This window comes from Miscanthus floridulus, chromosome 18 (genome assembly GCF_019320115.1).
Source record: "Miscanthus floridulus cultivar M001 chromosome 18, ASM1932011v1, whole genome shotgun sequence".
Lineage (NCBI taxonomy): Eukaryota > Viridiplantae > Streptophyta > Magnoliopsida > Poales > Poaceae > Miscanthus > Miscanthus floridulus.
In genome coordinates this window covers 136,343,231-136,487,409 of record NC_089597.1, presented here as the reverse complement: position 1 = coordinate 136,487,409, position 144,179 = coordinate 136,343,231, and the positions used below count along the sequence as shown (strand labels likewise).

At 44.9% G+C, this 144,179-nt stretch overlaps 5 protein-coding genes, 1 long non-coding RNA gene and 3 pseudogenes across 6 annotated transcripts; 5 read left to right on the top strand and 4 right to left on the bottom strand.

Annotated features, from left to right (window-relative positions):
• Positions 1–30,028: 30,028 nt before the first annotated feature.
• On the bottom strand, positions 30,029–31,844 carry LOC136524785 (kinesin-like protein KIN-5A; annotated as a pseudogene).
• A 12,118-nt stretch (positions 31,845–43,962) lies between these two features.
• LOC136524784 (uncharacterized) lies at positions 43,963–45,297 on the bottom strand. Its single transcript, XM_066518031.1, has one exon. The coding sequence runs from the start codon at positions 45,295–45,297 to the stop codon at positions 43,963–43,965; it is 1,335 nt and encodes a 444-aa protein (XP_066374128.1).
• A 533-nt stretch (positions 45,298–45,830) lies between these two features.
• Positions 45,831–47,665, top strand: LOC136519414 (uncharacterized). Its single transcript, XR_010774909.1, has 2 exons — positions 45,831–46,062; positions 46,142–47,665. It is a non-coding gene; the product is annotated as an uncharacterized lncRNA (long non-coding RNA).
• Positions 47,666–55,427: 7,762 nt separating this feature from the next.
• Positions 55,428–111,636, top strand: LOC136521445 (phototropin-1A-like; annotated as a pseudogene).
• A 678-nt stretch (positions 111,637–112,314) lies between these two features.
• LOC136521446 (protein TONNEAU 1a-like) lies at positions 112,315–114,461 on the top strand. Its single transcript, XM_066515185.1, has 5 exons — positions 112,315–112,456; positions 113,464–113,594; positions 113,680–113,705; positions 113,805–113,964; positions 114,041–114,461. Exons 1-5 carry the CDS (start codon positions 112,418–112,420, stop codon positions 114,063–114,065), a joined length of 381 nt encoding a protein of 126 aa, XP_066371282.1. The 5' UTR covers positions 112,315–112,417; the 3' UTR covers positions 114,066–114,461.
• Positions 114,462–114,799: 338 nt separating this feature from the next.
• On the bottom strand, positions 114,800–116,750 carry LOC136519511 (uncharacterized). The gene is made up of 2 exons (XM_066512904.1): positions 115,671–116,750; positions 114,800–115,528 (listed from the first exon to the last, which is right to left on the bottom strand). The coding sequence occupies exons 1-2, from the start codon at positions 116,453–116,455 to the stop codon at positions 114,886–114,888; spliced, it is 1,428 nt and encodes a 475-aa protein (XP_066369001.1). The 5' UTR covers positions 116,456–116,750; the 3' UTR covers positions 114,800–114,885.
• Positions 116,751–118,740: 1,990 nt separating this feature from the next.
• On the top strand, positions 118,741–119,680 carry LOC136524783 (ribosome-inactivating protein 3-like; annotated as a pseudogene).
• Positions 119,681–124,014: 4,334 nt separating this feature from the next.
• Positions 124,015–128,891, top strand: LOC136519974 (uncharacterized). The gene is made up of 8 exons (XM_066513378.1): positions 124,015–125,905; positions 126,218–126,444; positions 126,519–126,851; positions 126,942–127,188; positions 127,637–127,765; positions 127,877–128,092; positions 128,169–128,292; positions 128,425–128,891. The coding sequence occupies exons 1-8, from the start codon at positions 124,370–124,372 to the stop codon at positions 128,658–128,660; spliced, it is 3,048 nt and encodes a 1,015-aa protein (XP_066369475.1). The 5' UTR covers positions 124,015–124,369; the 3' UTR covers positions 128,661–128,891.
• Positions 128,892–129,589: 698 nt separating this feature from the next.
• Positions 129,590–132,705, bottom strand: LOC136520156 (tetraspanin-18-like). Its single transcript, XM_066513584.1, has 5 exons — positions 132,176–132,705; positions 131,999–132,079; positions 131,786–131,890; positions 131,396–131,590; positions 129,590–129,844 (listed from the first exon to the last, which is right to left on the bottom strand). Exons 1-5 carry the CDS (start codon positions 132,482–132,484, stop codon positions 129,779–129,781), a joined length of 756 nt encoding a protein of 251 aa, XP_066369681.1. The 5' UTR covers positions 132,485–132,705; the 3' UTR covers positions 129,590–129,778.
• Between the last annotated feature and the right edge of the window lie 11,474 nt (positions 132,706–144,179).

Below are 144,179 nucleotides of genomic sequence, written 5' to 3'. Positions count from 1 at the left end.
TGGTCAATTCATGTACTCAATGCTTTTAGAGATATTAGTCCTCTTGTTGAGCATATTGTGTTTGCAAGCATACCTCTTCCTATAGTTGATTGGAGCAACTATAAGAATTTATCAAAAGAGGAAGAGATATGCGTGCAACTCAATGCTCAAGCTATTAATATCATTTTGAGTACATTGAGTGCAGAGGTTCAAGATGAGGCAATATTCAATGGACAACCACCTCCGGAGAGTGCTCATCTCATTTGGAACAAACTCATTGAGTTATATGGAAAATCCAAATGTGATGATGCACTTGAGGTCGATTCAATGGAAAATATGTCCATTATGTCTTCATGCAGCGAAGAAGCCTCACAAGATCTCAAGAGCGCCGAGCCGGAGCAAGAGGTGCAAGCCGAGGTGACTGCGCTGTCTACAAGCGCATGCCGGACGTGCCCGGTATCCCTACCAGACACGTTCGGTATGGCTGAGGCAGCCGGACAGCAGGCAGTCTATGATGATGAGGCTCAAGCCCGGTGGTGGCCAAGTGATGAGTCAACCTCAGTATCTCATGATACTCATCACTTGTGTCTCATGGCCAAGAAAAGCAAGAAGAAGGCTAGCAAGAAAGATCAAGCCAAGGAGATAGCACGAGTAGATGATCAAGAAGAGAGTGATATTGAAATTGAAGATAGCTACACTCTTGATCATCTAAGCAACAAAGACAAGCTCATTCTCATGAAGCTAGTTGAGAAGAATGATGAGCTAGAGGAAGAGAATGAGAAACAAGAGCAATCTCTTCAAAATCAAGAAAAGTTTCTCATCTCCAAATTGCAAGAGCTAAAGGGCATAAATGAGAGGTATGAAAAATTATCAATTGAGCATGCTTTAGTTACTAACTCCTCTTCTAGTGTTTCACAACTAGAGAAGGAAAACTTTGAGCTCAAGGCAAAATTAGATAAACTCTCAAGCAAATATAATGTGCTACAAGCAAACTATGTTCATCTCAAGTGCTCTCATGAAGAATTAGTAGAATCAAGCATCATGCTTGAGGTGGCTCATGAGGTTGTGATTACAACGGTAAAATCATCTCAACCTCCTACTCACACACTCACTTGTACACAATCTCAATTGAATATTTCTTGTGCTAATGAGTGTGCTTCTCAAGCAAGCCAATCTTCGATTGAGCAAAAATTTATAGAAAACATAGAGCTCAAAGAAGAGGTGAAAAGATTAAAGAAAGATGTGATTCGATTGAAGGGTAAGGAGAAAGCACAACCTTCTCAAGATAACCGTGATAACATGGTGAAGGAGCTTGAGAAGGGTTCAAACCTTGCTTCCTCCAAAACCCAACAAAAGAATCACATTTCAAGCAAGGCCAACACAACCAAGAGCAAGAAATATGAAAAAAGGATGTGCTATGGTTGTGGATTGTATGGACATGAGTGGGCTACGTGTCCACATAAGAATTGGGCCGACAAGGTTGAAGCCGCCACTCAAAAGGTTTCAATCAAGGAGGCCAAGCAAGTGAAGAGTGATGGACAAAGCGCTTGTCTCATGAGCAAGAAATTGAGGCATCCTACCAAGAAATGCCCTATATATCAAGAGTCAAGAAAGGAAGCCCAAGTTGCAACAAGAAGATGCTATGGATGCAATGAGATGGGCCACAAGGTTGATGGATGTCCATACAAGCAAAACAAGCATAGAGCAAACAAAGGTCGCATATGCTATGCTTGTGGAAGAAAGGGGCATCTAAGCTATGATTGCCCAAAAGGTAACATCCCTAAGCCGAACACATTTGTTTATAATAATATGCTTAGGAAGACCTCAAATGGAGTTAGCACTAGCAAGGTGATGTGTTCACCACAAACTAGTACTAAGGCCATTTGGGTGCCTAAGCACTTGTTGACTAACCCAAAAGGACCCAACAAGAGTTGGGTACCAAAATGTGCTTAGGTTGATAATGTAGGTACTTGGTGGTGAGATGAAAGCTTCGGGGTGGTTGAGCAAACAATTTGACAATATTCACTCAATCTATCAATCAATTCTTATCATAATCTCATATATGGTTGACCCGAAGATAAATCAATGACCATATCATTTACTTCATCTCTACCATTAATAACAAGTACCTAAAAAAAAAAAAAAAAAAAAAAAAACCTTATAGGATAGCCACTTTGTGTTTAGTGCTCAATGGCTCACAAATAAGCATATTTGTGAAATAATTGGAAGTGGCTAATTAGTTTCATTTAATAATTATCATGTTTGCCATGTGATGCTTTTAATGGCTCTCTAGTAGAGCAATGCATTTGTTCAGATGCAGGCATACAAGAAGTACTAGAGCTAAAACGAAGAATCACAAGCAGCGCTTCAATTATTTCTGTCCTGCACCTACCGGACGTGTCCGGTATGTCTACCGGACGTGTCCGGTATGTCTACCGGACGTGTCCGGTATGGCAGGAACCAGAGCACTAATTGGGATGCAATTGAGGTTTGATCCATATGATTTCATATATCCTTAATTTGCTCAGAAGCTTGTGATCTATCAAACCTAAGTGGGTTGTGAGTATGTCTCAACGAAATTTAAATATGGCAAATTACTTTGTGTTGGTCAAAATAGAAAATTGACTCCCAAATTCTTAAAAGAATAAAGTGCTTGTTGAAAGTCATTCAAATTACTTGTGGTACTTATTTAGGGGGAGCTCAGTTTCTATTTTGCACCATTGTGGACTAATAAATTTATCTAGCATTATTTGTAGTCCTTTAGATGAAAATTGATTTCATATATGGTATGATTATTTGACAAGTGAGGTCAACATGATGTTGTCATGCCATGTATTATCTCAATGGTGATATTGTGGGCTCAAGGCAAAGGTATGTAGTTACATACGTGCATTGTAAGTGCATCTAAGGCCCTTTATATGCTAGTGTGTGCATTTGTGTGATATAGGATAGATGTTTTACAAAATCCCTAACTAGCATGTGTAGGTGGTGTGGTTTTTGAAAATCATGTGGTTTTTGGGTCTTTGTGACCTAGTCATGTCATATTGTGATTGTTGCTACCCTTGGTTGATTATTTGCCTAATCACATGTGACATGGTTCTCTCAAGTCTACAAATATCCCTATGTCCCACTAAAATCTCTCTCAAGTTTTGAAAAACATAAATTTGACAAATATTCAAAAAAGAGAAAATCAATTCTTGGCTAATTTATGTCCCCTAAGTGAGAATCCTAAGCCTATTTCAATTGATGCAAATATTATGCCTAGGAAGGTTTGTTATGGTACCCTATTGGTTAGTATTGCAAAAATATTCTGCTATTCATACTAAGGCTATGCCTAAGTATGTTGCGTCTAACATGAGAGGACCCAAACTAGTTTGGGGTACCATCGAAAAGTGGATGATCATTTGTAGGTACCATGGCATTGGAGACTTGATTCAATGAAATTATTATTGTTCATCTTATGTTGAGTCAAGTATTAAAACCTAGTGCAATTCTATCCCAATGCCAAGTCAAAATTGATTGAAGTCCATATGCTATCAACATACAAGTGTCATATTCAAGTTGTGGGAATTTATTGATGTATTTGAAGGCCTGCAAATAAGTGGAGTTGCAGCTTGCAAAGATGATCATAAGCTATCAAGGTATATCTCTTGTTGATCAAAGTTTATTTGGGTGCATATGAGTTAATTGAATTGGATATATATGCATATGTTGCTTGCTATGAGATGTTTGAATGGATTAAATGCTTAAGTAATCAAGTTTGAAGTTGGTTTGATTGGATATGTTCATAAGATTTCTTCTAGTAAGTGGTTTGAATGGACATATATCTTGTGAGAGTATTCAAACAAGTTGATTTCAAGTTTGGTTCAATTTGGAGAAAAATAGCTCAATTATTGAAATCTGTCTAATATTGAAAATCTGAGCTAGCAGTGATCATTAACATGTTTGAGCAACCAAATCTATTTGTATTGGCTTGAAACTTGGTCTGCATGCTCTACACTTATGGTATTAGTTGCTGTGCAAATTTCATAAGATTTGGATAAGTGATACTTCGGATTTGGAGTAGATCTTGTCAGCTATAGTGCAGCAGTTTTCAGCATGTAGCAGTGTGGAAAAATATGAAATCTGGTAGCAATATAGAAGTCAAAAGAAGCTAAAATTTTTACAGCTACTAGAAGGCTTAGTGTGTCACATCTTCACCAAATTTTGTGGTTTTTGGATATGTACTTTGGGAGATATGATTTATTCTTTGAAGAGTACAGAATCTGCCAGGAAAGTGACAATTATTGGATTGATCAAAAGTCACTTAGATTCAAAGGTCCTCAAATTAGAATCATATCTATAAGTGATTGAGGTACCTATATTTTGGTTTTGGTTTGAGATAGAAGCATGACAAATGATGAGTACAAGACAATTTGTTTGAAGAGTATATCTGGTACACATTTGGTACTCAAGCTAGAGATCAAGACCAAGATCAAGATGAAGATGAAGTTTAAGTTCTAGTGATAATTGGAGATCTTTTGATAGAAAGAAAAGAACTTAAACAAGTAGAAAGAAAATGACTTAAAGAAGGATTCAAAGTTATTCATCAAATTAAGTCCAACAATATGGATCAATCAAACAAAATCCTTCAAGTGGATCAAGTGATTTTCTTTCAAGTTATTTCAAGTGAGCATCAAGGATGGTTCTTTGGAGAGAGGTCACTTCACCCTAGGCTTGGATGGCTAAAATCGAAGTGGTAATCTAAAGGAATATTTGAGGTACTTGGTTGAAGAAAATCAAGAGATTGGTCTAGAAAGCAAGCAACACCCAAAAGAGAACAAGTCATGAAATTTCAAGTGGTATTACAAGTGGTGCATCTTTTAGTTCTCTCAAGCAAGCAATGATCAAAGAAGAAGCAAGCCAAACACAACAAGAAGAGTGCACTTGATCATTAGTGATTCTCAATTCATAAGGGTGAAGAATAGGAATTTAAAGAATTGGTATCTATTGGTCTTCACCAAGCTTATAATTGGACTTCATGGTGCTAGTGGAGAAATGAATTGAAATCTATATGACTATCTTCCTCTCCAATATAGCAAAGGTATCATTGTATTGTGCATGATCATTTTTCATCCCTTACTAGTATGCGGTTAGTGCATATAGTACATGCTTATAGGATCATGCATTACAAATGAAAATTTTTTAGATTCATAGACTACCACTGTTGCTTGAATGGTTATATAATCTAGTGGTTAGTGTATGAGTTTGTTCATGAGCTAGTAAACCCATGTACTTGATCTATTTTAAATTGCAAACAAGTGTCAAGTACAACCTCTTTAAGATGACAAAGGGGGAGAGGTTAATACAAAGAGGGAGAGATTAGTACAAAGTTTGTACCTTAAACACCCTTTATGCTTTGTGTGACCCTTTTTGGCGATAGATGACAAAGGGGGAGAGATATGATTAAATCTTAAGGAGGAGAGAGAGATGAAAGCTTAAGGGGGAGAGATATGGGAGAGATATGCTTAAAGCTTCAGGATAGTCTCATTTGCTTATCTTTGTACCTGAAGATATGTACTGCAGGCTGTCGTTTCTTGTTTTTGAGCTTCTTTGATGTATCTTGGATTTGAGATAGATTGTATCATGTGAGAGATGAGACTTACTTATGCTTTATCTATATATCTCTTGAGACATGATCTTTATCTATATATATCAGTGGTTTCTGGACCTGAGAAAATTTGTAATGAGTGCTATGTGTGAATTACATGTGTCATATTTATTTTCATAAGGACTATGCATGCTAGAATGAAAATATTTGATGTGATGCCTTTATATTTATTCTTGTATGATATATCTTGTCATATGCATCACAGTTTCTCTTTGTCACACACACATGCACCCCACGGATGCAATGATTTAGGGGGAGTCTCCTATTTGTTTTAATATGTGCAATTGACATTTGAGGTCAGTTTGTGAATTCTAATCATAAGCACATATTAAGGGGGAGCCTCTCATAAATCATTGAACCCAAAAGTTTAAATGTTTATATCATTTTGTAAGCTTTAATCAAGTTGTCATCAATCACCAAAAAGGGGGAGATTGAAAGTGCATCTAGCCCTTTAGTGGGTTTTGGATGATTGAATGACAACGTGATTAAAGGACTAACCCGTTTGCTAAGTGTAGACAGGAAATTGATTATCTCACAGATACTTGATGAAATTGTATAAAGCCAAAAATGATGTATTGTTGTATAAACAATCTAGTTCAAGCATAAGACAACAATGCAAATGGAATTCATGTGAAGGCTTATTTATTGTGGGATTTCAATGATCTATGTGAAAGCAAGCACGATAAAAGTTAATTAATGAGACATGAGGGATTGCATATGGAATGGTCTCATATTTGAAGCTTGCTAAATTGAAAAGAAAAAGACAACAATACAAATGAATGGATGATTCAACACAAGATGTGACTTGATGGCTTGAGATGGTGAAGATAGCAAGGAAAGGCTTTGAGGTACTAAGCAAGGGTGAAGGGCAAGCGACGGCTTGGCGGCCGAAGAACCTAGCTAGGGTGAAGAAGGAAGTACTTGCATTTAGTTGAGGTACTAATCAAGCTGCGATAGTCATATTGATGTGGAGGATCAAACCTATATTAGACAAAGCGTTGGAAGTGACTTGATGCATTTGGAGTTATTCATATTTGATGAATGGAATCAAGTCACGTGCTCAAGATGGCTATGCTCAAGTGAAAAGATCAATATCAACATGATTGGCACCCTCACTTGATGAAGATTGGAAAACACGGCTTCGGTTCAAAGAGATCAACTCAAAAGGTTTAATTTCCTTATACTTTTAAATTTGAGTTAATAGGAATGCCGTACTATTAAGAGGGATGCAAGTTTAGGTGGTCTGAGGAAGATAGAGTGCTCAAGCATAATAACTAAATCAATAATGAGACACTCTAGCACTTCACGAGCACATAGAATAATTTTCTGTGACTGTCGGTGTCGGAAGTCCCGACGTAAGCCGGAACTCCCGACAGTCGGAAGTCATGACTCTTGCCGGAAGTGCTGACTCTCAGTCACAGCCTGCGCGGTGACTGTGGACGTCGGAAGTCCCAACGTGTGTCGGAACTCCCGACAGTCGGAAGTCCCGACGTGTGTCGGAAGTCCCGACAGTCAGAAGTCCCGGCCTCAGCGGTGTTGGCTGTTTGTTTAACTGTGCCCGTCGGAAGTCCCGACGTACGTCGGAAGTGATGACCGTCGGAAGTCCCGACGTACGTCGGAAGTGATGACCGTCGGAAGTCCCGACGTTTGTCAGAAGTTCCGACACTGACTTGCACACACGGACTTCTGACCTGTTGTGAACAGTGTTTTCTTCATACGTCGGAAGTCCCGAGATCTGCGTCGGAACTTCCGACGTAGATCTGAACGGTTTGATTTTCACTTGGGGTATAAATACCCCTCTCCTCACTTCTAACCGTTGCCCACTCATTTCATTGCGACAAACACTCGGCCAAACAGCCCCCAAGCATTCTAGGCTCCCCTCTCTTCACTCCCTTACTTCCAACTTCGATTCCCAAAGGGTTTGAGTGATTGGAGAGTGGATTGAGTGAGAAAAACACTTGGAGCAAGCTTGAGCACTTGATTTCTTCGTCAAGCCGGTTTGATTTGCATTTGTTACTCTTGGGGATTTTCCCCTAGCCGGCTAGCGTCGCCCAAGAGCTTCCATCTTGTGGAAGAGCCTTGGGAAGTTTGTATTACCCTTGTTTTCTAGTGAAGAAACTCAAGTGACCTTTGTGGTATCCTTGAGTGAGGCAAGGAGGTGGAAGAGACTCCGACCAAAGTGGTCACCTCAACAACGAGGACGTAGGAGCTCCTTTGTGGGGCTGCCGAACCTCGGGATAAATTCTTGTCTCCCGTGTGCTTGTTGTTGTTGTGATTTGCTCGAAATTACTTGTATTTGGTTGTCTCCCTCTCTCTAGCTATTTCTTAGGGTTTGGGATTCGATCTACGGATTGGTGGCTTATCAACGTCAAGAGAGTGACCCAACACCTTACCTTACCACTAGGAAGTGGGTTTGTAAGTTATCGGCATCACAAAGTTCATTTTAGCACTTGTAGTTCATTTCCCGCAGGGGTCGGAAGTGCTGACAGTTTGCGTTGGAAGTTCTGACTCAAACTGTTGGGACTTCTGACACGTCGGAAGTTCTGACCCAATTGTCGGGACTTCCGACACGTCGGAAGTTCTGACCCAAACGTCGGGACTTCCGACATTAACAGACTAGTGCATTTTGATTCAACTCTTTGGTTGCCGCTGTTTGGCTCCCTAGGTTTATCTAGTATCTTTTATACACTTTGTGGCTAACTTGTGAGGGGTTGTATTACTTTGATTTGGAGTTTCTATTTTGGAAACTCCTATTACTAATCGTTTCCGCATTTAAAGGTGTTGATTTTTTAGAAACGCCTATTCACCCCCCTCTAGGCGACATCCTAGATCCTTTCATGACCGGATGCTGGTGCGAAGAGTGACCGGATGCTGGCAAGGTGCGTCCGGTCAATGCTGACGTATGGTGACGTGTGGTGCATAGTGGAGACATTGAGTGATCGGACGCTGGGTGAGTCTGGACGAGCATGATCGGACGCGTCCGGTCATGAAAATTCGTGTTTTGAAAATACCTGGCTACTATTCCTTGTTTCACCCTCCTTAGGTAAATACTCGAAGTGCATCCCAGGATTTACAGCCCTCATTGCTGTTAACACTGGATTTTGGTCGACTCTAGAGGATGACAGGTGGACCCGCATGCGGGAAGAAGGATATTCGGCAAACAAAATGAGCGGTCGGCTAAATGCTTATGCAGTCGGTTGCTTCAGAAGGTGGTGACTACATTCGGGAAAGCAGAAGATGGCAGGCAAAGCCGATCGAAAAGATGGAAGTTGTAATAATAAAGGACTCTGAGAGTTTAGGGCAAGGAATCGTAGTTTCCAAGTTTATTTAAGATTTCCTTTGTAAATCGTAGTCTTTTAGGACTCGTGTTTTATCTAGGGTATAAATATTGGCCCTCGACCATTGTAATGGGGGTTCACAACCAAATCAATACAACCGGCCCCGTGCCAACTTTCAAGTCCTTTTGTCGTGTCATCGAGTTCTTCGAGAGGAGTCATCGATCCGTCGACCTCCGTAAGTTCCGACAACCTTGTTATCATGTTTAGTATCATGCGGTGGATTTAGACGTGATGCAAGTAGTCTTGTTTGTTTTCAATGATCGTGCGGCGGATCTTTGCTTGACAATCAAGAAGTCTTTGCTTATGCTTTGTTTATGAGTAGATACCGTGCGGCAGGCGTTTGCTCAATATGCTTAGTAAAAGCAAGACAGTTATCGGCTCTATTAGATACGGCAAAATCTAAATAGATTCATTAAGTTATCATGTGTTACATGTTTTAAATATTCTATATATTTGTAACACACTTCTGCCCAATCTAGATTGATATTGTTCGGCCCTCTCTTATGGTTTTATTCATGCTTCAATGATCATTGCTTTTCATATTACCTTTGCAAATAGATAACATGCTCATAATGGCTGAATTATTTTAATCTAGATTGTCACATGTCGTGGGTTCATGCGTGTTTATTACGTTTAAGCTTTAACGAAACTAGGTGGCGTGCGGCAGATGCAGGTTTTAGATTAGTTTAATCGTGTTTATTTGCATGTTCCTTCTTCATGGACCCCAACTCGGCTGAACTGCTGAGCTTGGTTATGCATTAACTCATAATTAATTTCACTTGTTCAAACATGTCTTCCCATGCACATGCATTCGGCAATCGGATCTTTACGTGTGCTCATCTTACGATTAGCTGAATGGTTTATAAACTTGTTGGCAGACAGCTTTCTATAGCTGTATGTCGTTGTAAGTGGCTTCAGGGCCGTATATATGGAACTGTCTGGTCTCACCCGACATGTTCCGGTTTGGCATTTAACTGTTTTATCCCTTGTCAGTTTTTTCAGGTCAAACTGACTGGCACATTTCTGGATCACGAAGCACCCAAGGACCCTATTGAAGCCACGCTTTCCGGCTTGCTGTGTGTGAGGCACAGTGTGTCACATTTTGTGTCAACACACTTTTTGGCACGCCTGGTGGGACAATCTGTTAGTTCAAGATGGCGTCTGAGATCAACAATGATCATGTTCTGGATGTGAGCATGACAGAATTGCCAGATAATTATAGGGATTTAGTGCTACAAGCATGTGAGCAATACCAACGGAAGTGTTTGACGTCTTTTTCCAAAAACAAGAGCAACAAAGTGTTTCAAAAGCAGTCAATGCCAAGGGTTCTTCTTCCACATCAAACTGATTACACTGAAGAGGAGGATGCTCAGAAGATGGCAGCCCTGGTTTATAAAGCTATGGGAGAAACCATGACAAACCATCACACAGCTTTTCTGAATACCTTTTGGGCAATCATGATCAGTACTTTTGGTCCAATGGTTGATAAATACTTTGAAGAAAATGTTGGCCCACTCAGTGGACCGACACTTTTCAATGTTCCAAAGCATCAAGAGAAGCCTGTTGGAAAAGAAGTAGCGTCGACTTCAAATATAGGTGGATTGACTCACACTGAAAAGCAATCACATCCCACCTATGGCCAGGTGACATTTGGTACCACAGGAGAAGTGCCACCTTCAGCTTATAGAGTTTCTCTAGCATCAAACATATTGCAGAAGAATATGTATGGAGATGGGTATCAAGAATTTACTAATTACAATGCTATCAATGCTGTGCCAAATCCAGGGTATAGGAGTGTTTCAGGATTGCCTTCTGGAGTGCAAGTACAAGGAAATCAGGATTCAGGCATTGATGTTTTGATGCATAGGATGGCTGATATGATGCAGAATCAGTTCAGCTTGAAGCCAAAAAATCAATCCTATTCATACAAGTCTCCTTATCCAGAGTGGTACAATAGAGTGGCGTTACCTCCAAGGGTGAAGCCTCCAACAGATTTGACCAAGTTTTCTGGTCAAGATGATACTAGTACCATAGAGCACGTCAGTCGGTACTTAATGCAGCTTGGAGAAGCTGCTTCAGATGAAGCTTGGAGGATTCGATATTTTCCTTTGTCTCTTATAGGACCAGCTTTCACGTGGTTCACGTCTTTACCAGCTCATTCCATTGGTACGTGGGCAGAGCTAGAGCAGAAGTTTCATTCATATTTCTACACGGGTACTAATGAGAAGAAGTTGGTCAATCTCATGAGTCTGAGGATGAGAACAAATGAGACACCATTGGAATATCTTCGCAGATTTAGGGAGACCAAGAATATGTGTTATTCTCTGAATTTACCAGATGATCAACTACCTGGAATAGCTATAGCAGGAATGTTGCCGAATATCAGGGAGAAGTTGTTTGACATGGAGTTTGATGATCTTGGCCAACTTGCACAGCATTTAGCAGCTATGAGTAATCAGGCCCAAAGATTTAGGAGAGATAATCGCTTTCAGAAGAACAATGCCACTAATGAGGTGTATCAAGGTTTTCTGGAGGAAGCGACTGAGTATATTGATGAAGATGAGATAGCTACAGCTGAGTTGAATTGGGCAAAGGAGCCTACTCAAGTTAGTCAACGCTGGTTGAAACAACAAAAGGGGACCTATGATTTTGATGTTACTAAGGCAGACAGGCTTTTTGCATTATTGATAAAGGAAGGACGCATCAAGTTGCCAGAAGGACATCCCATGCTACGTCCTGAAGGAGTGAAAGACAAAAAGTATTGTGGCTTCCATAACACTAATTCTCACTCTATCAATGATTGCCGAGTGTTCAGAATATGAATCCAGAAAGCTATCCAAGAGGGACATCTGAAGTTTGATGGCAAGATGAGAATTGATGATCAGCCTTTTCCACAAAATATGATTTCTTTCTCTGTGAATATGGTCTCTGCCAATGATCTCAAGGGTAAAGGCAAGATGAAGGTGTTGACTTCTGATAGAGCAAAGAAAAGTGGTGCTGTTGACCCGGATCGGCAAGTCACCAGTAGAGAGCTGCAGCAACGAGTTCGGTTTCAGAATAGCCGAACCGAGAAAGGTCAAACTTCTAAACCCATAGTTACATCACGTATTTTACTAAACAAGTGGCAGAGAGAGCAAGAGAAGGAATACTATAAGAAGCAATGGTTTATGGAAGAATGCCGGAGATATGAGGAAGAGGTATACCGAAGGGAGCAAGAAGAATACATGACAGAGCAGGAGCAGTCTCATTGGGGTTGTTCATTCTTTAGGCATTGTTGGAATGAAGGCTTGAGGTTGCCTGCTAGAAATAATTGTCCGGAGTGTAGTGCTCAGTACTCCGAGTATAGGCAATCTCGAGTCAACCGCTGTCCCGTCTATGAGAGACTTGGAACAAAGGTTTCTGAAGATGATCGATGCTTAAAAATAGATGATTTTAAGAATCAGCAAAGGAAAAGATTTGCAGGTCAAGGTTGGACTCACGATAGGGTGCATGATGAAGAAGCTGATTCTTATAGATACATATGGCAAAAAGGACAGTGGTGTCCTCTAGGCCTGAGGAAAAGTCAAAAAAGAAGAGTTCAATGGTTGAGGGATAGGGAGTTGAAACAGGAAGGTACCGAAACAAAGCAAATATGGTGTCCTAAGAAGAAGCCTGATGGATGTGGTCCTTCGGCTGATGCTTGCATGGCTTTCTTCCTCCCATCAGAGTTTATAGCTCTCGAAAGCCAAGATGTCCAAGAAGAGGTGTACTCTGATTTTGATGAGAGTGAATGTCAGGATTTGATGGCTCAGCTTGTATTAACACAGCAGGCTATTTTTGACAAACCAATCAAGAATCGTCACTTGAGACCACTCTATTTAAAGGGATATGTCAATGGCGAGCCTTTAACTAAGATGTTTGTTGATGGAGGGGCTGCTATCAATATCATGCCTTATACTACCTTCAGAAAGCTTGGGATGACTAATGAAGAATCGTTGAAAACTGACATGGTGCTTAGGGACTTTGCTGGCAACCCTTCTGATACCCAAGGTGCTATCCATGTCGAGCTGACTATTGGGTCGAAAACTTTGATTACTACCTTTTTTGTCATTGATGGCAAGGGGGCATATAGTCTACTCTTGGGTAGAGATTGGATCCATGCTAATTGCTGCATTCCTTCAACCATGCATCAAATTCTCATTCAATGGATTGGAGATGATGTTGAAGTTGTACATGCTGATGATTCGGTAAGTGTTGCTGCCACAGAATCTACCTACTGGGAATATGAAGGCGTCGATTGTTTCTCTAGAAAAGTGTGGAAAGAAGGTCCTGTAAATGTTTTCAGCGAGGGCCAACAGCCGATCCAAGCAGTCGGCTCCCATAGTAATTTTTAATGGGAAATCCTATCGATGGCAACAAAGGAAAGTTGGGATGTGGTTTTATGTTGGCTGATAAGTTGGAAGAAATTGATGTTGGTGATGGTTCTAAGCCAAGGCCGATGTATATTAGTGCAAAGATAGACCCAGAATATAAATCAAAGTTGATAGGTCTATTGAAAGAGTTTAAAGATTGTTTTGCTTGGGATTACACGGAAATGCCTAGATTGGATCGTTCCATTGTTGAGCATCGATTACCCATTAAACCTAGATTTCATCCTTACAAACAACCTCCACGGAAGATATACAAAGAGGAGGTATTGGCCGACGTGAAGAAGGAGGTTGAAAGATTAATAGAAGCAAACTTCATTCGGCCATGCAAGTATGCAGAGTGGATTTCAAATATAGTACCGGTATACAAAAAAAATGGAAAAATGAGGGTTTGCATAGATTTCAGAAATCTTAATAAGGCCACTCCCATGGATGGTTACCCAATGCCAGTTGCTGATTTATTAATAGATGCAGCAGCAGGTTATGAAGTCATTAGTTTTATGGATGGTAATGCTAGCTATAATCAAATTTTTATGGCAATGGAATATATTTCAAAAACAGCCTTCAGATGTCCTGGTCATATTGGTTTGTTTGAATGGATAGTCATGACGTTTGGGTTAAAGAATGCTGATGCAACTTATCAAAGAGCTATGAATTATATTTTTCACGAGCTGATCGGCAAGATTGTAGAGATCTACATCGATGATGTAGTGGTCAAGTCTAGAAATCATGAAGGACATTTAGCCGATTTAAGAAAGACTCTGGAGTGCACAAGAAAGCATGGCTTGAAGATGAATCCAAACAAATGTGCCTTTGGAGTTTCGGCTGGTGAGTTTTTGGGATTTTTAGTTCATAAAGGAGGAATTGAAGTTGGGAAAAAGAGCATGGAAGCAATAGACAAAGTTGTGCCGCCAACCAATCTCATAGAATTACAATCATTGTTAGGCAAAATCAACTTTGTAAGAAGATTCATATCCAATCTATCAGAGAGAGTTTTACCCTTTTCTCCTTTATTAAAGCTCAAGAAGGATCAAAAATTTGTATGGGGTGACATACAACAAAAGGCTTTTGATGAGATCAAGCAATATATGAAGGCACCACCTGTGCTGGTACCTCCACAACCTGACAAGCCTTTTAAGTTGTATGTGGCAGCCGATAGCCTAACGATAGGATCGGCCCTTATGCAAGAATTTGAAGGAAAAGAAATAGTCATAGCTTATCTTAGCCGAAAGCTGCTAGACCCGGAAACAAGGTATTCGGCTACAGAAAAACTTTGCTTATGTGTGTATTACTCATGTACCAAATTTCGGCACTATTTGTTGAATGCCGAATGCGTGGTAGTTTCTAGTTTTGATGTAATCAAACATATGCTATCAATGCCAATTTTGAATGGAAGAATTGGCAAATGGATTTTAGCACTGTCAGAATTTAATTTAAGGTACGAATTGGCAAAGGCGGTAAAGGGTCAAATTATTGCCGATTTTATTACCCAACATCGGGATCTTTCTGTTGAGGCGATAAGCATTGTTCCTTGGGCCTTGTTCTTCGATGGATCATCTTGTAACAAAGGTGGTGGTGCTGGTATTCTCTTGATTTCCCCACAAGGAAAAACTTTTGAGTATGCGGTTCCTATTGAATTTCATGTTACTAATAATCAGGCAGAGTATGAAGCGTTGCTTAGAGGGCTTCAGCTTCTTATAGAAGTAAAGGCCGTTGCTGTTGAAATCTTTGGGGATTCTGAGTTGGTGATTAATCAACTGAGTGGTCAGTATGAATGCAAGAACAATGTGTTAAGAGAATATTATGAGGAGTGTAGAGAACTTTTGAAGAATTTTCTGGTAGTAACCTTGCATCATATCCCTAGAGAGTACAATGAAGAAGCAAATAAGTTAGCTCAAGCTGCTTCTAGATATCGAGAGAGTCGGGAGGTTTTTGCTATAGAAGAAGGTGTTTTAAATACCGATCAAGTAGATGGTGATTGGAGATACGAAATTACCAATTATCTGAAAGGTCCATCTCAAAAAGTTTCCTAAAAACTTAGGTACAAAGCTCTCAAATTTGTGTTCCTTGATGATCAGTTATATTACAAGTCTGTCGATGGAGTATTGCTAAAATGTTTAAGTCAAGAAGAGGCCAAGAAAGTGATGTATGAGGTTCACGAAGGATTGTGTGGTGCACACCAGTCAGCTTATCGAATGAAGTGGATAATTAGGAGAACTGGTTATTTTTGGCCGACTATGTTGGAGGATTGTTTTGAATATTTCAAAGGGTGTCACAATTGTCAAAAATTCGGCAATATTCAAAAAGTTCCAGCATCTGCTATGAATCCCATAATCAAGCCTTGGCCGTTCAGAGGATGGGGTATAGATTTAATTGGTCAGATCAATCCTCCTTCTAGTAAGGGACACAAATTTGTACTCTTGGCCACGGATTATTTCACCAAGTGGGTTGAAGCTATCCCTTTGAAGAAGGTAACGTCAGAGAATATGATCAGTTTTGTTAAGGAACATATAATTCACAGATTCGGGATTCCTCAAACTATAACAACTGATCAAGGAACTCAGTTTACTTCTTCAGAATTCTGTGATTTTGCCAAAGATATGGGGATTAAGTTGTATAATTCTTCTCCTTATTATGCACAAGCTAATGGTCAGGCAAAAGCATCAAATAAGATTATGATTAAAATCATCCAGAAGAAGATTGATGAAAAACCAAGGAGATGGCACTTGGTTCTTAATGAAGCATTGTGGGCTTACCGAATGGCTTGTCATGGGTCCATTCAAATGTCTCCCTATGAACTGGTTTATGGGCATCATGCTGTATTACCATGGGAATTACGGTCAGGTTCAAGGCGAGTTGTGTTACAGAAAGAATTGGTAGAAGAAGATTATAAGAATCTGATGACGGATGAATTGGAAGATTTACATTTGATTTGTCTCAAGGCATTAGAGAATATTGAGAAAAATAAAATACGCGTTGCCAAGTATTATAACAAAAGGGTTAGGCTGAAGCAATTCATAGAAGGAGACTTAGTTTGGAAAACTATATTGCCAGTTGGAGCAAAGGATAGAGCATTCGGCAAATGGTCTCCAAATTGGGAAGGTCCTTTCTGAATAGTAGAATGTGTACCTGGCAATGCATACATATTGAAGACTTTATTTGGGGAGGAGTTTACCAGAGCTATCAATGGAAGATTTCTTAAGAAATATTACCCCAGTGTTGAGGTTGGTTCATGAATGTAGATTAGAAAAGCCGATAAAGGGAAAATCGCCTTTAGCCTAAGAAAAAAGATAAGACTGAGAATAGCCGATATTGTTCATATCGCCTTTAGCACAAAATAGCCGATGCAGTTTGCATCGCCTCTAGCACAAGAATGTTTATGCAAGACCGGGGGTTTTCAGCATTTTTCTAACGGTCGTAGACAGAATTTTGCCGAAAAGAATCAAAGAAATAAGTATTCTTCCAAAAGACAAGATTATTTATAGAAGTCCATCCTAATACAAACTACTCCTCAAATAACTTGTTGAGGACGGACTGTGGGTTTGTGGATTCGGCAAGGGCAGCGGCATTGATGAGGACATCGCCACGCTGGACACATCGACGCCATGGTCTTCCCCAAGTTGCAATTCGTTTCTAACTCAGCTGCCACGTCGTCCTCGGATTCAGCAGACACGTCGTCACTATTTCGGTCATAACTTCCTCATACGACATCGAAACGGGCCGTTCTTGGATGCGTTGGAAAGGGGACGACGATGCCATCATTTTGGATCTGGTCCTAGCTCCAGAAGGTCTGTGGATCATTCTATGTGACCACGGCAAGGTGCTGCGTCACCTATTTGGGCCAACTTGGCCATGTATCGTGTGGGGCCTTAAGCCCAAGTTGTGGGCGCCCAACCCCTGGCCGTCCCCAACCTTAGGTCGAGTCTTAGACTATAAACACAGCCACCGCCGCTGCTACACAATTGGGTTTTTATTTAGAGTTTAGTTTTCCATCGAGAAACTGAATCGTTCATTGTAACTGTGGTGACAAATCCTTTTACAGTGATCCAGGGCCCCCGTTCTTGATCTCCTCCACTGTGTCGATTAGTCCTTTGGAACTGAGTTCTTGAATCCTCTATTGATATCCGCATCATTCATATTTGCAATTTCAGATTGCGTGTTTTACCTTCTTGCTTGTGCTCTTCGATTCGCTTGCAGGAAAAGCCTTCTTGGCGAGGTCAATCAAGTTGTGCTTGGTTGATAACCAACGGAGCAGTGGTGTAACGGTTGCAGGGTTCGAATCATGTCTGATTTGAAGCCGGATCGCCAACGTCGAGATCTCCACAAATCGAACTTACCGGCTACCTCTCGGAAGATCGGGCCTGTACTCATCAATTGGTATCAGATATTTCAGGTTTACCGTGAGGTATAATCTTGTTTGCCTTAGATTCATATTTGTTCATTACCTAGAGTCCACAAAAAGCCCAAAAATATTTCAATTTCCGCTGTCCTATCGCCCTTTGTGCCTTTGCAATTTCGTTTCAGATTCGTGTTGTTGAGTTTGTGTCCGTGGTCGAGTCTTGTTGCTGGTTTAGGATTGTGTTCGTGGTCGTAGTTCAATCGCCCGTTGCTGTGATTTTGTTTTCCGCCGCTATCCCATCCACCGTTCCCAAACAACAAGTCGAAGCCACCACATTACTCGACTTGCCCCGCTAGCCGCCTTGTGTAACTTCTCGCCGCCGCGCAAACCCTAGATAGGTTGCTAGCCGCTCTTATTTTGCCTGCATCACAGCCCTCCTTACATCATCAGGTGAATACCTATTGCTATGATCGGTGTTAGAGTTTAGGGACGCTTTGCCCTAACTGCCGCCGCCGTGTTGTGCCTCCCGGAAAACATACCTTGAGATACCTTCGGTAAAACAGGCATAACTTTTCGCTCGTTTATCAGAAAAATCTGAAATTTTTTGTGCAGCTTCTTGACACCATTTGGACCCAACCCAAACTAGGCTTTGCCCTGTTTAGTTTCATTAGAATGGCCAAAAACAATTCAGGAAAATATAGAAAAAAAATTGTCAAAGTTTTTGCACGCTTTTCAGAGAACGTGCTGAATTTCTGTAGACCACATCCCACCTCAGTTGTAGGTGCCAATTTTTGTGGTTGCATCTTTTGTGATCCTTGTTCAGAGAAAAATATAAAAAAATAGTAAAAAAAAGTTTGTTTCCTACTAGTGCCTTTTGGAAAAATCTGGGAAAAATTCAGGAAAAAGGAGATATCTGGGCTATTTGCTTGTTCTGTGAGTTCTTTCGATCGTCCTTTGTTTTCACCTTGTTGCGCTACATCTCGACACGTCTTAGCCAGCACCTGTGATTTGTACTTTGGATCCAGATTGAACAATCGCTACTCTGCACTCGTTAATTGCTAATCCTTGCTGTCATATTGTGTGCCTACCCATAGCTCCACATATTCTTCTGTCAGCACAGGTTCATCTTGCAACTGTTACCCACGCTCAACAACAGATTGCTTCGCCACTTTGGTTTTGCTCCTGTTTGGCATTGGTAAGAATACAGGCAAGACGGTGGTAAGTCGCTTGTGATTTTGCATTCCACTTTCACCACCATCACCACCACTTGTTTCCTTTTAGTTGATAGGGATAATACTTTGGTGTTGTCTTTTTCTATCTTCTAACCATGGCAGGAACTTCGACGGACTTCAATGAGTGCGTGTCCAAGGGCGAGCTTGCAACGTTCATGACTGAACAACGCAATCTTATGACTGAGCTGACGCGCAACGTGAACAATCTGGTCACCCACATTGAATAGCTTGAGCAACGCCCTCCACCTTATCGTGCTGATGATGAAGATGCGGATGCTTTTGGTGATGAAGATGCGTATGCTGACGGTGGAGCCCGTCGCCGCCTCAACTTCAATCATCGCGGTATGGCAGGTAATAATCATGGTAATAATGATCCTTTTGCTAAAATTAAATTTAGTCTACCTCCTTTTGCTGGTAATGTTGATCCAGAGGCATATTTAGATTGGGAGCTTGCTGTTCAACAAAAATTTGATTCTCATAATGTTCCTGCTGAGCATAGAGTTAGACTTGCTACTAGTGAGTTTACTAATTTTGCTTTGTTCTGGTGGAGTGATCTTTGCAATGCCAATAATGCTGCTGCTGTGCCTCAAACTTGGAATGTTTTAAAGCAACGTATGAAATCTCATTTTGTTCCTCCTTATTACCAACGTGATTTACGTTTGAAACTACAAACTTTAAAACAAGGTGATAAAGGAGTAGAAGCATACTATCAAGAATTGCTTATTGGTTTAGCACGTTGTGGTATAAATGAAGATGATGATGATGCTAGTGCTAGATTTTTTGGTGGTTTAAACCATGATATACAGAACATACTTGATTACAAAGAATGGCGCAATTTTTCCCAATTGTATCATCTTGCTATTAAGGCCGAATGAGAAGTACAGGGATGCAAACAACACCAGCCTTTCAGGTCTAACAATGGGAGGAATTTTCAGCAGCGTTCCGAGCCGAAGACGCCTAGGCTTCCTGTTGCACCACAGCCATCTACACCTCCATTTTCTTCCGGGGTAAGTAAATTGTCTAATGTGCAGTTTCCACAGCTGAAGAAAGGTGGCACTCCGGGTGCTTCTACTAGCTCCTCTTCGTCCAGCTCTAAAATCATTTGCCACCGATGCAAAGGCATGGGACATGTCATGAAGGAATGCCCTAGTCATCACGCTTTCATTGCTACCGAGGATGGATATGTAAGTGCTAGTGATGTTGATGATGATTTAGCCCTTGCTGCTAACATTGATGCAGATCCCACCGAGGGCGATCATGACAAGGAGGCCATCACCATTGACTCTGTGGCTGCTGCCGCGGACTACCCTAGCCTTCTTGTGCAGCGTGTGTTGAGTACACGTGTGGGTCATGAAGAAGAGATGAAGATCCAACGCCACAATTTGTTCCACATGTATCTCATTGTGCAGGGTTGTCGTGTTCTCACTATCATTGATAGCGGGAGTTGCAACAACTTGGTGAGTTCAGATTTGGTTGACAAGCTTGGCTTGACCACACGACAACATTTGTATCCATATAAACTTCAATGGTTCAATAATAGTGGTAAGACTAAGGTAACTAAATCAGCACGCATTAGCTTTTTCACAGGCTCTTATCATGATACTGCTGATTTTGATGTTGTCCCTATGCAAGCTTGTTCCATTTTGTTAGGTCGCCCATGGGAATTTGATAATGATGCTTTACACCATGGTAGAACTAATACATACACTATCATACATAAGGACAAGAAAATTACATTGCTACCTTTGTCTCCTACGGATATTATTAAACATGCTAATGAGATCAAAAATAAACCTCCAACAGACATTGCTAAAAATAATGGGATTAAGTTAAAAGGAGGTGCTTTTCTTGCTACAACTCCTGCTACTGCTGAGTTATGTGATAATCCTGATGCACCATGTTATACTATGTTTTGTCAACCTTTTATGTCTGGTGCATTGCCTGCTGTCACTAACCTTTTGCAGGAGTTCGCTGATGATGGGATGGAGTCGAGGACGACTCCAATTCTACAAGGAGGGGATGATGAGGACATCGCCAAGATGGAGTCGAGGACGACTCCAATTCGAGAAGGGGAGGATGATGAGGACATCGCCACACTGGACACATCGACGCCATGGTCTTCCCCAAGTTGTAATTCGTTTCCAACTCAGCTGCCACGTCATCCTCGGATTCAGCCGACACGTCATCACTGTTTCGGTCATAACTTCCTCATACGACATCGAAACGGGCCGTTCTTGGATGCGTTGGAAAGGGGACGACGATGCCGTCGTTTTGGATCTGGTCGCAGCTCCAGAAGGCCCGTGGATCATTCTGTGTGACCACGGCAAGGTGCTGCGTCACCTATTTGGGCCAACTTGGCCATGTATCGTGTGGGGCCTTAAGCCCAAGTTGTGGGCGCCCAACCCCTGGCCGTCCCCAACCCTAGGTCGAGTCTTAGACTATAAACACAGCTGCTGCCGCTGCTACACAATTGGGTTTTTGTTTAGAGTTTAGTTTTCCATCGAGAAACTGAATCGTTCATTGTAACTGTGGTGACAAATCCTTTTACAGTGATCCAGGGTCCCCGTTCTTGATCTCCTCCACTGTGTTGATTAGTCCTTTGGAACCGAGTTCTTGAATCCTCTATTGATATCCGCGTCATTCATATTTGCAATTTCAGATTGCGTGTTTTACCTTCTTGCTTGTGCTCTTTGATTCGCTTGCAGGAAAAGCCTTCTTGGCAAGGTCAATCAAGTTGTGCTTGGTTGATAACCAACGGAGCAGTGGTGTAATGGTTGCAGGGTTCGAATCGTGTCTGATTTGAAGCCGGATCGCCAACGTCGAGATCTCCACAAATCGAACTTACCGGCTACCTCTCGGAAGATCGGGCCTGTACTCATCAGGCATGATCATCGTAGACCTCCAGACGCTCATTGATGTCGTCAATCTCGTCCGAGCGCCCTCCAGCGAAGCCGACTGGCTAGAAGGAATAGTCTTCGTTGGTTCAGGAGGTCATTGCCGCCAGCCCGAGAGAAACGCCAAGGTGCACACCTTGGATGATGGCCTGATCAATACGGCCATCCACAGTATCAAGGCGTGCCTCGGATGTCTTCCCCTAGGCATTCACCTTGTTGGCAACCTTGTTCGCCGCCGCCTTTAGGCGGTCATTCTCCGTAGAAAGAGCTAGGCAGAAAAGAAAAAAATGGGTCAGCAAGCGGGGGAAGCCAGAATGATAAAACCAAATGAAGATATCAAACCGGTGATGGCGTTGTAGAGTTGCTTCCGCTGGTCCTCCCATTCGGCTTGCTCGATGCCGAATTTCTTGGAGACGTCGCCTAGCTCCTCCCGGGCCTCGTCCCTCTCCTAGCGAAACTTGAGTGCTTCCTCGTGAGAGTATGGATGGTGTGCATCTGCTGGTTTCGCCGGGCCCCAAGGATTGGAGTGATAGGAGCTTGAAGAGCTGGAGGATCCGGAAGAGCCAGATGATGGAGTTCCCGGTTGAGCTGCTATCGTCGGAGGAAGGAGATGATATTGGCTGGAGCTGATGACCCTTATCCTGATGAATGAGGAAGAAAAAATCAAAACTAAGAGATGAACAAGAAAATCGCAAGGGGGCAAAAAGCCAAATCATACCCACGGCGCCGGCAGCGTGATGCTCTGCTTCCTTCCGCCTCTCCATCAGCAGGACGCTTGCCACGGTCGCCACTGCTCGCCATTTGCTTTGGTGGAGGTTAGGGTTTTCTTCTGGAATGAATCGAACAAAGGAAGTGGAGGAGACAGATGTGAGAACGCTAAAACGGAGATAGCGATGAAGGCTAACGAAAGGGTCTATTTATAAGCCGAAGCAAAGAATCGTGGCGAATTCCACGGAGTCGTGGGGCGAGAATGCTGAACGATGGAGTAGGGTTTTTCCCTTTCAGCTAGGCCGCTACTGGGCTGGGCCAGGCATGGATTAAGTCGGACGTCGTTCGACTATCTCCCTGATTTGTTGGAGCCAGCATTGTTTGGCTATACCCTCACAACATTTAAATTAGGATTCGTTCGGCTATTGGAAGAATGGAGACAATCGGCTACATTCTAATCGAGTAATTTAAGGGAAAATGGCTGATTGCTTTTTCGAACGAATAAAAATATGTAAACATAAAGTTGATTGATCAAGGGATAGAGGATATCACACTTAAGTTTATTACAAGCCCAATGTCTACTTGTTCAGAAGCTGATTGATTGCCTCTATGGCTTCAGTCCTGATTCGGCTAACATTATCTAGCACTTTCTGATCCTCATCTTTAGAACTCTGGATGCTGGATAACTTAGTTTTGATTTGCTGATCTTCTTTGATGGTCGAAGTTATCTTTAGTGAAGCTACTTCTATGTTCTTTGGCAAATTAGCTATATGGGCCCTGTGAGACTGAATTGTGGCATTTAGTTTGGCTAATTGAGCTTCTAGTCTGCTTTTTTCATCCTCCATGGCTTTCAGTTCAGGCTCCAAGGTTGTCAAGGAATTTCTTGTAGTTTGGATATGAGAGTGAAGATCTTTAATCTCCAGCTTCTTCAAAGATCTATCCTTCTGCAAAGCGGCCCTCGAAGATATGTTCTTGGTTGCCCTTCTCACCATGGCAAAGTGGTCATCAAGATGGGGCTGTAGATTCTAGGGGGGCCTTGAGAGCAGAAGGGATATCTTGATCAATGAGTTCAAGGAGGTCTCTTATCTGGTCTGCATCCTGAACCAGACTAATGGTATCCTTGTTCAGCAGAATGATCACCTCTTTTAGCCGAGCCTGATTTTCCAGTGATAAGGTTTGTTGAGAAGTAATCTCTTCACCTTTCTCAATGATATAGTCCTCAATAGAGAAGGAGTAGCTGGTGGTCGGTTTAGTGATGTTCTTCTAAAGAAAAGAGAAGAAAGGAGGTGTTAGCCGATTGGGTGAATTTGCTAAAATATAGTGTAAGACAAGGCATTACCTGCTGAACTGATTGATCATCAGGATGGGTTATACCCTGGCTTGCTGGAGGACTTGGCTGAAGGTTCAGAAGGGACGGGTTTGGAGCTTGATCAGGAGAAGTTTCCCTTACCAGTTCATCTAAGATTTCATCTATTCTCAATAAAGTAAATGATAATGAGCATAAGGGATAGATGTTATTTAAAAAAAAGGGGAGAAAAATGAGAATTGGTTGAACGATGTTACCTATAGTCTTATCAGATTTATGAGCCTTTGAACCTTCAGCTTCATGAGTCTCTGAAGCTTCACTGTCATGGATTTCTTCATTTTCGGTAGAAACTTCAGGGATTGGTTTTACAGGTGCTGAGGTATTGCCTAGTCTGGGAATTTCAACTTATGGCTGCAATGGAAGTAATGAATGTAGAGGTGGTTAAGTTTACTGCTAAGTGGGGTTGTTAACCTGATAGAGAATAAAAGCTGAAGTAGCATGAGTTCTCATGAGTGCCTTTAAAGGTACTGAATCCAAAGTTGCAGGAGTTTTCATGAATTCCTTTAATTTTGGAGCATCAAATCCCAGAGCAGGCTTGGGACCAGCCGAATAGTACTGGATTGCTTTGGTTGGGGGAGTAGACTCAAGATCCTGTGCATAACCAGATGTTAAAATAAGAAGTGAATTCAAGAGCAGGAAATGATGAGCATAATGAAATTACCTCACTATCAGAAGTAAAATCGGGCTGCAAGTTTTTGCATAAAGGATGAACTGATATATTGAAGATATGAGCATGCCATTCTTGCCACCAAGAGACAAAGAAGGGATGAGCAACATCTATTAGCCCAAATGGAGATGGTTCATATGTTGGCAATTCCCATCCTAATTCAAAGATTTTCTTGGCTTCCATTCTTTCTGTTATTACTTCCCTTGACTTTATGATTGTTGAGAAGAGGAATCTTGGGGGCAACTGGCCACATCCTAATTGTCTGGCCACCATATTTGGATAGTAGAATTCATAGGTGGACTGCACTAACCTCCCATGATGAAATTCGGCTGGCAGAGTGCAAGGTTTGATAAAGGAGTTGAAGATCTCCGTGGATTCTTGACCTAAACAACCAATTTCATAGCTAAACTTGCAGGGCAAGGTCAAATTTTCATTTTCTCTGTAAGGAAACCAGAGCACATTGCCGAATCCTTTGAAAAATAGCTTGAAGAAATGACCAATGTCTATGTCAATGCTGATAGATGATATTGCTTCCCCATAAGGCTGACAAGCCTTAACCTTTGTTGTACTGCCTTTAGCATAGTTAACTGAAGGAAAACTTAGATTGAAGAGGCTCACAGAGGTTATCTGATGCATGTATAGCTAGAGCCACATTTGGATTAGCCACCAGGGACCATTCACACAAGAGATTTCTCCACCTTGGCGCATCTGAAGAGTAATCTGATGCATCATATGATAAACAGACCCTAAGAGATATTTGCCTAGTGGGATCTGAGTGCCTGCAGCTAAGTCTTCAGCCATCACCATGTGATTCAAGGTTGGTTCATTGGATTTTCCACAGAAGATGAATCTGCATAGCCACATATTCATGAAGGCTTTCAATTCTTTGTCAGAGATGGTGCTAGATGCATTCATGTAGTTCTGGATGTATTTGACCCATCCACATCCAGAGCTGATGGCTCTTTGATTACTTTTGCTCTTATACTTATAAGGGTATACTGGTAGTGACATGTTCAAGCCAGTCATCATGAACACGTCGGCTAGAGTGATGATCATCATACCATGGCCAAAAATGAAGGCATTAATGGTGTTAGACCAAAAATGGGAAGCTGCTATCAAAAGGGAATCATTTCTGGGTGTTTCTGCTAAGGATAATTCCAGACAATGACTGATGTCTTGACTTTCCCAGTGGCTGCTGCTTTTCTCCAGCATTCTCCTATACCAATTCTGCCATCCAACGATTGGGGGAAATGGCCAATTCTTAAACGTGTTTGGCCATCGGTTTGGCAAGGTGATCCCAGATTTGAAAGGGATTCTTTGGGTTTCCTTCTCAATAATTTCAAAAGGGTCAGGATTTCCCATTGGGCCGAGGAAATAGGAATCGGGGTTGGCAGCATAGGGGATCAAAATCTGATTCTTGTATTCCTTTAAAGGGTGATTGAAATCAAAGAGGAATAAGCCAAAAGAAGAACAGGAAGATTGAGTGGAAATTGCCGAATATAAGTGAAGTTTACCTCTGGAATTTCATCCTGGGTCACCATTGAAGATTCGAAGTGGGTCCAAGGTTGCGCTGAAAGCTTGAATTTTGGACAGCGGCTGCGGTGTTGAACGGTGCTGACCTAGGAGGAAGAAGGAGCTTGTGGTCAATTTCAGAATAAAATAACTTTTATCCCGAAATTGAGGGGGGCATGTGTTAACACTGGATTTTGGTCGACTCTAGAGGATGACAGGTGGACCCGCATGCGGGAAGAAGGATATTTGGCAAACAAAATGAGCGGTCGGCTAAATGCTTGTGCAGTCGGTTGCTTCAGAAGGTGGTGACTCCATTTGGGAAAGCAGAAGATGGCAGGCAAAGCCGATCGAAAAGATGGAAATTGTAATAATAAAGGACTCTGAGAGTTTAGGGCAAGGAATCGTAGTTTCCAAGTTTATTTAAGATTTCCTTTATAAATCGTAGTCTTTTAGGACTCGTGTTTTGTCTAGGGTATAAATATTGGCCCTCGACCATTGTAATGGGGGTTCACAACCAAATCAATACAACCGGCCCCGTGCCAACTTTCGAGTCCTTTTATCGTGTCGTCGAGTTCTTTGAGAGGAGTCATCGATCCGTCGACCTCCGTAAGTTCCGACAACCTTGTTATCATGTTTAGTATCATGCGGTGGATTTAGACGTGATGCAAGTAGTCTTGTTTGTTTTCAATGATCGTGCGGCGGATCTTTGCTTGACAATCAAGAAGTCTTTGCTTATGCTTTGTTTATGAGTAGATACCGTGCGGCAGGCGTTTGCTCAATATGCTTAGTAAAAGCAAGACAGTTATCGGCTCTATTAGATATGGCAAAATCTAAATAGATTCATTAAGTTATCCTGTGTTACATATTTTAAATATTCTATATATTTGTAACACACTTCTGCCCAATCTAGATTGATATTGTTCGGCCCTCTCTTATGGTTTTATTCGTGCTTCAATGATCATTGCTTTTCATATTACCTTTACAAATAGATAACATGCTCATAATGGCTGAATTATTTTAATCTAGATTATCACATGTCGTGGGTTCATGCGTGTTTATTACGTTTAAGCTTTAACGAAACTAGGTGTCGTGCGGCAGATGCAGGTTTTAGATTAGTTTAATCGTGTTTATTTGCATGTTCCTTCTTCATGGACCCCAACTCGGCTGAACTGCTGAGCTTGGTTATGCATTAACTCATAATTAATTTCACTTGTTCAAATATGTCTTCCCATGCACATGCATTCGGCAGTCGGATCTTTACATGTGCTCATCTTACGATTAGCTGAATGGTTTATAAACTTGTTGGCAGACAGCTTCCTATAGCTGTATGTCGTTGTAAGTGGCTTCAGGGCCGTATATATGGAACTGTCTGGTCTCACCCGACATGTTCCGGTTTGGCATTTAACTGTTTTATCCCTTGTCAGTTTTTTTAGGTCAAACTGACTGGCACGTTTCTGGATCACGAAGCACCCAAGGACCCTATTGAAGCCACGCTTTCCGGCTTGATGTGTGTGAGGCACAGTGTGTCACATTTTGTGTCAACAATTGCGTTCAACATTATAGGGAGACGCTCATAAGCTTCTTCCCAATTTCCAAAAATTATTTCCAGTGCACGCTGCTTTGCCCTCCATGCTTTTCCATACTTGACATAGTAATTGTACCATTGGAAGATGATCTCAACCAACACAAACACCGTAATGGTTGGCATATGCTTCACCACGGGGCATAACTGCCTTGTAATGAACCTAGAATTGAGCTGCAGATGGTTCTCTTCTGCCTCAACAGTGGCACAAACATGTGGTTGCTTCATTGAGGTAATCTTCCATTTGCCTGCCTTCGTCTTCCTAGCACATACTCTCCAACCACACTGTTGTTCTTCACAAGCAACAATGTACCTCTTCTCTTTGAATGAATTGATGACCCTAAAAGATCGGTTGTGTACAATGGAGTACTCTTGCAACCATGTTTTCAACTCATCCATGGTAGCAAACAATATACCCTTCCGTATGATGAGGCAACCGCTAACATCAGACACTGTTGTATCACTTGGCCCACCATCAGCTACTGCCCTGTGACCATGGCTAAGGTCCTCAAAATCACCAACTAGTGGATCTCTTCAAGGCAAGACCCTAGACAATATCTCTATTTCCCTAAAATTGAGACGAATAAACAGGGCGATCGTCATTAGAGTCTTCGGCTATCTCCTCTACGAAGGATTCATCATCTCTAGCTATCTCCATGTCAAAACGGTTCATAGCCCTAGCATCACCAAAGTCTTCTTCACCACTAAGATCATCTTCGTCGCTAAGCTCATCCTCAATAGAAAAGTCTCTGCTAGCGTCGTCCAAACCTTCTTCTGCATCACCAATTACATAATCAACATCCTCTTCATCACTATCATGATTGCCCTCACCATCGGCAACCACATTCTCCTCCTCGTCTCCACCGCCCTCAAACCAACCTCCATCATGCTCGAGCGATCCAAACACTTCACCACCACCGTAGCCTATTTGTGTGACAAGTATTTCTTCTTCAGACAAAGTACCATAACCTATGTGAGCGGGGGAAGATGGGCATGCTTTGAAGTTATCATTTCCTAAGCCGGACTCCTTACTTACTACTAAATCCAAAGATCGCACTTCTAAGGCCAATATAACTGCCTTGTAATCATTCCATTCAGACTCACTTGTAATTTTGAGCAACCGCTTGATCCGAGGACCCTTCGATGACCCAACATCTATGACACCTTCAAACTGAACATGCACGTCTCCTTCATTCCAGCCTAACTTAACCTTCACTCGCTCCACTAACTGGGTCAAAGATGGTGTTTCAGAAAAAATCAACAACTCCTCACACATGTCCAGAAATTCTAAACTATCATCTCTTGTCCTAACAATACGGCCTCCATGATGCAACCTCACTAATTTATCCATCTACAGCCATCACACAATAAGTAGTGTCACATATCAATATATCATGCGAGTTTCAATCCAATAAGTAGAAACTAAAATATATCATTTCATCTCTTTCAACCCCAACAACATAATCATTTCTATTCATAAAAAATTGAAATCTAATGACCAACAAATAACTAAAATACATACTAACCCTAATGACCAACAAATAACTAACCCTAATGACACCTACAATAAACAAAGAACCCTAATGACCAAAATAACTAGAAACCAAACTAACCTAACATATTCAGCACATAAAACAGTTAAACAACAATGCATTCAATCAACCTAAGCTATACATTTTGCAAATGCAAATACACATATACCAAAACACCATACACCCATGATTCCACATGGCGCTTTCAGAATGTAGGGAGGAAGAAGAAGGGGGCCGCGGCGTGGCTTCAAGAGTCCAGACCTCGATGTTGAGTTGGGCCACGCCGAGTCTGGTGGCTCGGCGTTAAGTGACCCCCACATGGCGCTTTCAGAATGGAGGGAGGAAGAAGAAGGGGGCCGTGGTGTGGCTTCAAGAGTCCAGACCTCGGCGTTGAGTTGGGCCGCGCCGAGTCTGGTGGCTCGACATTAAGTGACCCCCGCGCCGAGCTATTGGGCCATGAAGCGTTGTTGGGCCACCTAGGCCGCGCTCCGGATGGTGCCAATAGCTCGGCGTGTAGTCCCACCGTGCCGAGGTTGGGCCTGTGGCATTGGCTGACACAACGCCGACATGTTGGACCCCATGCGCCACCGTGTCGCCGTCAACCGGGGTCGTCCGTGACGTGGCAACACCTCAACGTCGTGTCAGTCGACGCCGACCCTCATACCTTGGCGTCATGTTCTAAGACACCTAAAAATGGTCTATTTTCAGCAAACGTTTTGGCATAGGTCTTTTTGTAAAAAATGTTTTCAAAAGGGACCAAAATGCAAAAATTTCACAGCCAAATTTCAGATGCCTGAACAGCCTCGATGAACAGTCTGAACAGCTAGTGTTTGATTGACCTGTATGGTATGTGTCCAGAGTGCTCAACAAGAGTATTAATGACACGCCCAAGTGTAAGCAGACTCTTGTTAATTTCTCCTGCTTCGCGAGCTCGCCCCTATAAAAACAGATGGCAACTATGTAAGCATTCTTCACTTGTGCAGCTTGATCATGGTATTTAGTGATGAATGGAAAAGGAAACAGGAGCTCCAAAAAAAAAACTTACGTCTCTAGCACCGGACCTAGATATGTTTTCAGAGCCAGCAAGGTCAACGAGATTAAGCTTTCCACACTTGATCATTTCCTCACCCTCAGGTGTGCATTCCTTAATATGGATGGTGATAGAGAAAATAGAGTGTGAGCGACTGCTTTGCTTGTTGAGAAGAGTTTCAGCAGTTTTTCTCTTTGCAGAGCCTCTCTCTAGTATCCTGTAGATCTCGGCAGCTGAAGAAACTAGCTCTTCCTCGAGCCCTCTAACAAAGACTCCTCCCTTGCCATCCTCCATGAGTGCCATAGGCTTCTTGGACTTGTCATCAGAGAATTTAGATTCCTCTGGAGCTAGAAGATCAGTGAGCTCCTCATTGTACAGCTCAAGAAAAGAAACCTTCATGCTGTACTCTGCACTCTGTGCCTCCAGGATGTCAAATATGCGCTTAACAGCCCTTGGAATGACACCAGCATCAGATGGAAGGTCACCGTTCTACAGAAATGTAGATGGAATGGAGTTATGACCTCAGTTAAAGGAGCAAACTAACTGTATCAGAATTCATAAATATTTGTAGCATGTGAATATGTACAAAATAAAAATCTACCTGTGTTTTGCCACCTCCTCCCTCCATTGTGTATGTTTTGCCAGTTCCAGTCTGGCCATATGCAAATATTGTGCAATTGTAGCCGTCCAAAACCTCTCTGACAAGTGGCACAACAGCATGGTTGAAGATATCCTGCTGTTGGGATTTTGGTCCAAACACTTGCGTGTTTCCATTGGTTAGTGAGTGATGAATCAATCAAGTGAATGTCTGGGTGTCATGTGGCAGTGAACAACAAGTGGAAGTGGTAAAGGGAAATAAAATAGTTGGCATGAGTTACCTTGTCGAATGCAAAGGTGCGATCAATGTTCTTGTTAGCTATGTTCTGGGCAACGAAAACCTCCCGTCTCTGGTCATTGCAAGTGACCACCACGGGAGTGCCGACGCGGCGCTCCTCCTCGCTCAATGGCCTACACATACAAGGAAAGGAAAGGAAAGGAAAGGAATGGGAAGAAATAGGATGCAGTGAGGATGAATTGATGAGTGGTGAGTGAAACTAATGGTACAGTGGAAGTGTGGTGTTCCATTGGTGGATCGATCAGACAGTGACTGACATGTATATATAGGAAAAACATATAGGAGTACTACTAGATAAGCAGAGTACATATAAATAATAACTAGTTGCATACAACATACGTACTGTAATTAGCAAATAGCAAGCCAAGCAATGGAGCAATGGGTATTACTTCACTTATATGGGAGTAAATAAAATAATTGATGTACCTGCATCTGAGGAGGACCTGGACGTTAACGCCTCCGGATTCGGACCCCTTGGAGTTGGAGGTGGTGGGGGTGGAGGTTAGCTGCTGCTGTGCGGCCTGCTGGGTAGCGTTGATGCTGCTGTTACTGTTGCCATTGAAGACGAGGGGGCCGCGATCCCGGTGCCTGCTGTTTGTGGGCGGAGGAAGAGGCGCCGCTCCTGGGCGTGTGGGAGAAGGAGGGGGACATGGCGGTGTAGTCGGCGGGGGCTCCGCCTCGGCGAGGGGTGGGGGTGGGGGTGGAGGCCTCCATGGATGATGGATGAATTGAAATGGAACGCAGGAGGAGACGGAGAGGAGCGGAGGAGGTGACGAGGGGAAATGGCAAATGGGGATCCGCCAAGTTTGTTTGATTTGGATTTTGAATCGGAGAACCGAAACGAAGAATGCCCTGGCCGCCGGGCGTCGGCACGCACGCGGCACCAAAAACTTGCCTCTTGGGCCCCGCACCATAGCCTCGGATTCCAACGGAACGGAACTCACGGGGCATTGGGGCCCACTTTGGGTTGCATTGCCTTGCATTTAAATTCTCCGACCGTTGCACGCAGAGGGAGAGAGAGCTTCTTTTTTTTGGGGTCACATTAAATTATACTACATGTATAAATAATACTATAAATAAATTAATTAATAAATAAATGTACCATACTCAGTTATCCATTGTTCCAATTATTTGTGCAAAGTATGCTTCTTACTAATTGCCTACCTTAGTGTAATCTTGCCGCTACATGCTACATCAATTTTTCTATTACTAACACTTTTCATTCCGCTTGCTTTCATTTCTCTCTCCCTATTTCTCCAAATGGAAAACCTTGTGGGTTGTGACCGTCTTTATTTCTTAATTTTCCTTTCCATTCCAAAGCAGCTACTCATAAAGGTTACACAATTGACAATAAATGCCTAGTTCTTTCGGTCCTTTCCTACCGGTACTTTATCAAAAACTTTCAAGGAAATTTCTACATCTCGTCAGTTGCCTTTGTTAAAGGAAAGTCCAATAGTTGAGATAAGTGTTAACCATATAACGATAGCCGCCTTCTTGCCTACAACTAATTTAATATATAATTCTTACTAGATTCATCCATTATGTACTCTCTTTCCTACCCTCCCAAAGATAACAACTTTTTTATATGGAAATACGTGGGTGATCAGCTCTGCGGCACTAGAGAACTGCCAAGCAACATCGTTTCTCTTTTCCATTGTCATTTTGTTCAGCAAAACTTCCTCTTTTCTTGAGAGAGCTTGTTCGGCAAAACTTTTTGACATGTATGGCAACACGCTGCGGTAATAGGCTTGCTCTAACTAGTATAAGGGCATCTGAAACAATAAAGTCAACTTACTATTTTATATGAATTTAAAAGATGAAACTAAAATAAGCGTAGACACATAAATCATAGGAAAATGTGTGAGCTTAGCTTTTTATTAACTATTTTTCCATTCTTTCCGTACTTAACTAATTTGTCTCACTTGGTACATAGAAATTGATTTAAACTATAAAAAATAGTGAACTACTTTTTGAATTTCAGAAATTTCCTTAACTTGTGGTGAATGTAAGGTTTTTCATTATTTGAAGTGCATACGAGATCAATTTGTGTGAGGTATGCAAACTTTAAAGTTTGACTTGAGTTACATTGAACTATGTTGGAGGGGTATCCATTTTGTGAACATTGTACAATATATCTTTATCAAAATTGTTTAACAGCAAGCATATAAACTCAAAATATGATTCCAAGCAATGTTTTAGATTTTTTTCGGACCTTTTTAGGTTTTATTAGAATTATTTTATGATTAGTTTCCCTGTGCCTTATCCCCATAACGGACAAGAAAATATTTAAACCAACAAAACAATGCACAATTTCTATGTGTGTTATTAGTAAACCGACAAGATAATTAATTATCCTGTCGCTTATATGCACTAGCAGGTTAATTAGGACTTTTTCTTGTCGGCTATTTAATTTTCCTATGTGTTTTTTTTTCAAAAATCATTAAGATAATTTTTATTTTTTTGGTGTGTTTTTTAGGAATTGTCAAGACAATTGTAATTATCCTATCGGTTTATAATAAACATAAAAAAGGTTGACACTTCCGGTTTCCTGTAGTGAAAGAATAATATAATGATAAAGTGGGCCGAGGTTGAAAGTCGAAACACGTGGGTGCGGATGTATGAGGTTGCAAGGATTAAACAATCTCATATCTTTTTTTATAGGAACAGTCTCATATCTAGATAAACGAGTAGATAATATACCTAGAAGTAGGTGATATAATAGCAAAAGGAAATACTATCCTCTCTCAAAATTGCAGGAAATACCATCCTCGCTTCAAATTGCAAGTCATTTTGATTTTTTTTTAAATACATATATGTAATGTATATATCTCTTCTCTTCTTATTAAGGCGCCTAGCCTCGGGAGGTTTCCAGCCGATCTACGTCAGCAAAAAAAAATTTACAGCATCGGTCTAATTTTACCCCTTCGCCACTTTACTGTAGCATGGCAACTGTCCACGCAGGAAAATATCTCCCTCAGACTGTCTCCAACAGACTACCCAAACCACGACCCATCCGCATTTTAGGTAGCGCACAGTGCTTTTACGTAGAAAAATCATCCTCCAACGGACTACCCAAACACGGCAGCCATTTTGCCTCCGACGAAACACGGGACGCAAATTTGCGTCCTCTCTCGTTCCTTTGCGTCTCCTCCGGCGGGTCCCACCACCACGAGCTCGGGGACGACCGGAGCAGGGGCGGAGCTCGGGGACGACCGTCGCCAGGGCCGAGCTCGCCCGCGCCGGGACGGAGCGCGCCGGGGCGGAGCTCGCCCGCGCCGGGGCGGAGCGCGCCGGGGCCGAGCTCGCCGGGGCGGAGCTCGCCCGCGCCGGGGCGGAGCGCGCCGGGGCCGAGCTCGCCCGCGCTTGCGTCTCCTTCGGCGGGTCCCACCACCACGAGCTCGGGGACGACCGGAGCCGGGGCGGAGCTCGGGGACGACCGTCGTCGGGGCGGAGCTCGCCCGCGCCGGGGCCGAGCTCGCCGGGGCGGAGCTCGCCCGCGCCGGGACGGAGCGCGCCGGGGCCAAGCTCGCCCGCGCCGGGGCGGAGCGCGCCGGGGCCGAGCTCGCCGGGGCGGAGTGCGCCGGGGCCGAGCTCGCCGGGGTGGAGGTTTGCGTCCTCGGTTGCGTCCTCGGTTGGAAAACGGGAGTTTTGTCTGCCTATCCATTCTACTGTGCGTGACCCATTCTACCGAATAGGTCTCACGTTTAGGTCTTCGTCGTTGGAGACGGTCTCACGGCCTCTCACCTGCCTCCCCTTCGTTTCTCTCTCTCCCCTCCTCATCTCTCTCCTTTCCTCCCGAGACGGCGATGGTCGCGAGCTGCGAGCGGCCCCCTCCCTTCCGTCGACCCCCCGGACGAGCGGGGACCGGCGGCACAACCCACGCCCTGCACCGGTGCGGTGCGGGCGGGCACCGACGCCGGCTGCGGCCGCTTCACCCGTCCGCGCGAGCTCCTGCAGACGGTCGGCGCGGTTCTGACCTCGCTCGATCCGTCCGCTCTGCCCTCTCCCTCTGCTCCTCGTGTGCTTGTGTGCTACAGGAAACCCTACTTGCTTGGGCTAGATGGTCGCGACCGCCCAGCTTCGGCCCCACCCCTGGCGGCGGTGCCCTGCTCCCGTGTGAGGTGCTCGTTGGCGATAGTAGCGGCAGCCACCGGTCGCGGTCCCTCCGGTGACTGCGTGGACGACGAGGTAAAGTCCCATCTCCTCTCTTGCCCTCGCTCTCTGTATCTAGACGAAGCTGGAAAGAATAAATTAGAGTGGGGATTGTCCAGCAAATTTGGTTGATTGGTTCTCGTCTCCTCCTTTTCTCCACCTAGGTCGCCTGATCTCAGCGACCGGGTGATGAAATTATGTAAGAAACTGAAATTATGTTTCTCCACCAGGAGGTGTACCATCACAAGGTTCTAATTTCTATAAGCTAAATTGGTGTGTTTGTTCTGTAGAAGAACAGACCTGAACTGGATGTCAGGTTTGGTTGGGTTATTGAATTTTCTTATAAAATGTCAAAATCCAAGATATGAACTTGGGTTGATCCTGTAAAATTTTGATTTGTTGATTTCTCATAGTGTGCCAGTGGATGAAGGTTCCAAATTACTCCCTCTATACCAATTTGTGTGGGTTAGGGTTATTTTACCAAACTGTATGTCAAGAGCCTCAAACCCTTGGGTAGCTGGACCTCGACTACGTAATTCGTAGCCGCGATCCGTCTTCTCCGGCGAGGTTTTTCCCCTCCGCCACAGGCTTAATTGAGTAGAGAGAGAGATAGGTTTAGGGAATAACTTCTTGCTTAATCCTTCCGGTTGTCACCGAATACAATATTAATGGCCTCAGGCCCAAAACAAACTAGCGCCATGTGCTCCTAGAATTATGGATCAAAAACAGCAACTAATCCTATCCTTCCTCTTAACCACTGATGGCTGGCTCGGCCCGGTTCTCCCGCGCACACGCGCGGTCAGCGCGCTCTGCCGCTTGCCGCACATCCCTGGCGCGCCGGCGCCTTGAGTACTTCTGGCCCCACATGACATCTCCCCCCCCCTCGAGAGCCAGCTCGTCCTCGAGCTGGAACGCTGGGTAGCGCTCCTGGAAGGTGTCGAGGTCCTCCGATGTCGCAGAAGTCGTTGTTTCACCCTTCCACTGGACTAGCACTTGTTGAACGCCACAAGCGAGGCGTGACCGCACGACGAGCTCTGGCTCCGGTTGGACGGCTCCATGATGAATGTCCAGCAAGGTAGGAGGAGCAGCTGGTACCGGGCCAACAAATTTCTTGAGGAGGCCCACATGAAACACATCATGCAGCTTGGCACGCGGAGGAAGCTCGAGGCGAACGGCGACAGGGTTGATGAGCTCGACGATGCGGTACGGTCCGTAGAAACGGGGCTTCAATTTGCCTTTGCTGACCTGGGGCAAGGAGGCCGGTGCACGATGACGGAGGCGAAGAAGCACCAGGTCGCCTGCTGCATAAGTGACGGGGCGGTGCAGCTTGTCGTAATACTTCTTTTGGACGGCATGCGCTTGCTCCAGGCGGTAGCGTACATCAGCCAGGAACTCCTCCCTGTCCGCCATGGTCCGGGCGACGGCCGCCACGCGAGTCTCACCCGGTTCATAAGACCGGATGGTAGGCGGGTCGTGGCCGTAGACCACCCTGAAGGGCGTGTCCCGCAACGACGTCTGGTAGGCGGTGTTGTAGAGGTACTCTGCCCACGGGAGCCAGCGAACCCATTGCCGGGGACGATCACCGGTGAAGCAACGTAGGTACATGACGATAACTCGGTTGGCCGCCTCAGATTGTCCGTCGGACTGCGGATGAAAGGCAGTCGTCATGTGCAATTTGGTGCCCATGAGCCGCATAAGTTCCTTCCAGAATGTTGAGGTGAACACGACGTCCCGGTCTGACACCAAGGACTGGGGAACGCCATGGAGGCGCACAATGTCCGCGAAGAACGCCTGCGCCACGGACTCTGCAGTGTAGGGGTGAGCCAACGGAATGAAATGACAATACTTGCTAAAGCGGTCCACCACCGTTAGGATCACCGACTTCCCACCCACACGGGGGAGGGCCTCCACGAAGTCCAGGCCGAGGTCACTCCAGACCGCCGTGGGCACCGACAGGGGTAGGAGGAGGCCGGCAGGATGGAGGTGTTCAGACTTGTACCGCTGGCACGTGTCACAAGCACGTACGAAGTCCTGCACCACGCGACGCATGTCGGGGAAGTGGAAGTCGCGGCGGAGCCGGTGCAACGTGCGCTGCACCCCCTCGTGGCCGTCTGCGTGTACGGCAGCCAGCACCTCATGAAGCAGCGGGGAGGACGGCGGGACGTAGAGTCTGGAGCCGAACGTGACCATGCCGTCGCGCAGCCCCCACGGCGCGCCACGGGAACCAGCCAGGACCGCGTCACGGATGGTGACTAGTGCGGGGTCCGTGGACTGGGCCTGGCGGAGACGGCTGATGTAGTCGAAGCGGGGTGCTGAGACAGCCAACACCGCTCCCTCTTCGGTGTCGCGGCGAGACAGTGCGTCCGCCACCGTGTTGGAAGCGCCCGGCTTGTACTCCATGCTGAAGTCGAAGCTGAGGAGCTTGCCCACCCAGTGGTGTTGTGGGATGGTCGCCAGGCGCTGGTCGAGGAGATACTTGAGGCTGAAGTGATCGGTGCGCACCACGAACCGGCGCCCCCAAAGGTACGGCCGCCAATGACGAATGGCGAGGACGAGGCCGATCAATTCCCGCTCGTAGGCAGCGAGAGCGCGGTGACGAGGTGCCACAGGCCGGCTGAAGAAGGCCAGCGGGTGCTTGTCCTGGAGGAGCACCGCGCCGAACCCGTACGTGGAGGCGTCACACTCAACGACGAACGGCTTGTCGAAGTCCGGCAGGGCGAGGACTAGGGCGGAGGTGACGGCCTGCTTGAGTGCCTGGAACACTACGGCGGCCTCCTCGGACCAGCTGAACCCGTCCCTTCTTAGTGAGCGCCGTGAGGGGCGCGGCGATGATGCCGTAGTCGTGGACGAACTTGCGGTAGTAGCCTGCAAGGCCGAGGAAGCCCCGGACCGCGCGCGCCGACCGCGGTTGCGGCCAATCCATGACCGTCTGTACCTTTGAAGGGTCCATGGCGACGCCCGCTGCACTAATGATGTGCCCCAGGTAGGAGATGGAGTCGACGGCGAACGCGCACTTAGAGCGCTTGACGAAGAGCCGGTGCTGCCGCAGGACGAGGAGGACGGCTCGAAGATGGCGCAAGTGGTCCGCCCAAGTGGAGCTGTAGATGAGTATGTCATCAAAAAACACAAGGACAAACCGACGGAGGAAGACGCGCAGAATGTCGTTCATGAGCGCCTGAAATGTGGCGGGGGCGTTGCATAGCCCGAATGGCATCACAAGGAACTCGTAGAGGCCGTCGTGTGTGCGGAACGCCGTCTTGGCGATGTCGTCGGGGTTCATGCGGACCTGGTGGTAGCCCGAACGAAGGTCCAACTTGGTGAAGAACCTGGCACCGTGCAGCTCGTCGACCACCGGGATCGGGTACGCATCCTTGACGGTGATGGCGTTGAGGGCTCTGTAGTCGACGCAGAACCGCCATGACCCGTCGGCCTTCTTAACGAGAAGCACCGGGGACGAGAATGCCGACGTGCTGCGGCGGACGAGCCCTTGCTCCATCATGGCGGCGCACTGCCGCTCCAATTCATCCTTGTGCGCGACCGGGTAGCGGTACGGGCGGATGGCCACAGGTGCGGCGCCCGGGAGGAGGCGGATGGCGTGGTCGCGGCCACGCTGGGGTGGCAGTCTGCGGGGTTCCACGAACACGTCGACGAAGGAGGACAGGACGGCGTCGAGCAGCGGGCGCGCCTGAACCGGTGCGTTGGGGGTCGGCGCGACCGAGTTGGTCGCCGCGGGCGCGTCCCGACTCACGTCCAGCCCCGCGGCCGTGGGGGCAGATACGCCCTGTGCGGCCGATGTGATGAGGACATCACCACGCTGGACACACCGACGCCATGGTCTTCCCCAAGTTGCAATTCGTTTCCAACTCAGCTGCCACGTCGTCCTCGGATTCAGCAGACACGTCGTCACTGTTTTGGTCATAACTTCCTCATACGACATCGAAACGGGCCGTTCTTGGATGCGTTGGAAAGGGGACGATGATGCCATCGTTTTGGATCTGGTCCCAGCTCCAGAAGGCTCGTGGATCATTCTGTGTGACCACGGCAAGGTGCTGCGTCACCTATTTGGGCCAACTTGGCCATGTATCGTGTCGGGCCTTAAGCCCAAGTTGTGGGCGCCCAACCCCTGGCCGTCCCCAACCCTAGGTCGAGTCTTAGACTATAAACACAGCCGCCACCGCTGCTACACAATTGGGTTTTGTTTAGAGTTTAGTTTTCCCTCGAGAAACTGAATCGTTCATTGTAACTGTGGTGACAAATCCTTTTACAGTGATCCAGGGCCCCCGTTCTTGATCTCCTCCACTGTGTCGATTAGTCCTTTGGAACCGAGTTCTTGAACCCTCTATTGATATTCGCGTCATTCATATTTGCAATTTCAGATTGCGTGTTTTACCTTCTTGCTTGTGCTCTTCGATTCGCTTGCAGGAAAAGCCTTCTTGGCGAGGTCAATCAAGTTGTGCTTGGTTGATAACCAACGGAGCAGTGGTGTAACGGTTGCAGGGTTCGAATCGTGTCTGATTTGAAGCCGGATCGCCAACGTCGAGATCTCCACAAATCGAACTTACCGGCTACCTCTCGGAAGATCGGGCCTGTACTCATCAATTGGTATCAGATATTTCAGGTTTACCGTGAGGTATAATCTTGTTTGCCTTAGATTCATATTTGTTCATTACCTAAAGTCCACAAAAAGCCCAAAAATATTTCAATTTCCGCTGTCCTATCGCCCTTTGTGCCTTTGCAATTTCGTTTCAGATTCGTGTTGTTGAGTTTGTGTCCGTGGTCGAGTCTTGTTGCTGGTTTAGGATTGTGTTCGTGGTCGTAGTTCAATCGCTCGTTGCTGTGATTTTGTTTTCCACCGCTATCCCATCCACCGTTCCCAAACAACAAGTCGAAGCCACCACATTACTCGACTTGCCCCGCTAGCCGCCTTGTGTAACTTCTCGCCGCCGCGCAAACCCTAGATAGGTTGCCAGCCGCTTTTATTTTGCCTGCATCGCAGCCCTCCTTACGTCATCAGGCAAATACCTACTGCTGTGATCGGTGTTAGAGTTTAGGGACGATTTGCCCTAACTGCCGCCGCCGTGTTGTGCCTCCCGGAAAACATACCTTGAGATACCTTCAGTAAAACAGGCATAACTTTTCGCTCGTTTATCAGAAAAATCTGAAATTTTTTGTGCAGCTTCTTGACACCATTTGGACCCGACCCAAACTGGGCTTTGCCCTGTTTGGTTTCATCAAAATTGCCAAAAAAATTCGGGAAAATATAGAAAAAAAATTGTCAAAGTTTTTGCACGCTTTTCAGAGAATGTGCTGAATTTCTGTAGACCACATCCCACCTCAGTTGTAGGTGCCAATTTTTATGGTTGCATCTTTTGTGATCCTTGTTCAGAGAAAAGTATAAAAAAAATAGTAAAAAAAATGTTTGTTTCCTACTAGTGCCTTTTGGAAAAATCCGGGAAAAATTCAGGAAAAAGGAGAAATCCGGGCTATTTGCTTGTTCTGTGAGTTCTTTCGATCGTCCTTTGTTTTCACCTTGTTGCGCTACGTCTCGACACGTCTTAGCCAGCACCTGTGCTTTGTACTTTGGATCCAGATTGAACAATCGCTACTCTGCACTCGTTAATTGCTAATCCTTGCTGTCATATTGTGTGCCTACCCATAGCTCCACATATTCTTCTGTCAGCACAGGTTCATCTTGCAACTGTTACCCACGTTCAACGACAGATTGCTTCGCCACTTTGGTTTTGCTCCTGTTTGGCGTTGGTAAGAATACAGGCAAGACGGTGGTAAGCCGCTTGTGATTTTGCATTCCACTTTCACCACCACCACTTGTTTCCTTTTAGTTGATAGGGATAATACTTTGGTGTTGTCTTTTTCTATCTTCTAACCATGGCAGGAACTCCGACGGACTTCAATGAGTGCGTGTCCAAGGGCGAGCTTGCAACGTTCATGACTGAACAACGCAATCTTATGACCGAGCTGACGCGCAACGTGAATAATCTGGTCACCCGCATTGAACAGCTTGAGCAACGCCCTCCACCTTATCGTGCTGATGATGAAGATGCTGGTGATAAAGATGCGTATGCTGACGGTGGTGCCCGTCGCCGCCTCAACTTCAATCGTCACGGTATGGCAGGTAATAATCATGGTAATAATGATCCTTTTGCTAAAATTAAATTTAGTCTACCACCTTTTGCTGGTAATGTTGATCCAGAGGCATATTTAGATTGGGAGCTTGCTGTTCAACAAAAATTTGATTCTCATAATGTTCCTGCTGAGCATAGAGTTAGACTTGCTACCAGTGAGTTTACTAATTTTGCTTTGTTCTGGTGGAGTGATCTTTGCAATGCCAATAATGCTGCTGCTGTGCCTCAAACTTGGAATGTTTTAAAGCAACGTATGAAATCTCGTTTTGTTCCTCCTTATTACCAACGTGATTTACGTTTGAAACTACAAACTTTAAAACAAGGTGATAAAGGAGTAGAAGCATACTATCAAGAATTGCTTATTGGTTTAGCACGTTGTGGTATAAATGAAGATGATGATGATGCTAGTGCTAGATTTTTTGGTGGTTTAAACCATGATATACAGAACATACTTGATTACAAAGAATGGCGCAATTTTTCCCAATTGTATCATCTTGCTATTAAGGCCGAACAAGAAGTACAGGGACGCAAACAACACCAGCCTTTCAGGTCTAACAATGGGAGGAATTTTTAGCAGCGTTCCGAGCCGGAGACGCCCAAGCTTCCTGTTGCACCACAGCCATCTACACCTCCATTTTCTTCCGGGGTAAGTAAATTGTCTAATGTGCAGTTTCCACAGCTGAAGAAAGGTGGCACTCCGGGTGCTTCTACTAGCTCCTCCTCGTCCAGCTCTAAAATCATTTGCCACCGATGCAAAGGCATGGGACATGTCATGAAGGAATGCCCCAGTCGTCGCGCTTTCATTGCTACCGAGGATGGATATGTAAGTGCTAGTGATGTTGAAGATGATTTAGCCCTTGCTGCTAACATTGATGCAGATCCCATCGAGGGAGATCATGACAACGAGGCCATCACCATTGACTCTGTGGCTGCTGCCGCGAACTACCCTAGCCTTCTTGTGCAGCGTGTGTTGAGTACACGTGTGGGTCATGAAGAAGAGATGAAGATCCAACGCCACAATTTGTTCCACATGTATCTCATTGTGCAGGGTTGTCGTGTTCTCACTATCATTGATAGTGGGAGTTGCAACAACTTGGTGAGTTCAGATTTGGTTGACAAGCTTGGCTTGACCACACGACAACATTCGTATCCATATAAACTTCAATGGTTCAATAATAGTGGTAAGACTAAGGTAACTAAATCAGCACGCATTAGCTTTTTCACAGGCTCTTATCATGATACTGCTGATTTTGATGTTGTTCCTATGCAAGCTTGTTCCATTTTGTTAGGTCGCCCATGGGAATTTGATAATGATGCTTTACACCATGGTAGAACTAATACATACACTATCATACATAAGGACAAGAAAATTACATTGCTGCCTTTGTCTCCTACGGATATTATTAAACATGCTAATGAGATAAAAAATAAACCTCCAACAGACATTGCTAAAAATAATGGGATTAAGTTAAAAGGAGGTGCTTTTCTTGCTACAACTCCTGCTACTGCTGAGTTATGTGATAATCCTGATGCACCATGTTATACTATGTTTTGTCAACCTTTTATGTCTGGTGTATTGCCTGCTGTCACTAACCTTTTGCAGGAGTTCGTTGATGATGGGATGGAGTCGAGGACGACTCCAATTCTACAAGGAGGGGATAATGAGGACATCGCCAAGATGGAGTCGAGGACGACTCCAATTCGAGAAGGGGAGGATGATGAGGACATCGCCACGCTGGACACACCGACGCCATGGTCTTCCCCAAGTTGCAATTCGTTTCCAACTCAGCTGCCACGTCGTCCTCGGATTCAGCAGACACGTCGTCACTGTTTTGGTCATAACTTCCTCATACGACATCGAAACGGGCCGTTCTTGGATGCGTTGGAAAGGGGACGACGATGCCGTCGTTTTGGATCTGGTCCCAGCTCCAGAAGGCCCGTGGATCATTCTGTGTGACCACGGCAAGGTGCTGCGTCACCTATTTGGGCCAACTTGGCCATGTATCGTGTCGGGCCTTAAGCCCAAGTTGTGGGCGCCCAACCCCTGGCCGTCCCCAACCCTAGGTCGAGTCTTAGACTATAAACACAGCCGCCGCCGCTGCTACACAATTGGGTTTTGTTTAGAGTTTAGTTTTCCCTCGAGAAACTAAATCGTTCATTGTAACTGTGGTGACAAATCCTTTTACAGTGATCCAGGGCCCCCGTTCTTGATCTCCTCCACTGTGTCGATTAGTCCTTTGGAACCGAGTTCTTGAACCCTCTATTGATATTCGCGTCATTCATATTTGCAATTTCAGATTGCGTGTTTTACCTTCTTGCTTGTGCTCTTCGATTCGCTTGCAGGAAAAGCCTTCTTGGCGAGGTCAATCAAGTTGTGCTTGGTTGATAACCAACGGAGCAGTGGTGTAATGGTTGCAGGGTTCGAATCGTGTCTGATTTGAAGCCGGATCGCCAATGTCGAGATCTCCACAAATCGAACTTACCGGCTACCTCTCGGAAGATCGGGCCTGTACTCATCACGATGCCTCCAGCCCGCATCAGCAGATGTCGCGGCCCAGCCGTTTGAACGCCATGGTCCTTGCAGAAAAGTCCCAGGCGATACGACCCAAGGTAGCCATCCACTGTGTACCCAAGACCATATCATACCCGGCCAGGGGCATCACGTACAGGTCGACGTGGAACGCCAAGCCGTCGATGCAGATGGCTGCGCGACGGAGAACGCCGGGGCAGGGAACCTTCTCGCCGTTGGCCACCGTTGCTGTGAGGCAAGGGCACGGCTGGACGGCCAGACCCGTGCGCGACGCCGCGGCTTCCCCAATGAAGTTGTGGCTGGACCCGGTGTCGACGAGCGCGACGAGGGAGGCAGCGCCCAGGGTCACGCGAAGCAGCAACGTGTTGCCGCTGGGAACGCCGGCCACCGCATGGAGGGAGAACACCGGGGCCTCCGGGTCTGGCGTGTCCTCGCCGCCGGCGTCGTCGTCGTCGTCGTCCATGATGCTGTCCAAAAGGAACAAGCGTTTGCAGACCTTGTTGTGGCAACGGCTGTACCGCTCATCGCAGTTGAAGCACAGGCCAAGGCAACGGCGCTCGTCCTGCTCGGCCTGAGTCAGGCGTTTCACCGGCCGGCCTTCGACGGTGACGTTGGGCGCCGGGGCTTTGGGGGCCGGCAGGGCGAGGTGTGGTGCTGGCGCCGGGAGAACACCGCGGCCAGCCGCTCTCGGTGGCGCAGGAGTATACTGCTCCATGAGTTCCATCTGACGTGCCAAACTCATGGCTGCAGCAAGCGACTGCGGGTTGTGTACTTGGACGGCGAGGCTGAGCAGCGGGAGGAGGCCCCCCGTGAACAGCTGGACTCGTTGAAGTTCTTCCAGGGGGCCAGCGCGGGGCAGGAGCGCCTGGAAACGTGCCTGGTACTCCACGACGGTCCCGGTGCGGCGGCAATCGGCGAGTTCGAAGAGTGGGGCAGATCGCAGCGGCGGCCCGAACCTCATGTTGAGGAGTTCGGTGAAGCGGCGCCACGACGGCGTGCCCTCATCCGTCTGCACCTGCATGTACCAGAGTTGCGCCTCGTCGTCGAGATTGTAAGAAGCCATCCACACCTTTTCCTCCTCCATGATCCGCTGCTGGTGGAAGTATGACTCGCAACGGTTGATGAAGACGAGTGGATCCTTCGTGCCATCGTACTTGGGGAAGTCCATCTTCTGGAACTTCGGCGGTCGGTCGTTGTGGTGCTCGCCAAAGGCCGTCTTGGAGCCCGAGGACGACATGCGGTCGGCCGTGAGGGAGGCGATGGCCTTGGCATTGGCCACGACGGAGGCCTGCAGTTCCTTCATGGCGTCGGTGAGGCTTTTGATCTGGTCGGCATCGCCCATGGCAGCGGCAGATGAGGCGGTGGAAGCGGAAGCCGAAGACGGGGACAAGGGGGCTGGTGGCTGTGGTGGTGGGGGATTGGCGGCGTCGGATGGTGAAGAGGAACGGGACGGCGAGGATCTTCTGGAACGTGATACCAGGTTGTCAAGGGCCTCAAACCCTTGGGTAGCTGGACCTCGACTACGTAATTCGTAGCCGCGATCCGTCTTCTCCGGCGAGGTTTTTCCCCTCTGCCGCAGGCTTAATTGAGTAGAGAGAGAGATAGGTTTAGGGAATAACTTCTTGCTTAATCCTTCCGATTGTCACCGAGTACAATATTAATGGCCTCAGGCCCAAAACAAACTAGCGCCATGCGCTCCTAGAATTATGGATCAAAAACAGCAATTAATCCTATCCTTCCTCTTAGCCACTGATGGCTGGCTCGGCCCGGTTCTCCCGCGCACACGCGCGGTCAGCGCGCTCTGCCGCTCGCCGCACATCCCTGGCGCGCCGGCGCCTTGAGTACTTCTGGCCCCACATGACACTGTAAGCCATTTATACCAATTTGTGTGGGTTAGGGTTATTTTACCAAACTGTAAGCCATTTACGAAGTTGACAGACATCTCTTTTTCATCTCATATTGTCCCAAGATCAGCACCTGTTCCTTGCCATCAAACTGATGCACGGCTGGGCAAGCAAAAATTTTCCAGTGTCTTCTCTTGACTTGGATAGGTACCGAGGAACATGCAACTACAGTGTGATTATATTGATGATCCACAATTTTGTTGGTAAGCAAGAATACTTTCCTTAGAGCGTTTTTTTATTGCTCACCCTTTATGCATTATTGAAAATTGATGATTTTTGCAGATCTATTCGGAAAAGAGCTTGTGATATCCAACCAGGTTCAGCTACCTTATCAGTTTCTTGTAGGTTAGTATATATTATGCCTTTTCTGCTACGTTTCCCTTTATTTTTGCTTAAATTTGCTCGATCCATTTTTTGCTTTTTCTATATGCTATAAATGCAGGATAAGTTGCTGGAATTAGAATTTCATGGGCATAAAAAAGGCAGTTTAATGTGCTCCAGGTGAAGCATCATCCCTTTACAAGGTCTCATTATATTAACATCCGTGCTAGAGCAGCCAAGTAGGCATTGGGTATACCAAGTTGTATTCTGCATGGTTCTGCTTTTGCCGTGTGATAAAATAAGTATATATTGAATTTTAGATCACATTGTTACGAATCAGGAAAAAAAATTATGCCTATTTTTTCCTTGCTAGATTAACTGTGCTGTTGGGGAAGTTCAATTGTTCCTGAGTCATCCTTGTATTGTGATTCTTAAATTCTTAATTAGATTGGTCGGTTGCTTGCTTTTTGGTGACGCTCGCTGGACATCGCTATAATAATTTTGGTAGGGCTCCTTTGTCTGCTCTTTCAGATATGATTGGACACAAATGATAATTCTATAGGCTCTTCCATGTCTGTGTTTCCAGCTAGTCCACTATTATTGAGTGTGAGTTAGCCAAGCCTGCCTCCGCAGCTCCGCTGCATGTGTTGTTTTGTTTTCATTAGTTTCTACATTTTGTGTGTTTGTTACTGAGCATAAGTCCATTGTCAATTATGTCTTTACTTAACATGATTTGTTGGTTGTTGAGCACACCCCATTGCAATGATGTACTTATTCCTATGCATCTCCTTCCACTTTCTTGCAAATCCACTGTGAAAGAGCTTATGCTGAACCACCAATTCTAGGAGGGCAAGTGATAGAGTGTGGTTGATTCTAGAAAGCGAGAGCTTTTTTTGTTCATCGACTTTAATGTTAAGATTTAGCTTCACTGGTTATAGACCACATTATTTTTCCTTCCGATAAGTTAAAATTCAGCTTTATTCATTGCTATTTCCTTTGGTCATTTCTGATGCTTTGTATAACTTCTTTGGCTGGTTACTGAAAATAAGCACTCATTTATTTGGAGCAATGTTGCCTTGCCAATTAAATGGCAATTAGTAGCACAACATTTTTGGATGTTATGCTAGCAGTGGAATATTCCTGCGAGAGTTTCTCTGCTGACTTCCTGTTGTCTGCAAGCTGGCTTCCATTGGGGTGGTTCCAATGGTGGGATTCCTTAATATTCAATTTGAACTACAATCGTGCATTTGGTGGGATTCCTTAATATTCACAGATTGCTCCAGTGCTCCAAACTTTGAATTGACGAGAAGCCTCTGATACGAACTAAAGTACTGGAAAGGCAAAAACACACTATGATCCCATATGTATATATATAGCCTTGCATTAACAACTATGTTAGACTCATCAAGTATGTTTGGTTTCAACTAAATATTATATGGCTGTACATGATCTCCTGAATGAATTATATATGTATCTTTCACAATACTACTATTTGCCTCTCCTTTTGAATTTATTCATATTAAACATCAAATTGAATCGCAAGTTTGTCCGGCGCGCAATGGCGTCCGCAACGTACTAGTATATATGTAATGCACAACTTAAGTTTAGAACAGAGAGAGTTAATAAGCAACAAGTGTGGCTTGCTTTCGGGATCAGACCTTTTCTCCAACCCCCCCCCCCCCCCCCCCGGTGTCGTCTCCTATGTGAGGCGACTCGGGGGTATCTGGCCTCCGCCGCAACTCCTTCCCACCTCGCTGCTCCCTGGTTGCTGCCGTCGCCGTGGCTCTCCAAAAGGGGCGATCGTCTGCACCTCGCTCTCCTTCCCTCGCCCCTCTCTATCCACCCCTCTAGCTTGGACCCCGTCACCTTCTCCACCGCTGGTGTGTTCACTGCCGGTCATCGGAGGCAGGATCCGGCCATGCCTCCACCCGATCTACCCTTCTCGGAGCCGGATCTGACATCCCACGCCTTCCAGCACCTTGGAGAGACTTGGCGGCGGGTTCCCGGTCAGGGGCGGTGGCTACCTTGTGTGCGCTTCCCAGCGCCCACGCTTGGATGTAACCGGGGCGGCGACGACTGTCAAGCTAGCTACCTCGTGCGCGGCCGCGCTCGGCTACAGCCGGGGCGTCGGCGTCCGTCAGGCTCACCCGCCCCCGGTGGTTGGTCGGGCTGGATGCACGATGGGGCCTGTCGTCTGCGCGGCTGGTGGTCGGGCCTGGGCTGTGCCGACTGTCTGGTTCGCCCCCGACCTAGACTGTGGCCGGGAGATAGTTATGCTAGATGTTTGGCGTCCATGCGGCTTGGTGACAGCTTCCCTGCGGTGTTATTCGTCTGCCTACGTTGCTCTGATTGTCCCACTACGCTTGCTCGTGGTCTCCGTCTTGGTAGTGTGGCGCTAGGCGAAAGCCTTGCCATCTGGCCAACCATGGCGACACCCTTTAGCACCGTTTTCCTCTTTGGAGGCATCTGTCGTTGCACCTCATCCCTCTCATGTCAGCGTGGATCCTCTAGGTGAAAACCTGGCCCCTTTTGGGCAGGCAGCGGCAACGCTTTCTGTGTCGCAATCCTCCTTAGAGGCGTTGCCTCTGAAGTTCCATGCCATGGCGCGTGCGGGGCTGCCTTCCTTCTCGACGTTGGGCATGGTCGTTGGTGTCGTATGTGCTCCTGCAATTGTCCAGTTTGTGCTCCTAGTCGCCGGCGTCGCTGTGCCTGTTTGTGCTTCATGCTAATCTTCACTTTGGTTTGTCCAATTGGTGGTTAGTGTAGCTGCATTTGTTTGTTGTTGCTTGAGCGGATGCTTTGCCGCTATTGTCGTGATGGTCCTCCCTAAGGCAGATGCTTTGCTGCTAAGGGCGTGTTGGCCAAGTTGTAGTTCTGGCGGATGCTTTGCCACTGTGGTCCGTACTGGCGCCCTTGGCAGATGCTTTGCCGCCGAGGTTGAGCCTCATCGTTGTAGGGTCGAGATGGCGTACTAGAGGGGGGTGAATAGTCCTTTTTTAAAACTAATCGCTCTGGCTAACCGATATAAGTGCAGAAATAAATTAAATCTATTGGTCTAGGCAAGACTTCACCCCTCTATCTATAACTCTACAAGCACCTTATAAAAGATCCTAAACAAAAATTAAGGTGCCAGGCTAGCTAGGCTCTCGTAACAATTCTAACTTGTAAGGTCACACAAACCTAAGCAACTAGTACTTTAACAAGCGGGGGGAGCACCTACACAATTCTATTAAGCAAAAGCACATAGCCAACCTAACCTCACTAATGATGCTCAAGGACAAGGCTACACAAGCCAAACCCAAGAGCTCAACTTACTTAGCTACACAAGCTAAGCCAAACAAGGGAACTACTTCTAGCTACACAAGCAAGAAGGTAACTAGCAAGTTACTAAAACTAATACTAGTTAACAAGAGCAACTACACAAGTTATATATATGAATGTAATGAATGTAAGTGCAAGCTTGTGTATCGAAATGCAAACCATCGATAAGAGTAGACAATGTTGACACGGTGATTTTTACGGGGTTCACTTGGTTGTTACCAAGCTAAGTCCTCGGTGTGTCGATCAACACCTTGGTGGTTCCTCGGTTTGTGGCTCCCAAAGCCAAGCCTCCCAAAGACACCACAAAAACCCACACACAAGTGTGATAACTCAATGACACGCGCAATCCAATAGAGTTGCTCTTCGCGATCCCCGTGGGGTAAACACAATCACCCTCACAAATCCTCCTCTGGAGCACTATACAATCTCCACGTGTGCTTCACGGAGTCACAAGCTCTAAGCATTCTAGGTGATGGCAATCACCAATAGTAACAAGAAATTCTCAAATCACAATGATTTCCTAGTGCCACCAAATGCAATCCTCAAATGCACACACTAGGGTTTCCAATCCTTCACTTAAAATAGCATCAAGCATAAGAGGGAGAGGAAGGGGAGGAGGTGGATCTTCAATCTCTCGTCCAAACCCACCAAAGGCACTCAATCTCTCCTCAAAATCTTAGCTCAAATCAGGGGAGAAAGAGAGAAGGAAGAGAAGGGAAGAACCCTAGAACACTTGCACTTCCAAGGATAAGAAATGGGGAAAAGATAAGACAAGAGAGGGGCTGCAGCCCTCTAAAAACGGCCACCTCGCGCTACTGGTCGTTGGGGCACTCAGATCTAGGCCGAACTGAAATTTCTAGGTCAGACTAGAAAAATTTCCAGGCAACGGTCATAATCCTCCCTGAATTTTCAGCTCGGGCCACAAATAATTCTAGGGAAGGGTTCTGTGTTCGCGCGGACACTAGAGAATTTCCAGCTCGGGCAGGAAATAATTCCAGAAACACCATCTCTGTCCATGCGCAAGAATTTCTCCAAAAACTTCCCATTTTCATCCTTTTAAGTTGCTAACTCCTCAAGATTCTTTCAAATCAAATGGAGCACTCAAGTTAGCATTTTCACAAAGATTTTTCAGGGCTTTCTCATCCACCTCACCACGTCACTAAGCATAATGCATATGCAAATGAAACTTATATTTAGTGGCACTAGATAACCGTTGTAACCAAAGGATTTCTCGCCTTTATAGTACGACTTTCTATCCTAAATCCGATCATAAACTTCTCTACACATCTATGACCGGTGAAATAAAATACCCTATAGGCTATACATTTGCCTTGCGCATTCCATTCCATCTCCTTTGCCGGTGTCGATGCAACACATGCACCAACATGATCAACAATGATATGATCCACTTCATATCCTCATGTGACCATATTGGTTCATCGATCTTGACCTCACTTGCTCTTCACCGTTGTATTGGTCCATCGGCGCTAAGTCTTGCTCAAGCTTCACCGCATCGCGATCGATCAAATGCTTTCGACTAGCCCTTCACACTTGCAACCGGTCCATCAAGCCAAGTCTTGTCTTGATCTTCTCCACCTTAGTCACAGGACTACATGCCATGTCTCGTATGCAATAAGCTCCTTCATCACTTGTGTGAGCATTGCAACATATCCAAGCCATTTTCACCTCTATGGCATGTGTTGCTCACCCAAGTGTACCTGTGGACTGATCACCTGTGTATATCACTCAACCACATATTAGTCCACCTAATGTTGTCACTCAATTACCAAAACCAACCAAGGACCTTTCAGTCGCCTCCACGGTTCCCTTGGCGGATGCTTTGCTGCCGAGGTTGAGCCTCGTCGTTCCCTTGGCGGATGATTTGCCGCCGAGGTTGAGCCTTGTCGCCCTCGCGGTTCCCTTGGCGGATGCTTTGCCGCTGAGGTTGAGCCTCGTCGCCTCCATGGTTCCCTTGGCAGATGCTTAATTTTCCGCAGAGGTTGAGCCTCGTTGCCTCTGCAGTTTCACCACTCTACTGGCTACCATCGTGTTGTGTTTATGTATTAGGTTCAGTCGGTGGGGTTTTGAGGTGGAGGGTCTCCCCCCTCATGTTTTTCTTGCTTTTGAGTCCGTGTGGGATTACGTGGGTAATCAAGGTGTCCTATGTATCGTCATTGTAAAATTTGGCTTTCTCACTTTTACTTAATGAAGCACGTGCTGATACACGTTTGCGAAAAAAAAGTGTGGCTTGCTTTCTGCATTAGAGTAGATCGAGTAGAGAGGAAGACAGGGAGGAAGATAAGGGCCCCACTGATGGTCACACTCACTGTTGGATGGACCCCGATGGAGATATTTATCTGAGCTAGGATCCGATGCCTTCCTGCTTTCGCTCTTAGCGTGCAGTGCTCTCATGGGCAGGGCATGCCCATCTAGCTGCATCTCACTGTCGTCGTTGATGCATGCAAATGCATCGCTGTCTCCACTATATGCATGCCCATGCCCATCCGGTTGAGTTGCATACAGATCGATTGAAACTGTAGAAGATAAGAGAAGAGAACTACTGCCTGTCTAGCCTATATATCAATCTCCTGGCCTGGTGCAGTGGCTCCTGTGTCTATCGATGTGTCCGTATTTTCTCCATCTCGTCTGCATGTGCTAGCTTACCTTGCTGCAATTATATTGGTAATGTTGAGCTCCTAGCTTAGCTGTGCTTCTTCAATTCGTGTCTTCCATGCCATAGCCATACACGTACGGCTGGCCGGATATCGCTCACTCTGGTCACTGCACTGCACATCGATCGATCACTGCGCACATGCCTCGCTCGCGAGAATCCATGGGGAATAGATACATAGATAGATGTTCATCATCAGCACATACATACAGTAGCACTCTCTCCTCTCTCTCACACACACACTCTCTCTCACTCACACACACAATATCTCCCCTGTGTAGCTAGCAAGTTGCTGGGCCATCGATCGCCCATCGCATCCCCATCCCAATCAGCAACAATTCCGCCGTGCTCTGATCCGATCCGATCCTATATAGCACACCAGTCGTACTCACCAGCATGCAGCCGGGCGCAGCGGCGGAGTAGTATCTGACCGACGACTGCCGGCAACGGCAAGGCAGCCGCCGCCAGCCTTGCTGCTTGCTCTTGCTCCGATAGGATCACCACCCACCGGCCACTGGATCCGGAGTAGCAAGCAAGTAAACATCTAGTATCTAGCTACCTACTGCTATACATCTATCAATGGCTTTCAAAGGTACGTACACCTACGTATTTATGTGTGTATGTATATACACTGTATATACATGCATATATATGTATCTCCATGGATTACTTTACTCCTTTATATGCTAGAAACTGTGTACTAATTAGTTTATTTTTAATCGCTTCGTTTGCTTGTTGTTGTTGATGATGCATCTATCAGAATATTCTATTATATATACCTCTAATGTAATAATTAGATATTATTATCATTATGCATCTATCTGTAACATGCATGATCATTTAATTTCCCTCTGCAAGCTCCTCTGCTCTACTCTATCCGTTCTAAATTATGTCGTTCTCACTTTTGATGTCATGCTTGGAATAACATACAATTTGACGGAGGGAGCACGTAATATATACTCATAGTAGATGAATATGTACTCTCCTGCTACCTAACCTAATTTAGATAGATTATTAATCATAATATTGGGCTATTTATTTGTATAGATGTATATTAACACTGATCATCAGCTAGATTCATTCCCTTTTCCCCTTCAGAACATATAAATTTGGTACTACTCCAGATAGCGGTAGCTGATTGGTTCTGAAAATTCTTCCTTATCCGATCCATCATCCAATTCCAATATATATGGGTGGACCCAGTCAGTCACCCAGCCGGCCCGGCCACTGTCAGTGTCAAGCATCCACTAAATTCATTGCTTCTCACATGCATGTGTGTGCGAGACTTAATTAGCTTGGATTATTATTGGACGGCATCCAATTAATACCATCATCATCATCTCGTCCACATATAATATTTAGCCTTCCTTTCTCTAATAATCTGTTATACCCGGCCGGAGTGTATAAATATACTATCTACTGCCTGAGCATATATAGATGTGAGTACTGCTGTCTTTCTCATGCACATGCACCCATCTGCTTTTTGTTTTCGTCTTTACATGCATACAATCCTTTTCAACTTTACTTACTCTTGTACAGATTGTTCGACACTGCTGCCTTTTTTCCTTAGCTTTCTCAAAAATACATGCATCCATCAAGCATCTCTCTCCTTTATTTTTATATTGTTCTTTTTAACCTAGCAGATATGCATTGCAACTCGTTCAAAAAAAAAAGATATGCATTGCAACCGAATACATAGCTTTGTTGCATGGACGACAGAGACAGGAAGCGATATGGAAAAACTTCCGACCAACATTATTGTTGTAGTTAACTGAGCTAACTTTACATACATATATATATATATATATATATATATATATATATATATATATATATATAGGGAGAGGCTATTCAGTAGCCGGCTACAAAATAAGTTATTCTGTAGCCACCTCTATTTACTATAATTTTATATACTAATTTACCATAATGTCAATACATATTTACGATAGTTGGGTTACTATAACACATGGGGATATTTACCATAATGTTATATTAAACCACTTAGTAAAGAGTTACTATAATCTCGTAAATTAACATAGTAATTATCATAACTCAAAGTGGCTACAGAATAAGTTATTCTGTAGCCAGCTACAGGATAGTAGTTCTATATATATATATATATATATATATATATATATATATATATATATATATATATATATATATATATATATATATATATATATATATATATATATATATATGCATGCACCTGCAAATATGTGCATCCAATCCAACCGGCAAACACCCAGAGAGCTAGGAACCACTGTTTTTCTTTTTCCATTATTAAGGGCAATGCTCACAAGGAAATCGTCGCTAGATAGACGACATTGAGTTTACATAACCCGGACATATACTTAATCAAATTATTGTACCTCGTTTGTGCAAAGCCTCTCCTAGCGCTACTTTTGGCTACAATACACTACCGGACAGAGCATCTTTGTCGAGGGCCTGGGGATTTGCCGAGGGCAAATGCTCGGGCACTCAGCAAAGAGTCTAACCCTTGGCAAAGAACAGCCCTCGGCAAAGACTCTTTCCCGAGAGCCAGACCCTCGGCAAAGACAAGCACATGGCAACAATAATTATTTGCCGAGGGCTAAGGGCTGGCCCTCGGCAACACCGTCTGACACGGTGTCCATCCCCTACCGTCAATCTTTGCCGAGGGCATCACCGTTAGGCTCTCGGCAAAGACTTTTTAACCGTTTTTAAAAATTTTCTTTTAAAAAAATCTTTGCCGAGTGCCCCTGGGCCAGCACTCCGCAAAGACCGTCTTTGCCGAGTGCCAAGCTGGCACTCGGCAAATTTTCAATTTTTTTTTGTTTTTTTGACCTCAAATTTTTTGTTGGGCCCGCCTACATTGTTTACAACTTCATGTTCAAATTTGGTGTTTTTTCTAGTTTTTTTTGTTATATTTGGTTGATTAATTTGATTATGTTGAATTTTTATATATAATTCAAATTTGAACTGCAAGTGCATGGAATATTGTAATCTAGTGCTTCGAAAAATGTTATTCATGGTATTTGGTGTATGTTGAGTCTCTATCCATGAACTCGCATCAAATTTCGCGCATCTTCTTCACGTAACATGACGAGCCACTTGCCGGAAAAGTGTTTTAAAATTATATAAAGTCCATACGAAGTTCAAAAATCACAAAACTTGTCGAGGTGTCATGTTATCGCATGTGTAGGTTGTGGTAAAAAATTGAGAATGTTTCGAGCAAGTTGCGACGTCAGATGCATAAAACCCAGAATCTGACGTCGCAACTTGCTCGAAACATTCTCAATTTTTTACCACAGCCTACACATGCGATAACATGACACCTCGACAAGTTTTGTGATTTTCGGACTTCGTATGGACTTTATATAATTTTAAAACACTTTTCCGGCAAGTGGCTCGTCATGTTACGTGAAGATGCGCGAAATTTGATGCGAGTTCGTGGATAGAGACTCAACATACACCAAATACCATGAATAACATTTTTCGAAGCACTAGATTACAATATTCCATGCACTTGCAGTTCAAATTTGAAATAGTCAAAAAAATTCAACGAAACAAAACTAATTAAGGAAATAAAGTAAAAAAACTAAAAATTGTCCCAAATTTTGAAATGGAGTTTTAATTACTGTAGCAAGGCCCCAGAAAAAAATGGGGCGAAAAAACAAAAAAAAAGTTAATTTGCCGAGTGCCAACCTTGGCACTCACCAAAGAAGCCTTTGCCGAGCGCCAGGTCACAGGGCGCTCGGCAAAGAATTTTTTTAAAAAAAAAACCTTTGTCGAGTGCCACTAGACCTGGCACTCGGCAAATCTTTCAACCTAAAGGCCCAGACTGGGCCGGCCCAACCCCAACCCCACCCCCTCCTCACTCATCTCCCACCCGCCCCTGCGTCATCGCGCCGCCGCCGCCGACCCCGCCGTCGTCCCCCTCCGGCGAGGTCCTGCCAGGCCCGCCCCGCACCCCCCGTCCCCATCCCGGCGGCGCTCGCCCCAACGCCCGGCCGGCGCTTGCGCCCAGCCCCAGCGGCCCCGCGCCCGTGCCCTAGCTCCCCGGCCGCCGCCCTGAGCTTGCCGGTGCCCCGGGCTCTGAGCTCCCCGGGGATAGCGACCCGGCCGGCCCCGAGCTCCCCCGCCGGCCCCGAGCTCCACCGGCCCCGTCGTGCTCTGTGGCCAGCCAGCAGAGGGAGAAGGAGAGGAGCAAGAGGAAGAAAGAGAAGGGGGAGGAGGAAGAGGAAGAAAGAGAAGGGGGAGGAGGAAGAAGAGGAAGGTGCCGACCCGACCGCCCGTCGATCCTCACGCCGTTCCGACCTCCCGTTGATCCTCGCGCTGCTGCGGCCATCCCCGCCGTCGTCGCCGGCCCTCGCTCTTGCCGTTCTTGCCGCCAAGGTAAGCCCTACCCTTGTAGTGTTAGTAGTAGTAGTAGTTAGTAGTGTTAGTAGTAGTTAGTTGTAGTGTTAGTAGTAGTAGTTAGTAGTGTTAGTTGTAGTAGTTAGTAGTGTTAGTTGTAGGGTTAGTAGTAGTAGTAGTTAGTAAATAGTAGTAGTTAGTAAGTAGTAGTGGTTGTTAGTAGTAGTTAGTAGTGTTAGTTGTAGGCTTAGTAGTAGTAGTAGTTAGTAAATAGTAGTAGTTAGTAAGTAGTAGTGGTTAGTAGTAGTAGTTGTTAATAGTTAAGTAGTTGTTAGTATTAGTACTGTTAGTAGTTAAGTAGTTGTTAGTAGTAGTGTTAGTAGTAGTTGTAGGGTTAGTAGTAATTGTTGTTGTACTACTTCAATACTTTCATCTGCATGGAAAGAGAACTAAAGTACATGGCTCCTCTTGATATATTGGTGGTTGTTGGGCTTCGTGCCCATGTTTGGTATATATGTGGTTGTTGGCCTTTGTGCCATGTTTTTTGCAGGTTTTGGGAACCTCCCCGTATAGGGGAGGTGCTGCCGAAATTTTGAGTCGACACTAACCATTTTTGCCCTTTTTTGCAGGAGGACCTGTGGGAGGGACTCGACGACCCGATCATCTTTGTCGGCGCTACGGGTCTTCCTACACCGCGTCGACTCGCCACTGCACCGACTCTCCACCGCCCCGCTACCTTGACCTCACCGGCACCCTAGGTATAACCCCTCTATCTGTAGGTGGTCTTTGATCGCGTAACCTAGTTAGGTGTCTCCCGTCCAAAAGAGATACGGTTGGAGGTATATAGATCTTTGTATATCTGCGACCGTATCTATGGGGGTATTAACCCCTATACCCTTACAGCTTGGCTTGGGCCGGCCCGGATCAGGGGGTCCGGTCCACTGGAAGACGACGCGTGGCCCGGTCGACTTGTTCAGAGTCCCGCGCAAGGAGTCAAGGCAGATTTGGCGATCAAGCAAGATCCTGGTCGGTTAGAATAGGAATCCTTGTCCGACCACCTATGGCAATTGTAACTGGCTAAGATTAGTTTCCAAATCTGTAACCCTGCCCCTCGGACTATATAAGGCGGGCAGGGGACCCCTCTAAAAACATCTCTCATTGACATACAGCAATACAATCAGACGCAGGACGTAGGTATTACGCCTTCTTGGCGGCCGAACCTGGATAAAACCTCGTGTCTGTCTTGCATCACCATCTTGTTTGTGGCTTGCGCATCTGTCTGCCAACAATCTACTACCTTAGGCATACCCCTAGGTAGACTGCCGACCATATTTCGTCGACAGTGGCGCGCTAGGTAGGGGGTGTGCGTACTGCTCTCCAAGCAAACAAGATGGTCATCATCTCTGGCTCTGTGGCTACGCCAAACGGCCTCACGTTCATCGTCGGCTAGATCACCTGGACCATTGGCTCTGACGACTTCATCTCCATGACCACGGAGGAGGTGCGGATTCAATCTACATCGACCGTTGCTTCACCTGCATCGGCTGTGGCTCCGACCACGGTGGATACGGCTCCGACCACGGTGGATACGGCTCCGACCACAGTGGATCTGGCTCCGACCATGGTACGTCTAGCTCCGACCATGCCCGCATCATCTTCAGCTACGCTGACATCCCATCGTCCGCTTCCCCGCTACAAAGGGAAGCAGATCGACAACACCGACCTACTCAACTCCATCGATCGGGTTGGCACCAAACTTGCTGAAACCCTAGCTTTGGTAAGTTCAATTCAAAGTCAACCTAATGAGCAGGTAACCTCTCCCCACAATAGATCTACTCGACCAGCTCGGGCCAGTCATCCTGCATGACTTGGTATAGATCTCGTGGTTATATCTACTCCTGAAGGGCGCTCCGCTCGTCGCCGGCCAGCCTCCGCGATGGATCTCTGGCTCTCTGAGTACGAAGCCTCGATGGAGAACTACCAGGCCTAGCCCTATGGCCTATGAAATGCTGCCTCCAACTACGCATATAATATACAACGCTGCTCGGATCTGTGTTTCATACATCGACCTCGGCCGAAGCCACGCAACTTTGTCAACATGATCCGGATTGAGGATTATCAAGAAGGATCTGTCCACACAGTCCAAGAGGGTGACTCTAGCTCCTCGTCTGGCATCACATCTAATGCCTCCGTCCACACCGAGCTCCAGCATCACGATGATGAAGGCATTGAATACGATCTGGATATCCTAGACCACTCCCCGGGGTTCCCACAATTCCCGTCTTTCCCACCAAGGCGAGGGTATTTGATCAATGTTGTCAGTAATGACAAACCACCAACAGTTGGCGAAACAGAACAAGAAAGGATTACACGCGAAGCACGCAATATTGACCAGTTTAATTGCCGACAAATCAAAGCCGAAGCAGAAGAGGAGGCACGACGCATAAGGGTCCAGCCACGTGACCTCAACAATGCCTTCGATAGGGTGGGGGACAAACAGGTCTTTAGGACTCCAAGCGCCAATGTAGTCGTTACTATGGCGACAATGCAACGGCTACCCAATACCCCGGAAACCCAGGCAGTTCGCGATGATATACAAGCTTATCTGACGGCTGCTATGGCCCAGACCATAGAGATTGTAAATCAAGCCCAGGCTCCATCTATCTTAGTCGAGTCAAGCCACAGCCGCCAGTACTCAAGTCGCTCACAGCCACCCAACCAACGTGGCTCGCGTAACAACGACCCATCAGACAACCATCAAGGCAGAAACGGTGGCCATGATGGTGGTCGGGATGACAACCGCCGTTGGGAGGACAACTGCCATGACATCTGGGATGACAATCGCCGAGACAACCGCGACAATCGTCGCGATAACCATGGTCACAGGGCTAATCTAGATGGCAACCGAGATCGCCGCGATGGCAATAACGATCTCCACCATTACCTCGGAGGACGTGATCTGCGCGATCGTATCAACCAGAGAGCCAATGATTGTGCATCCCATGAAAGCTATCGCTGTATGGAATATGATACTGCCCACGGCCCACCGGGTTTGAAGCAGTTTACTCTGCACCTTCTCCAAGTCATATGGCCCAAGAACTTCAAGCTCGAAAAACTTCAGAAGTACGACGGCAAGGAGAACCCCAAATTATGGGTCATGCTTTATGAAACTACATGCAGATCAGCCATGGCTGATGAGCACGTCATGTCTAACTACTTCCCAGTCATTGTTGGCCATGCAGGTCACCAATGGCTGGTCAGCTTGCCAACAAACTACTTTGATTCTTGGCAAGAGCTCAAGCAAGCCTTCATCGACAACTTCATTGCTACTTGCGAGTAACCCAGCAACAAATATGATCTGCAGTGGATCCGAGATCGGAAGGATGAGCCACTACGAGAGTACGTCTGGCTTTTCTTAGAGATGCGCATCAAGGTCCCATCAATCTCTGACAACGAGGCAATCGAGGCTTTCATCACTGGCCTACGCTTCCACGATGCCCTAAGGGATAAGCTCCTACGCAAGAGACCTGAATCAGTTACAGTGCTCCTGGCCACTGCTAAGAAATATGCGAACGCCGACAACGCTAAAAAGATAATTATCGAAAAAGCAGCAAGCGTTCCACGCTCCGACCACCCCCCACACCATGACGACTACCACGGTAATCGTGGTCGGAACGACAATTTTGACCATCGCAACCAGCGCAATGACTCCCATGATCACCGCGACCAACGTAATCAGCGGCGTAACCGCCGTGACGATTACAGGGGCAAGCATGCTCAGGAAGATGACGGCGAGGTCAACACCATTAAAAAAGGTGGCAGACGTCGTAACTATGAAGAAGACTATGCCAAAGCATTGAAAGGGCCCTGCCAGCTCCATCCCAAGTCAAACCACACCATGGAGAATTACCGCGTTCTCAAGTCTATCTACACACGTCAACAGGCTCCGGATACATTCGACAAGCCTAACGATATAGGGGAACAGCGCAATGAGGATAACGATGATGAAGACACAGATCCCCGTCACAAGTACGTTAAGCTAACCGATCATGTGTACACCATCATTAGAGGCAAAGTGTCCATCGAGACCAAACAAAAACACAAGCTGCTCGCCCACGCTTGCTTGAACATGGCCAACACCGACAACCTCATCGCCAATCCACGGCTCCCTCCTTGGTCTCACCACAAAATCTCCTTTAGCAGAAAAGACCAATGGGCTACAATACCTGAACCAGGATGTTTTCCCCTGGTCCTCAATCCTTGTATCAACAAAGTTCAATTCGATAGAGTGCTGATTGACGGTGGCAGCTCCATTGATATACTGTTCAAGAACAGTCTGTTGGCCCTGAAGATAACCCAGGCAGATCTCAAGCCATACGAGGCATAGTTCTAGGGTGTTCTCCCCAGATAGAGCTCTACACCTCTTGGGCAGATCATGCTACCTGTGCAGTTTGGGACCTCGGACCACTTTCGCACCGACTACATCAACTTCGTGGTCGCTGACTTCGATAGCACCTACCATGCTATCCTTGGTCGACCATCGCTCACCAAGTTCATGGCCATACCTCATTACAGGTATCTGGTGCTCAAGATGCCTACCGAGAAAGGAGTTCTAACCCTTAGGGGTAACGTATACACAGCTTATACCTACAAAGACGACAACTTTAAAATAGCAGAGGCTCACGACCTCTCTATTCGCATGGCCGAGACCATGCTCGACACCAAGAAGACCTTGGCCGACCACCTGGAGATCCTAGAGCTCGAGGCTCCACGCAAGAACATCAAGTCCAAGGAGCACAAGGTGATCCAGCTGGTCAACAGTGATCCCCGCAAAACAGCCCTTATCGGGGCCAACCTGCATCCTAAATAGGAAGACGCGCTCATCAGGTTCTTAAGGAGCAACGTGGATGTGTTTGCATGGAACCTACTGACATGCCCGGTGTACCTTGGAACTTGATCAAGCACTCCTTGAATGTCAATGGCAAGGCCAAACCTATCAAGCAGAAGCTACGACGGTTCGCTCACGACAAAAAGGAGGCGATTAGGATAGAAGTTACACAGCTTTTGGCAGCCGGATTTATCAAAGAAGTGTATCATCCAGAGTGGTTATCTAACCCGGTTCTTGTACGCAAAAAGAATAATGAATGGAGAATGTGCGTTGATTACACTGATCTCAACAAACACTGCCCTAAGGACCCCTTCGGCCTACCTCGCATAGACGAGGTCGTAGATTCAACCACCGGTTGCGAGCTGCTTTCCTTTCTCGATTGCTACTCTGGTTATCACCAGATTGCTCTCAAAAAGGACGACCAGATCAAGACATCTTTTATCACGCCTTTCGGCGCCTACTGCTACACGACCATGTCGTTGGGGCTCAAGAACGTCGGGGCTACCTAACAACGCGATATACAGGCCTGCCTCAAAGACGAGATAAAAGACGACCTCATTGAGGCTTATGTTGATGACGTAGTTGTCAAAACCAAGGAAGCACATACCCTTGTTGACAACCTAGAACGCACCTTTGCAGCCCTTAACACATTCCAATGGAAATTAAACCCAAAGAAGTGCATCTTTGGTGTTCCTTCTGGCATACTACTTGGCAACATCGTCAGTCACGACGGCATACGCCCTAACCCGGAGAAAGTCAAAGCTATCTTGGACATGAAGCCGCCCAAAAAGGTGAAGGATGTTTAGAAGCTTACCGGATGCATGGCTGCTCTCAGCCGTTTCATATAAAGATTAGGCGAAAAGGGATTACCGTTCTTTAAACTGCTCAAAGCATCCGAGAAGTTTGAGTGGTTGGAGGAAGCAAACGCTGCCTTCACACAGCTGAAAACATACCTTACATCACCTTCAGTCCTCACTGCTCCCAGAGAAGATGAAACACTCCTGCTTTATATTGCGGTGACTAATCGAGTGGTCTCCACTACCATGGTGGTTGAGCACGACGAGCTCGGCCACGTCTACAAGGTACAGCGACCAATCTATTTCATCAGTGAGGTACTCAATGAATCCAAGACCAGGTACCTATAGATTTAGAAATTGATCTACGCCATACTGATAACATCCCGAAAGTTGAAACATTAATTTGACAGATATCGTGTGGTGGTCATGACTAAGTACCCTCTATGAGACATCATTAGCAACAAGGATGCGAATGGGTGCATTGTCAAATGGGCAATGGAGCTATGCCCCTTCTCCTTGGAATTCGCAAGCCGTACCACAATCAAGTCTCAGGCACTCGTCGATTTCATCGTCGACTGGACAGACTTAAGCACGCCTGCCTCTCAGGGGCCTAATGAGTATTGGAAGATGTACTTCGACGGCTCTCTCAACATCAATGGCGTAGGAGCAGGAGTCCTTTTCGTGTCACCATCCAAGGAGCAGCTCCGGTACGTCCTCAGGATTTATTTCCCAGCATCTAATAATGCCGCCGAGTACGAAGCATGCCTACATGGTTTGCGCATTATGGTCGAGCTCGGTGTTAAATGTCTCTATGTCTACGGAGACTCAGCTCTGGTCATCAACTAACTCAACAAGGACTAGGACACGACTAGTGAAAAGATAGATGCATACTGCAAATCGATCAGAAAGCTGGAAGGAAGGTTTTATGGCATCGAGTACACACACGTGGTCTGGGACAAAAATCAAGCAGCAGATGCGCTGTCAAAGTTAGGATCATCCCGAGCCAAAGTCCCACATGGCATATTCGTCCAAGACCTACTCACGCCTTCCATCGAAGAGGAAGATCCCACGGTCGACAAGCCTCTAGACAAGCAATTGGTGGCTACGGTTCCAGCGTCGAGCACCATCGAGCCACCTCCGACCACTCATGAGCCCGACTAGAGAGTACCTTTCATCAAGTACCTGATAGATGGCAGCGGTTACACTGATCGGACAAAAAATGAGCGCCTGATGCGTCGCAGTAAGCAGTATCTGCTCGTTGATGGCAAGTTATGGCGCAAGAACGCAAAGGAGGAAATCTTGATGAAGTGTATAACCCAGGAGGATGGCAAACATCTCCTGGACCAAATCCACTCTGGCTCCTACGGCAACCACGTGGCCTCGAGAATGCTGGTCGGCAAGGCTTTCCGAGCAGGGTTCTATTGGCCGTCAGCTATAGCCAATGCAGAAAAGCTAGTCCGCCACTGTGAGGGTTGTTAGTTCTTTGCCAAGAGAATCCATGTACTAGCACATGAGATCCAGACAATACCAGCCTCTTGGCCCTTCGCATGCTGGGGACTAGATATGATCGGGCCCTTCAAACCGGCTCCTAGAAAATTTACATGTGTCTTTGTGCTGATCGACAAATTTTCTAAGTGGATAGAGTACACGCCTCTGGTACAGGCATCTTCAGAAAAGGCTGTCACGTTCCTCGACCAGGTCATCCACCGCTTCGGCATACCCAACAGCATCATCACTGATCTGGGTACTCAGTTCACCGGGAATGCTTTTTGGGACTTCTACGATGAAAGGAGCATAGTAGTAAAATACGTCTCAGTGGCGCACCCTAGAGCTAATGGACAGGTCGAGCGGGCAAACAGTATGATTTTGGATGCATTGAAGAAGAGGATGTACAGAGAAAATGACAAAGCTCCCGAAAGATGGCTCAAAGAGTTACCAGCCGTGGTCTGGGGCCTCAAAACTTAGCCCAGTCGTAACACCGGCGTCTCACCATACTTTATGGTTTACGGCGCTGAGGCAGTCCTCCCAGCAGATATAGCTTTCAGATTAGCATGGGTCGAGAATTTCAACGAAGGCAAGGTCAATGAAGTGTGGGAGCTAGAAGTGAATAGTGCAGAAGAGAAGCGGCTCGATTCTTGCGTATGTACAGCCAAATACCTTACTGTTTTGCGCAGGTACTACAACAAGAATGTTAAAGAGTGGTTCTTTGTGGTCGGGGACCTAGTCCTAAAGTGGAAGACAAATCAGGCTGGTGTCCATAAACTCGCAACTCCATGGGAAGGGCCCTTCATGATCAAGGAAGTCACACGACCAACGTCTTACAGGTTAGCTCACCTGGACGGTATGGATGTACCCAATTCATGGCACATCGACAAGCTTAGGTGTTTCTATGCTTAACTACTGAGATATGTACTCCTCTTGTACTTTCGATTTAATTCAATAAAGCTATTATGATTTCCCCGACCACTCTGATGTGTTACTTCAAATTTTACGGTTATTCTAACTTAGCTAGTCAAAGCCGACCACCATTCCTTCTCGGGTTTTTGGAGCAGGCCCTATCTCCGGTTCCTCCCAACGCGTGCATGGGATCTACACTCTACGCTACGGGTGATCGGTAGGTCCCCCCTGGTTTGACTTGTCCGCGTCTACGTGTGCATAGGTCACGCACCTCACACTTCGACCACATGGCAAATCAGGGCCGTACAAACTTTTTAGGATGACATGTCGAGTAAACTGGTACAACTAAATAGAACGCTAACATGTTCTCACTTAGTTACACCAACACGAGTTTCAAGCTTAAATACGTTTTATACAAAACAAACAAGCTTATAATGATATATAGTTACGTTATTACAAGCTTGCCTAAAGAGGTACAAGTTTACAATAACACAACTACATCCTTCTTCTATAGCTCTAGCCTATCCTATTGGCTGGTTGGAGCACGTGGCACCTGCTGCTCACTGCTTCTGACATCCTGCTCGAGTCTCGGGGACTCTTGTACTGGTCGAGCTAAAGAGGATGGCCCCACCGATGCCTGGCTAGTTAAGACCGTAGGCTTCGCCGGTTGGCTCACAACTAATGGCGTTTTCAGCTGACTTGTTGATGGCGTACCCTGTACAGGTGCTATCCCACCTCCACACAGGTTAATGTCACTAATTATCTTTGAAGACAGGTCTAGCTAGGTCATCCGAAGCTCCTCAGCCTTGTCTGGATCTACCTCCTTCGGGTACCCAGCCTCTAGGCACTTGAGATTGATCAAGGGGTAGTGGGCACGCACCATGCTTAGCACATGTGCGCCTATGTACTCACCCGCCTCCTTCACAAACTCTTGGAACCATCCCCATGCCTTTTGGCATCTCTCGACCAGTTCGAGCTACGGCATCCTTGGCACTTCCTCTGTAAGCGCTGGGTTAATAAGGTTGAGGATGGGCAAAATGCCAGTTGCCACTTCCTGGCACCGGTTCTTCCATGTGTCCCGATCCTCGGTGATCTCTAGGCATCGCGCCTTCCAGCCATCATGATCTTTCATCACGGTTTCCAGATGCTTCTTGGCATTGACTTTTAAAACTGTAAACCGCACAAGACATTAAAATGTCACGCCATGACAAGATAAGGCGGGCAACAGAATGAGCAAGGTGGTCTGGAACACTTACTTTTCAGTTCCTCCTTCATCTTGGTTGTGCGGTCCTGGAGTTGCGACTGGTCGTGCGCCAGCTTCTTGTTGTCCTCCGTCAGGCGACCACACTCTATGGCCACACGGCTATTCTCCTCTTGGAGACGGGCTACTTCGGCTTCTAAGCCTGCACTATAGCTATTACTACCAACAATGTAACAACACGTATCATGCACTTGCTGTGATAAAGTGACAACTTACTTGTTTTTTCCTGCTCTTTGTTACTAAGCTGGACGACCAGGTTCTGGTTCTATGCCTCTTGCTCTGTCCTCTCCTGGTTGGCAGCTTCAAGTTGGTGGCGCAAGTGTTCCACCTCGGCCGCCAGTTCTTTATTACTTGTCGTGATCCCCTCAATCTGGTCGAAGCACTTCTTTCAGTACCTTGCGGTCTTCATTAAGTCCTACATGTACAAAAGCTAAGTCAGACAGTTTGACTAGATAGCAGGATCAAGTGGTCATGCAAAACATACCTAGACTTCCATCACCAGACGTTTTGCCGCTCGTTCAACTTTCATGGTCTCTTCGACCTCTGGGATTTCTTCATGAACAACCCATTGGTCGTTCCGCCAGCGCAACACATATACATGTTGTCGTTTGTCCTGGGGACGGCCTAGGACCTCCTCTACTTTGTCCTCTTCGGCCTCTTGTTTGGGTAGCGGTGCTGGTCCGGAGTTTGTAGCCTCTGCGATCACTATGGCCTTCCCATGGGCCATAGCATCGGCAAACATGCTCTGTGCCACCTCTAACTACTGCTCCTTGGTTTGGTCTATTACCCTTGGCGCTGACATGTCCCCCTCAGTAGGCTTAGTGCTCGGAGCACCTGTACTTGGCTTGGCTCTCCCCTCGACCACCTGCTCGGGGACTATTGTCTGGCTACTCGTCTGTTGAGGCTCTGGTGGACTTTCTGCTATAGGTTCCTCCATAGCCGGCTGCTGGGCAGTTTTCTCTGACATTGCTGGCGGAGCCATTCCGCACCCGGCTAGTTGGTCGGGATTTTCGGTGGACGCCGACCTAATATATCCGAGATAAGTTCAGAAGATGACATTATTCAATTTAAATTGTAAGCTTACATCAAGGTTAAAAATACTTTCAGCTTGGAAGCGCGGAATGATGTGGCGAAGGCGTGTCTCTTCAGCCGTGCTTGCTCCGCGTGCTCTACGGGTGCCACCTAGTTTCCCTCTACGACCAGCACCGATGCCGGGGCTTGATGCTTGACCCCTTTGTCGCTTGTCCTCTGCACTTCAATGGTCGGCGATGTGGGTCCCACTGGCACGGAGGAGCCACCTTGATCCATCGGCTCTAGTTGCCCCCTCCTCTTTTGAGGGACGAGTCAAAAGATGTCCGCATCCTCTGTTTCATTGTCTGACAATGTGAAAATCGCCTGACGATGCTTGCTGGCCGCCGGCCGCTTACGAGCAGCTCTGGCCGCTACCTCCTCCCCAACTCCGAGCATGGCCCAGTCGATGTCATCAATCCCGGCGCTAGTCTAGGAGGTTGGGCCGGCAACTTGTGGCCAATCTACACCAGGGGGTGGAGACATGAACACTGTTGCTCTATCTCTACCATTAATCTGGGAAACATAAAGGAGATAACATAGTAAGTCTCTGTTACAACATAAAACTATGGGTACAAGACAGAATGATTTACCTTTGGGGGAGGTCGGGTGTGACAGAACCGCCCAATTTATACAAGATCAAGTATGGTTGTCCCCGCTAACACGTTGACACACCCATACTTTCACTCATATAAACCCAGTAGTCCACCGAGTGTCCCGAAAGACCTCGGTAAATCAACATCACAACCAAGATCGCGTGATTAAGCAAATACACATCACATACATCGGGTTGCAGCGGAAATAATATTACAAAGGGGTTAACAAATAATAGTACAAGTTTGGGGTTTCAAAACTGCTTAGTGAAAACAACATAGCTTTCAAATGATTACATTAATATAAGTTCCAATTATATTGCTAGCATAGTGACATCATCCGACAAAAGCATATAGATGAGAAGTAAGTATAGAATCACCGAGCCCACCGGTGGTTAGCCACCATCATCAACAGGTCGAGAACATCACCTGCAACAAGGTGGGATAAACCCTGAGTACTCGAATGTACTCAGCCAGACTTACCTGTCTTAAACCAAAACAAAGCGACACAAAGGATTATGCAAGGCTTTCTTTAGTGAGCTAGCTGACTTATTTGCGAAAAGCATAAGCTATCATGAAGAAACCATTTTAAGTACTTTGCATCATCTTTATTATGACCTATCCATCTAGGTAAGCACCTGTACTATAGCAATCACTTGATTAACCAATAACATCTAGTTACCAATTTAGATTTAGCATATCTCATACCATCCAGATAACCATCATTGTTCCATAATAATTACTACGATGAAGTAACTCGAGTCAAGTGCTCACTATCCAGGAGCGATGGCGATTCGAATCGATTCCTAACCAGCTGGTGATTTATTCCTTACACAAACCTCACTCACCCGCTAAAGTGAGATATTGATCACCGAGTCAACTTTCTAGGAATCTCGAGTTTGCCAGGAACCACATGTACCCGGGGGCCGACCGACTGCACTTTGGTCTTATCAACTCACCCCCGTGTCCTACCACACCTGCTCCGGCACAGTGCGTTGCGGGCAATCTACTCGACCCGAAAAATCTCCCAGCTTCGCGGTCGGAAGGTACTTTATCCGGCCAGCTAAATGTAAGGCATGCGTTCAACATGACTCGAGGCCCAACAACGAACGGTCCTTAATCGACACAGACTGAAACTAACAGCACCCCAGAACCCTGTCTGGTTGCCTCCAACTTTTTCGTCCGGTCTCCAATTATCCATCACACATGGTTAATTCCAGGATATCATTCTTTCCATAGCTAAATTCTTCCAGTAACCACCTATAAATGTAGGTGACCGGATATCACCGATCGCTACCGGTCTAAGCAAGGCTAAGCAGTTATTCGATCCTGACCTAACAGGGTAAAAGGTAATAAGGTAGGCAAGGATAGTAATAAATGCATCAACGGTTTCAATCAACTCCTACAACTTAATGCAACAATATATAAACTCATATATATAGAAAGAATTGCTTTTATAAAGTAGGAGACTTAGAATGCTCCGGGGCTTGCCTGGGATCCGACACAAGTCAGTTCAGTTAACTTGCACCATCCTGGTGACATCTCAGATCCTAGCACTCGCTTAGTCCTTCCATCTTCGGGACAGATCCATCCAACACCATCTTCGGGTTTGGCTCCAACATCACGTCCTTCACATGGTTCATCTAGCGTACCTAAATGAGATGCAAGATGCATGTGTATGAATGTGATGAATGGTAACACAAGATGCATCACATAAGCATTCAAGACAACACAAGATTATGTAAGACATAGACACCAATAGCTATTTAACTATCATCACACAACTAAGTATAGAGAGCAAGCACATCAAGCATGACACAAGTTTAATAAGGTCACAAGTATCATAACTTGATTATCAACAAAGCCACACTTAGCAATATACAAGCAAACAACTATAATTGGAATCTGTCAATTTCTGGACATGCAAACAGCAGCTACAAGATTTAGCTATAACTGGAGTTACACAAATCCAAATGACTTGCAAGAAGACATTATGGAAAGCTTATGAAATTTTCTACAATTCATATTTAATCATCTTAGCATGATTCTCAAGTTAACTAAGTCAAATATATCCATTTACAGAAACTGGTCCACAATTGACAGAAAACAGCCATTTCTGAAACCCAACTTTAAACAGCTGTAACTCTTAAACTACTTGGCCAAATGACACCAAATTTTAATAGAAGCTAGGTACATGAATTATCTACAACTTTTGTATAAACAAGTTTCACAACAAAGCAAATTATCATGAAGAACTTTGCTAAGTTCCCAGATCTGTCCATAAACCACATCGGCAAGAAAATAATTATTAACTTATGTTGCAAATACATAATTAGGCAAAACCAACTTTACCAACATGTCACACATGACTAAAGAACACCAGAAAACCTAGTGTCCATGACCAAATAAATTCTTTTAATGCATTTCTTAATTTATTTTAGATAATGAGGTGACTTAATGAACATATACCAACAGTATACAATAAACTCTACAAAAATTATAGTGGCTCACATATCCTCTCAATAGTCTACTGTACAAATTTCACTCCATTTGAATATGTATAGCAACCTCTATGAAAAAGACAAGTTGCTAAAGCAAGAATTCATGTGAGAGCAAGATAAACCAATAACTCACTCATACTTCATCCAATACTCATGAAATTTTTACCACACATCAACTATCACATGAGTAGCATGCCACAAAAATTTCACTTCATTTGGAGCCCTACAACTACAGTTATGAAAAAGACAAATACCACTAGCATTACAAACCTAGCTGCATAAATATATTTTTACCGTTAAAACTTTAAAGTAAAACATGTAATATTATAGATCTAGTGCATAGAGAATTTCACAAGGATTCCAAAAGGTCCACATTTACTATTTTACGAATTTTCTACGATTTACTATGAATTTCCAAAGTTCCTGCAAAATAATTACAAACCAGTCCTTACGGTACTATTCACCTGAGTCTATGACATTGCAGTTACACCCCTCCCTTTCTTCAAATTCTTGCACGAAGTCCTTGACGGGGTTCAAAGCAGAGGAGGCCGTCGGAGCTCGCGGAATCCGGCCGGAGAGGCGGCGATTGATGGCGATGAGTAGTGGGGGAGCAACAGGGGGTCCTTACGCACCCGCCGGAGGCCTCGGCTCGGCCCGAGGTGGCCCACGGTGGCTTGGCCACGCGCGAGCGGCGGCTGCAGCGGCGGCGGCGATCTGAGCATGCAACACCGACGGCCAGGAGGCTCCGCGTGAGGTGGGAAAGGTGAAGGGAGCGGCGGGTGGAGTGAGCAGCAAGGCATGGCGCAGCAGAGGGGCAAGGTGGTGGTTGGGAGTTGGCAATGGCGGCCATGGCCATGGCGAGCAGCCACGCAGCAACAGAGCGAGCGAGCGCGCAGAGGAAATGCGCCAGGGAGGGCGAGAGCGAGGGAGGGAGGCATGGAGACACCCGGGCGCTCGGTCTTGGAGCAGCAGGGCGTGAGGCGGTGCGTGGCACGGAGGTCGGACGCGCGGCAGCAATGAAACGCGCGCTCTGCTGCATGGCTGCCACGGCGCCCTTTCGTCGAACACGTGGTGAGCGTCACTGTGCCCGACTTGGAGTTCGTTTTTCGGCATATTCCGTGCATATTCGGACCTTGGCGCCAGTAGCAAAGTTGTTCTACTCTGGATGCTCTACAAACTTGATTAAGGCGGTATGGTTGTTAGAGCTCTTCATCAGCAGATAATTAAGCCATAAAATGACAGTGTCAGCGCCTTGATAACGGTCACGGAAATTCACTTTTGGAGGTCGAAACTCGGTCAAACTCAGTGCAACTTTTTGCATGCTCTTCTCCATAATATAACATTCAACTTTTATTCTTGGACCAACTCAAGTTGCTTAACGAATTTCAGAGAACGCGGAATGCCAACGTCGTTGCTTAGCGAAATTCCAGACTTAGAATATTTCTAAGTGCTGAAATCAACAGCAAATTTGATCTTGTCTCCTCGATTTGACTTGCTTCCAAGATGATCTAGCTCTTAGTCCAAAAACAAAGTTTGTTCTACATGATATGGACTACAACTTTCATTTAAGGTCCAACCTCAAAACTGGTATAGAACCTGCTGTTCTACTTTGACCAAAGTAGGATCACGATGAAGCTTAAATTATCCTTTTTGATCCATTGGAGCATTTTCTTGGCATTTGCCCAACATGAACCTTTCATGACTTTTGTTGTAGAGTTCATCTAGAGTCATTTTGGCAAGGTTGCAAGGTTTGGGTTGACATCTCATGTTCTCATTCACTTAATAGTGCAATTCAAGCACTTAGTAAAGTCATTCCAATAAGGATATAACTTATCATTTCATGTGACTTCTTGATTCCAAACTTCACGAAACTTTTCGAGTGCCCAATATAGATGGGTATTGATGTGAGACACATGAAGATATCCCAATCACACCACCCAAGCATATATCTTGAAAAGGGGTCTATAGGCGAGCACAGGTGCAATATCCAAGTTTAGGTTGGGGCTCGTTTCTATAGGTTTGACCTTGACATCTTCATCATCACTTAATATACCATGTTTTAGCTCAAACCCATTGCTTAACTAGTGGCAAACACCTGGGGTGTTACAGCCCTCCCCCCTTAAAAGAATCGCGTCCCGAGATTCAGGACGAAAGACTTTTATGGAAGAGAGACATGCTACCAGTTTCCAATATCAGCGATAGCTTTAGGCTACATATCTTCAAGCATAAGAGAGGCTAATTTTGTCAAGACACTTTCTGATACTTGTCCTTTGTAGTAAGTTTTGTCTGAAGAATTTCCTTCGTTGGCCTTCATGAAGTATTGTTATTTTGGGAGGAATCCAAGATAGCAATGTCCTACGTACTTCATCCTCGCTGTACGAAGAGTGATTCAAACATAAACTAAATACTTGTAGTATCTACTTCCCAAGTGGATATAGCACAGACCATATGGACTTTGCACTAGACCGCAGTCGGTTGACGGATATTCCTTGCAACGGTGCTATATTTGCTCCCAAGGTTTGAAAAGCAGTTCTCTATTAAAGTGGCTTGAGCACAACTTCTCGTAAAGGATGTGATCATAAACAGGTAAACGTCCTTTGAGGGTATGAGAAGCTAGTTAACCAATATCCAAACTGGTTGTAGCGGTGCAATCACTTAAATGTCAACTGATGGAAAGCTACATAATGTTCCATGTGCGCAGTGCTCTTTCTTTGATAACAATATTGTATGGTCTGAGTCTGATGAGTGAGTGGTAAACATAATAGCTGACTCTATCGACTCAATGTTCTCGATGATCATTCCTTAGGGAGCCTTCGTATCCAAGTTGCAACAGTGATCTGGGTTGAATCTGATGCAACCTCTTGGGTAAAAACACATATAAGGTACCAAAGGCATGTCAGCATTAGAGAACCATTGACGTAGAAGGATGTTAGTGAGGCTTGGAGGACAACACAAGTTGCAAGTAATCACAAAACTAGGGACTAGTTCACTACCAAGCAGGTTGAGCACAATTTGCCTTCGTGGTGCAGTTGCACAGCAAGTTAGGTTGACTTGCATCATAGCAAAACCAGCTTTCTTACTACATTTGTCGTCGAGGCTTCCATTCTAAGGCCAATCAATATCCCAAAAACCATAATCCAAAAATCTGCGGTTTGACATCTTTCTAATTGCTTTCGAATTGCAAGGGCACAATTTTGACTTCTAGAACACCTTGACTGCTCACACATTGCTGATCTAAGAGGGCAAAGGCAAGGCACATAGGGGTGCAATTAGTCTTCTAAAGGGTATGGAGGGTTGTCTAATCAGCAATACACCTACAAGTTGTAATTCCTTGGCATGAATTACAAACACAACCGTCTAATACAAATGATGATCGCAGTCACAGCGAAATTGCAGATTCTATACCTTTTTGTTTGTTGTTCATAACTCACAATCTACAGCTCCATTATGCATGAATTTTGGTAGGCATACAGATCCATGAGTCTTCTAAATACTCACCAAAATTCAACTCAAACGGACACGGTTTGACCATCCAAATAATTCATCTACCAAAACTGTTGTGTTCTGAAATGGCAGCAAACCGAGCCGACAAGATATCTCTTAAATCCGATGTTTTACTCAACCAATACTCAAACCAACTTAAGACATTGAAGGGTCCTAAGCAATGAATGAGATCACCAAGTTTGGGGTCAATCCAACTTCGTTTGAGTCACTAACCGTCGGCTTGAAGATAACCGGTTTAGTGCCACAAAATCTGGACAGATTTCGTGTCCTCTCTTTTCTTCGCCCCACACGTTGAGGTGTGTGTTTTGCACTCTCTAACTTTTCTTGTAGCAGCAGCAGTCTTTCTCTAGCTGAGGATGGAGGCTAGAGTTCTCCTCACATGCTTCTCTGGTAACACTTCGACCATCGTTCTAGACACCAACTTGACTATGCGCAAGCATTTAACTGGTGGGATGTTTTCGCAGGGCACAAAACATTATTCCACAGGTAGGGCATTTTGTAACAGAACCGCCCAATTTATACAAGATCAAGTACGGTTGTCCCCGCTAACACGTTGACACACCCATACTTTCACTCATATAAACCCGGTAGTCCGCCGAGTGTCCCGAAAGACCTCGGTAAATCAACATCACAACCAAGATCGCGTGATTAAGCAAATACACATCACATACATCGAGTTGCAGCAGAAATAATATTACAAAGGGGTTAACAAATAATAGTACAAGTTTGGGTTTCAAAACCGCTTAGTGAAAACAACATAGCTTTCAATGATTACATTAATATAAGTTCCAAATATAGTGCTAGCATAAGTGACATCATCCGACAAAAGCATATAGATGAGAAGTAAGTATAGAATCACCGAGCCCACCGATGGTTAGCCACCATCATCAACAGGTCGAGAACATCGCCTGCAACAAGGTGGGATAAACCCTGAGTACTTGAATGTACTCAGCCAGACTTACCCGTCGAAAACCAAAACAAATGACACCAAGGATCATGCAAGGCTTTCTTTAGTGGGCTAGCTGACTTATTTGCGAAAAGCATAAGCTATCATGAAGAAACCAATTTAAGTACTTTGCATCATCTTTATTATGACCTATCCATCTAGGTAAGCACCTGTACTATAGCAATCACTTGATTAACCAATAGCATCCAGTTACCAATTTAAATTTAGCATATCCCATACCATCCAGATAATCATCATTGTTCCATAATAATTACTACGATGAAGTAACTCGAGTCAAGTGCTCACTATCCAGGAGCGATGGCGATTCGAATCGATTCCTAACCAGCTGGTGATTTATTCCTTACACAAACCTCACTCACCCGCTAAAGTGAGATATTGATCACCGAGTCAACTTTCCAGGAATCTCGAGTTTGCCAGGAACCACATGTACCCGGGGGCCGACCGACTGCACTTTGGTCTTATCATCTCGCCCCCGTGTCCTACCACACCTGCTCCGGCACAGTGCGTTGCGGGCAATCTACTCGGCCCGAAAAATCTCCCAGCTTCGCGGTCGGAAGGTACTTTATCCGGCCAGCTAAATGTAAGGCATGCGTTCAACATGACTCGAGGCCCAACAACGGTCGGTCCTTAATCGACACAGACGGGGATAGATCCACACCCAAGACCTCCATGTCTTGTTGCTTCTCTATCGACATCCCGTCCGGTCTCTATTTACATTACCCCATGGTTACTTCCAGGATATCATTCTTTCCATAGCTAAATTCTTCTAGTAACCACCTATAATGTAGGTGACCGGATATCACCGATCGCTACCGGTCTAAGCAAGGCTAAGCAGTTATTCGATCCTGACCTAACAGGGTAAAAAGGTAATAAGGTAGGCAAGGATAGTAATAAATGCATCAACGGTTTCAACCAACTCCTACAACTTAATGCAACAATATATAACTCATATATAGAAAGAATTGCTTTTATAAATTAGGAGGCTTATAATGCTCCGGGGCTTGCCTGGGATCCGACACAAGTCAGTTCAGTTAGCTTGCACCATCCTGGTGACATCTCAGATCCTAGCACTCGCTTAGTCCTTCCATCTTCGGGATAGATCCATCAAACACCGTCTTCGGGTTTGGCTCCAACATCACGTCCTTCACATGGTTCATCTAGCGTACCTAAATGAGATGCAAGAAGCAAGTGCATGAATATGAAGAATAGTACCATGAGACGCATCACAAATAGCAAGCAAGACAAGCATCGTTTACACTAAACACACTTAAGTACTTTGCGATGCTTAACTTAACATCACACAATCTATCATGCTAAGATAACAAAGAATATTATACATGGCACATAAGTCTCACAAGATCTCAGGTATATTTAACTTAATTATCAAGGACGTGAACCACACTTAGCAACATGCAAAGCAAGTCAAGGTGAAGCAACAACTATAACCGGAATATGCCAATTTCTGGACTTGCAAACAGCAGCTTCATAAATCAATCATGTCTGGAGTTTTATAAATCCAAATGATATGAAACAAGACATTCTGGAAAGCTTAGGAAATTATCTACATTTCATCTTTAATCATCTCAGCATGATTCTCAAGTTAACTAAGTCAAATATATTCATTTACAGAAACTGGTCTACAATTGACAGAAAACAGCCATTTCTGAAACCCAACTTTAAACAGCTATAACTCTTAAACTACTTGGCCAAATGACACCAAATTTTAATAGAAGCTAGGTACATGAATTATCTACAACTTTTGTATAAACAAGTTTCACAACAAAGCACATTATCATGAAGAACTTTGCTAAGTTCCCAGATCTGTCCATAAACCACATCGGCAAGAAAATAATTATTAACTTATGTTACAAATACATAATTAGGCAAAACCAACTTTACCAACATGTCACACATGACTAAAGAACACCAGAAAACCTAGTGTCCATGACCAAATAAATTCTTTTAATGCATTTCTTAATTTATTTTAGATAATAAGGTGACTTAATGAACATATACCAAAAGTGCACAATAGCTTCTACAAAAATTACAGTGGCTCACATATCCTCTTAATAGTCTACTGTATAAATTTCACTCCATTTGGATATGTATAGCAACCTCTACGAAAAAGACAAGTTGCTAAAGCAAGAATTCATGTGAGAGCAAGATAAACCAATAACTCACTCATACTTCATTCAATACTCATAAAATTTTTACCACACATCAACTATCACATGAGTAGCATGCCACAAAAATTTTACTTCATTTGGAGCCCTAGATCTATAGTTATGAAAAATAACAAATTCAACTAGCATTAAAACCTTACTGCACAAATCTATTTTTACCGCAAAATATTTAAACTAAAACATGCCATATTATAGATCCACTGCATAGACAATTTCACAAGGATTCCAAAAAGTCCTTATTTACTATTTTACGAATTTTCTACGATTTACTATGAATTTCCAAAGTTCCTGCAAAATAATTACAAACCAGTCCTCACGCACTATTCACATGAGTCAATGACAATGCAGTTAGGCCCCTTCACTTTGTCGAATTGTCGCGCGAAGTCCCTGACGCGAATTTTGAACAGAGAGGTCGTCGGAGCTCGCGGAATCCGGCCGGAGAAGGCACATCGTCGGCGGCTGAGGGGCGGGGGAGCACTAGGGGGCCCTTACGCACACGCTAGGCTGCTCAGCTTGGCCCGACGCGGCCTGTGGTGGCGCGGCCACAGTAGCCGCGGCGGCGACGGCAGCTGCTCCGACGGCGGGGAGCATCAGCGGCCAAAGGCGTCGGTAAAGGAGGTCCAGAGGTGCGGCGTGGTGAGAGGAAGGTGATGGAACTGACGGCTTGGAAAGAGGAAGGGCTGAGCAGCGGGGACGCGACGAGGCCGAGCTCGGCCATGGCGGCCATGGCTGCCCGCGTTCGCGAGCAACAGCGAGGCGAGGGTGCAAGGGAGAGAGTGAGCCCGGTCGTCCATAACGGCCTGGCGCGCGCGGAGAAGCAGCGAAGCGACCGCAGGGAGGCGAGGGCACGCGGCAAGGGAGAGGGCGCGCGGCGTCCATGCAAGAAGACCACGCGGCATATCGTCGAACACGTGGTGCGCGTAGAAGTGGGCAGAGCGGGCGTCAGTTCTGGCTAGCTACAGGCCGAATTAGTTACTGGGCCTAAAACAAAGTTTGAAGCCCGCGAGCTGCTCTACATTTTTCATTTAGAGACCAAGGTCATTAGAGTTCTTTAACAGCGGGTAATTAGGCCACAAACTGTCAGTGTCAGCGCCTTGATAACGGTCACGAAAATTCACTTTCGGAAGTCAAAACTCGGTCAAACTCAGTGCAACTTTTTGCATGCTCTTCTCCATAGTATAACCTTCAACTTCTCTTTTTGGACCAACTCAAGTTGTTTAATGAATTTCGGAGAACGCGGAATGCCAACAGTGATGACAATGGATTCCAGACTTAGAAATTTTTCTAAGTGCTGAAATCAGCAGCAAATTTGATCTTGTGACCTTGATTTGACTTACTTCCAAGCTGATCTAGCTCTTAGTCCAAAAACAAAGTTTGTTCTACTCTACCCAATCTTTAACTTTTATTTAAGGTGCAACTCCATACAAGCACTGTAAGTGGTTGGTCAACATAGGTCAAAGTATCGTCACTATAAAGCTTAAATTAGAGTTATTGACCGATTGAGGCATTTTCTTGACTTCTCCTCAACACGAACCTTTCATGACTTTTGTTGTAGAGTTCATCTAGAGTCATTTGGGCAAGGTTGCAAGATTTGGTTGACGATCAAGAATTCCATTCACTTTATAGTGCAATTCAGGCACTTAGTAAAATCATTCCAATAAGGATATAACTTATCATTTCATGTGACTTTTTGATTCTAAACTTTATGAAACTTTTCCAATGATCCATATAGATGGGTATTGATGTGAGACACATGAAGATATTCCAATAACACCACCCAAGCATATATCTTGAAAAGGGGTCTATAGGCGAGCAAAGGTGCAATATCCAAGTTTAGGTTGGGGCTCGTTTCTATAGGTTTGACCTTGACATCTTCATCATCACTTAATATTCCATGTTTTAGCTCAAACCCATTGCTTAACTGGTGGCAAACACCTGGGGTGTTACAGCCCTCCCCCCTTAAAGGAATCGCGTCCCGAGATTCGATGCGAAAGACTTTTAAGGGAAGAGAAACATGTCATCCAGTTTCCAACATCAGTGATAGCATTAGGCTACTTAACTTTGGAGCATCAGAGAGGCTAATTTGGTCATGACACTTTCTGATACTTGCTCTTCGTCGTAAGCTGTTGTCTGAATAATTTCCTTCTTTGGCCTTCATGAAATATTGTTATTTTGGGAGGAATCCAAGATAGCAATGTCCGACGTACTTCGTCCTTGATGTACGAAGAGCGATACAAACGTAGACTAAATACTTGCAGCATCTACTTCCCAAGTGGATATAGCACAGACCTTATGGACTTTGCACTAGATGATAATCTTCTGAAGGATACTCGTTGCAATGGTTCCATGTGTGCAGTTCTCTTTCTCTGATAACAATATTGTATGGTCTGAGTCTACCGAGTGAGTGGTAAACGTAATAGCTGACTCTGTCGTTCTCGATGATCATTCCTTAGGGAGCCTTCGTATCCAAGTTGCAACAGTGATCTAGGTGGAATCTAATGCAACCTCTTGGGTAAAAACACATATAAGATACCAAAGGCATGTCAGCATTGGAGAACCATTGACGTAGAAGGATGTTAGTGAGGCTTGGAGGACAACATAAGTTGCAAGTAATCACAAAACTAGGGACTAGTTCACTACCAAGCAGGTTGAGCACAATTTGCCTTCGGGGTGCAGTTGCACAGCAAGTTAGGTTGACTTGCATCGTAGCAAAACCAGCTTTCTTACTACATTTGTCGTCGAAGCTTCCATTCTAAGGCCAATCAATATCTCAAAAACCATAATCTGAAAATCTGCGGTCTGACACCTTTCCAATTGCTTTCGAATTGCAAGGGCACAATTTTGACTTCTAGAACACTTTGACGGCTCACGCATTGCTGATCTAAGAGGGCAAAGGCAAGGCACATAGGGGTGCAATTAGTCTTCTCAAAGGCATGGAGGGTTGTCTAATCAGCAATACACCTACAAGTTGTAATTTCTTGGCATGAATTACAAACACAACCGTTTAATGCAAATGATGATCGCAGTCACAGCGAAATTGCAGATTCTGTACCCTTTTGTTTTCTATTCATATCTCACAAACTACTGATCCAATATGCACAAATTTTTGTGGACATGTAGATCCATGGGTCTTCTAACTACTCACCAAAATTCAACTCAAATGGGCACCGTTTGACCATCCAAACAATTCATCTACCAAAACTGCTGTGTTTGAAAATGGCAGCAAACCAAGCCGACAAGATATCTCTCTAATCCGATGTTTTACTCAACCAATACTCAAACTAACTTAAGACATTGAAGGGTCCTAAGCAATGAATGAGATCACCAAGTTTGGGGTCAATCCAGCTCCGTTTGAGTCACTAACCGCCGGCTTGAAGATAACCGGTTTAGTGCCACAAAATCTGGACAGATTTTGTGTCCTCCCTTTTCTTCGCTCCACACGTTGAGGTGTGTGTTTGGCACTCTCTAACCTTTCTCATAGCAGCAGCAGTCTTTCTCTAGCTGAGGATGGAGGCTAGAGTTTTCCTTACATGCTTCTCTGGTAACACTTCAACCATCGTTCTAGACACCAACTTGACTATGCACAAGCATTTAACTGGTGGGATGTTTTCGCAGGGCATAAAACATTATTCCACATGTAGGGCATTTCTACATTGACAAGGAACCATTCCTATATATCCTTCGGCACTTCATCCAATAGAGTCCGGACACATGTGTAATTGGCACCTTAGGGCATAAAGATGCTGACTAAAATCAGGGATGTGCTTTCACTAGCTCATACCTAGCCGATACAACGTCTTGTACTATCTACGTGATTGTCCAAGATGGATTTGACTTGATAGCACATTTGGAGAAGAAGTAGCACTTGCATCGTGGGGCCAGGTTTGCTATTTCCTTGATCAACATTGTTCTGTGAAATCTGGCCTTCATAGTTACCAAATAGTCGTTACCTAACTAAAGACTAACTTTCCTACTGGTAACAAATCAGTTGTTTCTCAACACTAAAAGTTCTAAATCTGCACTCTTGCCAACAATAGTTGTGTTTGATGCATAACTGATGGTCGCCATCGAAGTCAGCAGGCAAGGGGTCACACTAGCGATGGTTGATCTCGACTGTGCGATCCGCATGCACATAATATCTCGGTCCATTCATCATCTGACTGAGAACTTGCTTAACCTTAAGTGTGGTGCACCTTTCTGATCCAATGAAAATGACATAAGTTGCTCACTAGATGATCGACGTCATTATAGGGACAGTCACGTCGAGTAGAGTCACTTGTCTACCACCTCTTGCAGTCTATTTATGTTCCTGTTAGTGACCTGTTCTTCAAAGGTTAACCGTTGGACTACTCCAGAAGGAAGTCCTATTGCATCTAGTTCTGCATATAGATCTCTTGACATGATAAGGAGAGATAACCAAGGAAGAGCTCAAGTGAGAATAACATATTGGTGTAGTTCTGCAATGGATCATGACTAGAAACCTCGATACCAGCGCGTGCCGAGCAGCACAGCCTTGTGTGTGCACCCACAGGAGGCTCTCGGTTTCGTCGCGGCACCATAGATCGCTAATCGTGGCACCATTACTGAACATACAACCCACAAGAAATCTCACATGGCATAAATTGGGTTGCATAGGAGCAAGCACTATGTGAAGGAGGGATAGCAAACAAAGGTAGTCACAAGGTTAGGAGTCAACAAGCAGGGGATCCGAAAATCAAAACACAACGCAAGAGAGCATAGCTTAATTTCCAAGGACAACTGAGCAGGGGACTTCTTGCCGAATTTCCATATACGTCTTGTGTCCACCAAGTGATTACCAAAACTTGGACGTGGTTCTAGGATAGCGCTCTTCAACACTCGTACGCTTACCGAGGACAAAAGGGTGACAACTACGGCACTACCTAAATAACAAGCATACATACCCACCACTTGGCTAAACTAGAGGACATTACAGGTTTAAGCATGTAACCACAATTATTTCTAGCAAGGCTAAGCACACACTTTTCTCAAGCACTTCCTATTCAAGCAACATGGAACAAGGCATTCTTGTTTAACTTCACACAGAGAAGATAGTAACATCACATTGATCACAAGTTACTTAGTATTAGAACAAGGTGAGGGAAAGCATATTTATGCACAAGCACAATCATGATGCATGCTCGTCCTATTCGTCCTCACAAAATTGCCAGCCTAAGGCGACAATCACATTTTATGTCGGTGGCATAACACGTACTCTCTCGGTATATAGCTAGTCGTCAGCTACATTCAATCTACGCATTCGTGGTTAGCGTACCTGTAGGCAAATTCATTGCAGCCCATCCCCACAAAAAGATAAATAAGCACACAATGAAAGTAGTAAACTAAGATACTCTCCATATATACATCCCCAGATGTATATACTTTGATATCCATAGCTACCCGACAGATATACCCACAATTAAGTACCTTCATATATACATGTGTGTAACATGTAAATATTCCAGTAACCACAGCTAACTCTCCCCTAGACCGATAGTTGGACGGTCATACTCTCACAACTCACACTTACCTGGGCGTAGAGGCAATTGATCCATACAGTACCATTCAAGCGAATGGCATCCATACAATAGCACGCCGTATGGACGACGAAAGAAAAATTGCAATAAAGTACATCCCTTAAAGTTAGTACTTAGATAGCCACCTAATAGTCCTTAACTGGGCATAAAGGAAGATGTCGCTAGCATAGTTTTGCAATTAAGTTTTGACAAATTTGCCTGTAGCTAAAGTTTTAGTTAAAATAGACCTTTCAAAACCAAAACTTAGCTTTTAAAACTATGTACCTGACAGTATTATGCTTAATCTCGCTCTGATACCAGCTGTAACAGAACCGCCCAATTTATACAAGATCAAGTACGGTTGTCCCCGCTAACACGTTGACACACCCATACTTTCACTCATATAAACCCGGTAGTCCGCCGAGTGTCCCGAAAGACCTCGGTAAATCAACATCACAACCAAGATCGCGTGATTAAGCAAATACACATCACATACATCGAGTTGCAGCGGAAATAATATTACAAAGGGGTTAACAAATAATAGTACAAGTTTGGGTTTCAAAACCGCTTAGTGAAAACAACATAGCTTTCAATGATTACATTAATATAAGTTCCAAATATAGTGCTAGCATAAGTGACATCATCCGACAAAAGCATATAGATGAGAAGTAAGTATAGAATCACCGAGCCCACCGGTGGTTAGCCACCATCATCAACAGGTCGAGAACATCGCCTGCAACAAGGTGGGATAAACCCTGAGTACTTGAATGTACTCAGCCAGACTTACCCGTCGAAAACCAAAACAAATGACACCAAGGATCATGCAAGGCTTTCTTTAGTGGGCTAGCTGACTTATTTGCGAAAAGCATAAGCTATCATGAAGAAACCAATTTAAGTACTTTGCATCATCTTTATTATGACCTATCCATCTAGGTAAGCACCTGTACTATAGCAATCACTTGATTAACCAATAGCATCCAGTTACCAATTTAAATTTAGCATATCCCATACCATCCAGATAACCATCATTGTTCCATAATAATTACTACGATGAAGTAACTCGAGTCAAGTGCTCACTATCCAGGAGCGATGGCGATTCGAATCGATTCCTAACCAGCTGGTGATTTATTCCTTACACAAACCTCACTCACCCGCTAAAGTGAGATATTGATCATCGAGTCAACTTTCCAGGAATCTCGAGTTTGCCAGGAACCACATGTACCCGGGGGCCGACCGACTGCACTTTGGTCTTATCATCTCGCCCCCGTGTCCTACCACACCTGCTCCGGCACAGTGCATTGCGGGCAATCTACTCGGCCCGAAAAATCTCCCAGCTTCGCGGTCGGAAGGTACTTTATCCGGCCAGCTAAATGTAAGGCATGCGTTCAACATGACTCGAGGCCCAACAACGGTCGGTCCTTAATCGACACAGACGGGGATAGATCCACACCCAAGACCTCCATGTCTTGTTGCTTCTCTATCGACATCCCGTCCGGTCTCCATTTACATTACCCCATGGTTACTTCCAGGATATCATTCTTTCCATAGCTAAATTCTTCCAGTAACCACCTATAATGTAGGTGACCGGATATCACCGATCGCTACCGGTCTAAGCAAGGCTAAGCAGTTATTCGATCCTGACCTAACAGGGTAAAAAGGTAATAAGGTAGGCAAGGATAGTAATAAATGCATCAACGGTTTCAACCAACTCCTACAACTTAATGCAACAATATATAACTCATATATAGAAAGAATTGCTTTTATAAATTAGGAGGCTTATAATGCTCCGGGGCTTGCCTGGGATCCGACACAAGTCAGTTCAGTTAGCTTGCACCATCCTGGTGACATCTCAGATCCTAGCACTCGCTTAGTCCTTCCATCTTCGGGATAGATCCATCAAACACCGTCTTCGGGTTTGGCTCCAACATCACGTCCTTCACATGGTTCATCTAGCGTACCTAAATGAGATGCAAGAAGCAAGTGCATGAATATGAAGAATAGTACCATGAGACGCATCACAAATAGCAAGCAAGACAAGCATCGTTTACACTAAACACACTTAAGTACTTTGCGATGCTTAACTTAACATCACACAATCTATCATGCTAAGATAACAAAGAATATTATACATGGCACATAAGTCTCACAAGATCTCAGGTATATTTAACTTAATTATCAAGGACGTGAACCACACTTAGCAACATGCAAAGCAAGTCAAGGTGAAGCAACAACTATAACCGGAATATGCCAATTTCTGGACTTGCAAACAGCAGCTTCATAAATCAATCATGTCTGGAGTTTTATAAATCCAAATGATATGAAACAAGACATTCTGGAAAGCTTAGGAAATTATCTACATTTCATCTTTAATCATCTCAGCATGATTCACAAGTTAACTAAGTCAAATATATTCATTTACAGAAACTGGTCTACAATTGACAGAAAACAGCCATTTCTGAAACCCAACTTTAAACAGCTATAACTCTTAAACTACTTGGCCAAATGACACCAAATTTTAATAGAAGCTAGGTACATGAATTATCTACAACTTTTGTATAAACAAGTTTCACAACAAAGCACATTATCATGAAGAACTTTGCTAAGTTCCCAGATCTGTCCATAAACCACATCGGCAAGAAAATAATTATTAACTTATGTTACAAATACATAATTAGGCAAAACCAACTTTACCAACATGTCACACATGACTAAAGAACACCAGAAAACCTAGTGTCCATGACCAAATAAATTCTTTTAATGCATTTCTTAATTTATTTTAGATAATAAGGTGACTTAATGAACATATACCAAAAGTGCACAATAGCTTCTACAAAAATTACAGTGGCTCACATATCCTCTTAATAGTCTACTGTATAAATTTCACTCCATTTGGATATGTATAGCAACCTCTACGAAAAAGACAAGTTGCTAAAGCAAGAATTCATGTGAGAGCAAGATAAACCAATAACTTACTCATACTTCATCCAATACTCATGAAATTTTTACCACACATCAACTATCACATGAGTAGCATGCCACAAAAATTTTACTTCATTTGGAGCCCTAGATCTATAGTTATGAAAAATAACAAATTCAACTAGCATTAAAACCTTACTGCACAAATCTATTTTTACCGCAAAATATTTAAACTAAAACATGCCATATTATAGATCCACTGCATAGACAATTTCACAAGGATTCCAAAAAGTCCTCATTTACTATTTTACGAATTTTCTACGATTTACTATGAATTTCCAAAGTTCCTGCAAAATAATTACAAACCAGTCCTCACGCACTATTCACATGAGTCAATGACAATGCAGTTAGGCCCCTTCACTTTGTCGAATTGTCGCGCGAAGTCCCTGACGCGAATTTTGAACAGAGAGGTCGTCGGAGCTCGCGGAATCCGGCCGGAGAAGGCACGTCGTCGGCGGCTGAGGGGCGGGGGAGCACTAGGGGGCCCTTACGCACACGCTAGGCTGCTCAGCTTGGCCCGACGCGGCCTGTGGTGGCGCGGCCACAGTAGCCGCGGCGGCGACGGCAGCTGCTCCGACGGCGGGGAGCATCAGCGGCCAAAGGCGTCGGTAAAGGAGGTCCAGAGGTGCGGCGTGGTGAGAGGAAGGTGATGGAACTGACGGCTTGGAAAGAGGAAGGGCTGAGCAGCGGGGACGCGACGAGGCCGAGCTCGGCCATGGCGGCCATGGCTGCCCGCGTTCGCGAGCAACAGCGAGGCGAGGGTGCAAGGGAGAGAGTGAGCCCGGTCGTCCATAACGGCCTGGCGCGCGCGGAGAAGCAGCGAAGCGACCGCAGGGAGGCGAGGGCACGCGGCAAGGGAGAGGGCGCGCGGCGTCCATGCAAGAAGACCACGCGGCATATCGTCGAACACGTGGTGCGCGTAGAAGTGGGCAGAGCGGGCGTCAGTTCTGGCTAGCTACAGGCCGAATTAGTTACTGGGCCTAAAACAAAGTTTGAAGCCCGCGAGCTGCTCTACATTTTTCATTTAGAGACCAAGGTCATTAGAGTTCTTTAACAGCGGGTAATTAGGCCACAAACTGTCAGTGTCAGCGCCTTGATAACGGTCACGAAAATTCACTTTCGGAAGTCAAAACTCGGTCAAACTCAGTGCAACTTTTTGCATGCTCTTCTCCATAGTATAACCTTCAACTTCTCTTTTTGGACCAACTCAAGTTGTTTAATGAATTTCGGAGAACGCGGAATGCCAACAGTGATGACAATGGATTCCAGACTTAGAAATTTTTCTAAGTGCTGAAATCAGCAGCAAATTTGATCTTGTGACCTTGATTTGACTTACTTCCAAGCTGATCTAGCTCTTAGTCCAAAAACAAAGTTTGTTCTACTCTACCCAATCTTTAACTTTTATTTAAGGTGCAACTCCATACAAGCACTGTAAGTGGTTGGTCAACATAGGTCAAAGTATCGTCACTATAAAGCTTAAATTAGAGTTATTGACCGATTGAGGCATTTTCTTGACTTCTCCTCAACACGAACCTTTCATGACTTTTGTTGTAGAGTTCATCTAGAGTCATTTGGGCAAGGTTGCAAGATTTGGTTGACGATCAAGAATTCCATTCACTTTATAGTGCAATTCAGGCACTTAGTAAAATCATTCCAATAAGGATATAACTTATCATTTCATGTGACTTTTTGATTCCAAACTTCATGAAACTTTTCCAATGATCCATATAGATGGGTATTGATGTGAGACACATGAAGATATTCCAATAACACCACCCAAGCATATATCTTGAAAAGGGGTCTATAGGCGAGCAAAGGTGCAATATCCAAGTTTAGGTTGGGGCTCGTTTCTATAGGTTTGACCTTGACATCTTCATCATCACTTAATATTCCATGTTTTAGCTCAAACCCATTGCTTAACTGGTGGCAAACACCTGGGGTGTTACACATTTCTACATTGACAAGGAACCATTCCTATATATCCTTCGGCACTTTATCCAATAGAGTCCGGACACATGTGGAATTGGCACCTTAGGGCATAAAGATGCTGACTAAAACTAGGGACGTGCTTTCGCTAGCTCCTACCTAGCCGATACAACGTCTTGTACTATATACGTGATTTTCAAAGATGGAATTGACTTGATAGCACATTTGGAGAAGAAGTAGCACTTGCATTGCGGGGCCAGGTTTGCTGTTTCCTTGATCAACATTGTTTTGTGAGATCTGGCCTTCATAGTTACCAAATAGTCGTTACCTAACTGAAGACTAACTTTCCTACTGGTAACAAATCAGTTGTCCCTCAACACTAAAAAGGTTCCAAATCTTCACTCTTGATAATAAAAATTGTGGTCAAAGCCTATAGATGGTCGCCATTGAAGTCAGCAGAAAGGGGTCACACCAAAGGAGATCGGTTCATCTCCGTCATCCTTATGCACCTAAAGATTGAGAACTGGGACATGAATCTCATATATATCAGGTGACCTATTACAGCACATAATCTCCTGGTCCATTTATCATCCGACTGATAACTTGTTCAACCTTAAGTGTGGTGCACCTTTCTGATCCAATGAAAATGACATGAGTTGCTCACTAGATGATCGACGTCATTATAGGGACAGTCACATCGAGTAGAGTCACTTGTCTACCACCTCTTGCAGTCTATTTATGTTCCTGTTAGTGACCTGTTCTTCAAAGGTTAACCGTTGGACTACTCCAGAAGGAAGTCCTATTGCATCTAGTTCTACATATAGATCTCTTGACATGATAAGGAGAGATAACCAAGGAAGAGCTCAAGTGAGAATAACATATTGGTGTAGTTCTATAATGGATCATGACTAAAAACCTTGATACCAGCGCATGCCGAGCAGCACAGCCTTGTGTGTGCACCCACAGGAGGCTCTCGGTTTCGTCGCGGCACCATAGATCGCTAATCGTGGCACCATTACTAAACATATAACCTACAAGAAATCTCACATGGCACAAATTGGGTTGCATAGGAGCAAGCACTATGCGAAGGAGGGATAGCAAACAAAGGTAGTCACAAGGTTAGGAGTCAACAAGCAGGGGATCCAAAAATCAAAACACAACGCAAGAGAGCATAGCTTAATTACCAAAGACAACTGAGCAGGGGACTTCTTGCCAAATTTCCATATACGTCTTGTGTCCACCCAAGTGATTACCAGATAAAGATTAACATGAGATTTGGTCTTATCGAGTAGCAACATGAGACCAAGACTAATAGACATCCCGAGACATGGGAAGGTTGGAGACAAAATAAACAAGATTCAAGGAATAGAGCCAAGGCACTGACTAAGGATTCAATTGATAAGGCAATGACATGATCTGTGAGAAAAAGGTTCCAAAGCAGGGTAGATAGCGATTAGCGTTGCACCAGATCATCAGATCTAACAAGGATTTTTGAGCAATGTCCTCCCACACATGAGCGGGACAACCACAAAACACATGAGCAAATAAGGGGGGCTAAGCTTGGGTCAAAAATCAAGCAAAGGCATGGATAAAAGTCTTCATAGCACAACGTTCAATGGCTAGCAACCACGTGTACAGGCTTAGGCTCCTAAGAGAGAACTTAATTGAAAATGGCAACCATGAGATTACCAAAACTTGGACGTGGTTCTAGGATAGAGCTCTTCAACACTCGTAGGCTTACCGAGGACAAAAGGGGTGATAACTATGGCACTAATTAGATAACAAGCATACATACCCACCACTTGGCTAAACTAGAGGACATTATAGGTTAAGCATGTAACCACAATTATTTCTAGCAAGGCTAAGCACACACTTTTCTCAAGCACTTCCTATTCAAGCAACATGGAACAAGGCATTCTGGTTTAACTCCACACAAGGAAGATAGTGCAATACATCGATCACAAGTTACTTAGTACTCAGAACAAAGGAAGGGAAGCATATTTATGCACAAGCACAATCACGATGCATGCTCGTCCTATTCGTCCTCATGAAATTGCCAGCCTAAGGTGGCAATCACGTTCTATGTCGGTGGCATAACACGTACTCTCTCGATATATAGCTAGTCATCAGCTACATTCAATCTACGCATTCGTGGTTAGCGTACCTGCAGGTAAATTCATTGCAGCCCATCCCCACAAGAGATAATGAAAACAGTAAACTAAGATACTCTCTATATATACATCCCCAGATGTATATACTTTGATATCCATAGCTACCCGATAAATATACCCGCAATTAAGTACCTTCATATATACATGTGTGTAACATGTAAATATTCCAGTAGCCATAGCTAACTCTCCCTTAGACCGACAGTTGGACGGTCATGCTCTCACAACTCACACTTACCTGGACGTAGAGGCAATTGATCCATACATTACCATTCAAGCGAATAGCATCCATACAATAGCACGCCGTATGGACGACAAAAGAAAAATTGCAATAAAGTACATCCCTTAAAGTTAGTACTTAGATAGCCACCTAATAGTCCTTAACTGGGCATAAAGGAAGATGTCGCTAGCATAGTTTTGCAAATAAGTTTTGACAAATTTGCCTGTAGCAAAAGTTTTAGTTAAAATAGACCTTTTAAAACCAAAACTTAGCTTTTAAAACTATGTACCTGACAGTATTATGCTTAATCTCGCTCTGATACCAGCTGTGACAGAACCGCCCAATTTATACAAGATCAAGTATGGTTGTCCCCGCTAACACATTGACACACCCATACTTTCACTCATATAAACCCGGTAGTCCGCCGAGTGTCCCGAAAGACCTCGATAAATCAACATCACAACCAAGATCGCGTGATTAAGCAAATACACATCACATACATCGGGTTGCAGCGGAAATAATATTACAAAGGGGTTAACAAATAATAGTACAAGTTTGGGGTTTCAAAACTGCTTAGTGAAAACAACATAGCTTTCAAATGATTACATTAATATAAGTTCCAATTATATTGCTAGCATAGTGACATCATCCGACAAAAGCATATAGATGAGAAGTAAGTATAGAATCACCGAGCCCACCGGTGGTTAGCCACCATCATTAACAGGTCGAGAACATCACCTGCAACAAGGTGGGATAAACCCTGAGTACTTGAATGTACTCAGCCAAACTTACCCGTCTTAAACCAAAATAAAGCGACACCAAGGATTATGCAAGGCTTTCTTTAGTGGGCTAGCTGACTTATTTGCGAAAAGCATAAGCTATCATGAAGAAACCATTTTAAGTACTTTGCATTATCTTTATTATGACCTATCCATCTAGGTAAGCACCTGTACTATAGCAATCACTTGATTAACCAATAACATCCAGTTACCAATTTAGATTTAGCATATCTCATACCATCCAGATAACCATCATTGTTCCATAATAATTACTACGATGAAGTAACTCGAGTCAAGTGCTCACTATCCAGGAGCGATGGCGATTCGAATCGATTCCTAACCAGCTGGTGATTTATTCCTTACACAAACCTCACTCACCCGCTAAAGTGAGATATTGATCACCGAGTCAACTTTCCAGGAATCTCGAGTTTGCCAGGAACCACATGTACCCGGGGGCCGACCGACTGCACTTTGGTCTTATCATCCCGCCCCCATGTCCTACCACACCTGCTCCGGCACAGTGCGTTGCGGGCAATCTACTCGGCCCGAAAAATCTCCTAGCTTCGCGGTCGGAAGGTACTTTATCCGGCCAGCTAAATGTAAGGCATGCGTTCAACATGACTCGAGGCCCAACAACGAACGGTCCTTAATCGACACAGACGGAAACTAACAGCACCCCAGAACCCTGTCTGGTTGCCTCCAACTTTTCCGTCCGGTCTCCAATTATCCATCACACATGGTTAATTCCAGGATATCATTCTTTCCATAGCTAAATTCTTCTAGTAACCACCTATAAATGTAGGTGACCGGATATCACCGATCGCTACCGGTCTAAGCAAGGCTAAGTAGTTATTCGATCCTGACCTAACAGGGTAAAAGGTAATAAGGTAGGCAAGGATAGTAATAAATGCATCAACGGTTTCAATCAACTCCTACAACTTAATGCAACAATATATAAACTCATATATATAGAAAGAATTGCTTTTATAAAGTAGGAGACTTAGAATGCTCCGGGGCTTGCCTGGGATCCGACACAAGTCAGTTCAGTTAACTTGCACCATCCTAGTGACATCTCAGATCCTAGCACTCGCTTAGTCCTTGCATCTTCGGGACAGATCCATCCAACACCATCTTCGGGTTGGCTCCAACATCACGTCCTTCACATGGTTCATCTAGCGTACCTAAATGAGATGCAAGATGCATGTGTATGAATGTGATGAATGGTAACACAAGATGCATCACATAAGCATTCAAGACAACACAAGATTATGTAAGACATAGACACCAATAGCTATTTAACTATCATCACACAACTAAGTATAGAGAGCAAGCACATCAAGCATGACACAAGTTTAATAAGGTCACAAGTATCATAACTTGATTATCAACAAAGCCACACTTAGCAATATACAAGCAAACAACTATAATTGGAATCTGTCAATTTCTGGACATGCAAACAGCAGCTACAAGATTTAGCTATAACTGGAGTTACACAAATCCAAATGACTTGCAAGAAGACATTATGGAAAGCTTATGAAATTTTCTACAATTCATATTTAATCATCTTAGCATGATTCTCAAGTTAACTAAGTCAAATATATCCATTTACAGAAACTGGTCCACAATTGACAGAAAACAGCCATTTCTGAAACCCAACTTTAAACAGCTGTAACTCTTAAACTACTTGGCCAAATGACACCAAATTTTAATAGAAGCTAGGTACATGAATTATCTACAACTTTTGTATAAACAAGTTTCACAACAAAGCACATTATCATGAAGAACTTTGCTAAGTTCCCAGATCTGTCCATAAACCACATCGGCAAGAAAATAATTATTAACTTATGTTGCAAATACATAATTAGGCAAAACCAACTTTACCAACATGTCACACATGACTAAAGAACACCAGAAAACCTAGTGTCCATGACCAAATAAATTCTTTTAATGCATTTCTTAATTTATTTTAGATAATGAGGTGACTTAATGAACATATACCAAAAGTATACAATAAACTCTACAAAAATTACAGTGGCTCACATATCCTCTCAATAGTCTACTATACAAATTTCACTCCATTTGAATATGTATAGCAACCTCTATGAAAAAGACAAGTTGCTAAAGCAAGAATTCATGTGAGAGCAAGATAAACCAATAACTCACTCATACTTCATCCAATACTCATGAAATTTTTACCACACATCAACTATCACATGAGTAGCATGCCACAAAAATTTCACTTCATTTGGAGCCCTACAACTACAGTTATGAAAAAGACAAATACCACTAGCATTACAAACCTAGCTGCATAAATATATTTTTACCGTTAAAACTTTAAAGTAAAACATGTAATATTATAGATCTAGTGCATAGAGAATTTCACAAGAATTCCAAAAAGTCCACATTTACTATTTTACGAATTTTCTACGATTTACTATGAATTTCCAAAGTTCCTGCAAAATAATTACAAACCAGTCCTTACGGTACTATTCACCTGAGTCTATGACATTGCAGTTACACCCCTCCCTTTCTTCAAATTCTTGCACGAAGTCCTTGACGGGGTTCAAAGCAGAGGAGGCCGTCGGAGCTCGCGGAATCCGGCCGGAGAGGTGGCAATTGATGGCGACGAGTAGTGGGGGAGCAACAGGGGGTCCTTACGCACCCGCCGGAGGCCTCGGCTCGGCCCGAGGTGGCCCACGGTGGCTTGACCACGCGCGGGCGGCGGCTGCAGCGGTGGCGGCGATCTGAGCATGCAACACCGACGGCCAGGAGGCTCCGCGTGAGGTGGGAAAGGTGAAGGGAGCGGCGGGTGGAGTGAGCAGCAAGGCATGGCGCAGCAGAGGGGCAAGGCGGTGGTTGGGAGTTGGCAATGGCGGCCATGGCCATGGTGAGCAGCCGCGTGGCAACAGAGCGAGCGAGCGCGCAGAGGAAATGCGCCAGGGAGGGCGAGAGCGAGGGAGGGAGGCATGGAGACACCAGGGCGCTCGGTCTTGGAGCAGCAGGGCACGAGGCGGCGCGTGGCACGGAGGTCGGACGCGCGGTAGCAATGAAACGCGCGCTCTGCTGCATGGCTGCCATGGCGCCCTTTCGTGGAACACGTGGTGAGCGTCACTGTGCCCGACTTGGAGTTTGTTTTTCGGCATATTCCGTGCATATTCGGACCTTGGCGCCAGTAGCAAAGTTGTTCTACTCTGGATGCTCTACAAACTTGATTAAGGCGGTATGGTCGTTAGAGCTCTTCATCAGCAGATAATTAAGCCATAAAATGACAGTGTCAGCGCCTTGATAACGGTCACGGAAATTCACTTTCGGAGGTCGAAACTCGGTCAAACTCAGTGCAACTTTTTGCATGCTCTTCTCCATAATATAACATTCAACTTTTATTCTTGGACCAACTCAAGTTGCTTAACGAATTTCGGAGAACGCGGAATGCCAACGTCGTTGCTTAGCGAAATTCCAGACTTAGAATATTTCTATGTGCTGAAATCAGCAGCAAATTTGATCTTGTGACCTCGATTTGACTTGCTTCCAAGATGATCTAGCTCTTAGTCCAAAAACAAAGTTTGTTCTACATGATATGGACTACAACTTTCATTTAAGGTCCAACCTCAAAACTGGTATAGAACCTACTATTCTACTTTGACCAAAGTAGGATCACGATGAAGCTTAAATTATCCTTTTTGATCCATTGGAGCATTTTCTTGGCATTTGCCCAACATGAACCTTTCATGACTTTTGTTGTAGAGTTCATCTAGAGTCATTTTGGCAAGGTTGCAAGGTTTGGGTTGACATCTCATGTTCTCATTCACTTAATAGTGCAATTCAAGCACTTAGTAAAGTCATTCCAATAAGGATATAACTTATCATTTCATGTGACTTCTTGATTCCAAACTTCACGAAACTTTTCGAGTGCCCAATATAGATGGGTATTGATGTGAGACACATGAAGATATCCCAATCACACCACCCAAGCATATATCTTGAAAAGGGGTCTATAGACGAGCACAGGTGCAATATCCAAGTTTAGGTTGGGGCTCGTTTCTATAGGTTTGACCTTGACATCTTCATCATCACTTAATATACCATGTTTTAGCTCAAACCCATTGCTTAACTAGTGGCAAACACCTGGGGTGTTACATCGGGCGAGCTTGAAAGCATGCTCGATGTTGCTCAATCTGACATAATTTGGATCAGCTAAGTTAAATAGCTCTCCAATTCTAGCTTTGACTTCGACCTTGTCAAGCGCCTCTTGCCTGGTCCTTATTGGATCTGCGCTACCCTGGTACTCATAGCTAGGATGTACCCTCCTCTAGTAGGGCTGGATCCTTCGGCTGATGAAGTTTCTGACCACGCTCGGACCGTCCAGTTTCCTCCATGGGATCATCCCAAATAGTTCTTGGATCTGTTCCAGGTGCTCGAGCTTTTCTGACTAGCTGTTCTTCTTCTCCAAAATGAATCCCACATCGCATAGTGTGATCATGTTTGGCTCTTCGCGGATGTAGAACCACTTCTTGTACCAGTCGTCTAGCGATGTGTTCCAAGGGCAGTGCAAGTACTGGGCCTTCATCCCATCACGCAGATTGAGGTACACACCTCCAGCTATCTTTGAGCCGCCGCTTCCTTCTTCTGTAGACAGAAAAGATGGCGAAAGAAGTCGAAATGGGGCTGGAAGCCACCATATGCTTCGCAAAGATGAATGAAGGTGGAGACAAGAAGAATTGAGTTGGGATGCAGATTGCAAATCCCAATCTCGTAATACAAACAGAGCCCCTGAAGGAAAGGGTGCACTGGAACCCCAAAACCCCGCTTGAAGAAATCTCCGAAAACCACAATCTCACCTGGTTGTGGATCAGGGTACCCTTCTCCTTCCGGCACGTGCCATCCTGCGAGTGCCTTGTTGTGGAGTACTCCCATGATGATGAGGTCTTCGATGGTCTGCTCGTTGCTTCTTGACTTCCACCACTCCTTCGTCATGACTCTGGCTTTCTTCTGGGCGTCGCTCTTCGCCATGAATCCGCCCTTGCTGATGGAGGTGGATACGGTGGAGGGGTGATTGGTGATGATATCATAGGTATTAGGGTTGGCAAGAGGAAGAAGAAGGCTACGGCGGCGAATGGTAATGGGGATCGGTAAAAAGTAACTTACCAGTTCTATATTATAAATAACCAAGAGTCCTGCCATTTCGTCTGCCCAAGATTCTTGGGAGACGTGCGCACGCACCGCAGACGCTTGTTTTCACAACCTTGAGATCTATGCCAATATATGCGCCCCTTCGTTATCAGCGTAGGCGCCTCTTCATTGCTAGTGTGAGAGGGCACACACTGACGCACCTCCTTATAGGTGCCAAGCGACTGTTTGCTTGAAAGGACAAGAGGGCAGTATGACATGCTATACCCATCTGCTTTTTTGACCAGATGTGTTAGATTGGACTCGACAGAGTAAGAAGATAAATAAATACACCAAATAATAGTACAAGCGGCATTCATTTCTTCGCTACATGTCTCGTGCTCAGGGATGGTCTAGACCACTACTGTGCTCGGGGACTACCCAGACCACTACCGTACTTGGGGACTACCCATACCACTAGCGTGCTCAGGGACTACTCCGACCACTACCGTTCTTGGGGACTGCTCCAACCACTACAATGCTCGGGGACTGTTCCGAAGAATGTTCGACGACTGCTCTCCTCAGCTACATGTGATATGTACTCACATACAGTCGCGAGGCATTTAGTTGGACCTTGCTACAAGGCTTATACTTCTCCTTCCAGCAAGCTCGGGGACTACATCGGTACAATGCACGTGCCGGTGCATCTCGTATTGATTGTACGACGACTGGATTCTTAACTTCAGTGGAAATTCTTTTTAGACCCTGGCACCACGTGCCTACGTCACCTACTACTAGGCTCGGGGACTAAGTGGGCACACTTTACCTTGCGGTGAATGTGTTTATTTTATCGACCCCTACGCTTTGACTGATTGCCAGGATTACTACTGTCCAAGGGTCACTTACATTTCTTATCAGAAATACAAGTGGGCACACTTGATAAGGAAAGAAATCTTTTTCTTTTTTCTTTAAGAGCACCATGCATTCTTCGGACAACCGGAATCTTTGGCTATAATCATGGTCTACTACTCTCAGTTCTGATCAGAATGCTGCCGCATTTGATTGGTCAATGTTTCAATCAGTTGAAGATGACATGAAGACGGATCACATTAGTCGAAGGAGATCCAATGGCGTGTCGCAGCATAATACATGGTGCTCGGGGACTAGCTGTGGGGGTATTAACCCCTATACCCTTATGGCTTGGCTTGGGCCGGCCCGGATCAGGGGGTCCGGTCCACTAGAAGACGACGCGCGGCCCGATCGACTTATTCGAAGTCCCGCGCAAGGAGTCAAGGCAGATTTGGAGATCAAGCAAGATCCTGTTCGGTTAGAATAGGAATCCTTGTCTGGCCACCTATGGCAATTGTAACTGGCTAGGATTAGTTTTTAGATCTGTAACCCTACCCCCTTGACTATATAAGGTGGGCAAGGGACCCCTCTAAAAAACATCTCTCATTGACATACAGCAATACAATCAGACGTAGGACGTAGGTATTACGCCTTCTTGGCGGCCGAACCTAGATAAAACCTCATGTCTGTCTTGCGTCACCGTCTTGTTTATGGCTTGCGCATCTGTCTGCTGACAATCTACTACCTTGGGCATACCCCTAAGTAGACTGTCGACCATATTTCATCGACAGTATCTGTTTTGGATTGTCCATGTTTTTTGGATAGCCCGCGGATGCGTAGATGGGTTAGTTTCCATGGTCCTCTCCAGTCCGAGATGGTGTTTCGGCATCACCCCCTATTGTTCTCCGGATACACACTCTCCCTTGCAGGACATGCATCGGGAGAACAGCGGGGAGGTGCTACCGAAATTCTATCTCAGATAGGGAGCGGAGCATGGAAACTAACCTCATCTACGCATCCGCGGGTGGGATTAGGACCTATCCTCACCTATTAGAGAGTAGGAACACCACGTAGATGCAATTGATGGTTACATTACTATGTGCTATATATGTGGAAGGATGGAAGACCGTCAGTGGATGTACATGGGCCAGAGAAGTAGGAGTGACTTTGACATTGAGTGGGTGAATGGGACAGATGCTTTCTTGGAACATGCATGGAGCTCGGGTGTAACTAAAGGACATTCTAAACTTTGGTGTCCCTATAGCAAATGTGACAACAATAGAAGGGTAGACAAGGTGACCATGGGTAAATATCTTGTGTACAATGGTTATACGACTGGCTACCACTGGTGGATCCACCATGGTGAAGCAGATCGTATAAGAGCGGAGGTGGTGAGACCATGCCTCGAGGCTTTTGATGATGATGCCGGAGTAGCAGACATGCTAGATGACACTCACCAAGCTCACTTCATAGAAGGACGTGAGAAGGAGGAGATGGAGGAAGCCGCTAAGGCCTTCTACGAAATGTTGGACTCAGCACAGAAACCCCTTCATGAGAGTACGATGGTTTCTCAGCTGGATGCCATTGGACGTGTTATGGGGTTGAAGGCCGAGTTAAATCTGAGTCGCAAAGGCTTTGATAAGATGTTGGTCGCGTTTGGCAGCATGCTACTAGAGAAGCACATTCTGCCGAAGAACTTGCACGAGTCACAGAAACTATTTCGTATGCTTAAGATGCCATATGACAAGATACATGTTTGTCCGAAGGGGTGCATCTTATTTAGGAAAGATCACAAGGATGCAAAGTACTATCTGAAGTGTAAATCCTTAAGGTACCTGGAGGTAGACTCTGGAGATGGCCAGAAGAGGCAGCTTACGATCCCCGCGAAAGTCCTACGGCACTTTCCGTTTGTGCCAAGGATCCAACAGCTTTTCATGACCGAGGAATCCACGAAACAGGTGACATGGCATAAAGAAGGTGTACGGTACAAGCCATGGACGATGGTGCATCTGTCCAATGTCGAAGCATGGACATACTTTAATGACAAACATCCTGACAAAGCAGCTGAGGCTCGTAATGTACGTGTCGCGCTAGCAACAGATGGGTTCAATCCTTATGGACAGTTGTCTTCCCCATACACATGTTGGCCCATGTTTGTTATCCCCCTGAATCTCCCCCCCCCCCGGCATCTCCTTTCAATGGCATAACGTCTTCTTGTTGTTGATAATTCCTGGACACCCGGGAAGTAATATGGGTGTGTACATGGAGCCTATGATTGATGAATTGATCGATGCTTGGGAGAAGGGCGTATGGACATACGACCGAGCTACAAAATCATCCTTCAAGATGCATGTTTGGTACCACTACTCCCTACATGACTTCCTAGCATATGGGTTATTCACCACCTGGTGTGTCCATGGGAAGTTCCCGTGCCCAATATGCAAGGAAGCTATGAGGTTCATTTGGTTGAAGAAGGGTGGCAAGTATTCATCGTTCGACATGCATCGTCAATTCCTCCCTTCTAACCATCCATTCAGACAAGACATCAAGAACTTTACAAAAGGTGTTGCATTGATAGACCCTAAACCGCGCATGAAGAGTGGTGCTGAGGTGCGTGCTCAGATAGATGCTCTCGTGCCCAATGAAGGAGGTGGTTTTGTGGGATATGGTGAGGAACATATGTGGACTCATAAGTCTAGCTTGATGAGGCTCCCCTATTTTGATGACCTTCTTCTGCCACATAACATTGATGTAATGCGCACCAAAAAGAATATCGCCGAGGCACTTTGGGGAACTCTCATGAACACTGACAAGTCTAAGGACAATGTTAAGGCTAGAGTGGACCTAGCGATGTTGTGTGATAGACCGAAGCAAGAGATGCAGCCTCCTAGTGGCCAAAACAAATAATGGAAAAGACCTAAGGTCGATTTCGTCTTAGAACTCGATTAAAGGAGGGAAGTACTAAAATGGATCAAGACGTTAATGTTCCTAGATGGATATGTAGTGAATCTGAGCAGGGGAGTGAACTTAGGCACTTTATGAGTCAACGGGATGAAGAGTCATGACTACCACATATGGATTGAGCGGCTTCTTCCGGCGATGGTCCGAGGCTATGTCTCTGACCATGTCTGGCAAGTGTTGGCAGAGTTAAGCTTTTTCTTCTATCAGCTTTGTGCTAAGGAGATATCTCGGACCGTCGCTCAGGACTTGGAAAAAGCGGCACCTATGTTGCTCTGTAAGCTGGAGAAGATCTTTCCACCTGGCTTCTTCTTGCCCATGCAGCATCTGATTGTGCACCTCCCATCCGAGGCACGTTTGGGGGGCCCGTGCAAGCCCAGTGGTGCTATCCAATCAAGAGATGTCTAAAGACTCTTCGCAAGAAATGTACAAATAAAGCCATAATTGAGGCTTCCATTGCAGAGGCAAGTCTAAGGGAGGAGGTGGCAAACTTTACAACACTATACTACAAGCCGAAACTTCCTAGCAATCATAATCCACTCCCTCATTACAATGTTGGCAAAAATGAATGGACCCACAGCCTATTCCAAGGCCAACTCGGCAGCGCAAGTGGATCGACCAAAAAGATATTGGGAAATGAAGAGTGGTGAAGTGTCATGCTATATGTGTTGACCAACCTTCCTGAGGTGCAGCCATTCGTCGAGTAAGTTCTCAACAAACTTATTTCAATACGCCCTAAATATTCTTCATGCAACCCCACTGATTCTTGTTCGGATAGGGAATTTGTCCATGAGTCCTGGCATCAATCAAGGGATCCTACCTCGCAGGAACATGACACCCTTCTTTCTTGGGGTGCAGGTGCGGGGAGGCCTGATTTCATTTCTTGGTTCAAACAAAAGGTAATGTCCAATTTAGCTCCCACATTCCATATTCCAAGTTTCTCATTCATTCAATTAATATAATGACCTATCATGCTTGAGCTTGCAGGCCTAGACTGACTCATCCATGAGTGAGGAGTTGAGATAGGTTGCAGGCGGCTATGATGTTAGGGTGCAGTCATTTGCTAGTTATGATGTGAACGGATATTGCTTCCACACAACAAGATATGAGCAGACTCGGCCCAAACAGAAAACCACAAATAGCGGAGTTTGCACGCCCAGCACTGATAGCCTCGACTATCATGGTAGAGTTGAGGAAATATATGAACTCTCATTTCATGGTCACAAACATAAACCTATCGTGTTCAAATGCCACTGGTTTAATCCTCGAGAAACGAGACGAACCCCTCATCTTGGGCTAGTCGAGATTCGAGAAGATTCCATCTATCCAGGAAAAGATGTCTACATTGTGGCTAAATAGGCCGTGCAGGTGTACTATACGTGATATGTCAACCAAGACAAAGTGGATCTTAAGGGTTGGGCTATTGTGCACCAGGTGTCTCCACACGATAAACTACCTGCCCCAAACGATGACGATTACAACTTCAACGCAAACACATATGATGGACAGTTCTATCAAGAAGATGGGCTACCAGGCACATTTGAGATAGTCTTACCCGAAGCGATCGAAATGGAAGTAGACAACGAAACGGAGGATGACGAGGTTGATGGAGATGTGGTGCAAAATGCCAAGGACATAGAAATGCTTGACCGATTAAGGCTAGGCAATGACGACGAAAACAACATAGAACCTTCAGATAGTGTTGCCCATTTGGACAATTTTGACAGTGATGACGACACCTATGATCCTAATCATGAAGATTATTCCTAATACATGTAATACTACGTTTGTTTTAGTTTGTGTTTTCTTTATTTATTTTGAATCTAATTCTAATATATATACTAATAAGTCTTGTTCATTCTTTGTGATTGCAGGTGATGGCGAGCAGCCATCCACGACGTGAGATGGCCTCCCTTTATGGGAGACCACGCCCTCCTGTTTCAGACGAGGGGTCAGGGTTAGGGGTAGCGTCCACAGGAGGTCAGAGGAGGAGGACCAAGGTCAGCAGGAGGCAGCAGACTCCTTCCCCGCCACCTTCAGACGAGGTGATGGAGGAGGAGCACGTGATGGCCACGCCTGAGGATGAGGTTGAGGACGAGGACGTCTGACAGACTGAGGACGAGGCGGCCAAGGACTAGGCCGCCGAGGGCGACAGTTCCGCTACCCCGACTGTCTACCAGCGAGGTCCCGCGAGCCTCCCTCAGCCTCCGCTTCCTCGCAACCGGGCACTGATTCGCCATATGGCAAAGAGGTAAGTAACTATAGATGTTATCACAACTACTTCATATGATAATGTTGGAAATCAAAAGAGGAACTGATAAATTTTCTTAATTACTTGTGCAGGGCCTGGTTGGTTTTGTCGGGTACTTCTGCACGCTCCCCCGCGAGCATCCTTGGTGTTTTATGTAGGAAATGGTACCCTGGCCTTGTGAACGTGTCCGAGGACATGCGGGAGCCAGCCTACACGTGGGACAGGTACCAGTTGGCCCCTAACGACAGGTACCGCAACAAGTAGGAGCGGGTACTGGCGGAGTTTTGGGTAAGTCTCTCGCACAACATTTTCATTGGGCAAGTCTTTTATTGAAATAATGAATGGATACATTAGTTTTGTATGCAGAGGTATTTCAAGCCAAAAGAAGGACTTGAGGCCCGGGCGGATCAGGCGGCTGCCGTCGCCTTTAGGAAGTACGTCACTGACATGCACCACGAGGCGCACGTGCAGGCCCACAGAGACTACTACGCTGTAGTGTTGAAGCAGTCCATCAGCAAGCCTGATGCAAGACAGGTGGAGTTGTCCCGGGCCCAGTACCTTGAGGTAGACGAAAAACATTAATAATGATTCGTTTTGAGATTAAGTCAGTTTAATTTTATCTTTTTCTATGTCAAATAATCGATGACTTGTAGGTAATTCCCTGGTGGTGCCGATCCCACTCCGTGTGCTGGGAGACGATCATGGACAGGTGATTGTCCAACGACTTTGCTGAGACCCACGCGAGGCAGTGGGACCAGTGTCTGCTGAGGCAAGGTGCTACTCACCATCAAGGTAGCCACAGCCTCCCCGCCTACAAACAAGCATATGTAAGTGATTTCTTTTATCTTATTTGATGCTGAGTTCTGCCTTATTTCTCACCATCTTGCCGTCTTACTCGTAGGAGGCTGCACACCCGGGCGTGGAGGTCTCAGAGTTCTCTGCGTGGGCTATGTCCCACATGGGCAGGGCGTCTTCCTCTGTCTCCTTCGACCCGTCTACCCCGCGCGAGGTGTACTCCGACCCGACCGTGCACACTAAGGTCCAAGAGTACACCTCAAAGGTGAGGGAGGTCCATGGGGAAGATTACGATGTGCGCACTGAGCCCATTGATGCAAAGACCATCATGAGGCTAGGAGGAGGCAAGAAGCATGGGCGGCTGTGAATTGCAGACGGTGCCATCGACTCCACCACTGTTCCCTCTCTCGATGTGCTCCGAGCATGGAGCACGAGCTCCAGCCAGCCCATACACCCATGGCCTACTTCGTCACTGCAACGGGTCGACGCTCTCGAGGTACGTCCTGTTTTACTCGTCGTACGTTCATCTTTGCACACCTAAGTTACATTTGCATTACTAAAACATTGAAGTTTGTATTGCAGGCCGAGCTGCAGGCCCAGAAGCTCATGGTCGAGGCTCAGAGCGCGCAGCTGTAGGCCTAGAGGGAAGCGTTCACGGCCCAGGAGAGGAGGATGCAAGAAATGGAGGCCTTCATGCAGAGTGTCCAGCAATGGGGTGTACCTTTGCCGTTAGCAGCTCCTCCACCGCCTACTCCTACAGCCACTCCTGTAAGTATGACAGTTCACTCTTACTAAATGCTTTCTTGACATACAACCATGGTTGACATACAAACTTACTAGATGCTTGACATAGAAACTTACTAGATGCTTGACATAGAAACTTACTACATGCTTCCACTAGCTATGACATACAACCATGCTTGACATTCTCAATTTACTAGATGCTTGACATAGAAACTTACTAGATGCTTGCACTAGCTATGACATACACCAATGCTTCACATAGAAACTTACTAGATGAATCTCACACATGCAACCTCTTATCTTTTTGTAACATCCATCGATGGGTTCGAATAACCCCGCTCATGCGTCACCGAATGATGGAGCCTTTGCTTCACCATCGTGTCATAGGCCGCTTTTTGAGGAGTTGTGCTTCGTCATGTGCTTGGACTTGAGCTTCACTTGTGGTTGTGACTTGTGCTTGGACTTGATGGACTGTGGTTGTGAATTTATGACTTGTGGTTGTGATATTTGACTTGTGGTTGCGATATGTTGTTATTTGAGTTGTGGTTGTGATATAATGTGTGAAAATGGTTTCGTTGTGATATATATATGTGATTATTGTGATGTTTGTGATATATATGTGACATGTGATATATATTTGAACTGTATGTGTCAGTGGAATGCAAAAAACAAAAAAAAATGCAATTTCGGTTGATTTGCCTAGTGCAATGGCCATGGCACTCGGCAAAGCTGGAAAACTTTGCCGAGCGCCAGGACATTGCACTCGGCAAAGATTTTTTTAAAAAAAAGCAAAAAATCTTTGCCGAGTGCCAAGCTGGGGAGGCACTCGGCAAAGAGCTTTTTTAAAAAAATAAAAAATGGCTTTGCCGAGTGCGCGCCGTCGTGGCACTCGACAAAGAGTTTTTGAAAAAAAACTAAAAAATGTCTTTGCCGAGTGCCCTAACTGTCGGCACTCGGCAAAGGCGCCATCAACGGAGCAGCACCGTTGACGGCTGCTTTTCTTTGCCGAGTGTTGCCGTTGGCACTCGGAAAAGGCTTTGTCGAGTGCCCTACAAATGGCCCTCGGCAAAGGACCTCTTTGTCGTTAAATTTTTTTCCGAGGGCTCTTTGTCGAGGGCGGCGCTCAGCAAAGCCTTTGCCGAGAGCTTTTGGGCCTTTGCTGAGTGCCCTAGGCCCTCGGCAAAGAGGGCGCCTCCAGTAGTGATATGTTCGTATTATGAATATAAATATCTTAATGAGAAGAGAGACGCCATATGTATTATGAATTTTCATTCAAAACACTTGTAATTAATGAGAATATTTTGAGGGTGGTGCAGGACTTCCACGTGACTCCCGTGGATCCCTTGAAGTCTTCAATCCAGACGCCCCTATTGCCGCCGCTTCAAATCGGGCAACCACCTCCCCATTCCTTCTCCCTCCTGTAGTTGCTTCCCATCCTAGCCTCGCTAGGGATGATGAGGTGCATGAGGAGAAGGATGCTGACGTGGGCTAGGCAACACAGAGGGCCATGGAGTGGGGCCTCGTCCTCCAGACCGATGAGCACACTGGCTGCCCCCAGGGTGTCATCGCACGCCCCTCCGGCGGCTCCAACCGCACCAGCGAGAGTGGAAACTCCATCGACGAGAGGGCCGCCGCTAGTAGAGCGCTCCCCCGAGTGTCGGAGGAGCTTCGCACCACACTCTCTGTGTTCTAGCAGACCTTGGTCGTGTCCGATGCCACTCACCCTGATCACCCCATCCTCTACGCCAGTGCTGGATTCTTCAACATGACCGGTTACTCCTCCAATGAGGTCGTCGGAAGGAACTGGTTTGTCGATTTCAACTCGATCCATCTCATTCTATTCCATGTCAATTTAATTTAAAATGCATAGACATGACTCCAACTAATACGCATTGCACTTATGCCTCCACCATATCTCAACTGCAGCCGCTTCCTTCAAGGTTCTAGGACTGACCCCGTAGAGATTTCAAAGATCAGGAAGGCTCTCGCGGCTGGGTCAAATTACTGTGGTCGTATTCTCAACTACAAGAAGGATGGTACACCATTCTAGAACCTCCTAACCATTGCCCCCATCAAGGATGAGGATGGAAGGGTCCTCAAGTTTATTGGGTCAGCTTTTTCATTCATATATATCATCATGCCACTTTATAGTTTTGTTTAGCACTATATATAGTTATAATAAACCTTTATGTGCAATGTGTCACAGAATGCAAGTGGAAGTGAGTAAGTACACAGAAGGTAGCAAGGATATAGCTCTCCGCCCAAATGGATTGCCAGAGTCACTCATCAAATATGATGGTACTAGCTATTACTACTAGCTAGTAGTCTTGCTTACTTTTTGTACAATAAAAAGGTTTTACCTAGCATGTCTATGAAACCAATAATATTATTCTTTGCAGCAAGACAGAAGGATCATGCCCGTAGCTCAGTCTCAGAGCTTCTACTTGCCCTAAAGGATCCACGATCGTCATTGTCAGAATCAAGAAACGATACCTTAAAAAGGAAATCACAGGAATCAGGAGACGTGCTTTCGGGTGAAGTTCCGGGCAAGAGAATCTCCAAAAGTGGATCTCATCGTAACTCACGGAGTGGAATGAGAAACTCTCTACAAAAAATTAGTGAAGTGCCTGAAGGAGGGAACAAGAGCAGGAAATCTGGTTTGCGCTCCTTTATGGGGTAATAGCATTTGCTTTATTTGAAAGTTTCTTGTAGAGTTCTATTATCTTAGCATTTGTTCTCACATTTAATTTATTTGTGTAGTCTTATTATTGGTATGGGGCATGGAAATGTAGAGAAGGACATATTGAAACCAAGGGAAGATCCGCTACTTGATAGCGATGATGAGAGACCAGAAAGCTTTGATGATGATTTCAGGAGGAAAGAAATGAGAAGGGGTATAGATTTGGCTACTACGCTTGAACGTATTGAAAAGAATTTTGTCATCACTGACCCGAGGTTACCGGATAATCCAATTGTAAGACAAAAGCTTGGATATCTTCTACCTTTAACATCATTATTGTTCTTTTCTTTCTATCAACATAGATATCAACCTTTCCATTGAACTACAATCATTATATTTTCGAGTGAATGTCACAGATATTTGCATCGGATAGCTTTTTACGATTGATAGAGTATTGTCGAGAAGAAATATTGGGAAGAAATTGCAGGTAAATTATAACAATAAATATTGCATAGTTTCATTGCTTTCAACTATTCATGAGTAACGATTTAATGAACCACTTCACCTATATATGCTTCTCTTGCAGATTTCTTCAAGGACCTGAAACTGACCGTGGGACAGTGAAGAAGATAAGAGATGCCATAGATAACCAAACAGAAATTACTGTTCAGCGGATAAATTATACAAAAATCGGTAATATACTGTTCATATGCTCCCATGTTCTTCTAAGATCATGATGCAATTTCTATACCCCAAACATTTATAACATAAATCTAGTATTCTATTACTGCATTAGTATTAACTGATGGCAGATAGAGGCTAATAATGTGCAAATATATTTTTTCTATAGTAATGAATCAAACTAAAATTTCTTGTGGTTGTTTATCACTTGAGCAGGTAAAAAATTCTGGAACCTCTTTCACTTGCAACCTATGCGTGATCAGAAGGTACAGTAATAAGATATATGAGATTTTTTTACCTAGAGATTTGGTTTAGAACTATTTCATGTGATTTGAGATGCATCCAATTTGATGGTTGATTAGGGTGATGTTCAATACTTCATTGGGTTCAATTGGATGGAACTGAGCGTGTTCGAGACGCTGCTGCAAAAGATGGTGCCATGCTGGTTTGTTTCTACCTTAATGGTGACTAGATATATATGGGCTTGCTACCGCAAATATCTCAAAAAAATGGAATAAAATACCAAGTAACTTTGTCGTGACTGCTATGTTATAAATGCAAGCTATTCATAGTGTAGCACTTGCAATGTTTATTAGCATTTAGCATCATCTAGTGTTTATGAAAGATTTATATCTCTTAAACCCTATTGATCAACACTGGGACTCATAGATGGGTGGTATGTATAAGTATAACATTCTAAAAGTTACATAGATGGCACCTTTTAGGTCGGTTGATTAATTCTCTGACGAACAATTCCCTCCTTAATTGTCTTCTTTTGTGTTTTAGTTTGCATAAGTGATTTTAAAAACTAAATTTTGTATACCTTACTTTCTAAATTTCCTTGTTGGAGAACATAGTTGTCTTATGCATTAACTTGAATTATTTATGTAACAGGTTAAGAAAACTGCAGACAATATTGATAAGGCTGCAAAGGAACTTCCGGATGCTAATTTGGTTCATCTAAATAAATATACATATTGTACAATATAAAATTAAATATTACTGAGCACTTCTAATAGAAATTTGTGGTCAAATTTAGAGACCAGAGGATCTATGGGCTAATCACTCAAAACCAGTCGTGCCAAAGCCACATATGAAGGACACTGCATCATGGAGAGCCATCCAAAAGGTTTGTTATACATAGTTCGCAACATAGATACCTACATGCAATTTGTGAGCCTACTAGATGAAAGGAAATAATCATATGAGACACTTGAGAAAGCAATTGGCAAGCATTGTTCTATAGAATTAGGTAGTCTCTGCAATATTATATGCCTAATTTGAAAACCATTGGAAATAAGCACATGTGACATTTTTTAGAAATCTCCTAGATGGTTCATGCTATTTTTCTTGTAGGTTCTTGAGAATGGTGAAAACATTGATTTGAAACATTTTAGACCAGTAAGACCCTTAGGATCTGGCGACACTGGTAGGTAAGTACTTCTCTATTATAGCTTCAAGTATAGTAATGACTTAGTTTGTATGAATCTAGTAGATGTACTCCTGTCTAGTTTTCATTTCCTATTTACATTTAATAGTTAACATGTGAGTTGTTGAATTGTAGTGTGCACTTGGTGGAGTTGCTTGGCACAGGTGAATACTTTGCCATGAAAGCTATGGATAAAAGTGTCATGCTTAACCGAAACAAGGTATGAGTAACAAATTTCATCACACATGACATTTTAGTTAGTTCCACCTTTAGGTTTTTCTTTCTACATCCAATTCGTCTGTACCTCTAGGTCCATAGAGCTACCGCTGAACGACAAATCTTGGATATGTTGGACCACCCATTCCTTCCGACATTGTATGCATCATTTCAGGTTTGTTGCATAATGAAACTGTGTAATATATTAATACGATGCTACGGTTGTTAATGTTTGTTCTCCTTGATTTTATTATACTTCTGTGGATGCTATTATGGTTTCTTTCATCTCAAAATTTTCATATATATGTCGCAGACAAAGACACATGTATGTCTTATTACTGACTATTATGCTGGCGGGGAACTCTTTATGCTTCTTGATAGGCAACCTATGAAGGTTCTGAAGGAAGATGCGGTTAGGTGGGCATTGACGTTGACATTGAAATTGTTTATTTTGCTTAGATTTAGTTAAAACTCTTTATGCTTCTTGATTGTCAGGGATATGCTACTCTGATCTTTAATTTGTTTAGTTACATAGTATAATTGGTAGTTGGATACAATAAGAACCCAAAATGTATTGTTTGATGTAGTTGTCCATGATTAATTGTTGTAGGTTCTATGCTGCAGAAGTGGTCACGGCGCTTGAATACCTACATTGCCAAGGTAGTCATATGTGCCATACTAATTATATAAAATGAAATTCTCTTTGGTGGTGGTGGGCAACATGGATGTATTGCATAGCCAAACACAACTCAGTATACAACAAACATATTGTTTCACTTGACCAATAGTAATTATTTGCTAACAATTTGAATAATTGTTTTAGGTATGAATTTAACCACTCATGAAGGTATAGGCTTCCCTAGTAGACAAAAGGGGGAGGGTTCCTTACACTTATTCATCACATTTTAGTAGAGAAACTTGCGATGTTTACTATTTCTAAGCATTTGCTCCCCTCTTATTTTTTTAGGTATAATCTATAGAGATTTAAAGCCAGAGAACATTTTACTTCATAGAGATGGGCACATTTCCTTGACAGACTTTGATTTGTCTTGCTTGACATCATGCCGACCACAAGTAATGTCACTTCATTAATATATCTTATTGGACAGTTTCATGACTATTAGTTTAACTCGTTAGTCTATTTTTCTTAGTTACACTTCGTAATTATTCTTGTTGCTTGATAGGTGTTTCTTCCCGAAGATGATAAGAAGAAAAAGAAGAGGAAAAGTAGGGGAAATCCCATATTCTTGTGGGTCCTACCAATCCTATATGCGATGATGGGGACGAGCACCATGTCGCGGTCCTATTTTCTACTGGCGCCAAGTGTGGGCGTGGCCACCCTGGTCATGGCATCCCATTCCACCTCAGCGGACGACATGGTCAACAGTGCAGGTCAACAATTGACTCCAACGGGAGCCATACTCTCCATGTGGGTCCCGCCGATCCTATAGGTGATGATGGGGATGGGCGCCATGTCGCGTTTTTGTTTTCTACTAGCACCACGTGCGGGCGTGGCTACCCTGGTCATGGCGTCCCATTCCACCCCAGCAAACGGCATGGTCAACAGTGCGGGTCAACAATTGACTCCAACGGGAGCCATATGGGGATTGGCGGCACAGCGCCGTCCTATTCCACACTGTGAGTGATGTGCAGTCTCAGGCATGGCCCGTCATGGCTTCGGATCATGTCGAGACATGCGCCCTCACATCAATGGTGGTTGGGAGCAGTGTGGGCCCCCACGTGGTCCTGCGCTCCCGCCCAAGGTCTGAATTTGACACCCGAGTGTCAAGCGAGGCGGAACTCCTTCTCCAAGGGCCGGATGAGGTAGAGCCCAAGCCCTCGGGTCGAGCGAGGCGTAACTTTCCTTCCTGGGGTCCGACAAGACAAGATCTATGCCCTTAGGGCCGGGCGAGGCGGGAGTCCTCTCCTATGGTGTCGGATAAGACCATGGTCGTGTCCTTAACCTGTCCAAGGCGCTAATCTTGATGTCTATTAACTCCTTGTCTCTGGGTATCTAGATATAGATACCCGACACAAACTATTTTATGGACGGTTTCATGTTGTATTCAAGAGATAGTGAGTTCTACTTATGCTATATGATCTTGTTGATGTGCTCTCATCTGGATATGGCGTGTCCACAAATAGAAAAATAAAATGAGTCCTTTGAAATATATTAATTTGTTTACAACATGGAGTTTATTTGTTTCGACGAGTTTAGCTCAACTGGAGAAGACCCTAGGTAGACATGGAAGCCAGCCAAAGCAAGTTATGAGATTCTAAAATAAGGGTAGGCTAGGAGATCTATATGAATGATGAATCTTGTAGTTTTATGTCAAAGTGTCAACTTGGAATTGTCAATAAAATAAAGGCAACTATCTTTGGTGTAATTATGAAACCAGTGGCTTATATCTACACTTAAGTGTGAGTTCACTTTGCAATGAACTACTAAGTTATTAGTGAATGATCACTTGGTGATGGTAGGCGGTTGCACACATGGACTATGCGTAAATTTTTTTTTCGAGAAAATACTATGTGCCTTATTTTTAGGCATGCTTAATATGAATTCAATAGGAGTAATTTGTATCATTATCTAAAGTGCCTTTATATTTGTCATAAAAATTAGTTTTGTTAGGTTATATTTATTTATATTTTTTGAAATCATCCATAATTTATGGATACCATTGAAAAATAAATGTTCTAGTAGGCTATATATTAAAATGCAAATGGTGTATATGATTAAACTGTTTTAATAATTTACTAAAAAGGTGAAGCTGTAAATTGGACAAATAGACTCATGCTTTTTTTTAAAAAAAATGGAGGATTATTTTTTTTATATATAACTAAAGTATATACGAAATAAAAAAAAACTAAAATTGTTGGGCCCACCTGTCAGTCAACCTTTAGCCTACACCTCCCACCGTTCCCCAACCTCTGTTGTTATCGTGTTCATCTTCGATCTCCATCTCCCTTCACCCTCTCTCTCTCTCTCTCTCTCTCTCTCTCTCTCTGTTTGAGGAGAAGTGCCTGCTCCTGCTCCGTGCTCCCTCCGCTCCTCCGTGCTCCCACTCGCCATCCCCAGACTTCATTTCAGGCGGGGATGGACGATTACGCCCGGGAGATGATGGAGCTCAAGACGCTCGTCACCCGCACCCTCGAGAAGAAGGGTGTCCTCGCCAAGATTAGGGTTCGTACTTCCCACTTCTTCATTTCCCTAATCCCTCCATTGATCCGGTGCCTCCACCACGCTCCGCGGATCTAGCTTTTCCTCTCCTCCGCTTTGGGGATCTACACCTCCGCTTCCGCAATTTGCTTCCCAAAAATCCGCGCATTTGTTTTTTTTTTTCAATTTCGAATGTGCACATTCTGAGCGCCCTGGCGCTGTTGGGTAGGTTCTTGTTTAGGAATATGAAAGAATGCTCACGCATTGCTCAAGAAGTTTTATTTTTCACCAGGTCCATTTTTGTTGTTCTAGTTGCCATTACCAATTTCCTGATGATGTTTCTGGCTGCATGACTAGGCTGAGCTAAGAGCAAGTGTGTTTGAAGCCATTGAAGAGGAGGATCGGGTGGTAGAGAATGATGATGGCGGGAGTCCTGCATTGCTTGGTAGCTGTAATGACCGAGCTAAGCAACTGCATGCTTCACCTTCAGGTTTGCCCTTTGAATGTGCTGGCTAATAAAATATGTCTGCAGAAGCTAAAGCTTGTCTTTGATGCACTATCAAAACAAAAGAAATCAAGCGAATACTGCTATATGCATATACACCTTTTCTCTCATATACTGACCTATAGAAATTTATACTACTGTTCTGAAATATTCCAGAAGGACAAAGCTTGATATTCTGCTGCATGACAATCTTTTCCCTGCTGGAAATTGTGACATTTTTTAGCAAGCAATTTAGGACTAAACTTGAAAGATACAATTTTGCTTTTCTCCTGAGTCCTGATTGAAGACTAGCGTGAGTCTTTGGATTTGAATGCTTCTGCACTGGTGATAATTGAAAGAAGCATTTCCATAATGTAATTTGTTGTTTCTAAGTCCCATCAAGGATATCTCAAATGTTTAAGGTTGTTGTGCAGCCTTAAAATGATTTTCAGTACTAAGTTTAGCCTTGTATTTTGCAAGCTGCACATAACATGGAATGGCTTTACATTATAGGATTTCTGTTGCTTGCAGGTAGGTTACTAACTGCACTTGTATGTGAATACTTGGAGTGGGCTCAACTAAGTCACACAATGAAAGTTTACTTGCCAGAGTGTAACCTGGTAAGTGGTGGCTGTTCCTGATATTTCGTTTTTGCATTTCAGGAATCAACATCCGTAATGTTTCCCCGTTTTGTTTGTAAATCAGCCCAAGGACTTCTGGAAGAATGAACTGAAAGACTTTTCTAACAAAAGTGGAGCTGAGGGGAGCAGGAGTGCTGAAAGTGGTCCAATGCTTTTAGATGTTCTTGAAGGTTATCTGAAATATGAGGTTTATCTCTCGCATTACCATTAGCAGAAGCAAGAATCATCCTTTTGTTTCTTTTTCTTCCCCAGTAAAGGAAAAAAAATGTGTTTGGGGTAATGTACCCAATTCTTTTTTCCCTACAAAACTATGTAGTCCTGTATGGATCAAGGTCACAGATCTCTGGCTATTAGCTGCCGCTATATCTGTTTTAGGTACTAGACCACTGTTTGCCCCACGTTCATTTTAGCCAGGTATTAGTCTTATGAGAACTCTGCAACTAAATGTCTATTTGTTACACTAGTATGGATCCTCTTATGCATCGGTATGTAGAAAAGGTAGTATATTGAGTTGTGAGCAATAATCCTTCATATTATTGGTGTCTTGCTTAATCAAACTGTCCGAAAAAATAGATTGCTTGCCACAACTATAATACTCATCATGGTGCTGCCTTAGAACAAAAGGTAGGTGTTGTTATTCTGGAAGCTTAAGGAGATAGGTTTATCAAGATCAAGCACATCTTCACTGTTTGTAAATTTTCTAGAAAGCTGGAACATTTGGAGAATGTAGACAATGATTCTTAGAATAACCATAATGGATAAAAATTGATATACTCTTTTCTGAGTTTGGTCAGTTGTCTTACACTGTATCCACGGGATTTATATTTACAATGCATTATCATTATCATTGTAATGAGATCTGCTTACATGTGATTTTTCAATCTCAACTTATTGATGCAAGGCCCGTGCTCAAGGTCTCCTTTTGTTAGTCTGCGGTGCTTGGGGTATGAGCTGCATTTATGCTGCTTTCTGCCTATATGACCTGTAGTTGACTGCGCACGCAAAATTTGATCTTAATTTTTTGTCCAGCTTGGCTTTCACTGTCCTTGAGCAAGTAAAGTTGGTTTTCGTATTATACTTTATTAATAAGAAGTTTTCCATTGTTAACCTCCAAATATAGTTAGTATGCTCTAGCTTAAAAGTTTTGGTTTTCTACAGCATGCTTTGGTCATCTAAATATGTTGTTTTGGACAGAATTTGTCTCAAACAAGGATGGGTGGCAGGAGGATGATGAGTTCAGAGTCTGATCCATCTCTAAATGCTGAACATCGGAGCATGAGGAGGCCACCATCAGCGTCAGTTGGGAGCCTGCCTCCTATGGGGAGGTAAGCATGATGCCATACTGCTGTGCGTCTGTAATTATGCACATCTATTTGTTGAGTGTGACATATATTACTTTGAAATTGCCAGGCCAATCTCTTCGTCGCAGGCATCAGGTCTGTGCACTGCTGTGCAATCTTTCCAGTTTATGATGATATATGTAGCTGTGTTGTTCCAAATTCTGAAACAAGTGGTCTTGGTACATGTACTTTCAGATCGCAGAGGGGGATCTTCAGCTTCCAATAACACAAGGAAAGATGAGTACAACTGGAGATACGATGCCGATGATATATCTGAAGAGGTGCTGCGGGCATCGGCTGCTCTAGAAAGTGTCCAGTTAGACCGGAAATCTCGGAATCTGCCGACATCTTGGAGGTAGGTGGGATCGCTTGATTAATCAATTGCCCCTCGATCACCATGTGATGAGTGAATGTATGGTGTGCCTTTGCAGGCATTCAGGGGATGGCGCCGAGTAACAAGCAACAAGGCTTTGGAGCTTTTTCGCGTGACTGACACTGTATTGTGTAATTTGTATACCACTCACTCATTTGTGGTGGTACGATGCTCTATATTATATTAGAGAAATGGTACACTGGTTTTGTATGATTATCTATGCTGTAACGAACAAAACAAATCAAGTGTTACAGTTTGTTGAACTATATGGGTGGACTAGATTGTGTGCATCCATCCATCCCAAGGCAAGTGTGACACCGTGTGTGCTCCGTCGCTCATAAGCTGCCAGTCCAGCAGCGAGTTTCATTGGCTTGCTCAGATGTGATGCATGCTTCATCTCCGATAGTTCAGTCCAACACTAATTAACTGTATTATGTAATGCATACTAGCTAGCTAGTATTAGGCTGCGCTTGTAGGAAGCCTACAAGGGCAAAACACACTCGTGGTCGTTCGTGAATCACTGTCTTCATCGTTAATCATTCATTGCCGATGCTACCGTGTCATTTTCGATTGAATAGAAACAACGTACGTGCAGTTAAGTAGCTAAAATAGTGTCCACCATTTTTTAAGAAGTGTCCAGCTCGTGCCTACTTCAGTGCGCCTTTTACTTTGTGGGAGATGCATATATATAGTGATCTAGAGATATTTATTTATCACCATAAAAATGAAAGCAAAATATGCATGACGAAAGATAATTTGACAAATAAAGTTGAAGATGTATATTACATATTACTTATAAGCAAATGCGCGGGGGATCAACATCTATCCCTTATGCTAGTAGAAGCTCCAAATAGACAAACAACCGAAGTTTAAATATTATTTGATACAAGCCAGCAACTTATATTAACTGTTTTCAAATAATTCCCCCAAAGTCAGCCAACATGGTGTGTATGGGAAACTGGTACTCATGCCCACAGGTATATGTATGCGGCCACCCAACCATTGAACCTTTGCGGTATTCAAATTATAAGATATTGTTCCTGATCTTAAAGAAAAGAAGACAATCTCTTTGTAAGGATGAAATCCGAGAAAATCAACATGGTAGTGCTCTTTTGCTTCGAGGGCCTTATTATCTTTGGCTTCATCAAAGACAATGTCAGCATTGTCAAAGTCCCATTCATCATCAGCAGCAAAATCAGCAGGTGGTACTTCCTCGTTATTATAGTTACGGATCACCCTCCATACGTCATATGCAAAACCGCTCTGAACAAGAGGAAGTTTATCTGGATGTAGCGGTGGAATGCTGATGATAGTCTTGAGCACCCACTCCATGTGAATAATGTGATTTCCATTATTGATCTCTTCCTTCTCCTTAAGCAACCAGACACGAAACTGAGGGCAGCTACTCCAGTCGACCCAATAAAATAACGCAGAATACACCCCTTTTTCTGATTTTCCCAAGTAAAAAGTAGGATACTTAGCACCAAGTTTGCTCGGTGTTGCTGGAGATCTCATCATTTGATACTTGTCATTGTACAAGGCGATCCTGCAATTAATTAAATACAAAATTAAAACATGAATATATGTGTCATGTGTCATGTGTGTTTACTTAGCACTAGAGCAAATAAAACGTATATATATAATTGTATAATAAAAAATAATAAGGATGCCAACTATAGAGTACCTACCTCATGACAGAATCGTTTTGACAATGCACATAGAGTGCTCCTCGGAAATATACGGCCTTGCGGTCCCAGCAATCAGATTGCAGCATATCAGCCATGGTCCCGGCGGGCTCCCCTTGGCGGATCCAGGACCTCTCCTCCCACCTCCACGTCCTCGACGAGAAGACGTGGATTCTCAATGTGGATGGAGGCCATTGTTGCTCGTCAAGGTCAATGGTGATGTTTTCCCGGTTGCCCAGCAGACCATGGGCAAGCAAGGGGACAAGAAATACCTCGAAGTGCTGCGGCGACTCCACCATGGGATCGTACACAAGGTAATAGCTTGAATACAACAAGTTGTGGTCGTCGTTGTTGTCCTGATCCGCCGTGGTCCCGGCCCAGACCCTGACCCCACCAAGCATGTCGTCAATGGATGGTTCCGGGGAGGTAGGCAAGTTGGCCCATTGGCGTGTGGCAGGGTTGACCACCATGTCACACAGAAAGAGTAGACCATTGCAGTGATCCTGCACTTCCAGAATCATGTAATCTTCCAAGAAGTCAAGGCAACCGCCGGGGATTCGACGCGCTGCCCAAGCAGGGCGTGCGAAGAGATATGTCAGCTGCTCGAAGGCGTCGAGGCTGGTGCAGTACAAGGCGTCGAGGCGGAGAGGGAGGAGGTCGGCGCGCAGCAGGCGGCGAGCGTCGATGATGGAGCACCAGTGCTTGCGGACGCAGCGTGACGCCGCCAGGCTGCTGGGCGGGAGGCGGCGCAGGACGTCGGCGAGCATGTCGTCAGGTAGCTGGTCCATAATAATTATCTTACTATATGAATCGGCGGCGGCGCGGATCGGATGAGATGTATAGTAAGAGATTCGGATGGTGGTGGTGGACCGGACCGGCCGGCCGTGGAGCTGGACGGGGGAGAGGTACGACGGTGGCGACAGGAGATCGGAAAGTATATATGTATATGATGATGGTGGTGGTGGAATCGAAATCGATCATCCGATGGATAGCTAGGTTGGAAACGGAGACGAGTCGGAGTCGGAGTCGGATGGATTATTATTAGGTTTAAGCAGGCGGGAGGAGGCGGAAGGTACGGTGGTGGTGATCGATGATGGCCGATATATGGGTGCGATCGATGCAGCCGGAAACTGATGATGACGACGGATCATATATATCGGATGGGAGGGTAATAAGGCTAGTTGTTGTGTCGATCTACATGCTTGTGCGGCTGCATGTCTTCATCGTTTCCTCGATGATGAATGATGATGCATGCAAACATATAATTTCACGCCAATACAGATTAAAGCCAAGCTGTGCTACTATATAGTACATGTATGCGTTGAGTCTCAGATGATCCGAATGAACAAGGAACAACGCTAGCGCAATAGAGGAGAGTTAGTTCGACTGCTCCCATGGATCACACTAATGGCGTGTGCGTGTGTTACGGCAGGCGCACGGATTGGGAAAGACCAGGGCCAACTATATATTTTTTTTTATTAGTGCGAGATACAATTGTTTTTTGAAATTGTGCGGTACAATTGTTAACATAGAACAAACAAATACACCATCTGTATAAGTACCTACACTACACTAATGAACATTTGGTTATTCACTACCGGAAACACCTAATTTGCCGAGTGTCCCCACCTTTGCCGTGGGCAAGATTTCGGGCATTCGGTAAACATGATGTTTGCCGAGTGTCCCAAAGACGACACTCGGCAAAACTAAAACTCACGGCATAACAATTTACGCCGAGTGCTGACACTCGGCAAACAACAGACACACGGTAACTTCATGTCCGAGGTAACACCATCAGCCTTTGTTATCATTTTGCCGAGTGCCACCCGTTAACACACGGCAAACCAACATATATGCCGAGTGTCAACATACAACACTCGGCAAATCTTACTATATGCCAAGTGTCAGAATATGACACTCGGCAAACAATTGTTTTTTTTTATTTTGCCTCCCAAACTTTTTGTACTGTTGTCTTACAATACCTGTTGCTCTGTGTTGAAGTTTTGTATATTTCTGAGTTATTTTATTATATTGTCACGATCAAAATATTATTTTTAGTATTATACAATACAAGCTCAAACTTAAATTATCATGGTATTGCGTTGTTCTTGTTGCAACGCACGGGCATGATCCTAATGAATAATAAGATGGAAAAGTAAATAAAAGAGGGCATGCAGAGGCATCGAGCCATCGGCGAGCAGCCGCACCGCACGGGAGCCCTCAGGACTGAATCCATTGACGCGCGCGGCTGTTGCCTGGCATTGCTTGCCGCCTTGCCCAGTGGCAAACGTACTTCCCCGTCCCAAAATAACTATCGTTCTCGCTTACCGAGAAATATCTTTGATTAACTATATATTAAAATATATTAATATTTATGCTAAGTAATTAGTATCATCGAAAAAAATATTTAGATCTAGCTTTTTAACAAATTTATTTAGAGATACAAATATTGCATATATTTTCTACAAATCGAGTCAAACTTGTGACACGAAAACCCAAAACGACACTTATTTTGGGATGGAGGGAATAGTCGTGTCTGTCACGAAGCGGCAAGGGAAGGCTTCGACGTGCGTCAGCAGATTTAGAAGACGGCGGAAACGCGCCGGCAGAAGCGGGATAGTAGTAGAAACGAGCTATGGAGCGAGGCTTGCAATGTGACTGTCCCAACCCAATCTATGCAGGGGTTAGAGCATCTCTAACACTACTACCTAAAACACACTACTAAAACTGTATTTGGGTAGCTACCAATTTTTGTACTACCTAAATTTTGCTCTCTACTCCACCAGTCCTACCTAAAACTGGCTACCTATTTTCATCCTAGCAGATGGGTCGTTTCAATAAATTTTTCAGAGGACCCTCAAAATCATAGGACGGGCACTTGTAGTAGGCACGTTTGGAAGGTCAGTCACATGCGTTGTGTGTAGTAGGCAGGTTGGTATTAGTTGGCATGTACCAGTAAACAATGCATCATCTATGTTTCGCTTCATATGCATTTGCAGGTAAAAGAGAAAGTACTATATATATGCTCGTCCTCGCTACTCGATCGTTCACTAGCTAGCTAGGGGCTAAGGGCATGATGATCACCAACAATAAATCAGCAGCATGCCGTCCCAACTTAGTGCTTTTGCTATCCTTATTTTTACTAGCCGCATTTGCTCAAGCTCAGGCACCACCCCCTCCACCGCCGGCTCCTATACACCACGTCTACTGGGACATTGGCACTGAAACATTTCAAGTTCTCCGCACTAAGTTGATGCGGCTGGTACTCGACTACGCCAACAGAAATCCTCCTTACAACCATCCAAGTGTCAACCAAATACCGGTGACGGGCCCTAGGCGGCGCGGCTTCTACGAGACCCCACCTGAATGGATATATATCCATATCAAGGTCGGGGAAGAAGCGCCGGAAGAGCAGGTGACGTTGGCGATGGCGATAGACGATTTGTATATAATAGGTTTCTGTAATGGGGACAATGTGTGGTACCAGTTTAGTGGAGATAAGGATGTTTTTAAAGGCCGGCCGCCTGGAACCCACATCTTACCCGTAGAGGAGAACTACAGAGATTTGATTACCGGCGGCCGTGTGAATATGCCACTGGTGCCTTTAGGAAAAAAACTCTGCTACGCATGCAACCTTACAGCTTGCAACATACAACCACATAATCAGTCCTAAAGAACAAGCCAAAGACGGGCTTGTCAGGTTCGTTATAATGATAGGGGAAGGCATGCGTCTGCAAAAGATCGATGAGACATTCTCGGGGGATAATTGGGAGAAGGAGACGTTCCTCACCACAGACGACGCGCTCTCTGTGGTCGACTGGGGATCGAGCTCAAGGCTCGTCATACGGTGGTTCCTAGCAGGGGGCGCAAAATGGGGTGGAGGTCGTACATTTAAGGATGTCGCTAGGAAGGTGAAGAAAAATAGTCACATCTCTGGACCGAACGATGCATTGAACAATAGATATTATTTGTGGCTTCGCCCAAAAGATAATCCAGCTGATTTGATTCGGTAATTTGTACTAGGAATATACGTATGTTAGTTGTGTTCTGTTCCATTAAACAAGTATTCATTCGCCTGCCCATCTGTATTTCTTTTTATTATTAATTACAGTTATTACGTACTCCTATATATATAAACAAACACGTCATCCGACGTATTGTAACAGTTTATAGTTTATATTATTATTATTATATATATGACTTAGTTTCTGGCCGGCCGTGGGTGTTTTGCTCTGCATTTTTCAGTCGCACACCTGGCTCTGCTGCCTTATTCTCCAACCATAGCTTGACGGGCTTCACTTCGTCGCCGGCACCGGCCCCTCCCCCTCCCCCTCCCCCCTGCCCCTGCCCACCTCCCCCACCTCTTCCCCCTCTCAGCTAGATCTAGTTGCGCCTACAACCCTAGCCCCGATGAGCTCCACCACCCCATCACCGCCGCAGCCGCCGGCCGTCTCTCCGGCATCGGCGGCCACCCCTCCACCGCCCGCCTCCCCTTCCCCTATCCCCTCCATCTCCCGACGGCGCGACCCCTACCCCGTGACAGCGCGACCGCGGCCGTCCCTTCGGACCGCGTCGCGTCTTCCTTTTCCAGCGAGGGGCTCGCGGCCGGCGTGCTCGTCAACAACGCCGGGCTGTCCTACCCCTACGCGCCGGTTCAGAGGAAGGCGCCGTCGATCGAGCGGCCGCTGGCTTGCACCTTGGAGGAACTGTACAAAGGTGCCACTAAAAAAGATCTCCAGGGATGTCCTTGACGCCGCCGGGTGAGACCGCCGATTCCTTGCCCAATTTGTTGCATGCATAATACAGACTGACCACAGGTTCTAGTATTCTGTTCTTCTGTAAAGATCGGAGCATTGTTTCTGCCTTGATGTTTGAGCAAGTCCGTGTGTTGTTGTAGGGATAAATAGAGACTTTTTGTGCTACTATACTACTAGATCGTGCCTTGTGTTATGCATCTTCTGACTTCGGTTGGCACATTGTGGTTGCACATTAGTATCTTTTGGGCAGGGAAACTGAGGAGCATGAGAGGAAAGGTTGAGAAGAGAGAAAAACAAATTGATAGGGATGGCAGTTTGGTAGACAGATAAGGCAAGAACAATACAAATGTGGTTTGATCTGTCTTATGCCTTCTTTTTTATTAATACAGTAATTGAGTATGAGGCATACATACAACACTCTACAACCACCACCTATATGTGCACCTAAACCCAATAGGAATTTATCAGAGGCATCTAAGGTCTCTCAGAGTGTGGTACATGCTTTCCAACTTATTTTTTATTTCTGCGCCAAGCCAGGTTGGTGGGCTGAGTGCACACCCACACCCACTCGTAGGCAAATGGCCATTGGTTTGCTTAATTCTTGTTTGTCTGATTTATCTTATCAGCTCAAGGATGCATCAGTCAATTCTCCAGAACTCTCTCTATTGAATAATGTTATTAAACGAATCTTCCTGTGTTTCAGTCCAGGACATTTCAGCTGTTGTTGCCCCTTACTTTCTGATTCTTTTGGGCGATACACAAGGTATTCTGACCTTCTCTATTCACTTCAACCATAACTCTATGTTGTGCTCCCCATGGTGGCCAAGCTGACTGTTAGCTTTAAATGTTAGCCATTATTCTTGATTTATTGGAGTTGGCAATATCCTTTGCATATGATATTAGGGTGGTGTGCATGTATTGCACGGTGCATGGGGAAGTTTTTTATTTCTGTACCTCATGCTTACAACTACAGTTATATATTCTACTCAAAATCAAATTTTAAAGGTTCACACTATAGATGCAGGATTCATGGCAGCAGGATTCATCAGAGAAATAATCAACCCGGATTGGCTTGTCAACCCGGTCCTAGTAGAGAAGAAGAATTCAAAAGAATGGCGCATGTGCATTGACTACACAGACCTCGACAAAAATTGTTCAAAAGATCCGTATGGTCCACCAAGGATTGATCAAATTATCGACTCAACAGCAGGATCGGCTCTATTATCCTTCCTGGATTGCTACTCGGGCTATCATCAAATATCTTTAAGAGAAGAAGACCAAAGCAAGACATCGTTCATTACACCCTTTGGGGCATATTGCTACAAATCAATGTCTTTCGGGCTAAAAAATACAGGGGCAACATATCAAAGAGCAATTCAAACCTGTTTAGGGAATCAAGTCGGAAGGAACGCAGAAGCATACATTGACGATGTGGTAATCAAGACAAAAGAACCCGAATCATTGATAGAAGACCTTGAGGAGACTTTCAAGAATTAAAAGCATGGCAGTGGAAGCTAAACCCCACAAAGTGTGTTTTGGGGGTCCTGTCGGGACAACTACTCGGATTTCTAGTCAGCAACCGAGGAATTGAAGCAAGTACAAAGCATGTTAAAGCTATCATGGATATGAAACCTCCAAAGAAAGTTAAAGACATATAGAAGCTTACAGGGTGCATGGCAGCACTCAACAGATTCATCTCCCGACTAGGAGAAAAGGGGCTATCTTTTTTCAAATTATTGAAAAAGGCAGGAAATTTTGAATGGACAGAACAGGCAGAAGAAGCATTCCAAAAGTTAAAAGAGTATTTGGCATCATCACCAGTAATGACACCACCAAAAGGCAAAGAAGACATGATGCTATACATTACAGCAACCAAGAACGTTGTCAGCACAACAATTGTGGTTGAGAGGGAAGAACCCGGACACGCATACAAAGTGCAGAGACCAGTCTATTACATAAGTGAAGTACTAACAGAATCAAAAGTGAGATACCCGCACATGCAAAAGCTACTTTATGCAGTGTTGATATCATCAAGAAAGCTGAGACATTATTTTCATGAACACAAGATTACAGTGGTAACCAATTTTCCACTCCAAGACATTCTACGCAATAAAGATGCAATAGGTCGGATATCAAAATGGGCAGTAGAACTCGGTGCTCTCAACCTAGACTTCAAACCAAGAACAGCAATCAAATCTCAAGCGTTATCCGACTTCATTGCTGAATGGACAGAAATCAGTCAAAAAGAACCCGAACCAATACTTGATCATTGGAAAATGTATTTTGACGGTTCCCTAAAGGTAGGAGGAGCCGGAGCATGAGTACTATTCATATCACCAGAAGGGAGACAGTTAAAGTATGTGCTACAAATACTTTGACAGGCAACTAACAATGAGGCAGAATATGAAGCATTAATACACGGTCTAAGAGTGGCAAGCTCACTCGGGATCAAAAGACTACTCATCTACGGTGATTCAGCTGTAGTAATCAATCAAGTCAACAAGGATTGAGATTGTACAAAAGACAATATGGATGCGTACTGTGCAGAAGTCAGAAAATTGGAGAAAATTTTCCAAGGGCTCGAAATCCATCATGTACTAAGAGATTCCAACGTTGCAGCAGATGTGCTAGCCAAATTAGGATCAGATAGAGCAAAAGTACCACCTGGTATATTTTTAGAAGAACTCATAGCTCCATCCATCAAACAACTCGGGAACACAGAAAAAGAGAAGGAAACAACAGATCCAATATAAATAGATCAAGCAGAAGAACCAGACCAGTCAAGACAAATCATGGTCATACAAAATGATTGGAGACAAACATATATTGAGTTTGTCAAAGAGAAGAAACTACCCGAAGACAAAACAGAAGCAACCCGGGTTGTACGAAGAAGCAAAAATTACGTTCTGGTGGGAGACAAACTATACAAAAGAACATCATCATCAGGAGTACTGCTTAAATGTGTTCCAATAGATAAAGAAAAGAAAATCTTGGATGAAATCCACTCAGGACGTACATGCGCTACTTTTTCTTTTTCTTTTTTTGTTTATATCATGGTTGAAAATGTGGAAGACAACGAACAATAAACTCTTATATGTAGGTAGTCCCAAAAATAAGGTAGGATGGAGACGGCTGCGTGGTCTAAGAAGATAGGGGAGGGTTTGAGACCCACCCCATATAAAAGTCAAACAAAGAGTAGTTAATAATAATATAATAAACTATTAATAAATTTCTCTAAAAAATACTACTCCCTCCGTTCCTTAATATAAGCTATATAGATTTTTAAAGAAAATTTCAAAATATAGGTACGTATCAGCTCCCACGCTGATTAGTTAGGAAACATTCCCACCGTACATAGCACATGCTCCAACCAATCCCTTAGATTTAGAAAACAATCTGATTAGGAGACAGAAGATGGCCTGATTTTTCTTTTTTTTCCCCAAGCCGTGCGTTAATATTGATGCTAAAAACTATATGGCTTATATTAAAGAACGGAGGGGTAATAAATAAATAAATAAACCCAACCGTTCTCATCTCACTTTTTTTTCTTTCGTTCTCATCAAACCAAATCAAATCGATCGAATAAAAAAGTCGTATTCCATTCACTTCTTGTTTCCCCTTGTTCATCGTCGTCCCTGCACCTGTCCCTTTCCCTAACATAAGTCGCCGGCGGCGGCGGCGGCGCGGAATCCCTTTCCCTCCTCCTGTTAGGTTTGCCGCGGATCCGATCCAAGGTAATTTACATTCCCTCCCTAACATAAGTCGCCATCCCGCCGTTCCCGCCGCTGCAGCTCGGGCTCCGACCGGTCGCGCGCCGGATCTATCCGGTGTCCTCGCCGTCTTCTCCTCGGGCGCCACCTTCATCACGTCGGCCTTCTTCTCCCCGGCGGCTGAGACGGGGACTTGCGCCGTTCGTCCCCTCAAGGCAAGGAAAGAGGGAGGGGGATGACGTGGTTCCGCGCCGCCTCGGGCGCCGCCCGCCTCGCCCTCCGCCGCAGCCTCGCCAGCCGCGCGTCGCCAGCCGCCACCCGATGCGGCCGCGGCTTCCACTCCACCGCTCTGCGGCCCCGCTCCACCGCCCCCGTGCCCCGGGCCGTCCCGCTCTCGCGCCTCTCTGACAGCTTCCTCGACGGCACCAGCAGCGTCTACCTCGAGGAGCTCCAGCGGGCCTGGGAGGCCGACCCTTCCTCCGTCGACGAGTCATGGGACAACTTCTTCCGCAACTTCGTCGCCCAGGCCTCTCCCTCCGCCGGCGTCTCCGGCCAGACCATCCAGGAGAGCATGCAGCTCCTCCTCCTCGTCAGGGCCTACCAAGTCAACGGCCACATGATGGCCAAGCTCGACCCCCTCGGCCTCGACGAAAGAGCCGTCCCCGAAGACCTCCACCTCGGCCTCTACGGCTTCACAGACGCTGACCTCGACAGGGAGTTCTTCCTCGGCGTCTGGAGGATGTCCGGTTTCCTCTCCGAGAACCGCCCCGTCCTCACCCTCCGTGAGATCCTCAGCAAGCTCCAGCAGGCATACTGTGGACCCATCGGCTACGAGTACATGCACATCCCCGACAGGGACAAGTGCAACTGGCTCAGGGAAAAGATCGAGACTGCCAAGCCCAAGGAATACAACAAGGACCGCCGCCTTGTCATGCTTGACAGGCTTATCTGGAGCACCCAGTTCGAGAACTTCCTAGCCACCAAGTGGGCCACTGCCAAGAGGTTTGGCCTTGAGGGTGGCGAGACACTCATTCCTGGCATGAAGGAGATGTTCGATAGGGCTGCTGACCTCGGCGTTGAGAACATTGTCATCGGCATGCCGCATAGGGGAAGGCTCAATGTCCTTGGTAATGTTGTTCGCAAGCCACTGTCTCAGATATTCAGCGAGTTCACTGGCGGCACAAGGCCTGTTGAAGGTGAGGACGGTCTCTACACCGGAACCGGTGATGTCAAGTACCACCTGGGTACCTCCTATGATCGCCCAACTCGAGGCGGCAACAGGATCCACTTGTCCTTGGTCGCCAATCCCAGCCATCTGGAAGCCGTTGATCCTGTTGTCATTGGCAAGACACGCGCTAAGCAGTTCTACTCCAATGATGCTGACAGGACAAAGAACATGGGTATTCTGATCCATGGAGATGGAAGCTTTGCTGGCCAGGGTGTCGTCTATGAGACGCTCCATCTAAGTGCCCTCCCAAACTACACTACTGGTGGAACCATTCATATTGTTGTCAATAACCAAGTTGCCTTCACGACTGATCCAAGAGCTGGCAGGTCCTCCCAGTACTGCACAGATGTCGCCAAAGCCCTGAATGTTCCTATATTCCATGTAAACGGCGACGATTTAGAGGCTGTTGTTCGTGTTTGTGAGCTTGCAGCTGAGTGGCGCCAGACTTTTCACTCTGATGTGGTGGTCGATCTGATTTGCTACCGCCGTTTCGGGCATAACGAAATCGATGAACCCTCCTTCACACAGCCAAAGATGTATCAGGTAACCCTACTAATACTGGTTCAATATTGTTTTTTGTATGTTATTTTACCATTTTCCCATAAGTTGGCACTTGATACATTTGCAGCTCTTGTTCACTCTATATTTTTATAAGCTGGCTGTGCTTGCGCATATATTTCTGTTAACTCATTGTCCAAATTCTTATGCTGTTTCTTGGAGGAAAGCTAATTAAGTTGGTTGTATAGAACTTACAAAAGAAATAAAAGCCTCTGATCCTGTTCTCTCTCCCTTTCCCCCTCCATTCTGAATATGCTTAGCGCATTGCTGGACCCTGATGAGCATTATCTGTGACAGGTCATTAAGAACCATCCCAGCTCATTGAAGCTTTATGAGCAGAAACTGCTCGGAACGGGTGAAGTCTCAAAAGAAGATGTCCAGAGGATCCATGACAAGGTGAACCGAATCTTGAATGAAGAGTTTGCAAAGAGCAAAGACTATGTTCCCAACAAGAGGGATTGGCTCTCAGCTTACTGGACTGGCTTTAAGTCACCAGAGCAAATATCACGTGTTCGCAACACTGGGTAAGAACACTGTGTTGATTTCACTTTATTGTCTTCTGTTCAACTATTAGATGTTGAAAATGCCTTCTATGCAGGGTGAAGCCCGAGATACTGAAACGTGTAGGACAGGCAATTACTACACTGCCTGAAAACTTCAAACCACACAGAGCAGTGAAGAAGATTTTTGACCTGCGTGCAGCTATGATCGAGAGTGGTGAAGGAATTGATTGGGCTGTTGCAGAAGCCCTGGCCTTTGCAACACTTATAGTGGAAGGCAATCATGTTAGGCTAAGTGGACAGGATGTGGAAAGAGGAACTTTCAGCCATCGGCATGCAGTTCTGCATGATCAGGAAACTGGAGCAAAGTACTGCCCACTTGACCATGTTGCAATGAATCAAAGTGAGGAGCTGTTTACTGTTAGCAACAGGTAAGTTTGCTTATGGATGTACCAAATCTCTTATCTGTCATTTCAGTGAGAAGTTTTTTTCCCTTATGTTATGTATTACTCTGTTTGCAGTTCACTTTCAGAGTTTGCTGTTCTTGGGTTTGAATTGGGTTACTCCATGGAGAACCCTAATTCATTGGTTCTTTGGGAAGCACAATTTGGCGATTTTGCCAATGGTGCACAAGTGATGTTTGACCAGTTTTTGAGCAGTGGCGAGGCAAAATGGTTGCGGCAAACTGGCCTTGTTGTTCTGCTGCCTCATGGTTATGATGGCCAAGGTCCTGAGCATTCCAGTGCCCGCTTGGAGCGCTTCCTTCAGGTAATTCACAGGAGCCATGTTTTCGTTATTGGTGTTGTTCAGCCATCACATCAGTGTTGAGCAGTCCTTTTTTTGCATCCTTGTTCTATATATTTTTGTTGTTTTTTATCCAACTATTTTGAAAGAAACCATGTAATTTTTGTGCATCCATACAAATCATGTTTTCCCGTGTGGGTCTACAGTATTATGAATCCTCTAATGTGAGATGTTTGTTTTTCTCTTGAAACCATTTTGATAAGAAATGATGCAGTTTTAAACTTTTGATGCGTCCGCACAATTCTTTTTTGTGTGGCAATCAATAGTCATGTCATGCAAGTGCACAGTAAATTCATTTCCTTTTGGTAATGATTCAGATCTTCTGCTTGTCTGGAGACTAGAACTTGAGTTTAACTGCTTACTTGAGTTTAACTGCTTACTTGAGACTGCTATAATGATTGTTTTGCGCCAGATGAGTGATGATAATCCTTTTGTCATACCTGAGATGGAACCAACACTTCGCAAGCAAATACAAGAGTGTAACTGGCAAGTTGTGAATGTGACAACTCCTGCAAATTATTTTCATTTGTTGCGTCGGCAGGTCAGCTTATCTTATTGTGCAGTTTGTTTTTCTCATTCTAGCATTTGGTTTGCAGTTTGCTCACATGTTATATTCTTTCTATTGTTGCCTACTGTTGGGGTGGGGCTGTAGATACATAGGGAGTTCCGGAAGCCACTGATTGTAACAGCCCCTAAGAACCTGCTTAGGCACAAGGATTGCAAGTCAAATCTTTCAGAGTTTGATGATGTTGAAGGCCATCTAGGATTTGATAAGCAGGGAACACGTTTCAAGCGACTGATAAAGGACCGTAATGATCACAAGCAAGTCGAAGAGGGTATCAACCGTCTTATCTTATGTTCTGGGAAAGTAAGTATGCCTGTTTCTGAATAAAATCAAACAAATTAGTGGTTGGGGACAATATGAACAATTTGTTGCATTGCAGGTTTACTATGAACTTGACGAAGAGCGTAAGAAGTCCGAGCGTGGTGATGTTGCAATTTGCAGAGTTGAGCAACTTTGCCCATTCCCGTATGACCTTATCCAAAGAGAGCTTAAGAGATACCCAAGTACGTGAGGTTTTCCTTTAGTTTTTAATATTTTTCCGAAATGATAGTTTCCATTATCAAAGATGTTATGGAGCTCTGTTTATTCTGAGCACATTATGAACTGTTCTTGACTGTCATGTTTGAACGATGTAGATGCGGAGATTGTGTGGTGCCAGGAGGAGCCCATGAACATGGGTGCATACAGCTACATCTGTCCTCGGCTGTTTACTGCCATGAAGGCTCTTGGGCGGGGTTCGTTTGAAGACATCAAGTATGTGGGCAGAGCACCTTCAGCTGCTACAGCAACAGGCTTCCTGTCGGTTCATGTGCAGGAGCAGTCAGAGCTAGTGAAGAAGGCACTGCAGCCAGAACCGATCAAATTCCCCTGATGCTATGCACCTGCGTATATCTTAAAACAACATGCGAAATAACAGGACCCCGACTTGCCTGTTTGCAGGAGGCTCAACATGCCAAACCTGCGTTTTTCTAAAGTTTTGCCCTGTATGAGCTTTTTTCGAGTTCCAGTTTTGAGGCTTTTCTGCGTTGGAAACAATGACGCGTTATGAAGAAATGGAGCGGTGTAAGAACCATAAATCCTTTGTTTTGCAAACTCTGCTTTTTATTCTGGCTTTTCCGATGCTGCACACATCGCAAGATGCTTTTTTGGGTGTTCTCGTGCATGTAATGTCCATCAGTCTGGTGTTCGTAAGGATAAGCATGGCAGTTAGGCCGTTCCCAGTGGTCAATTTTACTCATTTCATTGTTCCAAGAGTGCCATGTCTATTTGCCTAAGGTGATAAAATAGAACACCCTCGATACGTGGACGCGTTTCATCATCGTAGGCTTAACATAGCATATATATATATATATGAAACGAAACATTTCCAATGGAGTTTCATGGTAAGTCATGACGCAAAGTCAATTCTCTCATTGGTTGGCAACCCAACAACTGACTGGCCCGGCCATTGACCCTTGGCTGAATTTGTTGCCACCACTCAACGAATTAGACACTAGGTAATCAAGATGATAAAACAAGGGCGACCAACAAGGTAACAAAAGCAGCTGATAAACTTGCTAAACTGGCAAGACAGACAAACTGGCAACACAGGAGTAACAAAGTTCAGCTTCTGACCCTTAATCATAGATATTATGCACAAAGGTTACAGAACTTTGCCTGCAGTATTCTTCCGGGGGGGAAAAATACACAGAACTTTACCTGCAGTGCATATCATCCCCAGGCTCGACAAACAACTTTTGGCCAAAAGCCAGTTCACGATGATGCAAAAACGTAAAACCCCACATATGCACAGCGCCCACATAACCACAAATATACACATATCAATCAACAGGTGACACGGTACAGTGCAACGCAAGATCAACCAAGTGCAATTAAATTGGAAACGGTTACAAGCAATACGCCAGGAACGCCAGGCCAGGGACCTGTACATAATACCAGGTGCTTTGAATAAACACATGCTTCCTTCATCTGTCTCTGTGACTGCTCCACTCACTGAGGCGGTGCTGCATTTGCATCCAGTGTGTTGTAGGTGTAGTCGCTCGTGTTCAAGCCATACTGGATGGCAGCAAAAATGTGTGAGTTAGTTACTAGTCCATCAGAATAGATAGAGAGAAAGATTATCATTTTTCGGGCAAGCAATAATTTTCTGTAGCCCGTGAAAAGAGAAATAGAGTGTAACACCTCAGATCTAACGAATTATCTTTGGACATCATAGCATTTTCATTGGCTAGTGATAGAGTGGATATATAGTCCAACACAGGTAAAGTAACACCAAGGGAATGATGACAAACTGCACGCGACAAGTCACAGTAGTAGTGCATCCACAGACCAATCGTCAATAAAATTCTTCTGCAAAAGAAGCTGGGAGTATGCTCGCTTAAAAAGGGGGGAGAGAGTGTGGGACGGAGTTCTTCCCTCCCCACTCTGCCATCCCTGCCTCACCGCCACAAAAAGGAGAGGGAGAATGGAAGATAGGGAGAGGATGAAAATCAGCATTGTGTCCAAAACAGCTATTTAATCATCCCTGTGATTGTAAAACTTCATCCACCGATGAAATTCTATCTGCCCCCACCTTTACTCAAATGTTACTATGTCTCACTAGGAATCTGCCCAGCCCTGTGAAGCTGCGGATCTAGTTCTACAATGGGTGTACTCTATCGTGGTGCTGTGTGTCAGTGTGTTTAAATTGCAGTATTGCACATGGTCATGGAGTTAGACAAACCAATGAACTGATGCCCTGTAGAGAAGCACGAGCACTTTGACTGCAAAGACAAGCTTGACTTCTGGTTCTATTTTTATTTTGTACCCCATGCTAATAATGACTAGTAGGGTAGACATCTAATCAATAATGAAGGTGGGTGATAAGGAAACTTTTGTAGTTCGGAGATACAGAGATTTGAAGAACGGATAAATTGAATGTGAACTATCATAGATAATCTATGAAGTGGAGCTACTTCTTTTGCTTGAGAAAAAAAGAACTTGCAGAATACAACTAATGATTTATAAACTCCTCATCAAACTTGAGACATCTAGTTGGTAAAGAACTCTCAGAACTGTATAGAAAATCAACAACGTTGTTTATCACAGGACAACTAAGCCCAACAACTATAACTACGTCAAGAAAATGAGGATTAAGATGTCATGTGCAACAGCTGTTAGATTATTATGTGGTTACTAGTATATTAGTTTCCATACATCTATTGACTTGATTAGAGATGAGCTGGCCTCTTTCACGATGTTAAAGGATTATATTTGGTTGTTAGGTATCCTCTATATATAGTCTACACAGGGGGGGAAATAGTATCTCGTGGAACAATAAAGCGAAATGAATTAGCCAGAGTCGTCAAGCTTCTCCAAGTCAGTGTGGTGGCACAATACTAGATGAGAAGGTGATGTTCAGCTTGCGGCATCTCTGGTGTTAGTTCATTCCTGTTTCTGTTGTATATATAATCCAAAAGATAGTGCGGATTCAAAGCAGCCTCTCCGCAGATTTTGCGGGGGGAGGCTTGCCTCAGTTTTTCTCTTCCCCAAACCCCACTCATGTGGGAGCCTCCGGCACTGGGTCTGCCCCCTTTTTATAGTGTTGAAGTGGGAGACAGGTGTCACCTTGTGTCTCATTGTTGAGCTCCAGAGGTCAGGACAGGCACCTCTGGTATCAACGGTGGTAGGGAGGTAAGGTGCAGGAGCTTGGGCAACCAGGAGTGGCCTCCGTATAACCACAAAGTCTTCATCGCTGTCGTAGTCCACGGTCCGGGCAGACAGCATGGCCCGTAAAATCATAGCCAGGAGAAGTGATAGTGCCTGAAGATGAATGAAACATGGTAAAAGAAGATGGTTTGTAATTACAAAACATGCTGACATATAATGAATGCAACAAGAGCATGCATTCAGTACTGACTAGTGAGTATGGATGGTAATAGGAATACTCTAATATTATATAATAAAAAAAGTGGAAGAATCTGGCTGAAAGAGAATAATTGAAGGGGATGAGGTGACCTGCGTGGCGAAGATGGCAAGAGCAGCCCATTTGCATAGGTCGAGGTTATTATGGATGAAGGAGAGTAAGTTGTGGAGCTCTCCCGTGCGGTCCTCTGGCAGGTCCTGATTGATGATGAGTATTAGAGTACATATACGGAGTGAGCAAGTAAGAAAGAAAGAAAAAAGAATTGAGATTTGTTAAAAAAGAAAAAGAAATTGAATGAATGGAACCTGAATCCAGTGCTGGTTGAGCGCGAGATGGGCGGCGAGAGCGGCTTCGAGCAGCATCATAGCCATGGCCGGGATGGTGTACTGTCCAGGGGTGTTTCCAAATCCAAAAGTAATATAAATAAATAAATAACCTAAAAATGAGAAAAGAAGAAAGTGTATGTAGTATTGCAGACGTACGAAGCAGAGGCAGCATCCGGTGTTGATCTCGGCTGCCAGGTAACCCGCGAGGAGCAGGAGGCAGTAGAAGAGCCCCGCCGCCATGACGAGCGACGGGAACCAGAGGTCCGAGCTTAGGAGGTCGCTGAGGTGGAGCTGGTGGTGGCGCGCCCAGCGCGAGAGCATCCATGCCGCGTAGAGGAGGGCGGAGACGGCGGCGAAGGCCTGGAGGAAGGCGAGCAGCTTGAGCAGGAAGCCGAGGCAGCACGCAGGCCAGCCCAGGCTCAGGCTCCGGCCCCGGCCGCCTTCTCTGCTCCGGCGACGCACCATCGGATCTGATTCCGCGATATCGGTGTCGCTGCAACCTCCCCTCGCCGATTACCCTAGCAGCAGCAGATCTGGATCTATCTCTTGTTTGGATAGGAACTGGATTTCTCTTGTCTTCTCTTCTCTTCTCTTCGTTTGGAAGTGCAACTGGATGGGATTGGAGGAGTGGCTGGGCTGAAGCAACGCAACGCAGCGCTGGAATCGTCCCTGGAATCGGGCGGCTGCTCTGCCTCTGCCTCTGCCTCTGCCTGCGCCTGCGCTTGCTTGTTTGACTTGACTCACTCCTTGGTCTGCTCGTTCGTTCCCGGCCCGGCCCATAAACAATCGAGCCCAGGAGGAGGGTCGGTGCAATCGTCCGTACGTCTCGCTCCTTTCCTCTCCTCGATGCATCAGAATATATATATATATATATATATATCATATCATCAGATCATGTTGCGCCGCCGCCCAAATCCAAGGCCGGCGCGGCGCAATCCACCATATATTCCGTTCATCCGCCTCTCCTTTCCATGCAAATGCACCAAACCAAACCGACGACGGAGAGAGAGACGTACGGAGCACATGCATGTGATGATATGTGCCTCCGACTCCGATCCAAACATAATAATCGATCCACCATCGATCATCCATCAGTCTCCAGCCAGCCAGCCAGCCTCCTCTCCAGACCCCAGTCTCATCTCATCATCAATATAATGCAGCAGCAGCAGCAGCCGGCGAATAGCCACCAGGCGGAGGCGGTGGCCATGCTGTGCCTGCAGGCGCAGCAGGTGGCCGGTCTGCCAGACGCCACGGAGGGCCGCCGCATCCAGCTGAGTACCACCTCTACTCCTGCTCCTGCTGCGGCAGTGGCAGTGTGCAGGGCGGGCGTGGCAGACTTCCACCATCAGGTGCTCCTCCTGCACTGCGCACCCATCAACAGCATCGACGCCGTCGTGGTCACGGTCACCATGGCCGCCACCTGCAGCGACCAGCAGGACCCCGCCGCCGCCGCCGCTCGTATTATTGCCAGTGTCACTCTCAACCTGGCAGAGCAGCTGCGTCGTCCCTGTCCCTCCCCCAGCGTCCTCAGCTTCGTGCTCGGCGTCGGCGGCACTACCACTGCTGCAACAGCCGCCGCCGGTGCCGTGCTCTCTCTCACCCTGCACCACAGGCTGCTGGTCACCACCACAGGGACAGGGACAGGCTGCAGCCTGCTGCGCAGCTGCCTGAGGCTGCCCCTCCCCCTCACCGGCTGCTGCCCACCAGTGCTGCGGACGACGACGAAGCAGAATCGTCAGCATCAGGGCCCAGCTGAGGCTGCGGACGGCGACGGCGACTTCTCGTCCTCTGGCTTCATCACCATCGAGAAGGGCACCATCTCCAGGCGCCGCCCGCCGTCCGACTACCTGCTCACCACCGACGACGACGAGGTGGACGGCAAGCGGCCGCCGGGGCCCCCCGGCCCCACCACGACCACCACCTGCTGCTGGTCCTTGGACGACGACACCAAGGTGGAGAACGAATTCCTGGCCATGCTAATGCTGGAAGAAGAAGAAGACGACGACGACGACGACTTGGACCAGCTGGACGCGCTCATCAAGGACGCCGAGGCCGACCTCGCTACCATATGGCCAAGTCGCGGATGATCGACGAGGAGCTCCATCAGCTGCCTCTTCCACGTGCCACGTGTGCCTATATATGATCATTGATCAATCAAGGCCGTAGTAGTAGATGATAGATGCATGCACCCGCCCATCCCAAATTCCTCATTCCCAACAGCTGGCAAGGGTTTGTTAATCCGATCCTACTCGCTCGCTCCTATATATAAACCAACACAAGCACAGTAACGCAAGCTTCTCGATTTAAGTAGCGAGAAAATGGTGAAGAGGAGTAGCTAGCACTCCACGTGTCTCAGCAATCTAGAACTGGATCCGGCTGATGTGTACTAGTAGTATACACTAGGCGGCTTTAGAGTCTCTGTAGGGACGGCTGCACCAGCCGTCCTTTCTAGGGTGTTTCTACAAAGGGTGTTTCTATAGGGGCGGTTTTCTGACCGCTCCTGCAGTGTCCTCTGTAGGGGCGGCTGGTGTTTTCAGCCGCCCTGCAGTGCCCTCTATAGGGGCGGTTGGTAATATCAGTTGGTCCTGTAGTGGACTTCTGTAAGGGCGGCTGTATCACCAGCCGCCCCTGCTGTGTGTATTTGTAAGGACGGTTCAATCAAGAACCGCCCCTACAGTGGATTTTCCAGCAAAAAAATAAATAATTCAAATTTAAATCTGACCACATATATATATAATTCAAATTCGAATCTGACCGCCACAAATATACATATATACATCCACAAACACAAGACCATTATTTAGAACATCATCACAAGTCGTAATTCACAAAAGTCCATCATTACAACATAGTCCATTATAAAAACACCTTGGGAGTTTATTACTTTATTAACATCATTTTCATGTAACATAGTACATTCTAAAGGCCTCGCAAAATAAGGCAGACCCAAGTTATAGTGCTATAGTTCATGCAACTAACATATAGGAAATAGATAGAAGTTTAGTAATTACTTCCTACAAGCCCTTAGACAGCAATACACAGTAGCTGCTACACATCCATTCATCTCCATATCCTACAGCCAAAACAAGAAAAATATAACGATTCATGAGAAATCTTGTTAAGTATACAGTAAAACAATATAGTTGATTGCTTGTCCAACGTCTCTGAATTAAAAAAGTGACCATAGAGAGCACTACAAGCAGTGATGACCACACAGGATGACAATAAAGCTGAGAAAGCAAGATCTAACCCGCTATATCTATAAAACCAGGAATATTGTAACTAAAGCAAATCTGATTATTTACTTCAGTTCACCAAATAAACCATCAGTCAAAGAACAAAACAACCTGATACTATATTGGGGTTCATTTATGTTGTACAGAATAAATGAACATTACAATAATCTCCAAATTCATTGTTTTGGCAATCTGATCACACACCTAAAAATTCTTACACTTCCTTCAGCCGTAAGTGACAATTATCTTCAGATCCAAAAAATGATTTTCAAAGAAGCCAAATAAAACATGGAAATCATTCGGTCAATATTAAAATGAAGGGAAGAAGAAGGGAACCTACAGAGATAGGTGATGGTAGCAAAGTCACTGTATATGGAATTCAGATCCAAATTTACAGCAAAGTCGCTCTATATGGCATTCAGTACAAATATGAGGTTGAGAGTTGGAGCTTAAGCTAATATAAGTAAAGACAATGCTTCCTATCGATGTTTGACCACCGATAGCCTGCCACAGGGATACCCGGGGCAGTATGTTCGGGTTTCAGTGTATGCAGAACTCGATGGTTAACGCAAGAGACAGTCGATTTATCCTGGTTCAGGCCCTCGATCGTAGATCGAGTAACAGCCCTACATCCAGTCGGTGTTTAGCCTTTGCGTTGGATTGATTATGAAGCATTGTGTCGTACAATTGCTCTGTTGAACTCCCGATCCAAGGTGCACTGCCCTCCTTTATATAGTCAGGAGGCCAGAATCCTAGTCGGTTTACAATGAGAGTTCCTAGTAGGATTATAAAGTAATACTACTACTAAGATTACATGAGAAGAATCCTAATTGGACTAGGTCTTCTTCCTTCCTTGCGGGGTATCCTCTATCGATGTTTTACCACCGGCAACCCGTCATAGGGTACCCGGGACGGTGATTTGTTCGGAGGGGTATCGGCATTTGCAGGAACTCGATGGTAAACGCAGGGAGACAACGATTTATACTGGTTCGGCGCGCCGGAAAGTCACGGCGCCCTACGTCCAGTCTGGTGTGGATAGTATATTGCGCCCTGCGTTATTTGTTGCGTTGCGAGGTATGTTGTGGTTGTGAGTTCTATCGGTTATGTGTAGGTGCCGATCTAGGGACCCCTGTCCTCCTTTATATAGTCCAGGAGAGGCGGGAGTCCTAGTCGGTTACAAAGTAGAGATCCTAGTAGGATTACGTATAACTAGTCCTAGTAGGATTACATGTAGGAAATCCTAGTTGGACTAGGTCTTCTTCTCTCTTCTCCATGGGAAACCCCATGGGTCCCGTATCGACAAGCCCCCAAGCATTTCATGGATGAGCTTCAGAAGCCTTCTTGTTTTTCTTGGTCTTCGTTGAGTTGTTGTAAATCCATTCCAGGTTCTTCTGAAGTGAAACCTTGAGATGGTCTTCTTTGTCTTTTCTTCGGCTGATGTGCACTTTTGGACAAAAGTGCACTCAGTGAGTGTAGCCCTCGAGCCTCTTGCATGTTGGGACAAGAAGCTAGAGGGTCCTTTTAGTCTTCTTGGTTGCTCCGAGTTCTTTTTCGGTGGGTGCAATTTTTCGTAAAAATTGCACTCACTGAGTGTAGCACCCGAGCCTCTTGCTTTTGCTTGCAAAAGTTGGAGGGTCCAGATTCTTGTCTTCAAAAAAATTTTGGGGTTATGTATCCCACAGCCCCCGAGCCTTCTCCAAGTACTTTTCTTTAGAATAGAAATCGGAAGAATGGTCTTGATGTGTTGTCTTCGTTGTAGTCTTGAGTACTTGTATTCTTGGTCTTTCATCCTTGAATTCGAGCCCCCGGGCGTAGTTGAAGCGAATGCTGAGCCCCCGAGCTTAGTGTTTGACTAAGCCGTGATGCTCTTTCGAGTTGTTTTTATTCATCCAGGTCATTTCTAGACTTCTCTGGTTCTTGATGTACCTCTTCCAGGTTGTTTGGACTTCATCCAGGTTCTTTCTGAACTTGTATGTACCTTATCCGGGTTGTTTGCACTTCATCCAGGTTCTTTCTGAACTTGTATGTACCTTATCCAGGTTGTTTTCTGATCAATCCGGGTTCTTTCTGAATTTATCTTGGTACTTGCGGCACCTCTTCGGGGTTGTTTTCTAATCGATCCGGGTTCTTTCTAAGCGTTTATCTTGGTTCTTGCTGCACCTTGTCGGGGTTCTTTTTTTATCAAACCAGGTTGTTTCTAGGCTAGCTCTCAGGAGCGTGTTTTTCCAGATCTCATGGTACAGATGTAGCCCCCCTTATCCGGGTTGTTTTCTGATCAATCCGGGTTCTTTCTGAATTTGTCTTGGTACTCTTCGGGGTTGTTTTCTGATCGATCCGGGTTCTTTCTAAGCGTTTGTCTTGGTTCTTACCGCACCTTGTCGGGGTTCTTTTTTGATCAAACCAGGTTGTTTCTGGACTAGCTCTCAGGAGCGTGTTTTTCCTGATCTCATGGTACAGATGTAGCTCCCCTACATGTTAAACATAAATATGTTGTAAATGACATTCCGGATATGAAGTCGGGAGCATGTCCCATATTTGAATAATTAATCAGGGGCGGGCCCCGGCATCATAAAATGCATATAAATTTTTTTTGTGTCTTGCTCTTGCTAGGCCATGCAAATTCTTCAGGTAGTGTCCTGTTACGTTTAAGCACTTGAATCTCGCGTATGGTTCAGAGGTTCATTGATGTGACCATCCATTCGAGTAGACAAGCTTCACAGATTAAGGCATGTTCTACCTGAGGACTTTAGCAACCGTTAAGAGAAGACTTAGAGCACTATGTTTGCTTGCATGATGATTTTTTGTATCTTCCCTTGCTAGGTCAGTTAATTTCCTGGGTAGTAGCCTATTACGTTTAAGCACTTGAATCTCGCGTATGGTTCAGAGGTCCATTGACGTGACCACCCATATGGTTCAGAGGTTCTTTGATGTGACCACCCATATGGTTCAGAGGTTCTTTGACGTGACCATCCATTCGAGAAAACAAGCTTCATGAATTAAGGCTTACTATCCGAGAAAATTAACAGCCGTTAAGGGAAGATGATATGGCCACAGAGGCATATGAATAATATCCGGAATGTAAAAAATTAAAGCATCACTTAGCTTGGTTCATGGCAGAGTTGTCGATCGCTGCAGCCGAGTAGTTGATTACCATAGCCGGGTTGTCGTTCACCGTGGCCAGGTAGTCGGTCGGCGTGGCCAAGTAGTCGAATGTGCAGCCAAGTAGTCGAATGTGCAGCCGAGTAGTTGGCGTAGCATCCGAGTAGTTGTTCGTTGTTACATCGAGCGTAGGCAGAGTCGGCGGGTTGTTGTAGTGGTAGCCAGAATCCGTCGTCGTTGTGGACTACTCGGAGAGTGTTGCACTATTACTGGGTTGTTGTAGTGGCCTACTTGCTTCCCGTCGGATGGCTTGCTTCTTGGCCAGCTTGGCCTTGCTTGCTTCTTCTCACGTGCTGGTTGATTATTTTTGATTGAGCCGAGTTGTTGTCATCATGTGCATGTAGTTGAACAACTCGGTGTAGCTTCCTTAACTGTTTTGCTTGATTGGTCATGACAAAGTTCCGTGCTTGTCTTGATACGCCTTCTTTCATGGAGCTGAACTCGACGGTAGGTGCGTGCCAGTCACAAAACTTTGTATGCCTTAATCCATATACGCATATATGCAAGACAAAGCTTCTTCATATATCTTGATCCCGTGGCTTGCTTGTTCATAGATGCATATATATACATGTATATGTCGTGGTCTTTTTTCAATTGTTGGCCGTGTGTTTTTACTTCTTGGTCAGGCCCATCAGCCGAGTTGATCTGTATTGTTCTTGCAGAGGTTTCCGTATTTGAGTTGATCTTGGCTTGTTGCGTTCGTGCGGCTTAGGTACTCCTGGCTCGTGTGGGTGATCTTTGGAACTCATCGTCGAGTGCTCAGAAGCCGTCATCGAGTGCTCGGAAATCATCATAGTTGATGTAGTCATAGAGCTGTTGTTGTTCATCATGGCAGAGTAATTTTGTCCGAGTAGTTAAAAGTAGCTAGACTTGGTGGTTTGGATGGATCGTTGCTTGACCCAATTTGATGCTAGGTCTAGAGCACGCTGCATGTACTGCCTTGTCCGGGTTGAAATCGATCATGAGCCAGAAGCTTAGTGGTTGGACTCGAGTATGACTCTGATATCAGCCGGACTTGGGAGAAGTCAGAGTCGAACTCGGTCAAGATGGATTCAGTAGAGGAGAACGTTGCCGTGTCATTGCAGTCCGCCGAAGTACGATTGTCTGAGCTATTGTAGCCATGCTGATCTCGTGCTGATGTAAGGTTCCCGTATAATATATGAGTGGCGCTATAGATGCGCTGTTATCATCTCAAGCAAAATTCTGCTAGATGGATCGGGTCTGAGTAGATGGATATTTAGCCAGCCGTGTTGATCTTGAGTTGATGTTGACGATATTATCGATGAGTCAGCGATGAAGGATACAACCAGAATCTCCATGGAAAAAGCAGAGTTGTTGCGGACAGCGTCATTGGAGATGCATGTTGATCCCACTGAGTCTGAGAATATGGCGTTGATATCGAGGTCCACCGAGCTCTCGAACGCAAAGCACCGAGAACCCCTACCTAGCGCACCAGCTGTCGATGTTTGACCACCGATAGCCTCCCACGGAGGTACCTAGGGCAGTATGTTCAGGTTTTAGCATATGCAGAACTCGATGGTTAACGCAAGAGACAGTCGATTTATCCTAGTTTAGGCCCTCGATCGCAGATCGAGTAACAGCCCTACGTCCAGTCGGTGTTTAGCCTTTGCGTTGGATTGATTATGAAGCGTTGTGTCATACAATTGCTCTATTGAACTCCTGATCCAAGGTGCCCTGCCCTCCTTTATATAGTTAGGAGGCTAGAATCCTAGTCGGTTTACAATGAGAGTTCCTAGTAGGATTATAGAGTAATACTACTACTAAGATTACAGGAGAAGAATCCTAATTGGACTAGGTCTTCTTCCTTCCTTATGGGGTATCCTGTGGGTCCTGTACCTGTGTTTAGGTTCTTTTTGTCTTGTGGCCCTGACGCCGTCTGTCTTGAAGAAACATTCTGAGTGGTGTGTGCTTTTTTGGAGAAAAAAGTGCACTCACTGAGTGTAGCCCCCGAGCCTCTTGCTATTTGGAACAAAAAGTTAGAGGGTCTTGAATCTGAGTTGTTTAATAGAACTGTATACCTCTCCTTTTACAGCCCCCGAGCATATATCCGGGTTGTTTTGTTCAGGAAGAACTCGAAAGCAGGGTTTTGGCATATTCTCTGGTAGTCTGCTGTTGTCAGATGTAGTTGTATGGTGGTGGTTGAGTTTGAATTCCTTTTGTTCACGGGTTGTACTATGTTGGTATATTCTTCCGAATATGCCCGTCTTCGAGTACTGTTCCCTCTCGCCTGAGTCTTTCATTATTAAGTCCTGTCTTTTCACTGTGTTCTTTGTTAGTCTTATTTTGTTGATACTCCTAGTCCATGTGTACCGCTCCTTTGATCTATAAATACCCTTCCGGAGTGCTTGCTTTTATCCATTGAACATTCTGTTGAAACCTTCGTGATCACTAACATGGTAGTTTATGAAGTAGAGCAGCCCTCGGGTATGTTTCGTAGTTCCTGTGTGTCTTGTTGTAGTTGGAGGAAGTCTTGTGATAGGAATTAGAGGTAGGCTAATCCCACGGTAGCAACCTGGGGCAGTATGTTCGGGTTTTAGCGTATGCAGAACTCGATGGTTAACGTAAGAGACAGTCGATTTATCCTGATTTAGGCCCTCGATCGTAGATCGAGTAACAGCCCTACGTCCAGTCGGTGTTTAGCCTTTGCATTGGATTGATTATGAAGCATTGTGTCGTACAATTGCTCTGTTGAACTCCCGATCCAAGGTGCCCTGCCCTCCTTTATATAGTCAGGAAGCTAGAATCCTAGTTGGTTTACAATGAGAGTTCCTAGTAGGATTACAGAGTAATACTACTACTAAGATTATAGGAGAAGAATCCTAATTGGACTAGGTCTTCTTCCTTCCTTATAGGGTATCATGTGGGTCCCGTACTGACAAGCCCCCGAGCACTTCATGGTTGAGTTCTAGAAGCCTTGTCTTGTTCCTTTAAGTCTCGTTGAGCATGAACAAGCATCGTCCGAGTGCTTTCTTGAGCGAAACCATGTAGCGCTTTGTGAGATCTTTGCGTGGCATGTACTTTTTTGTACTTTTTGGAGAAAAAAGTACTCCCATTTGGATGTAGCCCCCAAGCCTCTTGCTGTTTGGCACAAGGAGCTTGAGGGTCTTTTCTTGAAATCTTCCTGATTCTTCGTTGAAAGGCTCCCCGACTTCCTTGTTGAAAAGAGCTCTGACGCTGTGTTCGGGTTCTTTTTGTCTTGTGGCCCTGACGCCGTCTGTCTTGAAGAAACATTCTGAGTGGTGTGTGCTTTTTTGGAGAAAAAAGTGCACTCACTGAGTGTAGCCCCTGAGCCTCTTGCTATTTGGAACAAAAAGTTGGAGGGTCTTGAATCTGAGTTGTTTAATAGAACCGTATACCTCTCCTTTTGTAGCCCCCAAGCATATATCCGGGTTGTTTTGTTCAGGAAGAACTCAGAAGCAGGGTTTTGGCATATTCTCTGGTAGTCTGCTATTGTCAGATGTAGTTGTATGGTGGTGGTTGAGTTTGAATGCCTTTTGTTCATGGGTTGTATTGTGTTGGTATATTCTTCCGAATATGCCTGTCTTCGAGTACTGTTCCCTCTCGCCTGAGTCTTCCATTATTGAGTCATGTATTTTCACTGTGTCCTTTGTTAGTCTTATTTTGTTGATACTCCTAGTCCATGTGCACCGCTCCTTTGATCTATAAATACCCTCCCAGAGTGCTTGCTTTCATCCATTAAACATTCTGTTGAAACCTTTGTGATCACTAACATGGTAGTTTGTGAAGTAGAGCAGCCCTCGGGTATGTTCCGTAGTTCCTATGTGTCTTGTTGTAGTTGGAGGAAGTCTTGTGATAGGGATTAGAGGTAGGCTAATCCCGCGGTAGCAATATACCAGGATGTACATGGCGGTAGTTGGAGGAAGTCTTGTGATATGGACTTCGTTCCTTCATCTGGCAGTTCTGGGTTGATCTTCACCACCTGTCTTGAGACTGTCCGGTGCAGATCAACACCATATCTAGCATCATATCGGTCTTGGGTAGATAGATGCCTGCCGGTCTTCTCTGCTCTATGTTATCCTATCGTGCTGCTGATTTCCACCTTGGATGCACTGCGTCCGTCCTTTGAAGAAAACAGTGTAGCCGATGGTGATTTGTCCTTCCGAGTAGCAATTTAGGACACGTAGTCATTCTATAGTCCAGCCGTGTCCATGTTCTTCTTTGCTACTTTGCTTTTCGTGGTACCAAGTACGTTGGGTCTTGTAAGATTTGTAATCTTCTATTTTTGAAGTCGCTTGTAATGGAAATAATCTTTGTCTTCTGAGTTATTTATTTACTTTTCTACTGTAGTTCTGGTTGCTCATGATATTTCCGAGTTCTTTTCGTAAGAACTGGGTTCTTATGTTCCTAGTGAAGTTGCCCTTCTTTTCTTCTTTGTTGACGGGTTGTTCTTGAAGTTATCTGATAGCTCCGCAGTAGTGTTGGATGGATAAGTCTGAAATCTGCCCATTGAATTGTACCGTTGTGTGGATTTGTGCCCTCCGTCATTTTAGCTATGTCGGTAAATGTACCATTGCGTTCTCACACGGTGCTTTAATGGGCCTGGTGGGCCGTTTTTAATGCTGTAAAATCTATTTAAAGATCATTCATCTTTTTTTTCTTTACTACCTTTCTCTTGCCTTCAAACCCTAGCCCTCAGTCATCTACCGTCGCTATTGCCACCGCCGTCTTTAGCACTGCCATCTAGGCTTTCTTTTCCCCTAATTGCTTTTTGCCTCCGTTAGTACATGGGTAAGAAGAAAACCGCAAGTAAGTCCCAGTCTTCTTTTGTGGACGAGGAGTCATCACTCTCCATGATCGAGAATCAGGAGTTTGTTGCCATGAGGGCCGCCCAGAAGTCTTGGCCAACTCCGACAACCACCGAAGAGCAGCTCCGCGAGCTTGTCAGCGACTGCTTGATCTAGAGCAAGGCTTTTGCTGAATGGAGAGTTCTAGACGAGCATCGGGTTCCTGCTCTAGGTCCTGGTGAGATCGTTCTTTTTATCTCTTTCATTCGCGCTGGACTTTGTCTTTCCGCCTCTGCTTTTCTTCATCAATTTCTTAGCTATTTTGGGATTTGCTTGAACCATCTCGCTCCTAATGTAGTTCTTCACCTTTCTGTCTTTGTTCATCTTTGCGAAGCTTTCCTTGGAATTTCCCCTTCTCTTTCTCTATTTCGTTACTTCTTTCACCTAAAACCCCAACCCCGCCGTGAAGAAACCAGCGTTCTTGGTGGTTGTTGGATTCAATTTCACCAGGGTCTTAAGAGCAAGTTCTTTGACTATGACCTGGTCGATTCTGTAAAAGATTGACGTGTCGACTGGTTTTATACCACCAATCTGATCCCTTCCCTTACTGTCTACTCTGGATCTGGTCCCATGGTTAATGACCGGTGGGATAAGAACCCTGTGTCACCCGCTGAGGTCTAGGCAATCCAGCCATTCCTTGATAGGATTAGTATGCTAAAACAGCAGGGTTTAACCGGTTTTGGTATCGTCTCGAGTTTCCTTCATCATCGAATTTAGCCTTTGAAGGAGCGGGAGCACCTTGGCTTCGAGTACTTTGGGGCTGAGGATCCTTCACGCATGGTCCCAGCTCTTGAGCTGACCGATGAGGAGGTACTCGAGCGTCTCCAGAAGATGCTGAAAGGAGCAAGCGTAGTCCCGCTTACTGTCTCCGAGTTCTCTGCCAACAACCCGCCTCCAGCTGTAAGTTGTTTATCTCTTTGTTTGGGTACTTTATGTACT

Excerpts from the sequence above, each read along its gene's own strand:
- LOC136524784 (XM_066518031.1), bottom strand. The coding sequence starts at position 45,297 with ATGGGCGATGCCGACCAGATCAAAAGCCTCACCGACGCCATGAAGGAA.
- LOC136521446 (XM_066515185.1), top strand. The coding sequence starts at position 112,418 with ATGCTTTTAGATGTTCTTGAAGGTTATCTGAAATATGAG. Across the intron at positions 112,457-113,463 it reads AAGGTTATCTGAAATATGAG|AATTTGTCTCAAACAAGGAT; the intron begins GTTTATCTCTCG and ends TGTTTTGGACAG. Across the intron at positions 113,706-113,804 it reads CTCTTCGTCGCAGGCATCAG|ATCGCAGAGGGGGATCTTCA; the intron begins GTCTGTGCACTG and ends ATGTACTTTCAG.
- LOC136519511 (XM_066512904.1), bottom strand. The coding sequence starts at position 116,455 with ATGGACCAGCTACCTGACGACATGCTCGCCGACGTCCTGCGCCGCCTC. Across the intron at positions 115,529-115,670 it reads CAAAACGATTCTGTCATGAG|GATCGCCTTGTACAATGACA; the intron begins GTAGGTACTCTA and ends AATTAATTGCAG.
- LOC136519974 (XM_066513378.1), top strand. The coding sequence starts at position 124,370 with ATGACGTGGTTCCGCGCCGCCTCGGGCGCCGCCCGCCTCGCCCTCCGC. Across the intron at positions 126,852-126,941 it reads CTGTTTACTGTTAGCAACAG|TTCACTTTCAGAGTTTGCTG; the intron begins GTAAGTTTGCTT and ends CTCTGTTTGCAG. Across the intron at positions 127,189-127,636 it reads GCTTGGAGCGCTTCCTTCAG|ATGAGTGATGATAATCCTTT; the intron begins GTAATTCACAGG and ends GTTTTGCGCCAG.
- LOC136520156 (XM_066513584.1), bottom strand. The coding sequence starts at position 132,484 with ATGGTGCGTCGCCGGAGCAGAGAAGGCGGCCGGGGCCGGAGCCTGAGC. Across the intron at positions 132,080-132,175 it reads CCGGATGCTGCCTCTGCTTC|TACACCATCCCGGCCATGGC; the intron begins GTACGTCTGCAA and ends ACCCCTGGACAG. Across the intron at positions 129,845-131,395 it reads GCTCAACAATGAGACACAAG|TATGGCTTGAACACGAGCGA; the intron begins GTGACACCTGTC and ends GCTGCCATCCAG.